Genomic DNA, 121,896 nt, shown 5'->3' on the forward strand with positions numbered 1-121,896 from the left:
TGATCCATGGCAGAGCACCTAGGAGCTCCAGAGCACTACATTACATAGGTTCTTTTATGTCTTTTTAATTGCTACTTTAAAATCCAAATCTATTTTGGTCAGCATGGGCCAGAAAGGAAGAGAACTTATTGAAGGGAAAATGGTTAAGGTGTTGACATGTGCAAGTCCACTAAGTAAATGATTCTGCTATTCTTTTCCAGTCTGTCTGTCTGGTTGAGTTTCAGATTTTTCTGTCATTTCTTTCTAGTTCATCATCAAGGGAATAAATTGTTACGCTCGGAATCGAATTCTTCGATTTCCAGTCAGTCTCCAATAGGTTGGCAATTCTTCTCTGTCCAGCTCTTTCTATTTTCCTCCTCTTCCTTTTGAATGGCTTTGGCTTTGTTCCTTCAGCCGCATTGATAGACTGACCCTTTGCACACAGTACTACAGCCAGGCTCTCAAAATTCACTACTTTATTGGCTGCCTTTCACTTCAAATGCTATTTTACATAGTCTCAAATCTGAACTCTGACCAAGTAAATACCCAATTTTTATTTGTGTTTTTGATTTAAGACAAGGCAGAAATCAAAAAACTTAAGTTGATCCAATTAAAATTTTCACTATAATGAAGGCTTGAAATGCTAGATGACAAAACTTAAGAAGAAACAGGAATAAAAGTCCAGCGGAGCTTTTACCCAAAAGATAATGGCATTGTGGAATATCTTACCAGAGAAGACCATGGGTCTAAGAGATAATTACAAAACCTAGAGCAAGAAGTGGTTTGGTCAGAAAGCTGACCTATCAAAGAGATAGACTTCCTTTGTACTCTCAATATTTATTTACATAGAAACTTCTAAATCTTGGCCAAGTTCAGATATAGTAATGAAGAGCACTTAACACTCTAACCACCTGAATCAAACAGAGCCAGTACTGAACATAATTGGATGGCTTACATTGCCCTGACATTCTTGTCCTGTATTGTATTTCCAGATTCAGATGTGCTTATTTTTTTAATAGATTGACTCTAATATATGTCACAAGCTTGGTCACAAGAAAAGAGCACCCTGAAACAATTTTTATTTTTATTTTTTTCAAATTACCACAAAAAGAGAAATTACTATTAAAAGCATTCTGCCTATTTAGTATATTGCCAAATAACATGATCTAGTGCAATTTCTTTCACCTATAAATAATTGTTAGAGCCAAAAAAAAAATGTGTTGCCTCAACATTCCTGTTTCAGTCTGTCTCTATAATTCTTTCCAAATAACAACCTTCTCCCTATCCACACCTAACCAAAGTAAACTCGGTGTCCTGTTTCTGATGGGGAAATAACTTGGACAGTGAGTGATACTATTTTACAGTGAGTGATATACTTTTTGCTCCCAGTCCCAATCATAAGACTGAGGTATCTTTAGCCGAAAGATGCAAGATACGAAATAAAGTATGGATTGGTTGTTAATTGGTTCAAGTTGATTCATGGAGCCAGGCTGTACTGTGTGCTGTGTCAATTGCACTAATCCCAAATTGCATGTAAACTGCTCACTAACTGCTCTACGTTTTTTCCCTTTCACTGAAATAGTCCAAAACTGTAATGATACACTTATCTACTTTAAATGAAGCGGATACAGGATAACCTTAACTAGCTTTTTTTTCATGCAGCTATATAACTTCTATATTAGGTTATTCTTCAAACCTTCTGTGAATATTTCATGGTCCAGATGAGTGACCAAAGATTGAGCTCTTTAATATTTATGATGAGACTGTTTCCCTTTAATGGCATTTAATAACAGCCTAACACAGATATAATGAGTTTTTAGGGGATGAATAAAGCTGGAGTAAAGCAAAGCATTTTCAAGTAAGAGTGGCCACCTCTTTTAATGACCGGTTCAGATAAATAACAATGTTATGGAAGGATGAGAAGGAAATTAAAAGAATTTACAGCATATGGGGTAAATATGTTAGCCAGGATTTTGCAGTTGTAATGATGCCGAAACTCCAGTGTGCACCATCGTTACAACTGTGTAACTGATGGTGACTTCTGGCGTCTGCATGTGCAGTTAAATGAGGAAATCCCAAAACTGCTGTCAGTGGTTTCCTGCTCTTCCACAGGGTGCACCATTGAAGTCCTTTCAGGTGGAAATCCAATTAGAAATCATTGAATTAACATGAACCTTTACTTTTTATGCTGATTTTATTGGAATACCAAGTTATAATTACTGCTGAACAACCTCGCTGGCCCTGTAAAGCTAACTTTATATCTGTGGAATGTCAAACTTCTCCATTCCTTGACAAAACATTCATAAATTTTTTTTTTTTAAATTGCTCAATCAAAGCCAACTTGCCAACCAATCAACACCTTTTTTCTCCTGTAGTATAAGTTGTTGTAGTTGTTTGAAATTTTTGTTGTCCCGATGAATGCAAGATGAAAAGCTTTAGCAGCATGTCTCTCTTTTCAGCAATATTTAAATAAAATTATAAATTATTTAAATAAAAATTATTCTATTTAAAGTTTGACATTTCAGATCCCAGCTTAATCCTATGTGTATGTCCGAATCTTTACTCTGCTTTCTGCAAGATTAATTTAAAAGAGGGGACAAAACCTGTTTTCACTTCCTGGTTGCCACCTGTGAGAATTCTTCAGTGTGATTGGCTGCTCAGCTTGCTTGATGACATCACTGTTGCTGGATGCCAGAGGTTCCCTATAGCTGGTGCCAGAATGAAATTAACATTGGGAAAGATGAAATCTCTTTCACGGAGGTCACTAGATCCTTGTGAGCAGCTTTCTGCAAGGTCAGCAGTAATCGCCATCTTTTTGCTGCTGAGTGCAAATCCAGGCCAATTAAAACAATACCCAGAATTTTATTGAATAACTCCCCTTGCATGAATGGATTAGTGTAGTGCATTCCATTTGCAATCAAGAGGTACCCAGGTATATGTGTAAGACTGAAAGTATTTTACAAAGTCTGCAACTAGTTGCATTGCCTTAATCCCAGTTCTTGTGATCCTTTATTACTGTTGCCAAATTATGTTACTTGCATTGTATTTTCCCCTACCTCAGGAACTGAAATATTTTCTTTTGTTTCAAATCAAACGTTGCAGGTGCCTGCTCAAAAAGAAAGTATATAACGTCAGGAGAGTTCTTTTGAAACAACCTATGTTTGCTAAAAATGAATTTTGACTTAGATGTAGTTTAACATCATCACTTTGCACCTTTAAAAACTGTTTAGTTTCCTTTTCTAAAATCCTCTATGATCTTGAAACCAATTGGTACTGGTGACTGTTAGATTTGGAAGAATGAAGTAAAGGAAGAAATCAGCTCCAACTGTTGCCAAACGCTTGACCTCACCCATTTTGTGTTTCACCAATTTCCAATCAGTCTGCTAAGGTGACCACAGGGTAACACAAAATCTCATTTCGGGTGCTAGTGAAACTACCTCCTCTACATTAGCTTAACATAGGTATTTTTCTTTCCCCTAAGCACTGTTATCACTGTTAACAGAAAAGTCCATGGCTCAGTAATGCACCCTACCAATGGAGGATTAGTATCCTTTGAGCAGAAAATCACTTGCCTGTGCAAAGATGCATATTTTTTTAAAGTACAAAATAATTTATTTATTGAGCATTGTTTAAGTAATTCATTTGGATTGCATTGCGAATTCATCCATTGATACCTTGTCTTCCTCTGTATATCGCACTCCTTCCCTTTGATGTGTTGTGTGTACACATGGTCTTCTAAATGGAATGCATTGAAATTTCCTCACTCAGCTCCTGGGATTCTGTTGTTAATCTGTACATTGCAAAGTCCATTACTGCCACTTCCATTTCTGTTTGATCAGATTCTGATATTCACTTTTTCTATCCAGTTTATCAAAAGATTTTTGAAATTTTGGTGATAAATGTTTGTTACACTTTGTATTTTGTTCTTTGTCATCTTAGTTTAATCAAATTCTCTATTACTCAAGTTCTTTATCATTTGCACGTTAATATGTAGACGCAAGAACCACTGATCCAAAGCCATTGGTTTTGTAATTGAACCTGCTCATTAGCATCCATTTAAGCTGGATCCATGCCATTGCTACATTTAACATTTTTATCATAAAACATCATATGTAAAATTTTCCCAAGAAATTATTGGCAACTCCCAACTCCTAGCCTTTTGGACTTCTGTCCCTGTTTTTAGATGCTATTTGACTGTACTAATTATACCCTAGTACCATCCTGACCAAACCTTAAGTTCTACAGTAAAATGAATCATGACTTTTCAATAACCTATGTATTTATGTTAAATATCATTAATTTTGCTATTTTGTTATAATCTGAAATGATTTTTTTCTGTAACATGTGACATACAGAAAAATTATTTCACTCATAGTTTGATTTTAGATTTCATTTGTGTATGCAGATCAAGTGGCAGAGCACTATTGCAGTTGTAGATTCTAGCTTTCATTATAACCTAAATTGTTCATTTTTAAAGTAATTTTCATAGCTGTTTTTAAATTTAAAATATTGATGTGGTTAGCTTAATTCAATCATCTGATAAAACTGAGCTAAAAGTAGATTGGATGCATACATCACTGTTGATGTGAAGGGACTTTAGATCTATCTAAAAAAAATCCTGTCTTTAATACAAGTTTTGAAAGAGATTTTCATGATATTCTTGTTCGCACTCTTTTGAAGAAAGCTTGATTCCTCAGAGATGAGATGGGACCATACCAATTCTATTAATCCATTTGAAAAGACTGCAGAATGGTAACCCAGGGCCTAATATCTTTTTCTAGACCTTAAATATAATTGCAGTAATCAGGCTCCCAATTTGTCTCACTGGAGAGTGTACTTAAGAAGTGTATACGTTACTGGTTTATCCCTATCTCACATTCTTCCCTCCAGCTGAGAAGGTTGTTCAATCCAGGCTGTGAACATCTCTTGAATTATCATAATATTGCTTTGTGATCAGATGAGAGAAGTGCATGTAGCATGGCAAGAATGACAGTGTCAGGCTGGCCTTCCACCTGTCCATTTCCTTTCAAATTAAGACTCCTCTTACAAATCATTCACCCATTATCTAATCCAATAACTGAATAAATTGGAAAATCTCTAGCAATTGATTTTAATCATAAGCCTATGACTGACTTGCTAGGAACCCAGAGAAGTAGTAACAAGACTGTGTATTTGACTGTCTTAAATTTAAGAATATAAATTACATTATCTGCCTTAATTCATAAAGATATGTTGTTAAAATCCATTGCTTTGAAAAGCAAACTTAATAAAAAGCTTTGCATGATCAACAGTTTAATCACAGTTTATATCCACTAATTTTGTAACAATTCTTCCATTTTTAATATGGTATGTCATGTAAGTTGTTGATTTCATGGATATCTGTTTTGAATGGACTTGTTTGGTTCCCTTCCCTGAAAGTGCTGCGTAAAATTCAGTATCAATGTTCTATCCTCTTTTTCCCTTCAGCAAGAGGACGAACCAATTTGGAACTGCGGGAGAAGTTTATTCTGCCAGAAGGAGCCTCTCAGGGTATGGCTGCCTTCAGGATGAAGGGACGCAAATCAAAGCCTTCTTCCAGGGCTGCATCTCCAACCCGATCAAGCTCCAGTGCCAGCCACAGTAACCACAGTTGCACCTCCATGCCATCATCACCTGCAACTCCAGCCAGTGGAAGCAGGGTAAGCTTTTTTTTTGTATTTCTATTATGTTTTAACATTAACACTTCAATTTTAGTTGGAGAGATCCAAAAGCTGACTGCTGTCCAAAATCTCAATTGGATGAAATTTTAATATCAATGTATTATTTATATACTCGCTGTATTTTTAAGTAAGAATGTGATATCATTTTAGTACAGTCACTACTGCTGCAGACAATGTCGTGGGAGAATTAGAGATGGGTATAAATTGTGCTATGATATTCATGCAATGGTGTAATAACTTTTAATGAGATCCACAAAGCAGAGGAAATTTCTTTTTTTTACAGAACCCATAAAACTGAAACCTTTTTTCAGTGCTTTGTGGAGTACTTATATAGATATTATAATTAGTATAGCATGATGCTTTTGTCATTCATGTAACAACTAGAGGATCCCCTAAGGCTTTATAATGCTGAATCAAACCTAGCAGGACATCAGACTTACCAGTTTGTCTTTAAGTTAAAACTGCACGGAGAAGGGAAAATATGCAGAAGACATTAAAGTCAATAATGAAAATGGCACTTGACATCTTAATATATTCACTTCTCTTTTTCTACCATCAGTTCATGATAACTTGATGTAACTTTTTAAAACTATGAACAGTTGGTTGATCACTAGACGGCAGAGAAGACGCATTGTTGGAATATTCACTCATTAATCTTAAATTGCTTCAAAGCAAGACATTGAAACAGGAAACAAATCTCGATGTTGTCATAACGGAGTCATCTATTGTTGTATGCAATTTAAGATATCATAGCTAATAGCCCACTTCAATAAACAAGGAAAATAAGAGCACTATCTGCTCAGGACAACAAAATCCTTCCTTTGTCTTTCTGTAAAACAATTGAAAGTGTTGTTCAGTACTAATACTCATTATTCAGAAGAGCAGCTTATGTGTCTATCATATCAGTATTCAATCCCATACCATTTTATTCTGTTGCACTTATTTTTAAATGATGATGTCACCCTTACACTGGACAAGAATGATTGTTTGGTACAGCAAGATGTCAGCAGAGCCAGGGAAAATCCAAGCCTGAACTGCAGCTGTCTGAATCCACATTCTGGATTCCTCCCCTCTATTTTATCCAGTGCAATTTTTGTTTCTTTTTGAACCACAACATTCATGAAATTTTTTTTTGGTAAATTAGACACTACACTTCCCTTATCTAACAAACAATTAAATTTACCCAATTAGGACTTGTACAAAATTGTGCAATTAATGCAGAGACTCAAAAATATGGCTGGTGCTTTTACTTAATTCTTGTTTGAAGGGAAGAGGAGGGACAGGAGCTTTTGGTAAATTAATATTTTTGAATAAATGAACAACCTTGTGTTTGATCTTATTTTACCATTATAAAAAAAGAGTTTCTTGTTCAGTATTTTACAAGGGTGCATTGTCCTTGAAATTTGTGAATTTGTTTACATTATAGCTTATTGGGTTTCAGTTGTTATAGTTTTCAATTTACCTTTGTTTATTATTTACATTCTTTACCATTTCATTGTTTGACGTTAATTTTCTGTTAACATTTGCCCTATCCCTTCCTGTTCTCTTTTACCCATCCTTTTAAACCCTTTTTCTTTCACCATCCATTGTCCATTTTGTTTTTAATCTGCTCCTCCTTCTTCCTACCCTCCTTTCCACCTCACAGACTTCCCAGACCTTCACACGTTGTTATGACAAACCTTGGTTGACAAACAGTAAAGCTTCTACTCCCACTAAGTGCCTAGACTCCCATGTGTTCCAGATCCCAAGCATTGAGGTACAGTATAAAACATAAAGAGCTAATAGCAAGAGACAATTGACATTTTACAGAGCAGTGGTCAGTGAGTGGCACTTGTTCCCCAGTTAAACCTAAATTCAGTTTGGTGGTTTACTTTCAAGAAGTACTTTTTAAATTACTTATTATTTGAAAATCCACTTTTTAAATTACTTATTATTTGAAAATTAATAGTATTTTGTTCAAATAGGTTTTCTCTAAATTCTAGTGCTGGGTATTAGAATTAGAAAAAATACCATGTAATGTTTTTACTGAACAAGAGCTAGGAATAACATGTTTGTGGATAAACTATCTATTAAACTCTATACCTCTGGGGGAAAAAGACAGTTGCACACTTTTTTGAGTAGTAATTTTTCAATAAAACTAAAAGCCAAATTTGGTTAAGAAAATAGCTATTCTTTGGTGTAATCTTTATCTCATTCAGTTTTATAGTATTATTTAAGCAAAGTTAACCAACCCTCGATTCTTATTTCCAGATGTAGTTTTTTTTTAAAATGTATATGAAAGGAAATTGTGCTTCTTACTCCACCCATCATAGTCACTCCTCTCCCTCTCTGTGCCATAGATTTTTTTCTTTAAAGAATAAAACATGAAAAATGTGTAACAAATAGTGGCTGTTAATGCTTGTGACCATCACCAGTTACACTGCTAACATTGGAACATCTCAGTATATGATTCTTAATTCCTTTATCATTTGTGGGCAATAATTAATCTTGATTACCCGAGTAGATTTTCTATTCCAGAATTACTCCAACTACATTGCCATTTAAATTTAAAATCTTTCATTATAAATAGAATTATTTGCATTTGGTAAATAGATGCTCAGCAGATTCTTGGTACTGGAGATGCAGCAGGTACCTTAAAAATTACATGGTTGGCTTCCTGACTGGACAGCTGTGAATTTGAGGTTTGCTAACAAGAATATCCCTAATACAGTCCTAATGCTGTGAATCATTTGTAGTCTCATTTTCATTGACCTTTGTGGGGAAGAAGGAAGTGTCCCATCTCACGCTACTAAAACACACTTCCTGTTGGATGATCAAGGAGTAGCACTGGCAGTGCTCTTGAAGAGCTCCCTGCCTGCACAGCTCAATCCTCACAGCTGAGGAAATTGCAAGGGAGCAGATAGAAGTCAAAGGACTCATCCAGGATAATTGGAGAGTATGGAAAATAGAACTATCAAAGCAGAGTTGGAGACGACTGCCTGTCTTGGTGGAGTTACTGAAATTTAAGTGTGAATGCATTCTCTGAAGTCTGATAATTTTTTTTAAACCTACCACCAACTTCTAATAGGGAGCAGGTTCACTGACATTATACCATTGCTCTGTCACAGACTCCGCTTTTACCATGTTTGTTCGTCATGTTCCACAAGCTCTGTGCTTCACATCCATTAACAGATAATACATGTGACAATTGAAAGGCTTTATCTCCAGAATAGTTCAGTATGTCAGGGTCTTTTCCTGACTTGATATTTTCTGAAATATGTTCACTAATTCACACTGCAGAGCAATCAGACTGAATTATATTTCTCAGGTTGGGGTACAGAAGTAATTGTGGTATTTTCCACACCTACTTAGGATATACAAAAGTTCCCCATGGATTCATCATCACAATTACATTGATTTTTATGCTCTCATGGTTTATATCAACATGTCTATATTTTGATGAAATTAGCAATTGAACAGCCCAATTAATGGAATGTCTCTGCCTGCAATTTGTTTCCTTGTAACTCTGCTCTCATTAATCTGTAAAATTTCAATGTGATTGCTCTTCAGGATAGACTTGTGTGCCAGAACTTGTATCACAATCTAGAACTTTGTGTTGTGTATGTTTCTGCTGGTTACTCGTGTAGCACTTATAATTCTTTAATTACCAAATTTCGACACGGCTTTACATTCATGATTGTGACCTGTGTGACTACATATTTATATAGTGGTTTTATTACACCCTCGTAACATCCCAAAGTGTTTAAAAGCTAGGGAGTGAGTTACTATGTCCTATAATAGATAATGGCCAGTTAACCTGTTTTGGTGGTGACAGTTGAGGGATAAATACTGAAAGAACATTAGAGAATTCACTGCTCCTCCTCAAATAGTTCCATGGGTCATTTTGGGTGAACGGAACCTCAGATGAGCACCTCATCTGAAAGACAATGCAGCATTCCCTCAGTACTGTATGGAAGTCATCTTAGATTGTGTCTATGATTGAGTCATGGAAGGGGGCTTGAACCCCTAACCTTCTAACCTAGAAGTCAAACTGACACTTCATGGGTTGTAATGTTTTTTTTAAATCTCAGTAGACAACCCAATATGATGGAACAGTCGGTGTAAAATGACCCCAACAAAGAGCACAACAAAATTTGCTCTTTGGAACTAATGTTGACTTTGCATTATGTTAGGTGTTGAAAGTTCTAGTTTGAGTATAAATTGTGTTTTTGTGTCTTAAGTGTTCTCTCTGGTTTATGATCTTGTTGCTTAGTGAGTGGGTAAGCTTTTAAATTAAAACTTTGTATAAATTTTCATGATTTATTTTTATCATTTTGGACAAGAGCTTTTGAACATGCCAGTAAGGTCTCGTAGCTCAGGGTAAAAGTTCATGTGGTGCGGTACTTGACTAGGGAAACCAGCAGCATCCCAAGTTCAATCTTTTTTAATTCATTCGTGAGATGTCGACATCATTGGCTAGGCCAGCATTTATTGCCCATTCCTAATTGCCCTTGACAGAGTGGTGGTGAGCTGCCTTCTTGAACCACTGCAGTCCATGTGATGTAGGTACACCCACAGAGTTATAAGGGAGGGAGTTCCAGGATTTTGACACAGTGAAAGAATGGCGACATATTTCCAAGTCCGGATGGTGAGTAGCTTGGAGGGTAACCTCCAGGTGGTGGTGTTCCATGTATCTGCTGCCCTTGCCTTTCTAGATGGTAGAGGTCATGGGTTTGGAAAGTGCTGTCTAAGGAGCCTTGGTGAGTTCCTGTAGTGCACCTTGTAGATGGTACACACTGCTGCCATTGTTTGTCAGTGGTGGAGGGAGTGAATGTTTGTGGATGGGGTTTCAATCAAGCCGGCTGCTTTGTCCTGGATGGTGTCAAGCTTCTTGAGTATTGTTGGAGCTGCACTCATCCAGGCAAGTGGAGAGTATTCTATCTTGTCTTGTAGATGGTGGACAAGCTTTGGGGAGTCGGGAGATGAGTCATTTGCTGCAGAATTCCTAGCCTCTGACCTGCTCTTGCAACCACAGTATCTATATGGCTGGTCCAGTTCAGTTTCTGGTCAGTGGCAACCTCAAGAATGTTGATAGTGGGGTTTCAGCAATGGTAATGCCATTGAATGTCATGGGGTGATGGTTAGATTCTCTCTTGTTGGAGATAGTCATTGCCTGACACTTGTGTGGCACAAATGTTACTTGCCACTTGTCAGCCCAAGCCTGGATATTGTCCAGGTCCTGCTGCTTTTGGACATGGACGGCTTCAGTATCTGAGGAGTTGCAAATGCTGCTGAGCATTGTGCAATCATCAGCGAACATCCCCACTTCTGACCTTGTGATGGAAGGAAGGTCATTGATAAAGCAGCTGAAGATGGTTGGGCCTTGGACACTACCCTAAGGAACTCCTGCAGTGATGTCCTGGAGTTGAGATGATTGACCTCCAACAACCATAACCACCTTCCTTTGTGCTAGGTATGACTTCAACCAGCGGAGAGTTTTCTCCTTGATTCCCATTGACTCCAGTTTTGCTAGGGCTCCTTGATGCCACACTTGGTCAAATGCTGACTGAATGTCATACCTCACCTCTGGAGTACAGCTGTTTTGTCCATGTTTGAACCAAGGCTATAATGAGGTCAGGAGCTGAATGGCCCTGGCAGAACCCACACTGAGCGTCAGCGAGCAAGTTATTGCTAAGCAAGTGATGCTTGATAGCACCGTTGATGACTCCTTGTATCACTTTACTGATGATTGACAATAGACTAATTGGGCGGCACTTAGCCAGGTTGGATTTGTCCTGTTTTTTGTGGACAGGATATACCTGGGCAGTTTTCCACATAGCCGGGTAGATGCCAGTATTGTAGCTGTACTGGAACAGCTTGGCAAGTTCTGGAGCACAAGTCCTCAGCACTCTTGCTGTAATATTGTCAGAGCCCATTGCCTTTGCAGTATCCAGTGCCTTCAATCGTTTCTTGATATCACGTGGAATGAATCAAATTGGCTGAAGACTGGCATCTGTGATGCTAGGCACCTCCAGAGGAGCCAAGATGGATCATTGACTCAGCTCTTCTGGCTGAAGATTGTTGCAAATGCTTCAGCATTATCTTTTACACGATATGCTGGGCTCCTCCATCATTGAGGATGGGGATATTTGTGGAGTTTCCTCCTCCAGTGAGTTGTTTAATTGTCCACCACCATTTGCGACTGGATGTGGCAGGACTTGCAGAGCTTAGATCTGATTGTTGGTTGTGGAATCACTTAGCTCTGTCTATAACTTCCTGCTTATGCTGTTTGGCACACAAGTAGTCCTGTGTTGTAGCTTCGCCAGATTGACACTTCATTTTTAGGTATGCCTGGTGCTGCTCCTGGCATGCCCTCCTGCACTCATCATTGAACAGGGTTGATCCCCTGGTTTGGTGATAATGGTAGAGTGGGGGATATGCTGGACCATGAGGTTACAGATTGTGGTTGAGTACAATTCTGCTGCTGATGGCCCACAGTGCCTCATGGTTGCCCAGTCTTGAATTGCTAGACCTGTTCAAAATCTCTCCCATTTAGCACGGTGGTAGTGCCACACAACACAATAGGAGGGTATCCTCAATGTGAAGACGGGACTTCGTCTCCACAAGGACTGTATGATTATCACTCCTGCAAATGCTGTCATGGACAGATGTATCTGTGGCAGGCAGGTTAGTGAGGATGAGATCAAATAAGTTTTTCCCTCTTGTTGGTTCGCTCACCACCTGCTGCAGACCCCGCCTAGGAACTATGTCTTTTAGGACTTGGCCAGCTCGGTCTGTAGTGATGCTACTGAGCCACTTTTGGTGATGGTCATTGATGTTCCTCACCCAGGGGACAATCTGCACTCTTTCCACTCTCTCTTTGTGCTTCCTCCAAGTGATGTTCAACATGGAGGAGTACTGATTCATCAACTGAGGAGGAGTAGCAGTACGTGGTAATTGGGAGGTTTCTTGCCCATGTTTTACCTGATGCCATGAGACTTAAAGGGGTCCGGAGTCGATGTTGAGGACTCCCAAATTGACACCTGCCAACTGTACACCACTGTGCCGCCACCTCTGCTGGGCCTGTCTTGCTGGTGGGACAGGGCATACCCAGGGATGGTGATGGTGGTGTCTGGGACGTTGTGTAAAGTATAATTTTGCGAGTATGACTATGTCAGGCTATTGCTTGACTAGTCTGTGAGACAGCTCTCCCAATTTTGGCACAAGCCCCCAGATATTAGTAAGGAGGACTTTGCAGGGCTGACAGGGCTGAGTTTGCCATTATCTATGGTCACAACAGTGAAATCAAGCATCATGTAGAGTTCAGACAATAAGAGCCTTCAACTTCTGTAAAGGATGTGTGTTTCATATATGCAATTTTAAAGAAATTTGAAGATTTCTTCAGCCCCTTATGTTTTTTCCTCTGAATTAACAACATTTAAGAAGCATTTAGTTGAACACTTGAAATGTCATAGCATACAAGGCTATGGGCTAAGTGCTAGAAGATGGGATTAGAATAGATAGGGGCTTGGTGACCAGCGCAAACATGATGGGCCAAAAGGCCTCTTTTCGTGCTGTAAAATTTATATCTCTATAACTCTAATCCTGTTATAATGGACCTGAAGCCATTTGCAACTGACTAGAAAATGAATATAATGTTCAATTATGAATGATGTTGTGATCTATTTGCATTTATATTTTTTACTGTTCTTTAGTCAGCTTTTTCTTGGCATTTTTTAATTTTTGTACTTTTAAACCAGGTGACGCCTGCACAAGGTAGTAAACTCAGACGACCAAGCTACCACTCCAGTAAGGCTTCGCTCACTGGAGACAATGGCAGCTCATCTGCTGCCACTAAATCCAGCAAAACTGGTGAGTTCTAAAAATAATGATGAAATCAAATGGGGTTGGTTACAGATGGTGAGATGTTCCTCTCTGGTGTTTGAGTAGGAACCTGCTACAAATCTTTTGGCTTTTGCAGTAGTGGATTTGGAAAATATGGAATGACTTAAGGCGCAAGATGTATTTTCTTTGAGAGTCTGGAGGTTTTCTCCTTCAAGAAGTTGACATTTTCATTTAAAGTATTTTGGAATAGATCTTTTATATTTACAGTTAAATATTTTATAATGTGTTAACTATTTCATGAATTTGTGCTAATGTAAGAAAATATACCTCACAGAACTGGGCAACAGATAACTTGAATAATGATTTATTTGTGGTGAGATAAACTATTACCAAAATAATACACTTACAAACTGCAAAACCTAGAAATCAACAATTACAATACAGCTCTGTAGTTCTATTTCTTTTGTTTGCTTCACACTTGAATCTTCAGTTTTCTGTCTCTGAATTTTTTTTTTACACATTTCTCTCATAGTCTGTCACCCTTTATCTTTTATCTCCTTATTCACTATTAAAATTTACCCCACAAACTCCTAGTAGAATCTATTTGATTGCCCCTTCCCCCACCCTACTATCAACTTCAGGTTCCATTATCCAATGATACAAGATGATGCACCTGTTGATCTGCTCAACCGTTCTCTCACTTCCATTTTGATGCTCTTGCCCCCAGTAAAATATTTCATCCTTGTTATTATTCTCCCTGGTCCAGTCCCCAGCTCTGCTCTTTCAAGTCCAAGGGGAAGACTTCAGCATGTGTGGTGCACAACTAGTTTTGTCATCAATTTGAACCACAGCAAATGTAATTCGGATTCATTGTCATCTGCCAAAATTGCCCATGATGCTGGAATCTTTCTGGAAAGAGAAGATAACCCACCTCTGCTCTTCTCTACTACCAGCAACTCTTAACTCCCTTCACTCTCATCTCCAACAAAAATATGAGGAGCTCAAGAACTTCATTGACATCATCTATTCAGTTATCACTGCTGCTTTGTCTTGCCTACAAAGCCAAACCTCCCACAAAGCTCCCTCTAATTGAGTTTCTCTCCTTTCTCCCCTCATGCCCTCTGGGTACATCTTGCTCATAAGACCACTTCAAACTCTTGATCCCATTTTCACCAGATACTGACCACCGAAATTCCTTTCCTGGACCCATGCCGGCTGATGTACGCAGGTACTGCCAATTTTGCTTTCAAAATAGCCATCATCACTCCTCTCCCTCAAAAACCCACCCTGGTCCCCTCTATGCTTGGGAACAACCACCTCCTCTCCAACTTCCCTTTGCTCTCAAATCCTTGAGCATGTTGTCATCTTTCAAATTCATATTGATCTCTTCTATTAGGCTTTTGCCCTGTAAACTCTGAATCAGCTCCAAAGTTGTAAAAGCAAAAATCTGAAATAAACACAGATTTTATGACCCTTCTGGGTCATACAGACTCGAAACGTTAACTCTGTTTCTCTCTCCACAGATGCTGTCAGACCTGCTGAGTTTTTCCAGCATTTTCAGTTTTTAGTCCAATCAAAGTTGTGATTGATATCCTCAGTGACCATGACCATGCAGTATTCCTCCTATTCCTTCTTTCCCTTTCTACAATCTTTGTAGTCAACCACACCATCCTCTTCCAATGCTTCTCTGTCCAACTTGTCCAACTGAGTGGGACTACCTTTACCTGGTTCCACTCAGCTATCCAATCATTGCCAGAGCATCTCCAGCACTGGCTTGTTTTCCTTTGTAACTCTAGAGTCTCCCAAGGATCTATCCTTACCTTCACATCCACATATTACTCCTTGATGAAACTGCCTAAAGACACAAGATCAGTCTCTACATGTACTCTGACAACACCCATTTCTAGCTCTTGACATCATCTCAACTCCTCTTCTGTCTCTGTGTTGCCAATCTGGCTGCCAATGTCCAACCTTGGTAGAGCTGCAATTTCTTGCTGTTAAGTATTGAGAAGACCAGCACCATTATCTCTGGCCTCTGTCATAAGCTCCATGCACATGACATTGATTCCATTCCCGCATCCCTGGCCAATGTCTCTGGTTGAACCAGACTGTTGGCAACTTCAGTATCCCATCAGCTTCCTACTCCATATCCTTTTCATCATGCTTTCCATCTGTGTAACATCATCTGTCTTCTTTCCTGCAACAGCCCATCTGCAGCTCAACACTTATTCATGCGTTTTGTCACTCCAGATTCTACTATTCCAGTGCTCTCCTGAGCAGTATCTCATCCTCCACACTCTATAAACGACAATTCACCCAATACTCTGGTGCCCATATCCTCTATCACATTAAGCCCCATTCATCAGTCACTCCTGTCCTTCCTGACCTACAAGGGCTCCCTGTTCCCCAACAATTTCATTTTCAAATCTTCATTCTCATGTTTAAATTCTTTCATGATGTCACTTTGCCTTCTGTAACGATTTCCAACCCTAAAATCCATCCCACAACTCTGATTCTTCGCCAACTATTGTCTACCCCTTTAGCTGTTTAAGTCTCACACTAAACTCCTCCATCTTTCCCTCTCCCTTTCTCCTTTAAGACCTCCTTAAAATCCTAGTCACCTCTCCTAACATCATCTTTGGCTTAGAGTCATTTGTGTCTGATTCGACCTCTGAAGCACCATATGACATTTTACTATATTAAAGGCACCATGCTGTTGCTATTGTTATTATTTCACTTTTCTGCTACCAAACTTATCTCTATTTTGTTCCAGTGTTGCCACTTATTTTAAAAGCATTATCCACACTCCACCCTAAAACACCTAAACTCCTCACCCTCATTGTTCTCCCTTCCTCACTGTTGGTGGTACGACGAGCATCCATTCCTCAGCAGAGTTGGCTCACATTTACTGCCTGGGATTTCAAATTCAATACTTTCATGAAACTCATCAAAAATTAATAAGCAGGTGTGACATGGCCATTGGATGCTTGGATTTGTTTCTTCTCAGTGATTATGATATGACTGTCACATGTGTGGCATAGCTGCTTCTCCCTAAAAGCAGTGAGAAGATAATTACCTACAATTCTGGCTCAACTGAGGTGTCCTCATGAAATGCCCTTACAACACACATTATTAAAGATGAGACATAGATAATATCCACTTGACAGCTGGCTTCCATGGAACTGTACCTGAACAAGCAGAAGATGGGAGAGGAAAAATTGGCTGAGAAAACGCTTACAGAAAGAAAAATGCAATTGGCCGATATACAACTAAATATGTTTGATCACATTTTAACTTTCTGCAAGCAATCAAGCTTTTCTGGATTAGTTGCTTATTCCTAAAAGCAGTGAAGGGATAATTAATTCATGTACCTTGTGAAGGATTTCATAAAGAATCACCAGATAGTACCATGAAAGGATCAAACCAGTCTGTCGTTTTAAGCCCAGCAGAGCGTGAATGTTGCAATGAAAGTGACATGTGACTGCAATCAAATCTCTAACATTTGAGATAAATGATTTAATTAAAAGTGATAGCACATGGGAATTATTTAAAATGAAGTGACATTGGCATTAAATATAAATTGATAGAATATTCTGAAAATAATTAGCATTTTCCATTTTGGGGGTGAGGCCGTTAACCGGTAGACACAAATTGGACCAATGCAAAGTTAAAACAGCTGTTGCAAACTTAAATGGCTGATTTATTGTGTTACTGCATGTACATAATTAGGCTTTAACCTCCGAGTTAAAAGGAAAATAAGCCAAGTCCCCTCCAAATCATGATCCAGCTATGTCTGCTTGAAATATGCTTGTTTGGATTTCTGGAGCCACTCCAGTGAGTATTGGGTTCAGATGTCCCATCTCTAAGCCATGAACACACATTTGAAGTGTGGCACTTGGTCAGGGACCAGAAGATAGATCTGGGGGAATTGCACCACAGCAAGTTGGGGAGAAAAAATTTGGGAGGGGGAAACGGAAAACAACTTTTAATCTCTCAGTTCCTAGGACAAAGATAAAAGGGTGCAAGGGAAAACAAGCATTTGGCTAAGTGATATGTTGCTAACAATTAAATGCAGTATCTCCCTAGAATAACTTTGATTTGTTCTTTTGACTTTTTCGTCTCTACAGATTCTAAAAGGACACCAAGTAGGCCGACAAGTCGGGCAGGGAGTCGTGCTGGCAGCAGGGCAAACAGTCGGCGAGGCAGTGACGCGTCTGATTTTGACCTTTTAGAGACGCAGTCGATGTGCTCGGATATTTCTGAATCCAGCACAGCAGGATCCCAAGCAAGTTCAAGGAAGAGTTCTACAAAACCTTCAAAAATCCCAACACCCTCAAAGAAAACTACCCCAAAAAACACAAACAGCAGAAGATAATATAAATGATACTGTTGAATAGATAGTCACTTCACACACACACACACACACACACACCCTGTTTTAGAAACCACCAGATACCAGATGTATGATATTCTACAAAAAAAAAGTACTGTTGTCACCATTGTAAAAGATTAATTGTGGTCTAATGCTGCCTTATCATTGTACCTTATCTGTTTTTGTTTTTGTAAGTTAAAAGTTTTTTCATGTGAATATTTATGTAGATAAAACATCCATATTTTGTTCCCATGACCTCTGTGTCTGAGGGAAGTGAGAATGCTTTTAAAAAGAAAGGAAATTTAAATGTGTTCATGTTCTCTTGAAGATTTGAACTACTGCTTTTTTAAAAACAAACTTGCATTTAGGATACAACCCTTTAAAAGAAAACATGACTTGCTGTGTAAGCAAGACAAATGCTGCAGTGTTTGTTAGAAATCACGGATACCTCACGGAGTATTTAAAGTGGGAAAAAAAAATGGAGCGATGTACAGTTTTACTTATTTTTAAGATTGTTCATTTTTGCCTGCTGAAATTTACGCAAATAATTATGACAAAAAGTGCACATGCAAGTTGTAAAAGACTATTGCTATCTTGTAAGCAGTATAAAGGACACTTTAATAGCAGCTGATGATTATTATGTGGGCCACACCAGCAGTTGCTAGGGAGGCCTTTTTCTCACTTTTTTATGCTGCTTTTTGTTCATTTGAACTGACCACTGGGGCTACATGAGCAGCCGTATTTATATTCTATTGATATCTAGTCTGACCATGTCGCTGTGTGAATCTTCAACTTAAATTGTACCAATGAGTCAAACATTCATTTTTTGTATTCAAAAGCAAATGTGCTTTCAGTAACTTAAAAAAAAAATTAAGTACTGCTTTTCTTGTCTCAATGTCAATTATTCAAGGGCGTGAAGGTTTTCCCTGTTCCATAGACACATTTTCTTTTAAGCTTGGTGCTTACATTACACCTTTCTAGTGACAGGTTTCAGTTCCAGCAAGCACAGACAATTTGACCTGATTATTACTTTTGACGCTAAATGATCATAAAACTCATCCTAGTGTAAATTTCCAAGTATACAGAAAATCTGATTCAAACGCATTTTTCATATGTTTATCAAGTTTCTACTGCAGTTAGTGTTTAAAATGCTATTAACAAAAATACCAAAAGAGTATGAAAAAAATCTACTATTGTTGACATCTTTGAGTCCCTAACCGAGCCACACTTGGAGGTAGATGGGGAGAAGAATTATCCACAATTCAATATCGCTGTTACAGTTTGGGATTTTACTTAGGGAAGTTTTTAGTGTCTTGGCCAGCACCTGTAAGCGAGCCCTTGTTCCCAAAGGAGAACTTAAGGAGTGTACTTTACTTGCGAAGTATGTAGGTAATCGCTCGTAAGCCCAGGGGTCAAACAGAAAACCCTTGTCACCATATTCAGCTTACTCAATATGCAGTATCACATGTCTTCAGCATGTGGCAGAACAAATGCTGCATTAGATTGTGGCGCAAACTGCTGACCAGATTAATGAAATAGTAAATGGGCAAGTATGTTGTGGCCATGACATGTTTCATTTTGCAGACTTAACTGTTCCTTTGAAGAAAATAACAAACAGCCATTCTGCACCATTAAACTTCATTGTGAACAGGACCTGATTCAATGACAATGACTAGTTAACCTTGCATGATGATTTGCTGCTGAGTGTCCCCACAGTCTCTTTAGACCATAAAAGCTGTTCATTACTTGAGATTACTGAACTGGAACAAATCAGGTTCAGATGGACTTTGGAATGCAGCCTTTAAAAATCTAGTTCCACCTGACCACTTCAGCTTCATACTGGAGAATGACAAGGTAAGGAAGAGTGCTTAGCTCACTTAATTGACTCTTGGATAATTTTGACGTATGTTCCTTGGACATGGGGACCAGTTCTGGGGAAGGTGGGACCTGTACAGACCAGAGGGGTTGCACCTCAACAAGGCCAGGACAAGTCTCTTCACGGGGCAGTTTGCTCGTGTTGTGGGAGAGGGTTTAAATTAATTTGGCAGTAGGTTGGGAACCAGGATGTAACATTAGGAAGGAGAAACAATGTTCAAAAGATTCGGGAGAGACAGACAACACCAAAGAAATAGTAAATTATTACCTAGGATCAGACTAAGGGAATAAAATAACCAATACAGGTTTACGATGCACATATGTAAAAACACAAAGTATGACAAATGAGGTTGCTGAGCTGCGGGTGTAAATAGGCACGTGGGAATATGATGTGGCAATAAAGGAATCCTGGCTCAAAAGAGGAAGGACTGGGTACTATATATTCCTAGATACAAGGTGTTCAGGAAAGGAAGGAAGAAGATGGCAGTATTAAGAGTAATATTACAGGGCTGGAGTAAGAGGATGTTCTAGAGGGGCCAAGAACAGAATCTATTTGATTAGAGGTAAGAATAGAGGCACCATTACACTACTAGGTATAATCTATAGACCACCTTCCAGTGGGAAAAATATAGAGGAGCAAACTTGTAGAGAAATTAGAGAGAGTTGCAAGAAAGAGTAGTAATAATGGGGAACTTTAATTATCCTAATATAGATTGAGATAATAGTGTAAAAGGCAAAGTGGGAGAAGAGTTTCTGAAGTGTGCTCAGTAGAATTTTCTTGACCAGTACATCTCCGGCCTGATAAGGTGGGTCATGTGGACCAAGTTGCAGCGGGCGATCTTTTAGAGAACAATGAACATGGCTCATCTAAACCTTATACTATGGAAAAGCAGCAATCTAGAGTAAAATGCTTAATTGGAGAAAGGCCAATAACCGAGCAACTACAGGGTATTCAGTTTAACTTTGGTGTGAAAGCTTTTAGGAATGATAATCTAGGATAAAATTGGCAGTCACTTGGACAAGTGTAGGTTAAAGAAAACCAGCATGGATTTGTAAAAGGCAAATCATGTTTAACCAAATTAAATGAGTTTTCTGATGAGTTAACAGAGGTTGATGGGGGTAATGTGGTTGTGGGGTCTATATGGACTTCCAAAAGTGTTCGATAAAGTGCTTGTCAGCAAAGTTGAAGTTCATAGCATAAAAGGGACACTGGCAGCATGGATACATAGTTGACTGACAGGAAATGGAGAGTAGTAGTGAATTGGAGGAAGGTATTGTCACGGACAAAATTTATCTGTTTTCTATTTCTTGTGATCAATGTGTTTGTAAAAGGTGTGTGTTTTCTCACCCTCAGAGTAATGGTCTCAATTTAAGCAATCCCAGCAGCAAGCTTTAAGTTTGAGGCTTTTTTTAAATAAGGCTAATTATTGTCACACCCTGGCTCCAGAGGTTTAAAGTGCAATGTCTCATTCAATCAACTCTCTCACACAATAATTAGATACAGTTGAAGGTGAAACACTACATTTACGATTGTCTTCGTGGCAAGCCTGTAGTTTCTTAGATGAGTTGGTGCTTTAGTTGCAGTGAAGGTCTTGTAAAGCTGAGGATTCTCAGTAAGCTGCAAGGCTCCTTTTAATAGAATGTCCAGGAGGTTGGTTCTCAGGTAAACTCGAAGTTGGGACAGGCTGGGGGGAGTCCTCCCACTTTCGAGGTATTGCTGTTTATTGCTTTGGCTGTTTATATGACACAGCTGATTTGATGGTTTTCTGATGTAACACTGTCTCTGCAGAACAGTTTCTAGCTGTTATTTTAAGAGCAGGCAACAAAGTGGCTTCCTCACCATGTGACTTGTACAAGTTCAACCTTTTTTCTAATAAGGGGTGGTTTGTTGATTACACATCCTGTGTTGTTTGACATCTTATAATTCACATTCATCTAACACATATTGAGTTTTGATGTTTCTTTTGTCCATGGTGAAACAAAGATGAGCCAGCTGGAATGCTGAAACAAAAACAGAAAATGCTGGAAAAGCTCAGCAAGTCTAGCAGCATCTTTGGAGAGAGAAACAGTTAATGTTTCGAGTCCGTATGACCCTTCCTCAGAGCTGGAATGCTGCTGTGCTTTTGTTGATGGTCCATTTTTAAACAAAGGGATGTGTGAATTCCCCAGATGACTCTGAATGTCCATATTTAATTGGATATTTGCTTGAGACTCAGGACTGTCTGGAGCTCGAAATGCCAAAGGGCACATGATTTGCAGCAACCCTTTTAATAATCTGTTGGTGTTCAAAATTTTAAAGTATTGACTAAAAATTCATAATATAGTGGACTATGACAGTATACAGTGGAATTCCCCAGGGATGTGCTAGGATCACTGTTTTCCTTGATGGTACATCAATGACTTAGATTTGGGTGTGCAGGGCATACCCTTTAGTTAGGGCTGAGCCACTAATTTGCTTGGAAAGATTCAAGTTAGTAGTTCAGGAAAGATGAGCATGTATTTGGCAGCAATACATATAAGAACTTTGCGAAGGGTAATGGAGTATGTGCTGGGGCAGTAATTTGCAAGGACAAGGGAGAGTGTGGAGGTTTTAAAGAGGATTTGAAGACAGTTATTTTGAAAGCAGAGCAATAACACCTGAGAAGAGGAACAGTTTATTACATCAGCTAACTTTCAAGGAGGGAAGTTAATGGTCATCAGTTTAATGGGCAGATGGTCAAGATAGCAGGTGGTGGCCTGACAGAGAAGATGAGCTTAGAGAAGGCATGAGGGGAGACCAGAAGAACTGGGAAGGATGAATTAAAGGTGAGGGCAGGGGGAGGTATGGCCTACTGGGTAAGGTGAAGTGAGTGAGGCAGCTGAATGAACAAGGTCTGTGAGCCCCTTGCATTTTTTGGTGTGGAATAAGGGGGAAGGCAAGAGCCATTTAAGGAGGCTGTTGGTAGTGGGGAATAGAAACTGAAGTTATACTTGCTCTACAGCGTGGTCTGGGAGCAATGAGCATGTTTGACAAAGGAGGGTGATGTGGTCCAGCTAGCCTTGGTGATGGATGACTGAACCACTTGTGGCATGCTTAAGTCTGCACCTGTTGGACATGAGGATGCAAAGAATGGAGCCATAGCAGGAGATTAGATAGGATGATAGAGACTAAAAGACTTCCTGGAAACAAAGACATACTTTGGACAGTGAGGAGTGCTTAAACAGTTCAATGGTTGCTGAAGTATTTTGGTTTTAGAAAATGCATATTTGATTTAGAAATATGTATGTAATTGAGTTGGAGGAGAATATTATTTTCCCTGAAATTAACAGGAGAAAGCTTGGAAGATTTTAGGGGCTGCTTTCTCCTTTCCACGATTATAACGCTCAAGTGTATGCATAATGGGGAATGCCATACCTGTTCCACTGCTTGTGAAGGGCTGAAATTTTGCTAGTGAGGTCTGATATTATCTAAAAGTTCAGGTGTATGTGGAGAGTGGCAAAAAAAATCACTGTCAGAAAATGTTTCCCAGCTGCAGAAACTTCTGTTCAAACTCTGCAGATTTTTCTGTCACTGATCCTGGCCTCTGCTGTAGCTCGTAAATCTCAGTTTAGGTTGCCCAGAATGCTTTAGAAGTGTAAAAGCAAGAAACTCAGCAACAGCACCACTGGCCCCCATTGTAATATATATTAATGTGGCCAGTCAGAACTCAAGGCTAAAATAAAAAGAAATTATGGAGAAGTGTTAGTGGTTCTATGGCTTCTATCCAATTTTCCTGCCACGTATCATTTCCTGCTCTTTCTACATAATTAACTGGTGAATGGATCCATGACCAGAGGTCATGGATTCAAAATCATTGGCAAACGACCTAGAGGGGAGATGAGAATTTTTTTTTCACTTGGAGTTGTCAGCATCTAGAATGCTTTATCTGTAGACACAGTGGAAGCTGACTCCATAAATAATTTTAAAAGGGAGTTGGGCAGGTAAGCTTATTATATAAGTACAAGTTATGTGCAAAAGATGGGAATGTGGACCTCAGCATGGCATTCTAAGAGCTAGAATGGGCATGAAGGTCTGAATGACCACCACCTGTCCTCTAAGTGTTTTTTTATTCTATGAGCATTCCAAAAACAATGAAACAATTGGCACCCATCAAATGATAATTTCAACCAGATGGTCGGAAGAGGGCTGGTGTGGGAAATGAGAACTATCACCCGGGTGAAATATGGATTTTCTTTCAGCTTGGCAGAATATGGAGCTTTGCTCTGCGTCTAACCAGGCCATACCCGAATTGAGAGTGCTTTATGTTGATAATGAACTATATACATTTTATGGGCAAACTCTGATTTAGGGATAAGGTTCAGTGAGAAAATACAACACCAGAGCCCATTCTAGGAAATGTATTCCAGTCTACAATACTAACATCCATCACCATGAACGCAGGAAAAAAAAAATCATATAAAGAGTGAAAACCAGGACCTGTTTTGGAATGGATTTTGGATGGTGCAGGGTGCAGAAAAGTTCTAAATCTGTTTAATACTTTACATAAATTCTACTGGAGCAATCTGCACTAGTATTTTTTCTTTGCTTTTCTGTGGATGCTGGCATGACTGTTATTTGTTGCCTGTCCCTAGTTGCCTAAAGAAGTGGCCTTCTTGAACCACTGGTAGTAGTTTGATATAACTGGCTTATTAAACCACTTCAAAGGTCAACGGACTTTAGTATGGGACTGATGTCATAAAAGGCCAAACCAAGCAGGCCTCCTTCTCTAAAGAACATTGATGAACCAGTTGAGTTTTTACAACAATCTAACGGCTTCATGGTCTTCCACTTAACGAGGCAAAAATGTGGTAGCTCACTCTTAATTTGCCTGGCCTATTAGTCCTGATTTCATGATTATTGTGATCTGTGTAAATCTATTTCAAGCTTTTCTAAACTAAACTATATTTTAGTCCATGCATGATGAGAAGAAGCTCTTTACTTCAGTGAAAAATATCACTGTTATCTAATTTGTCCTCACACGCCTAGTGAAGGCATCTGCTATTCATACCTTTAAACATGGACTGAACTCCCGTATATAATTTTCTGGAACTGTCTTTTATTTTAAAAATGGACACTAACAAGATAGCTAAGATGGCTGCCAAGGATCAGGTGACTCTTGCCATTTCTGCACAAACCAAAGATTATCTCGTCTGAAAATACCTCTGGAAAGTTCTCAAATGTAAATGGGTTTCTCAAGTCAAAGGGACCGTCCTTAACAGATCATTGAAGAAATCTAACAAGCAATGGCTGCTATATGTGTCAGAGTCGTGAGTATGGAATATCAATTAAGGTCTTCCAGTGCGCTAATTATAGCTGGTATGTTGATGGGTTCTCAATAATTTCCCCATCGTGTACTAATCACCCTGGCTCCAACCCATTATGTGGACGATGAAAGGCACTGAAACTTGCCATCAAGTGACAAGCGGCTGCAGATGTATCTATTACCCCAAGAACCAGAAGGAAGCTAGTCAGTTTACACAAGAACACCGCCTGCAGAGAACAGCAGTAGCCAAAGGCAGTAAGATCCATGCATTATCAAAATCCCGGAGACTATTGCACCTTAAAAGTCTCCCCAGCCTGTTCCTTTTTCAAAGTCCACCAGAACAGACACTTGACCCCCTGGTAAGAAAATTACAAGTGACTCACTTCGTGACCTGTTGAATATCCATCTCTTTGAGGGAATCCCGCAATAATCCTAATGTACAACTCTAACTATTGAGCCCACTTAAACCACTCTTTTGGAGTGAAAATGCCTCCTTCACTGGGCTACGAGGAGCCAAAACACACAAACTATGAACTATTCTTTTGTTTACAACTTATAAAAGTGCACAATTCTCTTGAACTGTGTCTTTCTCATGTGTATGTGTGTGTACATGAGTGATATGCCATTTGGCCTTTCAGGGTGAATGCATGAATAAATAAATCCTTCTTGTTTAAATTCACAATGCTTGTTGCTGCTATTTAAATTGATTGTGTGCACACACTCTGGGGATCTAAGAAAGACCCAAGTTTTCCTTTTCAAAAAACACTGATTACAGACAGTAAGGAAAAGGGTACAAGGGTTTCAGTTCTCTCCTGGCCCTGTCCATAACAGTCCACACTAGGAATATAGGAAAGTTGAGGTACTTGCCCACCTGCAACAGAGATCATGCCAGCATTGCAGATCTAATTTTTGGAAAATTGATTTTAAAGACAAGGTTGATGATGAGGTTAGTTTTATGTTTGCCAACACAATATCAAAATTGGGATCTTACCACTTTTCATTTCTATCATGGTGCTTACCCCTATATCCTAATTCATACACCTTGTGCATCTCTTCAGTGTTTCTAGTGCCCCAAGACAACTCTTTTTAATAATTCCTGTAACTTTTTAATCCATAGCTTAATTCTGAAGTCCTTGTCATCACAAAAAACTTTGACCATCAGTGAGCTGATTCGCTGGAGATTCTGACACACAAATGGAAACTCGAGCTCTGATGCACGTTTGACCTCCCAACTGTGGTGCAGTGAATACTCAGAACAAACATTCCACACTCTTCTCTCAGTGCCCTATTTCTGATTCCAACCCTTCCAAAATAAAATGATTGAATACCCTCATTGTTTATAAATGGTAGAAGCTCTGACTGTAAATGCTTTCAGGGATACTCCAGCTTAATCTATTTTTAGAAGCATCAAGTTTGACTCACGGTCCCCCTTCTTCCTAATTAGTCATTTTAACTTTGAAAATGATGAATGGTGGTTCGTTGATATACAGTCAGTTTCTAAGATTCAAACTCTGGTAAGAAATTGCACAAGCTTTGTTCTTGCTATTATGTAATCTAAATCCTGACAAACACTGCTGCTTTTAATTTTTTCAACGTATCTAGTTTATTCTCATTTTTGTTGTGTGCTCATCAAGGTGAGCAATGTCTGGTGCACTCAATATTTCTCTACTTGGTCACTCAGTGTTATCGCAAAATACTCTTCTGTGAAACATGGTGTCAGCCATGGTTCAACTTGTAGCACTTTTGTCTTTGAGTCAGAAAATCGTGGGTTTAAGTCCCGCGACAGGACTCGTGCATAAAATAAACACTGATACTTCAGTGCAGTACTGGGGGGGTGGCAAGGGCTGCTGTCTATTGGATGAGACATTAAACCGAGGCCCCATTTGACATCCTGGGTCAATGTCAAAGACCCTAGGGTACTATTTCAAAGTGAAGGAGACTTATCCCTGGTGACTAGTGGAGTTCCGCAAGGGTCAGTGTTGGGACCACAACTTTTCACTTTATACATTAATGATCTAGATGAAGGAACTGAGGGCATCCTAGCTAAGTTTGCAGATGATACAAAGATAGGTGGAGGGACAGATAGTATTGAGGAGATGGGGAGGCTGCAGAAGGATTTGGACAGGTTAGGAAACTGGACAAAGAAGTGGCAGATAGAATACAACATGGGGAAGTGTGAGGTCATGCACTTTGGTGGGAAGAATAGAGGCATAGACTATTTTCTAAATGGGGAGAGAATTCAGAAATCTGGAGTGCAAAGGGACTTGGGAGTCCTAGTCCAGGATTCTCTTAAGGTTAACTTGCAGGTTGAGTCAGTAGTTAGGAAGGCAAATGCAATGTTGGCATTTATTTCGAGAAGACTAGAATATAAAAGCAGGGATGTGCTGCTGAGGCTTTATAAGGCTCTGGTCAGCCCACATTTAGAATATTGTGAGCAATTTTGGGCCCCGTATCTCAGGAAGGATGTGCTGGCCCTGGAGAGGGTCCAGAGGAGGTTCACGAGAGTGTGTATGTTGCCAGTAGTATTTCCAGATATGTTTTCCTTTTAAAATATCGCCCTGACCATTTTGGGGGTAAGGAAGGCTTCCTGGTCATTCTGAAAACTGAATTATCTCTGTGGTCTAATTCCAGATAGTTTTCTTTAAAAAAAAACACCTGGGTCTTAATTGCAAGGTATATATTGTTCTAGAATTTTTATACTGTGACTCATTCATAGTGTGTAATTGGTGATTATTTCTGATCAGCTGCTTAATTCTGGTAATTATTTTTGCTGCATTTTCGAATGATTTCATTTCTGAGCATTTGTATTTGTTTGGTTCGATGATGGTCTACAGTCAGTTCCTAATATTACAACTATGAGGTTTATAAGATTATGATGTTTTGGAACTGTCGTTTAAATTTAGGGTAAAATGAAGGGGGTCATGTGACATGTTCTGCTGTTTGGCTGAAAGTAAGCCTGGGTGATTTGATTGTTAGAAATAAAAGGAAGGCTTAAATTGTTCCAGTGGAAAGAGGTGCATGGTATTTACACTTGGAGACAATTGCAGCAGCCTGTGTGTCAACAGTGGAGACTGTAAGTCTCAAGTCCCAGAAAGTGTTGAGAATGTCAGTTTGTAAATAGTTGTGTTTTAAACTGTCCATTTAGCCTCAAGATGAAAGAGAGCTGGGCTGTCAAGAATAGTTCATTAGCATTTCTATCTAGATACAAAGCCCATGTGATTCACATTGCTATGGGGGAGGATGCAGAGGAAGCCATTGTAAGACCAGGTTACAGGCTTTCCTAAAATATCACCGAATATCACAGTTTTTAGGAGTCTGCTTGAATCCGAGAGAGCACAGACAGAGGCCAAAAAAGCACAGGCGGAAGTTTGCATATGAATTGAAAAGACCAACTTCATGAGGAGTTAAAACGAGGCTGGAATAATCTTGCTAGCTTGAGCTAGAGGGAGAGTCTCTAGGAAAAGAAAGTCTCACTGTAAAAGATTATTCCAAGATTGCAATTTACCAGGCTGAGAGAAGAAAAGAACAGAAATAAACCCACAGGAGTTAAGACTCGGTTTGGATTGATTCTGGGAAAATTGAATGCCTATGTAAAGGGCAGTGTAAAGTATACTTGTGAAGTATGTATTTTTCAGTTGGGTTAAGAATGAAAAGGGGTTATTCTGTTCTGTGGTTTAAAGTATAAGTTACCTATAAAGATAGTGCTTAGTTAATAGTGTTAAAGTCATTTGTAAAAGTTTTAAAATGTGAAATCTTGTCACATCCTTTTCAGCAATTTAAATTCAAACTTCCAGTAATCGATCTCTACAGGAATCATAACACTAATATTCAAATTGTAGTAATACATTGCACAAGCTTTGTTCTAGTTCATTATGTCATCTAAATCCTGACATTCCTGCTTTTCTATCTTTTCTACATATCTAATTTCTTCTAATTTTTGTCATGTGCTTATCAAAGTGAGCAATGTCTGGTACATTGAATATTTCTCTACTTGGTCACTCAGTGTTAGCACAAAGTACTCTCCCGTGAAGCATGGCTAGATAAAGCTCTCTCTACATTGACTGAATAATGTGCCTTAAGCCTCACCTCAGAACTTTTACTTATAAACAAAGATTAGCAGCTGTGTTTTTTGTTCTGAGTGATAAAACAAGACAAAAAGTGAACATAGTACAGCAAGCAGGGTTTGGTGATAAAGGAACCAAGGTTCAATTGTCCAGCATCTTGCATGGTTCAGTTCCTGTACAAATCTCATTTCACCCAAACGAATATCTTGTTTCCACTGCACAGACTGCACATTGCGCTGATTAACATCCCAGCCTTGCATTCATCATGTAGTACTGTAAATTACAGGTATATTGTAATTGATACATTGAAGTTACTGTAGCACAGAAATTTCTATTTTAACCTAAACAGTGAAGCTATGTTTTTTTTAACTTGTCATTTAAATTAAAATGCTTTTCCAATATAGCTTCCTTTATTTTCAAATTGTTCATGTTGAACTTGAGCGTCTTGTTTTCAGCAGCAAAAATTACAAACTCACATTTAGATTTGATTTTCCTTATTTATGTCATCCACATGTATGTATTATCCTTTCAGGTGAATTTTGTGCACATAAAGGACTCCTAGATCAAGATACGTGCTCAGTAAAGTTCCCTTTGCCAAACCTTAGCAGGTCAACCATAACCTCAGAAGATAACTACCAACTGCACAATGTGATTTTTTTCTCTCTCTGTTTCCTGCAACTCTCCTTGAGTGAGACAGCCATTTTTGTGTTATTTCATGATAGTTGTGCACTAGACTCTTGACCACTAGGATTTGAGGATTTCCAAGCTAAGGATAATTCTAGCTAAAGAAAATAAATTCTTGTCCCATCAGTCTGAGCTGGTTTCAACAGAATGAACAATCTGCCTAGTCACTCAGTCCCCTGCATTACTTCTATATTATTTTATTCATGCAGCCAATTAAACTCACCATCCTTCAAATCATTTATTTTGTTCCAACATACTTTGTTTTTAATTGTTTGTCAGAGTTATGCAAACTTAGATAATTTTTAAAGTTATAGTTGAATCTTAAGAACTGAATTCAAGCTCTTCTTCATTACCTGCAGCCAATTCAGTAGAATAAAAATGGTAATGGGTGTCCCACAATTGTTAAATCAAGGACAATTAGGAAGTACTTTGTAGTTGACAGATTTTCTGTGAAGATCATACCTTTAGTGCTATGTGCAATATGTTTTTGTTTTAAAATTTTGAACTAACCATGATGTATACCCCCACCTTTCATTATCCAGAGGCCACAATATACCCTGAACTTGGCAAGTAAACATGAAGCTAATGCATTTTTTTTTTCTCATTTGAGTTGAGATCACATATTATCTTGCAAAATTTTCCAGATAAAAGACCAGGGCATGCCAACTTTGCAATCTCTATTCTGTACTCTACTTAAGTTAATATGGAGAACCACTTCTGCTAGCTAGAGTGCTGTCAAATGGTAAGTGTTTTTTATACAGGAAGGCTGGAGGTTTTCACAGATGGCCTGGCTATAATTAGCTAATAGCACTGTTATCTCGCCCTCACAGATAATTGTATGGTGTTGGTAGACTTACCCTAAGGATAGTCATGATTCCAAATCTATCTCTCAAGTATTGATGCAAGATACAAGGATCATTTGTTACAGATATTGTTACTAAGGGTCCTGGTGAATACCAACATTAGCCTGGACACAGTTATTTGAGCCTGCGCTGAGAAACAAGGAAAAAACTTTGGTTCTTTTCATCTGCCTTCAATGCCTGTATCCTCCCAATGAAGTTTAAGTTTATGGCATAAACACTATGTCCAAACAGTCCCCCTTCATGATTCAGATCTCCCATGCAAGCAAGGCTTCTATTTGAGGTAAAAGGGTAATGGTTGTAGACACAAAGGACAGTGGCCTACAGCAACCCAACCTATTTTGCCACACCACTCCAGAAGAGCAATCAACCTCATGGTGAACAAAACTCTTTGCCAACTAGCCAAGGATGAGGCCTTGGATTGAGCAGTTGATGGAAAGTAAACCTGGTACATACAATTAGACTCTGACATCTAGAACATCAAGGTGTCAGGCACATCACCAACTCTCCAACATGGGTCCTTCATCACACAAAGCAGATGTCTGTAATATAGCTATTGAGGAAACATTGAGGACAGCTCGTTGTATGAGAGTTACTGGAAGGTAGCAGCGTATGACTAGAAGTTTGCTGCAATGTTGATATTTATACAGAAGACAAAAAATAAATTAAAAGCCTGGAAAGAATGTTAGATTATTGTCCTTTTCTGACCCTATAAGGGGATTACAGCAGGTACATACAACAAATTAATAATGAATTGAGATCCTGATTAACTGATGGCTGATATGAGCATGTAGCTGCAAACATCTGATTTCCATTCGAAGTTGCAAGTGCGGTGAGAGGCTGAATTGAATAAAAAAGTGGGATAATATTCTGGCCTGGCACTCTTTCTAACCACAAATATGAAATCCTGAGCCAGTGCTACTTCTGTTTCCAGCCACACAATGTTTCCCTAACAAAAGAGTTAGACGCTTGTTAAAACTAATTGTAGCCTTCACAAAGAACATGCACAACGCCTCCTCCATGGTTAAATCCCAATTCTACAAAGAAGTCTTGAAATGAATACCAGAACCAGCTTGATGCAGTGATCCAAACAAAGTGAAACATTTCTTCCCTAATTCCATGTTTCATCAAACCATTGCCAGCACCAATTCTGACTGCACAGCACCAAAGAGCCTTTCTGTCCTTGAAAGGTAGGGTTCCAATCCTCACAAAATGAAGTTGCTAGAAGGGGCTATCCAAAATTTGAACTGATTAATGTTAAATATTTAATAGTTGCATCTTTTCATGGATAACCCTTGTTTATGCAGTGCTGGATTTTTTTTTCAATTGTACTGCCAGTACCATTCCTTTTTTTTCAAAAAAATTTCTCAGGATGTGGGCAATGTTGGCCATGCTGCATTTATTGCCCATCCCTGGTTTCCCTGACAACAATGTGGCTTGCTAGGCCACTTCAGAAAACATTGAGAATCAACCACGTTACTGCGGGATTGAAGGCACACATACGCCAGACAGTGTATAGTGGCAAGTTCCTTTCTTGGAAGGACATTAGTTGAACCATTTGGGTTTGTAGAAGAATCTGGGGCCTCTACTGGTTATTTTTCTGATGCTAGGTCGCAAATGACAAATTTTATTGAATTCAATTTCATTAATTGCTGCGTTTGCAATTGAACATAACAGAATTATTTTACTAAACATATTTTCTCCCTCCATTTTTCCTGGTTTTGTTGTAAGGGTTTGTTCAGTAGGTCTCATGAAGAGGTTCCAAGGGTTGTAAGGTTGAACAGTAGTGTTTATTGGTAACATATAACTATATACATATGTACAAGATATAGACCAGACTAAGAGCTAACTTCATGTTGGCTTCTACACGAGTCCCTCCATACAACTCTGTCTCCTGTCTACTCTCATGTTTCTCTCTACATCATCCTGTGGCCGGTACTGTTCTCTAGTCCCACATTAACACTTGCTGATGCCGAACGCCCTTATGTTACACCTCCCACCAAGTCTTAACCCAACTTATTTATAGTACAATCTTTCTTTATATGTTACCCTTTCTCCCCACCTCCTCAAGCCTCTGACTTTATAAATTCAGGCAGTCTGGGGGCTTGACAATTCTTTGAAATCACTTTCTGGTCACAGTTGGAGGAGTGGTAGGCTCAGTTACTTTGGGCAAGCTTTGTTGGCTTGGAGTTGAAATTGTAGTACTCTGTTTCTGGCACTTGGTTATCTCCATCTGATTTGGTTTTTGCGCTCCTTTGTGTTGAATTTCTCTTTGTCAACAACCCATCTTCTGTGCTTGGATGCCATTTGCTTATCCTGTTCCTTCTGGAGGGAATGTTCACTCTATTCATTCATAGAGTGAGCTCTGGTTTTCTTTTTCCATGGGGTCCACCATCCCAGTGAAGCCTTAGCTTGTTTCAGTTCTGCAATCGTGTTACTTGTGGCTTCATTTTCTGCTCGCAGTTTGGAACACTCTATGATTTGCCCTTCATACAGACCCAGCTGCCCATTCAGCACCACCACTTGCAGTTTGGGTAATGTGTTGGCATTTTCAAAAAATTATATTCTTAAGCTTTCCGACCACTCCTGAGTCTCCTCTTTCCTCAGCACTAGACTCTTCGGCTCATGCACCTAATTGTGCTGACATGGTCTAGGTATTGTCTTTTGCCCTGTCATTGCTTTATTAGGGGTGTTCTACCCCTCTTAAGCTCTGTGGTCTCCAACACTTGAAGCTTAAAATACTTGTCAAATTCCTCTAATACTTCATCAAATCTAGCTGAGGATTCATAAATGCCTTGCATTAGGATTATTTCATTGACAATCTCACCAAATAAGTATAAAAAATTAATAACTTGGACTTCCTCTGATTTCCTAATTAATCCTGGTGTACTGCGGTAACACAAAATTTCTTCTTCATGATGCCCAATTTTGTGACTGGTTTGTCTGTTGCATCAGCCCAAATTGATCTGGTAGGGTTGATTTACATCCATGGCTGTTTTTTTCAGCTCAAGGGAGAACAACTTTGAATGCTGTTTCACTTTTAAAGATGACTCCGCAGTAACCATTTTTTTCAATGCTTCTTCCCGCGCTTGTTGGGTTTTGGCAGGGTCCCGCAGCGATTGTGGACCCAACCTGAAAGGGATCGATTTCTTGCAGCAAATTTTCTAATCAAAGATTTATGCCCTTTAGAACATTTTCAGTGTATGTTCGGAGGATTAAAAGGCCATTCCTGGCTTTGGCTGAGTTTTTAAAACTTCATTTTTTTTCCCTTAACAGAGCTCGGCTGCCACGTGGTATGGCATCAATTCTGAACCCAGGCTGGCCATGGTGATTCACATGGTGACTGCTCTGACTGATTAATAGTCTGAAGACTTTTAAAGACTAGTTCAGCCTTGGAACTGAATTTCTGCTCACCCTGGCTAGGTCCTTTGACTCTGCAATCAGTAGGGATTCACAATGGACCTCCACGTGTTCTGGTGGAGTCCTTTTAAATGTACAGTGGATTTTTCTTCTGCCCTTCAACCTCCATGTCTGCAATGGAGCTTCTTTTTAGGCAATCTCCAGCTTTGTCTTTGGTTCAGGTGCACTTCAGTCAGGAAAATATGCTGTTCCCTTAGATTTTCAGATTCCAGGTCCTTTACCAGCTTCTTCAGTTCTGGGTTCGTTCATTAGCTGTTGTAAAGGTTTGTTCAGTAGGTCTCACGAAGAGGTTCAGAGGCTTGTGAAGTTGAACAGTAGTGTTTATTGGTAACACATAACTATTTACGTGTGTACAAAATGTAGCCAAACTAGGAGCTAACTCCATGCTGCCTTCTACTCGAGTCTCTCCATACAACTCTATCTGCTGTCATGTGTCTCTCTACATCATCCTGTGGCCAGCATTGTTCTCCAGTCCCACATTAATCTTTGCTAAGCTGAACAACGTTATACTATAGGTTTCACCTAGTCAAACACCAAATATCGCTGAGAAGGTAAGCAGATCTCACCCCAGACTCCTATGCCAATGTTAGCCATCAGGAGATTAGCAAAAATTACTTAATAACCTATGCCTCGTCCTTTCCTTCTTTAAGGCTCCTGTGAAGAAAAGCTAGTCTGCACTCTGGAATTTGTGGACTTTTGAGATCTATGTTTGGAGCATATTCCGTTGTTTCATAGTGCATCACCTAATCAAGAATCTAGACCCTTCTGTAAAATTGCTAATAACCCTTAGTATTTGTAATTTGTACTAAAAATGTTTTCCTTGATTTTGGTAGGCTAAAGATCAAGCATGGAGTTTTCAAATGCTACTTTAATTCTTAACCTTGAAAGAAAGAATGAAAGAACTTAAATATATATAATGCATTTCATACCCTCAGAGCATTTCAAAGCACTTCACACCCATTTAATTATTTTTAAAATTTAGCCACTGTGTAGGCAAACACAACTGTCAATCTGTGCAAGATCACACAAAACATAGAGACAATGCACAGATAATTTGTTTTTGATCTTGTTGCAAGTTGTATTATCTCAGGCACCAGGGAACTCCCTGTATTTCTTTGAGATATTTACATCGAAACATGATGAGGAGGCATCAATTCCGCATCTCATCCTAAGAGGACAGCATCTCCAACAGTGTAGCACCCACTCAGGACTCCACTGAAGTGGTTGCCTAGATTATGTGCTGAAGCCCTGCAGTGGGCCTGCCACTTTTATTACTTTTTTGATACTGGTCGTTTCAATCAACCAGCCGGTTAACTCAGTTGGCTGGATGGCCAGTGTGTGGTTCAGAATAATGCCAACAATGTGGGTTCGATTCCTGTTCAGGCTGAGGTAATCTTGGGGACCTGCCTCATCGCCCTGCCCCTGAGAGTGGAAGGCAAAGGCAAACCATCACTGACAAAAACTGCCAAGAAAACGGCTCAGGATGAAACAGTAGACAATGAGCCAAGAACCTGCCTTCGGGCAGAGCACTAATGGAATTCGATTCAGAATTGTTAGCTACAAAATGGTAGACATTAAAATTTGAAAAGGCGAAAAGAACTCTATAGAACATCCTGACTTTTAGTGAGATTTTTCTTGTATTTTAATGTGTCTCCACTTCCTTTCCTGGTTCTATTCACATCTATCTAATCGTAGCCTGAGAATTGACATCAAGGTCTTCTCTTCTCACACTCGCAGCATTATCTAGTCTCCCCCAAGAATCTATCCGTGTCCCTCCTATTTCTCATCCACATGCTTCCCTTCAGTAACATCATCTGAAAACACATCATTACGCTGCTGACACCCATCTCTACTGCTTGTCTAACACCCAGTGCTGCATGAGCAGAAATTTCTTTCAATTAAATACAGGGAAGACTGAAGCCAATTGTCCTTGATCCTGCCACAAACTCTGTTCCCTAGTCACCAGCTGCATCTCACTCCTTTGCAATTGTGTCATATTTAACCCTAAGATGAGCCTTCAACACACATTCATACCATCACAAGATACTGCCTCAGCTCTTCTGCTGAAACACTCATCCGTGTCTTTTTTATCCCTAGACTTGACTATTCTAATGTTATCCTTGCTAGTCTCCCACATTCTACCCTCTGCAAATTTGAGACCTCCCAGAACTCTGCTGTCCATGTCCTAAGATGCACCAAATGTTGTTGACCCATCACCACTAGCTATGTTTGCTGACCTATACTGACTCCTGGTTAAGAAATGCTTTGATTTTAAAATGCTCATGCTAGGTTTTAAATCCCTTTATGGCCTCATCCCTCCCAATATCTCTGTAATCTACCAGATATCTATGCTGCTCTAATTCTGGCCTCTTGTGCAACCCTTATTTTAATCACCCCGCCATTGGTGGCTGTGCCTTCAGCTGCCTAGGCTCTAAGCTCTGGAAATCCTTCCCTAAACGTCTCTGCCTCACTACATTGCATTCCTCCTTTAAGACACTACGTAAAACCTAACTCTTCATCCAAACTTTTGGTCACCTGCCCTAACATCACCTAATGTGGCTCAGTGTCATATTTAGTTTCATAATGCCTTGGACCATTTTTATTACAGTAAAGGTGTTACATAAATACAAGTGGTTGTTATTAAAGTCTCCCTGTGCCACAGTATGCATTTTCTCTGGCTGAGAAATTGGGAAGGAGACCTTGCTCCCAGAACTGTGGCAGTGTATTGGTATAACTGATTACTAGGAGGAGAATGAAACTAAATAGAGAAGAGCCTTGTATTAATGTAGTGGCTTTATTATATTCCCAGCACATCCCAAAGTGCTTCACATGCAATACATTTTTGAGGTGTAGTTACTGTCGTTATGGTGCCAATGCATCAGTCATTCGTGACAGCAGCATGCCACAAGCTCCGAATAAGATGAATAACCAGTTAGAATCATAGAATGATAAGCACGGAAGGAGGCCATTCTGCCCATCATCGCAGAGCCTGCTCTTTGGATGAGCTGCCTAATTAATCCCACACCCCTGCTCTTTCCCAGTAGCCCTGTAAATGTTTTCTCCAAGTATTTATCCAATCTGTTTTGAATGTTACAATTGTGTTTGGTTCCACCACCCTTTCAGGCAGTGCATTCTAGATTACAACAATACCCTGTAAAAAGAAAAAGTTTCTTCATGTCACTTTGGATTCTTTTGGCAATCATCTTAAATCTGTCTCACTGACCCTTCAACCAGTGGAAACAGTTTCTTTTTATTTACTCTTATCAAAACCATTCATGATTTAAATCACCTCTAACAAGTCACCTCTTAAATTTCTGTCCTCTAAGGAGAATGTCCAAGTTCGCCACAAATCTGAAGTTCTTCGTCCCTCTAGTAAATCTCCTCTGCACCCTCTCTAAGGCCTTGACATCCTAAAGTGATGCTCAGAACTGAATGCACTACTCCAGCTGAGACTGAACTCGATGTTTTTTTAATGGTTAGCTTTAACTTCCTTGCATTGTTCCATTAATAAAACCAAGGTACCATATGCTTTTTTAACAGCCTTCACACCTTGTCCTGCCACCTTCAAAGATTTGTGTATGTACACTTCCAAGTTTCTCTGTAGCTGCATTCCCTTTAAAATTATATGATTTAATTTATACTGCCTCTCTCCAGTCTTCCTACCAAAATATGTAACTTCATATTTTTCTGCGTTAAGTTTCATCTGCTATGTATCTGTCCAATTCATTAGTGCTCCTGAAGTTGGTTACTACCTTCCTCATTGCTTACCACATTTCCAAGTTTTGTATTCTCTGCAACCTATGAGATTATGCCCTGCATGCCTAAATCCAGGATATTAACATATATCAAAAAGAGCAGTTGTCCAATACTGACCCCTGGAGAACACCACTGTATACTTCTCTTCAGTTTGAAAAACAACCATTCACCACTACTCTCTGCTATCTGTCCCTTAGCCAATTTTGTATCCATGCTGCCACTTTTCCTTAAATCCTACAGGCTTTAATTTTGCTAGCAAACCTATTATGTGCCTTTTTGTCAAATCCCTTATGAAAATCCACACACACAACATCAACCATCTCCATAACTTCATCAAGGAACTCAATTAAGTTAGTTAAGTGCAGTTTGCCTTGAACTAATCTGTGCTGACTTTCATTTTTTAGCCCAGGCTTTTCCAAATGCCAATTCATTTTGCTCCAAATTATTGTCTTTCAAGTTTCTCACCACCTATGTTAAGCTGACTGGCCTGTGGTTGCCAGTTTTATCCCTCTTCCTTTTTTTAAACTGGGATGTAATATTTGCAATTCTCCATCCCTCTGGCACCAGCCCATATCCAAGAAGGATTGGGAGACTGTGGCCAAAACCTCCACAATTTCTGTCATTACTTCCTTCAGTAACCTTGGATGAATCCCATCTGTAATGGGTGATTTTTCACTTTTGAGGGCTGCTGACCTTTTAAGTATATCCTCTTTATCTGTTTTATCCAATCCAATCTCATTACATCATTTACTGCTACATTGGCATTACCCACTTCTCTAATAAAGACAGATACAAAATACTCATGTAAGCTATGCCAACTACCTCCACAAGAAACTCCTTTTCGTCCCTAATCCCCACCATTCCTTTGACTATTCTTTTATTATTTCCTTCTCTCTCCCCTTCTCTCTCTCTTTCTTTTCATGTAGTGTCCTCATTGTTCAGGGGTTGCTAATTATGGCTCTGCAATGTCATGATATCACAATGGGACAAGGAGAAGAGGGAAGGCACCAAAAACTACCTCAGCTGGGTACCAGGACTGAACCCACACAACTGCCACACCCTCTAACCAATTGAGCTAATTGTCCCCCTTTTTTATTTATACATTTATGAAGCATTTTTGGTTTCCCCTTTGTTAGCCACTAATCTATTCTTAAATTCTCTTTGCTCATCTTATTCCCTTCTTTAGAATCCTCGGTATTTTCTATATTCAACTTGGTTATCTACTGTATTATGAACCTTACATTTATCATCAGCCTCCCCCTCCTACTGTTTCATTTTAACTTCCTATATCTATAATTGTCCAGGCAGTTCTAGCTTTAGGCACCCTTCCTTCCCCTCTCATAAGAATGTGTCACCTGAATCACCACCTCTTTGAAGACCTCCCATTGTTCAATTACTGTTTTGCCTACCAATTATTGATTTCAATCAGCCTGGGCCAGATCATTTTTCATCTCACTGAAGTTAGCCCTCCTCCAGTCAAATATTTTTATACCTGATTATACCTTTTTCTATAACTTTTTTTTATTCTTTCATGGGATGTGGGTGTCGCTGGCTAGACCAGCATTTATTGCCCATCCATAATTGCCTTTGAGAAGGTGGTGGTGAGCCGCCTTCCTGAACCACAGCAGTCCACGTGGTGTAGGAACACCTACAGTGCTGTTAGGAAGGTAGTTCCAGGATTTTGACCCAGTGACAGTGAAGGAACGGGGATATATTTCCAAGTCAGGACAGAATGTGGCTGGAGGGGAACTTCCAGGTGGTGGTGTTCCCATGTGTTTGCAGCCCTTGTTCTTCTAGATGGTAACAGTCATGGGTTTGGAAGGTGCTAAGGAGCCTTGGTGAGTTCCTGCAGTGCATCTTGTAGATGGTACACACTGCTGCCACTATGTGTCAGTGGTGGAGGGAGTGAATGTTGAAGGTGGTGGATGGATTGCCAGTCAAGCAGGCTGCTTTGTCCTGGATGGTGTGAGTGTTGTTGGAGCTGCATTCACCCAGGCAAGTGGAGACTTGTCCCCTGTAGATACTGTGGACATGTTTTTTGGAGTAGGAGATGAGTTACTTGCTGCAAAATTTCCAGCCTCTGACCTGCTCTTTTAGCCATAGTATTTATATAGCTGGTCCAGTTCAGTTTCTGGTCAATGGTAACCTTCAGAACGTTGATAGCGGGGGATTCAGCAATGGGAATGCCATTGAATGTCAAGGAGCGATGGTTGGATTCTCTCTTGTTGGAGATGGTCATTGCCTGGCACTTGTGTGGTGCGAATGTTACTTGCCACTTGTCAGCTCAAGCCTAAATGTTGTCCAGGTCTTGCTGTATTTGGACATGGACTGCTTCAGTATCTGAGGAGTTGCAAATGGTGCTTAAAATTGTGCAATCACCAGCGAACATCCCCACTTCTGACCTTATGACAGAAGGAAGGTCATTGATGAAGCAGCTGAAGATGGTTGGGTCCAGGACACTACCCAGAGGAACTCCTGCAGTGATGTCCTGGGGCTGAGATGTTTAGTCTCCACCAGCCACAACCATATTCCCTTGTGCTATGTATAACTCCAACCAGTGGAGAGTTTTCCCCCTTATTCCCACTGACTTCAGTTTTGCTAGGGTTTCTTGTTGCCACAATTGGTCAAATGCTGCCTTCATGTCAAAGGCAGTCACTCTCACCTCGCCTCGGGAGTTCAGTTTTTTTGTCCATGTAATGATGTCAGGAGTTGAGTGGCCCTGGTGGAACCCAATCTAAGCGTCAGTAAGCAGGTTAATTGCTGAGTAAATGCTGCTTGATAGCACTGTCGACAACACTTTCCATCACTTTGATGATGATTGAGAGTAGACTGATGGGGTGGTAATTAGCCGGGTTGGATTTATCCTGTTTTTTTATGGACATACCTAGGGGTGCAGTTAGTTCTGGAGTACAAGTCTTCAGTAATATTGCCAGAATCTTGTCAGGGCCCATAGCCTTTGTGTATCCAGTGTCTTCAGCTGTTTCTTGATATCACGTGAAATTTATCGAATTGGTTGAAGACTGGCATCTGTGATGCTCAGGAGGCTGAGATGGATCATCGAATCAACACTTCTGGCTGAAGATTAGTGCAATGATTCAGCCTTATCTTTTGCACTGATGTGCTCGACTCCTCCATCATTGAGGTTGGGGATACTTGTGGAGCCTCCCCCTCACATTGGTTATTTACTTGTCTATCACCATTCACAACAGGATGTGGCAAGACTGCAGAGCTTAGATCTGATCTGATGCTTGTGGAATTGCTTACCTCTGTCTATCGCATGCTGCTTCCCCTGTTTAGCATGTAAGTAGTCTTCTGTATAGCTTCACCAGGTTGATACTTCATTATTTTCCAGGAATTTCTCACCCTCTTTGCCCTTTTACACTCTTACCATCCCCTATATTCAGATAATTGAAGTACCCCATTATCTTTACTATGTAATTTTTGCATCTTTCTGAAATGTGTCTGCAAATTTGCACCGCTATCTCCTTCCCACTATTTGGTAGTCTCTGGGATGCACCCGGTAATGTAATAGCTCCTTAATGTTCCTTAATTCTGACTAACTGGACTCTGTCTTTGGCCTGTCAACTTCTTCATCCCTCTCCAGCGCTATAATAGTTCCTTTGACCAATACTGCCACCCAGCTCCTTTTTTCCTTCCCTATCTTTCCTGAATATCTCATAGCAAGGAATATTAAGTTCCCAATCCTCCCCTTCTTTGAGACAGGGTTCTGTTACTGCCCTTATGTTATAGTCCTATGTAGTGGCTTGCGCCTGCATCTTACCAACCTTATTTATCACATTCAATGCATTTACATACATATACACGAAACCCACTTCAGATTGCTTTGCATTTGCCCCGTCAGATTTCTTCTATTTCTGACCGATTCTTTACTCCAGTGCTACTTGTCTCTCTCAGTCCCCTGCACCTCTTTCCTCCTCTCTGATGCTTCATCCAGGTGCCTAATTCTTCTGTTTAGTTTAAACTGACCCCCACAGTGTTAGTTAACCTTCCCACGGGAGCATTGGTCCTAGCTCTGTTGGGGTAGCAACCAACTCCTCCCTGAACATGTCTCCTACCCCAGAACTTGTTCCAATGCACCAGGAATCTGAAGCTCTTCCTCCTGAAACCATATCTCAGTCACACATTAACTTGTTTTATCCTATGATCCCTCTACTCATTAACATTAAACCAGAGATTACTACCCCTGAGGTTCACCACCTTAACTCATCCCCTAGCTTTCTTTGACTGTAGGACCTCAACCCTTTTACTTCCTAGTTCATTGGTTCCCACATGGACCACAACTCCTGGCTGTCTCCCATTGCCCCCACCCCTGCCTCCAAAAGGTTCTGCACCCTCTCGGTATGGTCTTTACCCTGGCACTCGTGAAGAAACACACCTTGTGGGATTCACATTAGCAGTTGCAGAAAACTTGTCTCATCTTCCTGATTATTGAATCCCATATGACCATATTTCTACACTTTGTGTCCTCCCATACATAGTAATTTGTGCCACAATGCTGTGGATATACTCCAGACTTTACTTCTCCAAGGTGTCATCACCCACACTAATATTCAGTGCTGCAAACTGGTTTAAGAATGTCACGCTCGCAGTGGATTCCTGCACTGCCTGCTTTGTCCTATCTTGCCAGACACTCCTGAGCTCTTTTGCTGGAGTGACCACCCTTTTAAACATGCACTCCAGGAAATTCTCAGGCTCCTGTATGTGTGCAGTAACTCCATCTGTTCTCAGGAACCCTGAGCCTGAGTTCAAGCAAGTGGGAGAGTTTCCTGCACATCCTGGGAGTTCCTACATGGCACAGTTAAACAGAGAGTCAGTCTTTAAGGCACAGGAGGAGGCTATTCAGCTCAGCAACTCAATGCCAGCTCTCTGTAGAGCCATCCTGCCAATCCCATTATATACTTTGTTCTTTTGTGATCTTGTCTAAGAATGGAATTTTGGGAGGACTCTTTTTAATACTACCATGGAATTTTTTACATCATCTAAAACATTAGTACAGGCAGCCAGAGCCTCAGTTGAATGTATCGTCTGAAAGACAGCACCCCTGCTGATAAGTGATCTTCAGAAGGTGTTTTGTAAAATGTCTTAAAAGAGGTTGTTACTTACAATTTGGGCTTATGAGTTTGGGACTAACAGCATGGATTGAGGATTGGTTAATAGACAGAAAACAGCGAGTCAGAATAAATGAGTCATTTTCAGGATGGCAGGAGTGCAAGTGGAGTGGAGTACCAAACGGATCAGTATTTAGGCCTTAGCTATTGTACTCTAGATCAATGACTTCGATGAAGGGACCAAGTGTAATATATCTAAATTTTTGACACTACAAAGCTAGGAGGGAGCGTAAGCTGTGAGGAGGATAAAGAGAATATAAAGGGGTGTAGACAGGTTAATTGAATGGGAAGGTTGTAGATGGAAAATAAAGTGAGGAAGTGTGAAATTATCCACTTTGGTAGGAAGAATGCAAAAGCTGAATACTTTTTTGAAAACGTGACAGACCAGTAAATATTGGTATTCATAAGGATTTGGAGATTCTCGTAAGCGAATCACACAAAGTTAGCATACAAATACAGTAAGTGATTAGGAAGGTAAATGGTATGTTAATCTTTATTCCAAGAGGGTTGGAGTATCAACAAGGCTAGTTGAAATTATGTAGGGCTTTAATGAAACCACACCTGGAGAACTGTGTATAGTTTTGGTCTCCTTACCTAAGGAAGGATAAACTTGCCTTAGAAGAGTGCAACAAAGATTCTTGAGATTATTTCCTGGGATGAGAGAGTTGTCCTTTGAGGAGAAATTGAATAGAATGAGCCCACATTCTCTGTAATTTTGAAACATGGAAAATTCTTAGAGGCTTGACAGGGTAGATGTTGACAGTTATTTCCCTAATTGGAGAGTCTAGAACAAGAGGGGTCATAGTTTTAGGATAAGAGGTTGGCCATTTAGGACTGAGATGAGGAGAACTTTCTTCACTTGGAGCGTTGTGAGCCTTTGAAATTCTATATCCCAGAGAGGTGTGGATGCTCAGAGAGACTGAGAGATTTTTGGGCATTAAGGGAGTCAATGAATATGGGAACAGGATGGGAAAGTGGAGTTGATGTAAAAGTTCAGCCATGATTTTATTGGCTGGTGGAGCAGACTTGATGGGCTTGTAGGGCCTTCTCCTGCTCCTATTTCTTGTGCCAAAAACTATGCCAAAAGCAACAGATAAATTAAAGAAAATTAAGAAGTTGAAAAGAGTAAACAGAAAGGTTAAATTCCTTTATCTTCCAGAATGAGAAGCAAACTTATTTCTGTTGTTGACTGTAGTAAAAGTGCCATAAGATTTTTCTTAGCAACAATGCTGCTGAGCTCTGGAAAAACAAAATGGGTTATTTCTATGCAGCATGGATACTCCCTAGATTGCACTGAAATGACAAAAAAAATTACTTTTCTTTGCCAACCAAAATTACCATCCTGACTAGACCTGATTCTTTGATCTGAACCAAATGGCTTGCAACTACCTATTAAGACGCCCCTCCAACTCTCTTTTTTTTACGACCCTCCTTAAAACCACACTTTTCATCACCCCTCCTCATACCCACTTCCTTGGTTCGGTCTCAATTTTTTGGCTGATTACACTCCTTTGGACGTATTCATGAATTAAAGGCACTATATAAATTCAAATCCTTAATGTAATAGTCACCTTCCATGCCCTGTTAGCCGAACATTTGATAATCTCATTTGAAAATTCAACTTAACTGAATACCATTAGCTTCCATTCTAGCCTCTGTGTCCTGTGAGAGACTGTACCAAATCAACAGCCCATACCCTAATGCTGTTATTTCCTCTTGGAACCCCAACAACATGTTTTAAGGGGTAGCCTGCCTCTGTAAACCCATATTGGTTTGCATTTAGTGCCTTCATCATGAATGAGAGGCTTGGTTGCTTGTTGAATTTCATAAATGTGTGGTTTTGTGTTAGTAATCTGGAAATTATGCAAGAAAGAAGGATTCCAGAATTTCAAGCAATTGGCCCTTGAAGTGATGCAAACCTTCAGAGAGGGTTTAAACTCAAAGTCTCTGAGACATCATGAATCTGTAATTACCTTCAATGTTCAGTCAACAATCTTCAAAAACATTTGTTGGGATATTTGAATGAAGACCACATGGAACTAATGTAGTTGAATTCAATCTGTTTAGTAACCTTGATGTCATCAGGAGTCAATATCATGTCTTTTAGTGGTCATATGGTACCCTATAATCAGCTTAGATACCAATTTTTATGAATTCGAGCTGATGGAGAAGCATCTACCACTCCCCACCCATATACATAGATGGAGAAGTCATTTTAAAATGGTCATGCATCAAAAACTAAGAGATTTTGCAAAATTTTGTATCCAAAAACAGGAAAAAGTTGAGTTTGATTATATCCTATTATATATAATTATAATTATAAATATATATAATTATACATTATAAATTATAAGAAGGAATAAGGAATCTTTAGGAACAGAATTATTTAAGTTATTAGGCCCAAACCTTGTTTTTCATGGAACAACCCTGTTATTGACTCTGCTTTATTTCTGCCTTTGCAACATTGTCTGAATCTTTACCTCATCCCAACCACCACTGAAACCCTTACTCTGTTACTGTGAAACTCAACTTCTGTAACATTCTCTTTGCAGAATCCTGAGGTTTAAATTCAACTTACCTAAAATTCTGCTGGTTCACATCCTTTCCCTCACTAAATCACCACGGCCCTCTCCAGCCACTTGATTCCCAATGCATTGAATTGAAAATTCCGTGTTTAGAGATTTCTGCAGCCACCACATTCTATCTTTCCAAACTATGGTTTGCCATCTCTGTCAATTCCATTCATTCCTTCAATGCCTTTAATTAAAAATTTGCAATAAGAAAGGAGAAAAGCTAAGCTCTGATACTGACAGGCTGTAACAGTGAACTTTTCTCAGTCCTGTTTCATTCTTTTGTCCACTTTTTTTGTAGATTACCATCTATTTAAATCTGTATATTTTTGTTAGTAGGGTTGCTTCTTGCCTGTATTGATTCCGTGGATCAAATTTCACTGCAATTTTGACAATCCCTGCATGTGCTTTGCAGCTCTCTTTCTCTCTTTTGTCTCTCTCTCTCTTTCCCACTCTCTCTTCTCACTTCCCCTCTCTCTCTCCCCTAAGATTATTCAAGGTAGGTTCAGGCCTTGAGAACAGAAGCATAGGAACCAGAACTATAGCTATTATTTCACTCCAATATGATTGATTGGGTTGAATTGTTTGACTCAGTCTAGTTGTGCAGAAAGGGTTACAGAATATGAAGGAAAAAGGATCCCTTGTGTACACATAGCACATTATCATGCCTCTCAGCAACATCTTAAAGAACCTCACAAACACACTGGACTTATTTGAAGTACAGTAACTTTTATGCAATAAAATTTTATTAGCAAATACCAAAAGTATGAAAGAACTAATCGGAAAACACTAAGGGATAGAAATTTGCTTAAGCCTGTTTTCAGGCCTGAAAAGGGCAGTGCTCTATCAGAGTGCACACCAGAGGTGGAAGCCTGATCCAAGGAAGGCCTTGGGCCTCATTACCATATCACCAAGTTACCGATACCAATCCTGTGCCTGGAGGCAAGTCACTGGTTTGACGAGGATGAAGTTGGCTGACTATCTCATCGACAAAAGCTGTCAGGTAAATTTAGAGCCATGGGATTCAAGCATGGGGAGGGTGATCAATGGCTGACAGTGGCCTTCAGAAGCTGTGCAGCCAGGAGGTACACTCTTGCTCCCCTGGTTTACATCACAGTAAGTTTTAAAAATTGAGTTACCTTTAGGTTATATTAGAAACCAGAAAACTGAGCCTGTGGGAATTCTGTTGACCAATTTCAAGAAACGACCTTAAACGACCTTAACATTAGTGCCCTTATTAACCTATTCATGAGGCCTAATGCTATCTTAGCTGGTCTCCTGAGATAACTGAACATTATCCAAGGCCAGTGTGGTGTTTGGTGCATTTCAGATGCTCTTGGGGCACAGGACATAGTCCTGGAAAATTGGATCTTTGTGCCCATACCCAATTTCTCTTCCTTGACTAATGAAGTAGAAGAAAACTGATGGATGCTCACAGAGCCACAATCCTTAATAATATAGACCTTTATAAAATTAGTTCCTGTATCCCTCACCACTCCCATTTTGTGCAACAGTACTAAAACTAGAGTAGTATAAGACAACCTCTCACTTCTCTCTACACAGTTTAAATGGGATGGGAGGGAGGGAAGTTTGGAAGCAGCATTACAGATATACCTAATTGGAGCCAAAGAAATATTCATTTAGTTCATGAACAAAAATGAATTTTAATTGTATTGTAAAGTAAGGTGTGCAATTCGCAACTTAATGCAGTTCTACGCTTTCTATACTATATTTTTATTCTTTCATGGGATTTGGGTATCATTGCCAAGGCCAACATTTGTTGCCCATCCCGAATTGGTCTGGAACTGAGAGGATTGCTCGGCCATTTCAGAGGGTAGTTAAGAGTCAACCACATTGCTGTGGATCTGGAATCACGTGTCGAACAGGCCAAGTAGAGATGACAGATTTCCTTCCCTGAAGGACAATAGTGCCCCAGATGGGTTTTTACAATAATCAATGATAGTTCCATGGTCACCATTACTGAGACAAGCTTTCTATATTCCTTTTTTTTTTATTAATTGAGTTTAAATTCCACCAGCTGCCATGGTGGGATTTGAGCCCTTGTTCCCAGAGCATTAGACTGGGCCCCTGAATTACCAGTCGAGTAACATTACCACTACGCCACCGTCTCCCACATAAGAAATTGACTTAAGCACTGGTATGACTTTGCAGAGTCTTAAAAATACAATTTATGGTAACTTCATCAAAGTCAACATTTCCTACCATTCTGAACTTTGAAATGGGTACAATATGCCAGGGAAAAGATGAAGCGGAACAACAGAAATCCATGATGGAAACAAGTTGCCCACTTGGCAGTAACTAAGCCCTGAGTCTGCAGCCATATATTTACTGATTCCAGTTTCTGACACGTTGAATAAAGAGCTTTAAATGTTGAAGTAAAAACAGAAAATGCTGGAAATACCCAATAGGACTGGCCACATCTCTGGAGAGAGAGTTAACACTTCAGGTCAATGACCTTTCATCAGATTTTTGTAACGGTTCAGACAGAACTTTAACTCTCTTTCCACAGAAGCTGTCAGATCTATTGAGTATCTACAGCACTTTCTGCTTTTTATTTCAGATTTCGAGCACCTGCAGTATTTTGCTTTTGCCTCAATTATGAAGTGTCCATTCAAAGCTCCTGGTCTTTCAATTTTTAGCAATAGCACTTTTGAAAAGCTCTAAGGGCCTGGTGCTAAAGTGGATATTTAAGCTGTAGCATTCCATTGTCCTTGTTGATGAAACAAACTGGGTGGCAAGAGGTCACCGGGGCGGGAATGGGGAAGCTGAGCATAACAGAAAACCTCAACAACGACAAAGGGCATTGCAAACAATCTTCACCTCATGGTGATCAATAAAGCAACAACAACTTGCATTTATATAGCACCTTTTAATGTAGTAAAATGCCCCAAGCTGCTTCACAAGAGTTTTATCAGACACAATTTGACGCAAAACCACTTGATGTATTAGAATAGATGAGCAAAGCTTGGTCAAAGAAGTGAATTTTAAGAGATCACCTTAAAGGACGCGAGAGGGGTGCATAATCTTAGTGCCAGTAATCTGTGATGTTGTCAATAACAGCCACCAACACTGCAATTGATTTTTAGCAAAATCAATGCAGATAATTTATTTATGATATGCTCTGCAGATTACATCCTCTGAGAGATTAGTTATTAGCATGTTGTCTTTTTCTTAGTAACTGCTGTACTAACTCATTATTTCACAAAGTTATTTTATTGTTTTCTTTATTTTGATCCTGAAGTGGATGGAGCTGACATGAGATGGATGATTGAAGATCTGTAGCAGAGCTGGCAGCTGAGACAGAACTACTACCCAGTGGATTTCTGATGCCTGCCTCACCCATCCTGTCTGATCAACAATCTCAGTCCCAATCTCTACAGTGTCTGGGAGTTTATGTTGTCAGTGACGTGCAGGGTTTTCTGTTTGCTGTTGTTAATCACAACATGGAAAAGATTCAGACAATTATTTCCAACCTGTGTTGTATGTACTTGGCCTCCCCTAGTCTTCCACCTGTGCCATGAGTGAGTTACCCTTCTCATCTTTTAATATTTTCCATTTCCCAAACACTTGTACTCTGTTAACTGTTTGGCTTTAGAAAAACAGTGACACATGTACATGGAAAAATATCCAGTAAGAAAGAGGCAGACAAATATAAAGCTCCAACTTATTTAGTGGTACAAATAGATATTTAGGTCTAAAGAAGCTGTTTCTGGAGCAACAGTAAATGATATTTACAGTTCTTCCACTACCTTGTAATCTTGCACAGTTGATTAATGTTTTCATCTACAGGTTCTCTGAGCTGGGGCTGCTGTAAAACAGATGAAGTTTAGTTTGAATTTTATGGAACTCATAAAGCAAAATAAACAGTCAAATTACAAACAAGCCAAAAATTCAAACACAGCTTAAAAACACTTGGAAATTAACTACCTTAAAATGAAAAATGAGCACAAACAAAATAAAACAAATGAAAGGGTTAAGCTCATTTTAAATGACAGGCTGCATGGGTGCATGGATTTGGGCACTGTATAACCTCAGGATTCTGTGAATATGCTGTGATTAGTCTATATATAGATGGTATGGCTCAAGTCTGGAGTATGCGGATACTGTGGTGTTTGAATGGCCTGGGGTTGTACCCTATCATCCAACAACAGCCAAACCAGTCAGATAGTAACAAACCCTGGGGAATCGGCCTGAGTCATTTCAACAGCTTGAGACTCGATAAATACAGACTCTGGAGGCTCGGGCTGAAAGTGTAAGTCTGCAACTGAATTCAACTGTCATATTTTCTGAAGGGATTTAAAGCTGATGGAATCGTTTAAGCTGTGACTGGTAGCCATGGTTATCAAAAAACTGCACTAAATTTGCAGCACTTTTTAAAAGTCTCTTGCAATTCTTTTTTCCCTATAAATTTGTATTTTAATTTCAGCAGATCTTTTTCATCTTCAGAATCTTAATATCTAGATACATGTTTGTGAAGAATTTTGGAGGAACTTTTGACCCTTTAAGTGTTGAGATTTTTTATCAATAACGATAAAAAATCAATCGAAAGGACAGAAATTATTGGTTATGGCTGGAATGCGGAGGTGTGACAAGACAGTGTTTCTGCTGATCTGCTTACTGGGACTGTTTCTGGATTTAGTTAACGGGAGCTTGATGAAGCAACGGCCTCATTCGAGCTTTATCCATCGGAGGCTGAACAGCAGAGAAAGGCGAGAAATGCAGAAAGAGATCTTGTCTGTTCTGGGCTTACCTCGGCGTCCCAAACCTTTGTTGTCTATCAAGCGCTCATCGTCTGCCCCAGTTTTCATGCTGGACCTTTATCGCACTGTGGCCAATGAAGAGTCAGACAGGTGGCCACGGGCTCCGTTGCCTTTCCATGTGTTCCAGAGCACTCAGAGATCCCCGGAAGAGACCTTTCTCACTCAAGCAGATACTATTATGAGCTTTGTTAATGTAGGTAAGTTTGAAAAGAAAAAGTCTCGTGCATTACAGTCTACATATTTTTAATGGATTGAATGCAGACATGATCCTCTGCCAACACTTGTTTTAGGCCAGTTGCACTACAGAGTTTGGCTTCTCATTGGCGTGCAGTTTGTAATATAACCTGGGCATGAAGTCAATTTGTCAATGGTGCTTTACATTTTAGCAAACAACGTGAGGCCAGCTAGTGGAAGTAATCTCACACTAGCTTCACAGCAGCTTCACAGGAATGAAATGTGGCAGAGATCTATTGTCCCGATGAAGATTTGCTGAATTCTGTCAATGCAGATAAGATGTCTGGTGTGCAGGCTAGGTAGGCACTGAAGTACAGCTGACACTGTATATAGGATGTTTCCCACTGTACAATGACCTCTGTAAGCCTACCTGTAAACAGCCAACTTAATGGTGACCTGAGATGAATTCTCAAATATGGGTTTGGGTATGATGAAAGATTTTAAAATAAAAGTCAATAGTTGTATTAATTTCCTTTAACAATGTGTCCCTTTTAAGTACAGCTAATAATTGTTACTGGGCAGAAGACCTTTTATTTCTTTGGAATCACAAACTCTAATGAATCAATTTTAATTTTATTAGATAAACAAAAGTTTATTACCACAGTTTCTATCTTGGGCATTCCATATATCCCTTATGGAATAAACCTCCAGATGACATAACTGTATCATATGGGAATCCCATAGTTAGCTATGTGCAACAATAGGTCCTTTCCAATGATTACTAATATACTAAAATGGAGATGTAAAATCAGTTTATAAATGTTTGATTAATAAAAGATTGATATTTGTAATTTGCTCCAGTACCTAATGTGACTCATCATCAAATTAAGAAACCTTTGCAGCCATTACAGGATAATTAATTTAGGCTGGGGACCTGAATTATTCTGGTTTTGTCAATAGAGGACAAAACCCAGGCACAGTTTAACACTTTCCTAACTGTGAAGCATGATTACATGGCAAATGGTCTGTTTCTGTGCTGCATTTTCTATGTAATTCTTTGTGTAAGAGCATGTAGGGAATTTATAGTGCCATATAAATCACTGGAAAAATGCATACTCATTAGCTGGATTATAAATTTAGGTATTGCCATATAGTTTTTAAAAATTCAGAAAATACTGAAATTCTAAAGCATGGAGTGGCTTTGCCCCAAAGTATGTCCCATCCCAAAGAAAGTTTTTATTTATTGCACTTTTCCATCTTTATAACATGAAGTCAAGTACAATGTTATAGCCCATCACAACAATGGGCCATAATTTGCTGATGCAGGCCATCTAATGACATCTGCCATTAGTCCAATTTGCCCTTGTATGTTTCAGTTTCTAACATTTCTTTGTGTGACAACTTGCTGAAAGTGCGAGCTAGTAATGTTACATTGAGGGGAAAAGGACATCAGGGACCTGAGTGAATAGGGAAAACAACTGCATTCCCTGAACTATTTAGATTTAAGGATTGTGAAACACAGTGCACAGATTAAGAAGGAAATGTATATTAGAATGGGTGAATTCATTGTCACGTCAGGTACAGGAAGAGAAAATAGAGAGAGGAGAAAATATCTCCAACAGTTAAAACCTGAGTCACTGGGTGTCCACACTTGTAAATAGTTAATTTTCAGTTCTAGTCAGTTTAACTGGCAGCAATTAACACTTAGCACATCTATAAAAGATTTGAATTACCAGTAACATCATGTGCTAAGTTTAATTCATATCTACCATGCAATTAAGGCAACTTCACACCATTCAATGCATTTTAATAGTGAGGCAGACAGAGAGATATAGTTTTCATGAAACAAGCAGCAGAATGGCACAACTCTCACTACCTTCTTGAATTTTGAGTTTAACCCTATACCGGCCCCTTGCTTGAAGTTGCTGTACTGTTTACACAAAAATAAGGGTGAGTATCATTAGCCTCATCATTATTTTGACACACATTCTGAACCAACAACTTGCATTTATATAGTGCGTTTAATATAGAAAATCCCCCACAGAAGCATAATCAGTCAAATGTCATTAAAAGCCAAAGGAGGAGATATGAAGAAGGATGACATAAAAGCTTGGTCAAAGAGGTCTCTGTTAAGGAAGTTCTTCAAGGAAAAGAGTGAGATTGAGGGACATAATAAATGAAATGGTCAGAATATAGGGCCTGAAGGAACAGGAACTAATGGTAGAGTAAAGGGATTTAAAGATGCACCAGTGTTGGAGGAATACAGATTTCTCAGAGGGTTGAAGGTCTGGTAAAGGTTACAGAGTTAGGGAGGGGGCAAGACTGAAGAGATTTCAGCACAAAGATTGGCTGGGAACCAATGTAAGTCAGACAACACAGGTATGATGGATAAAGGGAATTGGTGCAAGCCAAAATATGGACAGCAGAGTGTTGGGGCTGAGATTTATGAAGGGTGGAGGGAGACTGGCCAGGAGACCATTGGAATAGTTGAGTCTGGAGGTTCCAAAGGAAAATCGGTGCAGCAATATTCACCACATCAAAGCTGTTCTGTCATTCAATTAGATCATGATTGATCTGTCCCTCGACTCCATTTATCCTTGATATTTTATCTAAAAAGAAAACTATTAATCCCAATCTTGGAAATTCAATTGGACCGTCATCCACAGTCTTTTGAGAGAACAGTTTTCAGATTTCCTCTACCCTTAATGTGAAAAAATGTTTCCTGATTTCACTCCTTGTGTGAAACCTTATCCAATGTCTTCTTCTGAAAGTCCCTATAGACAATACCAATAGACACTCCTCTCTCTACAAATGTTAGTGACCTGTTCAGAAAATCCAAATAGATCAGACATGACCTGCACGTGGCAAATTCTTCCTGACTCTCTTTGATCAGCTGAAATTTGATCATTCACTTAGAAACATAGAAACATAGAAAATAGGAGCAGGAATAGGTAATTCAGCCCTTCGAGCCTGCTCCGTCATTCAATATGATCATGGCTGATCCTCTATCTCAAAGCCGTACTCCTGCACTCTTTCCATACCCATTGACGCCTTTAGAGTCCAGAAATCTATCTATTTCCTCCTTAAATATATTTAGTGACTTGGCCTCCACAGCCACTTGCAGTAGAGAATTCCACAGGTACTTCACCCTCTGGGTGAAGATGTTTCTCCTCACCTCAATCCTAAATGGCCTACCCTGTATCCTGAGACTGTGACCCCTTGTTCTAGACCCCTCAGCCAGAGGAAATATCATCCCTGCATCCAGCCTGTCCAACCCTGTCAGAATTTTATATGTTTCAATGCGATCTCCTCTCATTCTTCTAAACTTCAGTGAACACAGGCCTAGTAGGCCCAATCTCTCCTCATACAACAATCCTGTCATCCCAGGGATCAGTCTGGTGAACCTTTGCTGCACTCCCTCTATGGAAAGTACATCCTTTCTTAGGTAAGGAGACCAAAACTGCACTCAATACTCCACGTGTGGTCTCACCAAGGCCCTGTATAGCTGCAGTAAGACATCCTTGCTCCTGTACTCAAGTCCTCTCATAATGAAGGCCAACATACCATTTGCCGCCTTAACTGCTTGCTGCACCTGCATGCTTGCTTTCAGTGATTGGTGTACAAGGATACCCAGGCCCCTTTATACATCAACATTTCCCAATCTATCATCATTTAAATGATACTCTGCCATTCTGTTTTTCCTACCAAAGTGAATAACTTCACACTTATCCACGTTATACTGCATCTGCCATGTCTTTGCCCACTCATTCAACCTGTCTAAATCAACCTGAAGCCTCTTAACATCCCCCTCATCACTCACATTCCCACCAAGATTTGTATCGTAAGCAAACTTGGAAAAATTACGTTTGGTTCCCTCATCCAAATCATTAATATATATTGTAGCTGGGGCCCAAGCACTGATCCCTGCAGTAACCCACTAGTCACCACCTGCCACTCTGAAAAAGATCCAGTTATCCTGGCTGCTAAATAATTCTTAATCCATGCCAATATTTACCCCCATCCCATGTGCTTTAATTTTACACACTAACCTCTTATGTGGGACTTAATCAAAAGCTTTCTGAAAATCCAAATACACCACATCCACTGGTTCTCCCTTATCCATTCTGCTGGTTACGTCCTCAAAGAACTCCAGTAGGTTTGTCAAACATGATTTCCCTTCCATAAATCCATGTTCACTTTGTCTAATCCCGCTGATATTTTCTAAGTGTCCTGTTATCACATCCTTTATAATAGACTCTAGCATTTACCATACTACTGAGGTTAGGCTAACTGATCTGTAATTCTCTGTTTTTTCCCTCCCTCCTTTTTTAAAGAGTGGGGTTACATTTGCCACCCTCCAATCTGCCAGGACTGTTCCAGAATCTACAGAATTTGGAAGCTGACAACTAACACATTCACTATTTCCATGGGCACTTTCTTTTGTACCCTGGGATGTAGATTATCAGATCCTGGGGATTTATCGGCTTTCAGTTCCATTAATTTTTCCAGCACTATTGTCTTAGTAATGTGAATTTCCTTCAATTCCTCCTCCTCACTAGACCCTCGGTTCCCTAGTATTTCTGGGAAGTTATTTGTATCTTCTACTGTGAAGACAGAACTAAAGTAGTTGTTTAATTGCTCTGCCATTTCTTTGTTTCTCCCATTTCAGACTGTAAGCGACCTTCACTAATCTTTTTCTTTTTACATACTTATAGAAGCTTTTACAGTCTGCTTTTATGTTCCTTGCAAGCTTACTCTCATACTCTATTTTTCCCCTCTTAATCAATCTCTTGGTCCTCCTTTTGCTGCATTCTAAACTGCTCCCGATCCTCAGGCTTGCTACTTTTTCTAGCAGCTTTATATGAGTCCTCTTTGGATCTAATACTATCCTTAATTTCTTTTGTTAGCCATGGTTGGGCTGCTTTTTCTGTTGTGTTTTTGTGCCAGAAAGGAATGTATAACTGTTGCAATGCATACGTTCATTCCTTATGTGCTGATGATAGATTCCAGTAACCTCTCAACAACTCATGTTAAACTGACAGGTTTTTACTTACTTCGTTTCTTCCTCCTGCTCTTCTTAAATAATGAAATGACATTTGCAATTTTCCAATCTGAAAGTGCAATTCCAAATAGAAGGCTTTGGAAAATTCTGACTATGTATTTGCCATTTCCTCACCTATTTCTTTGAATACTCTGGATTAGAAATAATCAGGTCCTGGAGATTTGTCCCTTTCTTAAGCCCTGTTTGTTTCTTCATTATCATTGTTTTATTTACTTTTAAACCCATTACCTTCCTCCCCTTAAATATATTTTTAGGTCCCCTCGTACTGAGAAAGGTATGACTGAGGGTTGTGTCAGCAGACGGGCTAAAGCAGAGGCAGGCAATGTTAAGGAAGTGGAATTAGATGATCTTTGTGATGGAGAGGACGTGGGGTTGCAACCTGGGTCAGGATCAAGTTGGATGCTGAGGTTGCAAACTGTGTGGTTTAGAAGTAGACAATGAATGGGAAGGAAATAAAATTACTGGCAAAGATACAAAGTTTGTGGTGGGGGGAAAGACAATAACTTTGGGCTTCCCAGTATCTAACTGATGGAAATTGCAGTTCATGCAGGGATGGTCTCAGACAAATGGTCCAACAAACAAACTAAGGGAGTGGAAGTATTGAGAAGTAGAACTGAGTGCCTTTGACAGACATGTAGAAACGGACCCTGTCTATGACTGATGTTGCCAGGGGGCAGCGCATAGATAATTAAGAGGAGGGGGCCTTGAGAAATCCAGAAGTCACGGTGCAGCAACATGAAGAGAAGCCATTGCTGAAGATGCACTCACTATGTTTGTATAGTTAAAAGAGGAACCAAGGGAAGAGCAGTGCCATTCAGCTGGATGATGGAGGAGAGGCTGGAGGTGAATTGTGTGATTGACCTTATCAAAAGCCACAGAGAGGTTGAAATGGATGAAGACAGTGTACTGTCATGGAAGATGTTGTTTGTGACTTTAAGGACTGTTTGAGGTCTGTACCAGGAAGGAAACCTGATTGGAGAGATTCAAACTGAGAGTTGCAGTAAACAACTCAATATAAATAAGTGTTTCATTCTTATTTCTTTCTGTGACTATCTCACACTCTCATCCCTATCTTATACCTGTCTATCTACTCCAATTGGAACACATTAAACCATGTCACTTCATGGTAACTGAAGTCAGCAGAGTGGGACAAGATAAGTTGGGCCAGCATGGACACAATGGGCTGAATGGCCTCCTCTGTGCAGTAACCATTCTATGATTCTACGACCCACAATGTGCTCCGAAAACCCTTTGGTTGTGGTCTGAACATGGGCATGTTTTTGGTGCAGGTTTAAAGTACCTTTTTTTGAATGATGTCCTTGTATAGATTGTGATCTACAAACTGATGCCTTCACTACTTTGAGAAGAGAATAGCTCGTATACAGGGGCTTATTAAGTTGTAGATTTGCACTTTTGTACACCAGTAGCACCATCCAAAACAATTCAGGATGTCAGGTGTGCTCTTCTCAAATATATCCCTGATCATTCATTTCCCTGAATCTTTAGATAACACATTACTGATATTGAAATGTTGCAGTATCCTGGACCTGCTAAGGTACAAGAATCAGATAATCCTCTTTTCCTCAAATTCATTGTAAACTGCCTTTTTTTTAATAGATTTAAGATGAGGATTCAAAGTGTAGCACTGATAATCGGACAATCCTTTTCTCTGCTTTGAATGCTGAATTGCTTGATTTTTCAGACTAGTTGCTTCTTCAACCTTGTATTCATGAAGAATTATCTATAAATGATGGCTGCATGTTAATGGCTGGTGTTAATTTTTAAATTGAGGTCACAGTAATGATCTGTGGAATCTGTTTAACGTTTTCAGGAGTAGGGCAAACAAAAAAATCATGTCAGGTGAGGCACATATTGGAAATTTTCAAGTGTTGAATAAAAAAGGAAAAGAGTAAATAAAGTGAGTGTTGGTCCTCTAGAGAGTGACAGTGGGGAGTTAATAGTAGATAATAAGGAAATGGCGGAAGAAATGAATAAATATTTTGCTTCTGTGTTCACTATAGAGAATGCAAAAAACATTCCAGTAATAGCTGTAAGTCAGGAGGTGAATGGGAGAAAGGAACCTGGTGAAACTGAAATCTCTAGGGAAACAGTACTGAGCAAATTGATGGAGCTGTGGGCTGGCAAGTCTCTGGGTCCCGATGCACGACATCCTAGGGTCTTAAAAGAGGTGGCTAATGAGGTAGTTGATGCGCTGGTGTTAATTTTCCAAAATTCGCTAGATTTTGGAAAGGTTCCATCAAATTGGAAAGTAGCAAATATAACCCTCCTACTCAAGAATGGAGGGAGGCAGGAAACTAAAGGCCAGCTTGACGTCTGTCATAGGGAAGATATTAGAATCAATCATTAAAGAAGCTATAGCTGGGCACTTAGAAGAGCTCAAGGCATTAGGGAAGAGTCAGCATGGTTTTGTGAAAGGAAAACCATGCTTAACCAATTTATTAGAGTTTTTTGAAGGAGTAACATGTGCAGCAGATAAAGGGGAGCCTGTGGACGTACTGTACCTGGATTTCCAGAAAGCATTTGATAAGGTGCCACGTCAAAGGTTATTACGGAAAATAAAAGCACATGGTGTAATAGGTAACATATTGGGCAGAATTTTCTGTTTGATGTGCGGAGGGTGGGCCTCGCATGTCTGCACGTAAAATGATGCACGGTGACGTCGGGCGAGTGAGCCTGAGATCTCCCCTAACTGTGGGTGGGCACCCCATGCCAGCAGCTCTGAAGCTCACAGCTGCCCTCAACTTCTATGCCTCTGGCTCCTTCCAGGGGTCGGTGGGTGATCTTTGCGGTGTCTCCCAATCAGCTGTCCACACTTGTATCAAGCAGGTTACAGACGCTCTGTTCAGACAGGCATCAACCTTCATCCACTTCCGCTGTGACCAGGCAAGTCAGGCACAGCGAGCCAGAGGCTTCGCAGCCATTGCTGGCTTCCCCCGCGTCCAGGGTGCTATAGACTGTACACATGTGGCCATCAAGGTGCCAGTGGGTGAGCCCGGTGCCTTCGTCAACAGGAAGGGCTTCCACTCCATGAACGTGCAGATAGTGTGTGATCACAGGATGCTGATTCTACAAGTCTGTGCAAGGTACCCAGGCAGCTCCCATGACGCCTACATCCTCAGACACTCCCAGGTGCCGGGGCTCTTCAGTGCTCCAGCCTGGCTTGACAGATGGCTGCTGGGTGACAAGGGCTATCCTCTCAGAAGGTGGCTCAAGGTGCCTCTCCACCATCCAAGAACAGAAGCTGAGGAGCGCTACAATAGGAGCCATGGCTCCACAAGGGCTGTGGTGGAGAGAACCATCAATCTTCTCAAGATGTGCTTCCGATACCTGGACTGTTCAGGGGATGCACTCCAGTGCCCCCCAGATTGTGTGTCGATGATAGTGGTTGCATGCTGCACTCTCCACAACCTTGCGCTGGAAAGGGGGGACGCAGTGGACGATGAAGATGTGGATACATTGGCTGCGGCTGCACATGATGAGTCCAGCAGTGAGTCCGAGGATGAGCAGATACAGGGAAATGCTGAGGGGGTAGACACTGACCTGGGCATACTCCAGGGAGGCAGGGACACCCAGGATGCTTTAATCCAATGAACCTTCAGCTAGCACAACACAGATGGCTCACCAGGACAAGCCTGGGCTGCCACCTCGATACTCGACACCCAAGTGCAAAATCTGCCAGGTCATCTACACTAACTAAGGGCCTTGTACATAAAGCTGAATGTCCAAAAAACACTCATTACACTTTTCTTAAACATGCACGTGCAGAAGAAATGAGGCACCCTCAGTCATGGTCACACATCTGACATTTAATGAATGAAGCAGAACTTATCACAAATATTAAACAATAGTGTAAACAATCAAAAAGAAATCATAAGGACCTAATCTTGGGCCAACACAAAAGCACCAGTGAAAAACCCATGGTGTGTCTAATGTGCCTTACGTTTCCGTTTCCAGGTGCTACGTTTTGGCGCTGCCCCATCACTCAGAGTGGCATCTGAGACAGCCTGCTGACTCTGCTGTCCTGTTGGCCTCAATGATCTTGGCGGTCGTCCTCTGGCCCGTGGAGCCTGTGCTGGCCCCGCCTGGGAGGGAGCTGCCAGTTCCACAGCTGGCATCTCCCCAGTCGTCGCAGCCTCACCGAATGCTACAGTCACTGGGAGAGGGGTAGAGGAGCTGCCGCTCTCATCCGGAGCGCCCTGAGAGGAGCCCACAGAGACACCAGGCAGCTGCTGCGCTGACGTGGGGTCGCCTCAGACTTCCCTCCTCACTGTGGATGGATGGGCATCGAGCTGGGAAACTTGATGCCCACGCCATCTCCCACACTGGCAGTGACCAGTTGAGGTCATTGCCAATGTGAGGGCTTGCTGGTCAGAATGCATCCCCAGGAAGCCCTGGCTGGTCTCCTGGAGTAGGCTCTCCATGAGAGTTGCCACTCTCTCCATGGAGGATGCTTGGCGCTCGGACATGTGGCCCATTGCCTCAGCGATCGTCTGTGTAGACTCCTCCATCATGGAGACCAAGCCAAGCATAGCCTCATGTATCTCCCCCAGATGCTCCCACACACCCGGCCGCATTTCCTGCACCTGCTGCATCACGGACGACTCCAGAGGCAAATCATCAGCCACCGACTGAGCATATGCCTGGTCCCCTGCAGTCCTCCAACTGCTGGCGCCATGGGCACTCTCTGTCCCTGCCAGATCCTCCAGCGACTGTGAAGTGCCCTCACCGCTGAGCCCTGGGACACTAGCTGTTGTTCTAATTCCCACTGAGGTGCTAGTATCTGCACTGGTGCCTGCCTCGCAGAAATGGTATAACGCTGGTGAGATTTCAGTTCCCTCAGGTGTGAGAGGGGGCATCTGTTGCTCCTCCTCCTGACCATGCTCTGATGATGCTGAAAGGATTAACAAGGACAGTGGATCAGTTAGCATGCAGACAATGACAAAGATCATCCCTGTCCCCCTGGCTCATTATGTGCTCGACCTTCCATAACCAATGGTCCAGCAATGTTGCAACAATAACTAATTTAACAATCATCAGTGCAATGGCTGTTGGGAGGACAATGCTGACCTCACTGTTGGGCTTATATACCTGGCCATGGCACCCCAGCCTCACTGACACCAGTAGACCTGGGTGCATGGCGCCTCTCCAGCTCAAGGGCCTCCTGCTCGAAGTGGCTTAATATGGAGAGCTGTGCCTGGCCGCCTCCAGTCCTCACACGCTCGGCCACGTTATGAGCATTCTTCTCCTGAAAAAGAGAGGAGAGCATTGATTAGGGCAAATTGCACATGAACCCTGCTCGCGCACGGCCCACCCCAACCAGAGTGGGACATATCAGGCCTCCAAAGCCTCCTCACCCCCCTGCAGCTGATCACTCAGGCAAAGATGATAGGCCTGCTCCCCATCCCCCCACCGCCCCCTTGGACACATGCTGCCTACATCACCTTAGGAACCACACGGTATTTCCTCCCATAGCAACAAGGCACAAGCATGAGCAGTGTAGAGGGCCACAGATGGTTCGTTGCCATGCCACCTTGAAGCTCCCCTTCCACCATCTCATCACCCTGAATAGGACATTTCCTGGAGTTCTGAGTCTGTGCCTAGCTGCATTCCTCCAGGTTGCCCCCAAACCAGTCATGTGGGACTAAGATCAACACATGGTGCGGGGACGAACTCATCTCCTCATCAGGCACTCAGGCTGACCTCAGCATGGGCACCATCTGCTTGGCCACCCAGCAAAGGAAAAATGCCCTAAATGATTCAATGCAGTTCAATGTAGTCACGACACTAAGACTTGAGGGGGTGGGTGCCTCAGAGGGTAGGGCTACCTGCTGGGTTAAATGCCCAATGCCAACATGGTACTCACCCTGCCAGAGCGCAACAAGTCATTGAAGTGCTTGTGGCACTGGATCCACCACGTCGCGGGAGTTCACCACCTCTGCCACCTCCTCCCAGGCACGTTTCATCATGTGGGGGGGGAGGGCCTCCTCCTCCCATCCTGGGGGACCCAGCACCTCCCGCCATGCTGCCACCTCCTCGAGGAGGGTAACGAGGCAGTCGTCAGGAAAATCGAGGGGTGCACTAGCCCCCTGCTGGCCTTCCCTGCAGCTTGGCCTGCTCACCCGAACCCTTCTGCGGCGGCCTGGAACTGGCCATTGTCAGCAGCCTACAGGAGGCTGCCAGGTCTTCTTTTAAACAGATTGCCGGGTTGCCATTGGACCTGGCGGGTCTGTGCATGCCCTCCGCCGCCACACACTCCCGCTACCCACAGGAGTTTGAAGTATGCTGGGTGGGCCTTAATTGGCTCGCCCATGTAAAGCCTGCTCCCACTCTCTTTCCCGCTCCCCCCCGCCCCCCCGCCGCACCCCCCCGCCTGACGGGATATCCAGGACATTAGCATGGATAGAAGTTTGGCTGGCTGGCTGAAAGCAGAGAGAATGCATAAATGGGTCTTTTTCTGATTGACAGGATGTGACGAGTGGAGTCCCACAGGGGTCTGTGCTGGGGACTTAACTTTTTACGATTTACATCAATTACTTAGATGAGGGGAGTGAAGACATGGTAGCTAAATTTGCAGATGACACAAAGATAGGTAGGAAAGTACGTTGTGAAGAGTACATGAGGAAGTTGCAGATGGATATAGATAGGTTGACCTGAGTGGGCAAAGATCTTGCAAATGGAGTTTAATGTGGGAAATGTGAAGTTGTTCACTTTGGCAAGAAGGACAAAAAGGCAGATATTACTTAAAGGGAGAACGGCTGCATAATTCTGAGGTGCAGAGGGATCTAGGTGTTATAGTACATGAGTCGCAAAAAGTTAGTATGCAGGAACAGCAAGTAATTAAGAAGCCTAATGGAATGCTATCCTTTATTACAAGAGGGATTGAACGTAAAAGTAAGAATGTTATGTTTCAGTTATATAGGGCATTGGTCAGACCGCACCGCGAATACTGTGTGTAGTTTTGGTCGTCTTATTCAAAGAAGGATGTAAATGGATTGAAGGCGGTTCAAAGGAGGTTTACTAGATTGATACCTGGAATGAGTGGGTTGTCTTATGAGGAAAGGTTGGACAGACTGGGCTTGTTTCCACTGGAGTTTAGAAGAGTCAGGGGTGATTTGATTGAAATATACAAGGTCCTGAACGGCCTTGACAAAGTGGAAGTCAAAAGGATGTTTCCTCCTCTTATGGCTGAATCCAGAACTAGGGGCACCTGTTTTAAAATTAGGGGTTGCCCTTTTAGGACAGAGATGAGGAGAATTTTTCTCTGAGGATTGTGTGACTTTGGAATTCTCTGTCTCAGAAGGTGATGGAGGTGGGGTCATTGAATATTTTTAAGGCAGAAGAGGATCGATTCTTGTTAGGCAAGAGAATCAAAGACTATCAGGGTTAGATGGGAATGTGGAAATCGAAACACAAGAAGGTCAGCCATGATCTTATTGAATGGTGGAGGGGCCGAATGGTCTACTCCTGTTCCTATTTCTTATGTTCTTATTTGCAGGAAAGGTGGGCACAGATTTTGGTGGAAATGGCAGGCTTGAGGGAGGTTGGAGATTGTGGCAGTTTGCAATGACAGGTGGCTATTTTGAAGAGAGGGCTGATGGCAGATTTAAAAGCAAGCAGGACTTTATCAGAGGAGTGGAAACCATTTACAATCTCAGCCAGCATGGGGCTAGCAAAGGGAATTGGGTGTCCAACACTTTAGTGAGAAAAAGGTTAGAAGGTGTGTCTCATGGACAAGAAGCAAGATAAATCTTTGTTTGCAGCACAGACAACTCTGCAATTAGACGTGTGTATGACTCTGTTTCAGTACAGTAAATGTATTGAGAGTGCATCCATTCTCCTGATCCACTTAATTAGCATCTGCTTCATTTTATGAAATGCCCAAGAGTTCCAATGGACCCTGAGCACTGTTTCAACCAGGCATAGTACTGCATTGGAGTTAAACTCAATTCACTGTTAAGCCAAACAATTGGAAGACTTCCTCCCAGTGAAAATCATGCAAATTCCACTGTAGAGTTGGAATGGATTTGACTCGAGTTATATTGTTTTGTTTATATTGTTGTGAGGCAGAAACATTGAACTGTTTAATTATTTTTACAGAGCCATTCATTGTGATGAAAAGAAACTTGGATTAATTCAGATATAACTCTCAAGCTGATATTAGACAACATTGTAGCAGGCAATTTTAAAAGAGAAAATGTGCCTTTTCACTGTTAATAGCCTATTTATGTACATTTAAGAAATATTACTTATAAATAATATCAACATCTAAATGTCCTCACAGGAGGAAAATGGAGCTGAAATGAAATGCCTTTAACTGAATAATTCAAACATTTTCTTCCAGTATTTGTTCATTCTCCTTTTATACTTTTATATATGTCCTTTTAAACTAAATGAGAACATTGCAGATGTTAGGACTTAGGTTTCAAAACATCTTTCATATCAAATAAAGTGAAACATTATTTTGGTTATTTATTTTTTAATGATCATAACAAGGTTGTAATCTGTCAAAAATTGCATTAATACTTGCTAATTACATTCTCTATTCAGGTAACGCTAGAATGACCATGAGGACTAGGGAAGCCAATACCGCACAACAAAAGAACATAGAGTTAAACTAGTAAAAATCCATAGGGAAAATGTCCTTCACACTTGGAATCAGCTTCCTGATAGACAGCTGGAAATGAAACCCTTAGATTCATTTATGATACAAATAAGATGTGATAGGTTAAATGGTCTCTCCATTTGAATTTGTTTTGTGCTCTTGTCGACTGGACTTGTCTCATTGGCAGGTTTACTGCCAGAAGTGCATTAGAATTGTCCCATTACTTGGGGCAGGATTTTCACCCTGAAATGAGGACATGAACGGAGACGACTGAGTGCATAATTTACCAGCACCATTCTGCCTGTGAGCCACTTTGGGGAAGGGCAGGTAAGGGGTAGAATTTTCCAGTCGGCCTTTGTGTCCCTGTAACATCAGAAACACAGTAACATCAGTGGCAGGCAATGGTGGTCTGACAGCTTAAATCAATTTTTATTTCAAATTTGTTAAAGTTGCTGAGAAGGTGCCACTCTCCCTTACGGCAGGCTGCCGCTCCTTCCCTGCTGGAGAGCTTCCTATTGACCTTCCAGCTTCAAGAGCCCACCTACCATCCTTAATTAGATGGCATGCATGATCAATTCAACACCGCAGTCAGGTTGCTGCCTCTGACAGTGCGGCGTCAGGATCCACAATTGACCACGATGTCAGGGTCCCTGCCCAAAAAGCAAAATATTGCCCAGGAGCACAAAATCTAGTCCAACACCCCAGTGCACTACTGAGGGTGTTCTGCAGGCCAGAGGTGTGACCTTTGGATGAGATATTAAGCCAAAAACCCATTTGCCCTTGCTAGATGGATGTATAGGATCCCATTACACTGTTTCCAAGAAAAGGAGGGGAGTTCTCCCCAGGATCCTGACCAATATTTATCCTTCACCCAATATTGCAAGAGCAGATATTTGGTCATTATCACATTGCTGGTTGTGGGAGCTTGCTGTTTGCAAAATTAGCTGCTGAATTTTCTACATTACAGCAATGATGACACGTCAGAAATATTTCATTGGCTATAAAATGCTTCTGGACATCCTGAGGTTGAGAGAGCTGCTATATAAATGCAAGTCTTTCTTTTAAACCCACTGGTCTCATAGGGCCAAGACCCTGCCTAATTTTCCTCACTGCAACTTCTTTACTGATTAATGCTGGGCCTTAAGTATTATTAGTGCCCTCCATAGGCAGACTACCTCTAGCAAAGGAAAATTCATTGATGCCATAGCAGCTGAAAGGGTCAAGGCAGGTATGTTGGGCGGAATCTTATGAGATCCGTGGATACATGGTTAAAGGTGGAACCAGAAGGACACTGTAAAAGGGCCACATTAGGTTCAACTCCCCAATGCATTCCCACCTCTCTGCACTGTTGCTGGAGGTGGGTTGAGACTGGCATCAGTTATCCACCTGGCAGCGGTGGCTAATTAGAAACCACTTAGGGGCAAATTGGAGATGCCATCAAGAACTTACTGGCGGTGGACAAGTCGCCCACTGAGGCCAAAGGCAAGTAACTTAAGGTGGCCGGGAGGCCATGGGGCTGCCTTTAATTCGCTACTCTTCCCCCACCCCACCCCACCCCCACCCCCTCAACTCCAAGAGATGCAGGTTCCAGTGGGACATAACTTCAGTCACTGCCCGTCCTTTAGAAGGGTTTCCTCTCCAGCCCTCGCAGTCTCCCAGCTACAGTGGCAGCACCAACCTCCTACAGTGTAGTTGCCAGCCACTGCTCAGAGCTTTGGGCACTCCGATTGGCTCTCCTGCCCTTGGAACATGTTTGCTGTCCTTGGGGCAGAGTCTTTGTTGGCCACTCAGGGGAGGTCGTGCAGGTGGACAAGACTGACAGGCGGTTATGGTCAGGACCTGCATTTGTTCCCAATGGAAGCACCTTTTCAAAGATAAGATTCCACCCATTGTGTCCATATGATTTGCCTCAATGCAATGACTGAGGCTGGTGTTTATTCAGGGCATATAGCCCACAAGTTTAAGGAGTCTTTAGGTGAGTTGGAAGGAGGCAACACAGAGGCCCATGGATGGAGGTGGTCTTGGCAGAATGCTTTCTTATATATTGATACACAGCCTGCTTTCGTGCTTGTTAGGGGGAAGATGCCTGACAACCTAAGGCCACCTCAGCAATAGCACCTCAGTCTTCCAAAACTCTTGTGGCAAATCATCAGCCAGCCACCTGAGAACCACACACAAGAGTAAGCGCAAAGTAGGAAGGGTCTCAGTTTTGGTCTCAGCAAGAAAGTTTTGTCACTGACAGATATAAGTTGAATGATTTGGGGAAAGGTGAAAAATGCCTGTATAAAGGAATAGCAGAATTATCTCCCAATGGCAGCTGTGAACATTGAGGAGAATAAGCCAAACAACTGAGTTCAACTTGTTGTCAAAAAAAGGGACTGTTGTAGGAGAGTTCATTTAGAAGTGGCCTTGGATCTTTGTCAGCTCAAGGTCTTTCTTGTGAGTTACGCCTGCAGCTGTCTGGCAGCTGGCATAACTCAGCTTTTGTTTGGTAGAGGCAGCATATGGTGTCTTTACAGCCTGAATTCCATATTGATCCTCCTCTCCCTAGTCAAAGCAGAGGAACAAAGGAGACTGCTTTAGTTCCGATGGCAGAACTCGAAACTCAAAATTATGGTAATAATATTTAAAATTCTTTTAAAATATTTAAAGAAGCTTAAAGTTTGAAAAAACTTCTCAAAATTTTCAAAAATTATAAAAAGTCATTAAAAACAGCTTTAAATTTAAAGAAAGCTGTTATCCAGGTCCCTGTAGCCCTTAGTTTAGGAGCACCTCTGCCCCCGACAAATAGTCCCAATGCCTTGTCCAAACACACTGGTGTAAGTTTGCCAACACTCCAGGAATTGCCAGAAATTCAAGTTTATTCTGTTAGGCACGAACAGAAAAATCATGGGGGCATTAAAAAACGATCATTTTCTTCCTCATTTGCTTTGAAAACTTTCATTTATCAAATATGAAAATACTGAAAGTAGAGAAAAAAGGCTGTTTGACAGATTGGGAGGCTTCTAGGAATACACCTAACCAAGATTGGCATCCCTACACTGACAGAGTATTATTTGCATGTAGTAAGGTGAGAATATAGCAACACGAGATATCTGACCCCGGTGAAGCCTTTCTGCCCAATTTATCTGTGTTGGCTGCCTCAGCTATGCCCAAAAAGCAGGTGATCAAATAGAGGGAAATCCTTGCACATTTGGAGAGAATTTTGCATAACTTCTTAAGTTTGCACATTTGCCTTGCAATTTTAAAAGGTGTTCTCTCGTTTGATTTGCCTGGGCCATGAAAATTTGTGACGCAAGGAGTCAGATCTGTGACCAAATCCTGTATTAATCTTTTTAGGGAAGTACAGGAACAATGTATCCTCTGATATTTTTTTTTGGTTTAGCACATGGTTAGTTCGTTAAAATTTTTAGCGAGGTTACTTGACTGGCCTGCACAGGAGCTTTCAAGTTGCTACGCAGGCGTGCGGCTTAATGGGAACATTATGAAGACTTTCTTCCTGATTTGATTTCTTTTCCTGTGGGGAGGTCTCTCCTTTGCAGAGCACATTCCCTGAAGGCTGAGACTGGGAACTTGCTGTGCCGTGACATGGGCACAACCCTGTTTTCTGCTTCTCTGGAGTTTCACAAATGAACAATGATCATTTCTCAGCTGAAATATTCAGGGCAGGCGTGAACTTCTCTTCCCCCCTGTTATTGCAGCTGGAGGGCTGGGCAAAACAAAACACAAGCAGTTCATTAAGACACAGAAAAGACAATTCTCAAAGAGTGCCATCGTGCCACCTGCCTTGATGGGATCAAATCGGCAGTTATTGTATCATGGGTTGTAATCTACATACAGCTGAGCGACTCAAATTGAACAAATGCTACTGTGGCATATGCAAAAATATTTCAAGTTATGTCGTAGGGGCAAACTCTATGTTACAAAAGCTACACAGTATCGAACCCAATTGAAGTCTTACAGTCTGGTAAGAAAGGAAAGGCAGACATAGTGTCAAAGTGGCACGGAGTGACTCACACCCCATGAAAAGATGTCCTCCTTGTGAGAAAATTGATATTCATTTTATTGTGGGGGAGAAAGTGCTACCCCTCAACCCATTGTGAACAGGTTAAGGAATTAATGGTTGAAGTGCTGATTGACATGAAAATTGTATCACTATCATTTGACCACTTTCAACATTGAGTAGGATTTTTCCTGCAGCTTTCTCAACCCTGATATCAGGCTCAAATGGGAGTCAGAAGTCTGCACTCTGTGGGGAAACAGTCACTCGGTGATTTTCCCCAAAGTGGCCATTTAATGACCAGGGAGCAGGCTGATTGGCCAATAAAAGACAGTGGGTGGGCTCTCAAAGCTGGAGGGCCAATCATATGCTCAGTTTGCAAGGCAGCAGCAGGTTCCACTGGCAGGTAAATAAGAGGGTGGGTGCTTCAAAATGGTGGTGCCCTCTCTCCAGCCTTTTTAAACTTTAAATTAAAAATAGCCTTTGCAGCTGGGCCACCACTGTTGGGGATGAGCCACTCCACAGGGCAGCCTGTAGCTCCTGTCGTACTCAGGCAGTCAGGGAGGCACTCTAAACCTGCCTGGGGTGCTGGCCCCTAAGTCTGCTGCTGGGAGGCTGCCTCCAGGCAGCTAAACTGTACGAACCCGCTCCCCATCCCTGTCCCCTCTGAGAACCTGGAATGCAACTGGAAAATCCCAGTCAGCCCCCATTAACAGGCTTAAATAGGCCTTTAATTGAGTCAGTTAGCTACCTGCTATTTGTGAGTAAGTAGCACTGCTGGCTCCACACCAGTGGCACGAAATTTCCTGCCCGCCCACCTCCGTTTCTGGCCCCACCTGGGGCTAAAAATCCAGCCCTACAATTCGGACCCTTCCAGCAGGAATGTTGGCCATCACCTAAATCGAGATCCGCTAGACAATCGGAATAGGTGACTTCAAGCAGTAAGTCAGAGGGTTATTCCTACAAATTTCAATCTAAATAGGAATGCCAGAATTGCTAGACTAAAAAAAATACCAAGCTGCATGCCTTCTAACGTCTTGGTAGTTACATGATACGTGTTGTGTTATTGACCTCTACCACTACCTTGCCAATCGCGCATTGATGAACAACAGAGTATAGACTGGGTTACAGGAGAGCTGTACATATACATGCTTTCAGCAGATCAACACTGTTCCAATTGCTGTGTCACATATTGCATTGCATCATTTCCTGTGGTGATGATGTGTTTTAATGATGAATATTTAGTGGTATGCTAGTCCGAATACTCCACTACATACATTAAAGTAACATCACAACACATCAGTCATGGAATTGTTGACTACTTAAAGCAATTCACCTCTATCAATTAGTACACAACAAACCCAGACATGAGGAAAAACCACGTGATCAAGAACTTTGGGAATCGTTGGTCCAAAGTCATCTGTTCCTCCCAATAAACTATTGAGACTAAAATCAGCCCCTATGTTCCAAGCAATGAACTTCTGCCCCTCACTGAATGTCACTGATTGATGGGCAAGAATTGAATCCACTTTTACTTTTTTAAATAAAAGTTTTTGTCTGTTAATTCTCATGATCTGTACAAAACACCTCAGCATCAATTTCTGGGGTGCAATCAACAGAAGAACGTTGTCATCAAAAAGTTTCTAAGGGGCTCGTTAGAACCTAAAAGTGGTGTTGGTGACCTGCAGTATTTGAAATGCAAACTGTAGGCTGGGATTTCCTGCGCCCTGCTGTGGTAGGACCTGCCACAAGAGGTACCGCAGGCCAGCCAAGAGTCTATTGACATTCGGCCGGGCTGGAAGATCCCGGAGGCGGGAGGAGCCAGAAAATCCTGGGCTATGGCCTAACACCAGGTGCCACCAGGCAGTAAATGCCACCTTCGCCTTTTGATACAAACCCTCTGTGCACAGTGCATCATGTATGTATTAACATGGAGTTGGGGGAAGAATCTTGCCTGAGCTGCGTGTGATTTTAAAAAGAGACCTGAATCGATGACCATTGTGATCTTCACCTTGGATTTCCCCAGGGTTTTCCTTTACCTTTAGAGGAAACACCATTTAGCTCTGTAAATGGATTCTTGCCGGAGTTCAGGAACAAACCAAAAACGTCCTCACCCCTGCAGTTCACCTGTGACGCAATTGTTGCTTTCTGTCTCTTGTTGGAAAATAGTTTGTGATGTGCACCTAATCAGATGTAATCTCTGTTAGTGAAACTGTTTTATATTTGTTCTTGAAATCTGGACAAACTTTTTTTTTGGAAAAATGTAGTTTATTCATAAAATATCTGAAAGAACATTACAAAACACTTCTAAATGACCATCACAAAAAGTGCAATCAGATTCAACTTTTACACATGGGTCACGAGGTGCTTCATTACAATCAATGAATGTTACAGTCATTTCAATATGGTCATTACAGACAGACAGTGCAATGGTATTGATGTTATCGACATACATCGCGTTGCACTCTGAGGTTCTTCAATACAATTATGATACATTTCGTTTTTACTACATTCATTGTATATACAATTCCCAGCCCCTCAGTGCACTATGGCAGAAAGGTCTTAGACAGCGACCTTTCCCCATTGTGTCTTTGCGGCGGCTGCCCCAAGCTTTAGTGCGTCCCTCAGCGTGTAGTCCTGGACTTTGGAATGTGCCAGTCTGCAACACTTGGTCGGGGACAACTCTTTGCACTGGAAGACCAACAAGTTTCGGGAAGTCCAAAGGGCGTCTTTCACCGAGTTGATGATCCTCCAGCTACAGTTGATGTTTGTCTCGGTGTGTGTCCTGGGAACAGCCCGTAGAGCACAGAGTCCTGTGTCACAGAACTGCTCGGGTTGAACCTCGACAGAAACTACTGCATCTCTCTCCAGACCTTCTTTGCAAAGGCACAATCCACAAGGAGGTGAACAACGGTCTCTTCCCCACCACAGCCATCTCGAGGGCAACGTGCAGAGTGGGTGAGACTCCGCGTGTAGGAAGGATCTGACGGGGAGGGCCTTTCTCACCACCAGCCAAGCTACATCTTGATGCTTGTTGGAAAGTTCTGCCAAGTGACTTTGACAGTCTGCACGGGGAACCATCCCACAGGATCCACCCTCTCCTTTTCCCTCAGGGCCTCCAAGACGTTACGTGCTGACCACTGCCTGATGGACTTGTGGTCAAAGGTGTTTCTCTGCATAAATTTTTCCACGAGGGACAGGTGGTATGTCACGGTCCAACTACTTGGAGCGTTCCGCGGCAGCGTGGCCAGATCCATCCTTCGCAACACCGGGGACAGGTAGAACCTCAGCACATAGTGACACTTGGTGTTTGCGTACTGAGGATCTACGCACAGCTTGATGCAGCCACACACAAAGGTGGCCATCAGGATGAGGGTGATGTTGGACACATTTTTTCCCCCTTTATCTAGAGGTTTGTACATCGCGTCCCTGCCAACACGATCCATTGTCGACCTCCAGATAAATAGCTCAGGTGATTGCCATCGCACAGGAGTGTGGAATGGGCCAGACCTGCGCTACGTACAGCAACAGCAACAGTGCCTCACACCTGATGACCAGGTTCTTACCCACAATGGAGAGGGAGCGTCGCTCCCACATGCCCAGTTTTCTTTCCACCATAGACACTCGCTCCTTCCAGTTTCTAACGCATGCCCTGGTCCCTCCGAACCATACCCCCAGCACCTTCAGGCCGTCAGCCCTGACGGTGAACGGGACAAAGAATCAGTCAGCCCAGTTCCCAAAGAACATGGCCTCGCTCTTGCCACGATTTACCTTGGCTCCCAAGGCCAGTTCGAACTGGTCGCAGATGTTGATCAGACTGCGCACCGACAGCAGATCTGAGCAGAAGACGGCGACATCATCCATGTACAGGGAGGCTTTGACCTGACAAATGCTTGGACAACATGCTATTTATTGCCCATCCCTAGCTGCCCTCAGGACATTAAGAATTAACCACATAGTATGGCATTGGGTCATATGAAGATCAGACTGGGCAAGGGTGACAAGTTCCCTTTTCTCAGGACCTTATTGAAATATTAGTACTCATGGTCATTTTTTGGTGCTAGCCAAACCAATTGTTAAAGAATAAAATTCAATTTCACAACTTTCCATGGGGAATTTGAGTTTGTTACCTGGGTTCTTCATCCACTGCCATAGCTACGAGGCTACCAACCCCTTAACTAGAGGCATAGTTATTACTTTTTAAAAGTATTTAAGTAGCAGCATAATTTTCAGAAAGTACAGACTGATTCAAATATTTTTGTGCTTATTGTAAATTGACAATAAATGGCATTTTTGCAGTCTGCCATTTTAAATGGGATTTACCTGCTGTTCGAGGACTTTCCTTGGAAGACTTGTTGCCAAACATTCGATGTTTTGTGTTGCTTAGTTTCACAGCCAGTGGATATAATACTTTTCTGGTCCATGATCATGCTGCATATCAGAGTGTCAGTGCCACTGATTCCCTACAGAGTACCTAATGATTTTGGATATGAAATTAGGAGGAGGCGATGAGCAGATGTGAGATTCTTCAACACAGCAGCACAAATAGAAGGCTTGCAGCCAGTCACTTTCCTACCCTTTGAGTCACTGCTGAGGACATTGGTTGATAACATTTTTTAAATTAGCTAATATGCTTGCGTTGTTAAAAGTTTTTGCTCTCCCCTAACTAGTTCTCAATGCGTCCCCTAGCTAAACAAAATGTCTGAACTTTCTGGTTAGGAAACCAGTTACTAAGAAGCAGGATCTGGGCAGGCTGTCTGTCTGTCTTTCACTCCTTGCTTTGAGGAATCATTTGATCAGCAACAAGAATTTCCTACAGTGCGAAGCTGAGATTCCTGACTTAATTTTGTTCCATTAACTTTTATTTCTGCAGTAAAGACTCTTGTGTTGATTAAATTTTCTCATCAAATATCGTTTGTGGTTTCATATTAACATATAATTTTGTACTTTATTGAAGATTTTCCTCAGCCAAACTAAAGTTTCTGCTTCTCTTAAAAGTATCTACAACAAAAGCCTCTAGTAACACAAAGATAAAAACAAAAAGCTAAAAGCTACTGCGGATGCTGGAAATCCAAAACAAAAACAGAATTACCTGGAAAAACTCAGCAAGTCTGGCAGCATCAGCGGAGAAGAAATCAGTTAACGTTTCGAGCCTTCATGGCCCTTCGGCAGAACTGCAGCACTGCAGTTCTGCCGAAGGGCCATGAAGGCTCGAAACGTTAACTGATTTCTTCTCCGCCGATGCTGCCAGATTTGCTGAGTTTTTCCAGGTAATTCTGTTTTTGCCTCTAGTAACATGTTACTAAGGTTGTATGTTATTTTGGTATTGTTTTGAAGTGTGTTCAGAAATTATTATTGGGAGGGTGTTGGGTACAGAACAGAAACTGCTCAGGAGAGAGAGAGGCTGGTTACGGATGATATACATCAGCTCAAAAGATCTGTTTGCCACCATATTGCAGTGGTTCCAGGATCATGCCAATGACTGAAAGTCAAATTCCTCCTGTCCCGCGTTGTGTCCGACATTCGAAGCCAGAAGTCTTTCAGCCATGGTTCCTTATCCAACAAGACTGTCACACTGGCACCTGAATGTAATTTAAAAGTTGTTAGATGGCCATTTACAAAATGTCTGTATTCCAGAATGAGAAATCATAAATCCCTGAACTTACCCAAGAAGCATGGCTGTGTGTCTACTGAATCTTCGGTCTCCACCTCGTGGATTACTTCTGGGCCTTCTGTACGTTTCTGGGGTTTTGACTTGCACAGTTTGCCATAGTGTCCCATCCTGTCAAAGTGGAAGCATTGGGCCATACTCGCAGCACACTGATCTCTCCAGTGAGGGCGCTTCACACCAAAGCGCGGGCAAGGTTGCTCTGCCGGCTCGGGAATTGTTTTCCTTGACTTGTCAGTGTTGTCCCTGTGTCTTTGCGGCCTGATGAGCTGAGCTGAAGGTTGGCTTCTGTGCTGTGTTTTATTCTCTCCCCTTAAGATTGTCCTGTGATACTCATTGAGTTCGGACTGTCTAACTATCTTGATTGCCTTGTCCAGGGTTAGATTTTCTTTAGCTTGTAAGAGGTCAGAGAGTGTATCATCTGTTACACCCAGCAGTATTCTGTCTCTGATGAGTTCAGGCTTTAAATCTCCATAGTCACACCCCTCTGCCATCCTGGAGAGATCACTTATGAAGGAATCGACAGGCTCCCTGGACAGTTGGACTCTCTTATTGGTTTTAAAATTAAAGTAAATGTCAAAAGATTTTAAAAGCTCCTTGAATTTGGTGGTTGACTTATTAATTCTCTGTCTTATAATTATGTCATCTGCAATTGGGCCTATAGAGTAAAGCAGTGTGTTCATCTGCTCTTCTCCTGACGTTTTATTTGAATCAGAAGCAATGCTGTACTCTAAAAATATTTTCCTCCAAAGATCTCAATTTTGTGACTGGTTTGGGTTAGTCCAAATTGAGCTGGAAGTGTTGAATTGTGATCCATGTTAAAAGATTTTAAACTATATGTGCAGCCTTAAAAGCTTTACAGGCTTTCAAGTTAGTGTTGTTGTTAACTCTGAGACAAAGCGATTTTCCACGTTTTTCGGTTTTGGCGGGCTCCGAAAACTGTCGACCACGAGCTCCTTGAAGTAGACCCTTAGCATTGGATCGGCTGTGTGCCGACTTCTTTTGTTCCGCGGTTTGAGTTGACGAGTAACTAGGCATTCGAATTCAAAATTATTCTTGCTGTTTTTTGAGCCGAACAGTTGCGACATTCCCAAGTGCTTTAAATAATTAATTCTTTTTTTCTTATCTTACCAGTTCAAAGGCCATGTGTTGGGGCTCCAGCTGAGGAATCAGGTTTTAGCGATGGGCTTTCTTTCAGCAGTGCTAAATTAGGGAAAGGACAAGCTGCAGCCTGAAACTTTAAAAGAGTGAGCTAAGCCTTGCAGGCTCTATGGACTCTGCACAGTGAGGCTGGACGCCTCAGGGAGATTCAATGGTGCCTTCTGCTACAGTAAAAATCTCTGCCTTCAGCTTCCAGGCCTTTTCTCTAGAGTGTTTTCTGGCGAATTTTCTCTGTGCCTTCAGTTTCTGTTGGGAGCTTCTCTCGGGTCAGAACTTTCATTGAAGTTCGGTCTTAGTCTTCCAGGGTCTCGGTTTGTTTCAGTATTTTAGCGAGGTTAGGGGTTTTTGATCCTTAGCTGCCACCCTTTTGGGAGGGTGTTGGTTATAGAATGGCGTCTCTTGAAGAAGTCTTTGTAGTCTTCAGTAGGTTAACTGTAAGTCTTTATTAAACAAGTAGAACTATTTACGAATGTACAGTAAAGGGTACAGGCTAGGAGCTATCTCCATGCTTAGGTCTTAACCTGTCTCTGCTCTACACTGCACTGACCCCTGCCTTATGTCACTGTGTGGACAGTACCATACTTTGTCCCACATTAACCCTGTATGTGCCAGACCCTTATATTACAGTTACTTGTTCTTTTTCTCTCTGAAACCAACTGAACCTTTGTAATGTGAACCATTTACAGAGCTTTTGCATTGCTCACTCTGAAAACTCAGCTAAAGGCAAGTATATTAACGGTAAGCTGAAGTGTATACTGGAACGGATATTCCAGTATATCAGTTCAATCGCCTCCTGGTCACACTGTAATTTTTTTTTATTTATAAATTTACCTTGGAGGTCTTCACTGGCTTCCCAGCAGATTCACCTGATGAGCAGCTGCAGTAATTGCCTCGTTCAGAACGCTAATTCTCAATACTTTGTTTATATCCTGGAGTTACCATTTTAAGAAACTGCAATGATACCTATGCTGTGATCATGTCATTTATGGCTTGACACAATGAATTTGCCTTGTGGGCCACTTTACGTGGACCTATGTCCCTTTTTGAGAACCATTTTATAACTTGATTGTTCTTAAGCCATTGTTAGATAGTTCACAATCCCACATTAAATAAAAGAACAGAACAGAAGATTAAGGATGGAGTGTTAGGAAGCCTGATAAATAAGCGGCAATTTTAACTCTCCCAAATCGGTGGGTAAAGGGTGGGAAGGCTATTAAAATAGAGCACTTCCCTTCCTGCTGATCTGAGATTTTAATGCATTAGTTTTGGTGGCAGGTGAGGCTCCTGCCAAACTCTGGTGGGACCCTCATTTAATAAGTGGGAATTGGGGCCCAAGACGCACCTAAAACTCAAATGGAATGTTAACCTGCTCCTGAATGAGGCACCGACTGCAGCTTGCCCCACCAGGTGAAGCTTCTGGGAAGCCAGTGAGGACATCTAAGATAAATTTATCTCTATAAAATTACAGTGTGGCCAGGAGGAGACGACTGCTCCCCTGGGATCCATAAGTGAAGTCCATATGCTATTGCAGGCTCTCCCCATATTCCAACCACTCGTCTCCCAGCTGCGAGACACTTGGGAAATCCCCCACCTATTGGACTCGCTCTATTGCCAGCAGCCTTCTGCTACTGACCGGTTCCCTCTGCATCACCCGATTTTCATCCTTTATAAGTTAAGCAGAATGAGCTCCTTTACAAATCAAAATTTGTATCTTATTCACCATGGGTGTATTGGATAACATGCCTGTGTTTAATAATGAATTCCTTGACGCAATATATCACTTGTGACAGGATGCCTGCACCACATTCTTCTGTCATTGTAGAAAATAGCGTATTACAAAACCAAAGCATAAAATTGTCTAATCAAGTTTATTTTCAGCTTCAGTGAGCCAAAATAAATCAGGACGATATTTAATAAGCTAGTGCTTGCTCTTTTTGCCAATGTTAACTGCTTGTGGTCCTCCATTTTGAATCCCAGTGAGGAAGGATACCTTCCATTTTAACTCTAGCTGTGTGAAATAAAGACACGGGCCCTGACATTCTACAGGAGTTCCTCTCCTGGCCTCTTGCTGCAACTTCAGTGGGGTGGGGGCAGCAGAATCCTCCAGAGAAACACCGCCGTTTTCAACAGGTTGTATCGTTTCCCTGGAGTTTCCAATGGTTTCTGCCAAAGGTGGGGCAGGGAGAAATCCAGTGGAATTTCAGGACTGGAGCCTTTTGCATTTGTCACTGAACGGTCATGCCTGAAATATTAACTTCACTATTTCAGATGTTGAATGATCTGCATACATTTCTATGTTCTGTTTTATTTGGCAGGAGTTGGTTTTTATTGCAGTAGGTTTTTATATAATTAGGTCATCCATGTGTGTGTGTGTGTGTGTGTGACTAAGGTGAAAATTTCACTGCAGCACAATACATTCCATTAGAAATCCATCAAAAATAACATTTTAGTCACATCCTGTCCAGGAAACGCAGCAACAAGTGATATCAGTAAAAGTGTTTTGTAAGAAATTTAGCTCATGAGCTCCTCTCCTTTGAAACAAATTAAATTTTGTCTGTTCAGTGTTATTTTTTTAAATTCCAGAGTTAGGATTCAGTTGCATTTTCCACCTTCATGGTCACTTTCTCTCCATCATTGCCAAGTTCTGATGATGTGCCAGGCAGAGTCTGATATAAACGTAAGCCACTTTTGACTGAGTGTGGAATACGGCACAGGGCGGGGTGACCAACAATTCAGAAGTGCCATATTACAGACATCAGCTGAGTAATAGCCACATGTGTAGCTGCAATCACGGGCCTGTCCGAAATGTGGCCAGGACTGTGTAAGAAAATAAATACTTCACCAGACGAATAGTGGAAAAGGGGTAATTTACAGAAGGGGACAGATTTCGAACATTATGCCTTGACCCAGACATAATGGTGAGAGTGTGTTCAAATTTCTGTCTCAGCTGCTGATCAAAATGTTTGGTAGTATCTGCAAATCCGGCCTTTCAAAATGGAAGTCCGCAGTTGAGAATTTTGTTCCTGGGGCGCAAGCTGGATTGGAAGTCGGTCCCACTGCCCCCAGAACGAGTACAGAAGCATCCGGGGGCATAGGCGGGCTGGGCAGAGACCTGTCTTTCTGCTCTGGCACTTTAAGTTATTTTTAAAAAAAGGTTAAAATAAAAATCAGCCCTCAGCCCTCACCCACCCACCCCCCCACCCCATAGACTCCTCATGCCCCATCCATGCCAACCTATGCCACTTCATCCCCACACCCAACCTCCATGGCCCTTCAGATGCTCTATAACAATTCATGCCACTCTACCTACACTCCATGACCCCTCAGGCCCTCTATGCCCCCAAAATCCCCATGGTCCTTCTTACCCCTAGGCCAATTTAGTACCAATTCATGCCAACCCATGCCCCTGCCCAGCATCCTTTGCCCTAACCTCCCTCCATGCCAACTCATCTGGTATCCTTTGACAGTTCCAAGACAGCTTTGACAATTCTTTGATAGCTCAAAAGCTCCTTGGCAGTTTTGACAGCTCCTTGACAGCTTTGACAGTTCCAATGAGTTTATGCACTTTTTATGCAAAATCATGTTTACTTCTAACAACCTCAGAGTGTCTTACCTCTCCCAAAGGATGCTTTACCCCTCACAAAGGGTGCCTTAACTCTTCCAAAGGTGTCCTGGGACCATATCTAAAAGGGTGCCCTGGCTTCCAACCAACTCTTACCTGATCTAATCTGCACACTTTGAATTTCACACACCTGGCCACCAAAATCCCACTTTAGTGGAGGCAGCTGCACTTAAATGGCCAGCTGCCTCCGTATATCACGCATGCATGAACCCTGGCCCGACTCCAGTCTGGCCCCGGTGAAAGTAGGCAATGCCATCTTTAGAGGCAGGACGTGGGATTTCCAGGATTTTCACCATGACCTCTCCATCGTAGCAGAAATCTGGGCCTCACTCTACATTTAGCCTGTGTGGTATTGAGCTAGGGGTTCTTGAAGGTTATTGGGCACAAAATGATGATTGCATTCTCCAGCATTGGTACCTCTCACTGAGGCTTGCACGAATACGTTCCTAATAAGTAAAGCAACAATCACCGATCTAGGGCTACATCAGGTCTGTGACATTCCTCAGTCTTCAACCAACCTATATAATGATGCACATGGATGATGTTTCCAACTCACGTGGCTACAGGAAGTCTGAGAGGAGGAGGAAATAAGAAATAAAAAGATGCTGGGGTAGAAATTCATCTTGGGCAGCAGCATCGAACAAAAATATCATCTTGCTTGCCCATTATATACCTGACCTGACAATTCTTCCGAGGTCAATGAAATTGATTGTCAGGGTTGGTCACAGCGATACAGCCTGAATCCCCCTATCATTCACGACAAATTTCTACCCCATTTTATCTTGTAATGGTGAAAGTGCAGCAAATTATACTTTAGATGACTTCCCCAAAGCCTGTCCACCATCAACAAAGCACAAGTCAGGAGTGTGATGGAATACTCTCCACTTGCCGAGTGAGTGCAGCTCCAACAACACTCAAGAAGCTCGACACTATCCAGGACAAAGCAGCCCACTTGATCATCACCCCATCCACCAACTTAATTACTCGCTCTGTGCACCACCAGCGCATAGTTGTAGCAGTGTGTACCAGCTACAAGATGCACTGCAATAACTCACCCAAGGCTCCTTCGACAGCACCTTCCAAATTCGCAATCTCTACCACCTAGAAGGACAAGGGCAGTAGATACATGGGAATCCCACCACCTGCAAGTTCCCCTCCAAGGCACACACCATCCTGACATGGAATGATATCCCTGTTCCTTCATTGTCACTGAGTCAAAATCCTGGAACTCCCTTCCTAACAGCACTGTGGGTGTACCTACACCACATGGACAGTAGCGGTTCAAGAAGGTGGTTCACCACTACCTTCTTAAGGAGGGATAGTCAGCAAATGCCTCCCAGCAATGCTCTCATCCCATGAACAAATTTTAAAGAAGAGCATTTGGATGGCTGGGTTTTGTATAAAGTTGATTCAAGTTTACTCTGTGGTTTACCAGGCTGTATGGTGTCTCTGGTGTGGTTCCTACATTAACATGATGAGGCTGCCAACCTTCCATGTGGCTTCCTCCCAGTCACAAAGACAGGAATCAACTAATTTATATTAAACGCTCTATAGAATTAGGACTCGAGCACTAACCACACCTTTACACTAGGAACTAAACCTGCTTCTGTGGCTCACTCAACCATTTATCAGACAGTCATGAGATAAAAACAAAAAGCTACTGCGGATGCTGGAAATCCAAAACAAAAACAGAATTACCTGGAAAAACTCAGCAGGTCTGGCAGCATCGGTGGAGAAGAAAAGAGCTGACGTTTCGGGTCCACATGACCCTTCAACAGAACTGAAGCATAGTTAGGAGAGAGGTGAAATATAAGCTGGTTTAAGGTGGGGGGCGGGGGGAGAGAGAAGTTGAGGGTGGGGTGGTTGTGGGGACAAGCAAGCAGTGATAGGAGCAGATAATCAAAAGATGTCACAGTCATGGTTTACATCAGAGTAATCATTAAGCCTTACCGATGGTTGGACAAAAAGGAGTCACAGGAAATATTAGTTCAGCCTCAAAAATGAAGCAGTTCCAACAAATCCAATGGATTCGAACAGCTCATTCTGATTTGAGCTCCCCACATAGCAGTTTTTGACTTACGTGACATGGTGACATCATCAGTCATTCATTATAACAACTGGATAAGCCAATAATCATGTCTATGCAGGAATGAGGAACACAAAATAGATGTTTGGGATCCCAAATCACCCACCAGGGAAGGCACCGAATTAATTGTTGTGCTTTTGCACTTTAAGAGGCTCTGATGTGCGTGTCTCGGGACGTTTTACCATGTTAAAGGTGCTATTTAAATGCATGTTGTGTTGGGTCTCCACAGACTGATGGGAAGGTCTCCCAAATATATGCCCTTCCTTCCCAGAACTCTGTTTTCATCCATTCGCTTAGGTTTCTACCCCTGCCATAGTACTGAAACAGCTCTTATTGAAATCACCATGACATCCTATGTGACTGTGACAAAGGTGAACTATCTCCCCTCACCCTTCTCAGTCTGTTGCAATCTTGGTATTATATTTGAAGCCGGGATGAGCATCCGACCACATATTCACGCCGTCACTAAGACTACCTGTTTCCACCTCAGTAACATCGCCTGACTCCACCCGTCTCAGTTCATCTGCTGCTGAAATCCTCTTTCATGCCTTTTTACCCCTAGACTTGGCTATTTCAATGCACTTCTGGCTGGTCTCCCACATTCTACCCCCATAAACTTGAGGTCCCCCAAAACTCTGCTGCCTGTGCCTTAACTTGCACCAAGCACCGTTCCCCTGTCACCCCCGTGCTCGCTGACCTACATTGTCTCCCGATTTAAAGTTCTCATTGTTGTTTTTAAATCCCTTTCTCCTTGTTCCCCCTCATCTCTGTAATCTCCTCCACCCCACGACCTTCTGACAGACCTGAGCTCCTCTAATTCTGAACTCTTGAGAATCCCCAATTTTAATTGCTCCACCATTGGTTGCCATGCCTTCAGTTGCCTAGATTCTAAACACTGGAATACCTTTCCTACGTGTCTCTACCTCGCTCTCTTCCTTTAAGACACTTCTTATAAACCTAACTCATAACCAAGCTTTTGGTCATCTGGCCTAATATCTATCCCTATGGCTCGGTGTCTTATTTTGTTTTATAATGTTCCTCTGAAGTGCCTGGAGGTGTTTACTAACTAAATCCGCTATATAAATATAAACTGTTGTTTCTTTCACGAGGTGGCCAATCGACGAAATTATTTTTTAAATCAATTACAACAAGTGAATTAACTCAGGCTAAAACTATTTCCCCATTTCCTTACTTTCTCCGATAATAGAAAAGATAGTCAATTCATCAACCCCATCTATTTTCTGAGTGATTTTCCCCCTCCATTTAGATGCTATGCTTTGCACTCCCTAACCAATTGGAATTGTGAACGGCAAGCTCTACACCAAGTCCTTATATGTTGCCACCAGACAGTTTTTGAGTAGCTGAATGTATTTTGAATGGAAGCCAGACACCACATGTCTGATTTTCAAAATAAAGGTCCATTTTTGGATTTAATTCATGTCTTATGTTGTGCAGCATCCCTTATTGACAGTATTAGAGTTTTCATCATCAGCAGAACTCCGGTTACGATCCCACTTCCTGCCCTGTACCTGTTACACTCCCCAACAACTTTGGATTTGGAAATTCTACCAACCCTAGGCTAAAAAATGTGTGGATTAATTCAGCCCTAAATTTCTCTCACTCATCCTGGGGAGGCACCTTCCCTCCTCTTGATATCTCTTCAGAGAGCCTGGCAGGGGTTCACTATATGGGGAATCACAGAAGAAAATCTGTGTCTTGTATTTATGGTAATATAACCTGTCCTGACTTTGAGCAGTTAAATTTCTCCATAGTATGTGTTGGTTCACACATCTGCACTTTTCTAAGGTTAAATATAGTGGCAGAAGTAGAAATGAGCTGGTGCAGGTATCTATGGGTAAGGTGTGAGCAGAGAAATGGGCTCCTGAGCTGCACACTCACTTTTCCCAAGGCAGTGCCAAAGTGATGGACATGTGGTGTACTCACAGTTCTCCATTACCTGAAAAGATACACACAAGGCTGAATATTTTGGCTTACCTGCAAGATGGCTGCTGGGGACAAAAGCAGGAGGCGGCCCTGCATTGGCTGTGGGACCCTGGGGAGTCATGATGCAGCTTCAGATGAAAGCACTACAATGGCGAGACAACCTCAAAGAGCAGGCAGGTTTTAGGGAAGAAGCCGGGGCAGAGAGGAAGGGCCTGGCAATCAGGGGAGTGGTGGGGAAGGGTGTTCATGGTGCAGCAGCAGCACTGGAGGGCCCTCCATCGATCATGGAGTGCCCATAAAAGTGGACCCCCACCACCGGGAAGCCACTGGAAGGCTGGCAGGGTTTACCCAGCGGTCTCCTCACACGACAGTGGGCCCTCCCAACATGGGCAAAATGTCCGCGGGGGCGGGAAGTCGCCCTTAATTGAGCTACTTCTGGTCATTGTCCGGTGGCAGCTACATCGCTATGGTTACCACCACTGGCAATATGCCATGGTGACAGGGAGACTTCAGGGTTGCCACCAAACGCCTTCCCCCACCATAATGCCAGCCTCCCCCCACATCCCAGCCTGACCCTGATGGGCTGGGAAAATTCAGTCCACAAAGTCACTGGAAGTAAAATCAAGGAGAGAGGCAAAACGGCAGCTAATTCACAAATACCCGCATGACACCATTGCACAGAGTCAAGATCTATCCGACTGAGTCAAAGACACTTGTTTATGAGGATGAAAGCACATTAACTAGACTGCTCTCATGTACCTCCTGTCAGCTGACTCCACAAAAGTATGAACAGAAGTCAGTCAGTGGAAGGCATGTGGAACAGGGAGGCTTGGGGCAAAGAAAAATAGAAGATAACTTAAAAATGTTTTTTTATTACTGTGTTTTTTAAAAAAATGTAATTTAGACTTGTACCTCTCCAGCATTCGAATCATTTTTGTTAGCAATTCTGGCGACTGTTTCGCAAGCCCAAAACCAGCCATGGGGCAGGGGTAGAATCACGGCCCATGGAGCAACAAGTCCCAAAGTTCTCTACACACGGCAAACAACAGGCAGAATCACCCCAGGTCTGCACTAAGTGCAGTGGTGGGCGGGAAAAAAGATGTTTTACGGGCTGGCCATATTGGCGGCTTTTAACACCGTATCATCCCAATCCCACCTCATTAACCATCAATTCCCGGGAAACACGCCGTTTTGAGGGTGGGCGGGTTCAGATTCGCCAGCCACGCCATAGCCACGCCGTCGTCTCGCCGGGCGCCATATTTAAAGTGCAGCCACGCGCACACCTCTCAGTGCTTCCAGCCCAGGACTGCTGCAAAGAAGACATGGCCCCAAAAAGCAAGAAGACCGCAGCCCCCTGATTCAGTGATGCGTCACTCGAGAGCCTTTTGGATGCCCCGGAAGCCAGCCGTGATGTCCTCTAACCCAGCTCGGGCTACAGGAGGGGCAGCAACGTTACCATTCTGCTTTGATAGACAATGGCGGTGGTGATCAGTGCCAATGCTGCACAGAAGAGGTTGGCCAGCCAATGCAAATAGACGATGAATAATCTAATCCGTGCAGCCAGGGTAAGGCGACCATCTTACCACTCTAAACTCACACACTCATAAGGCCATCGCACATTAATTGGCATCTCACTCACTGCCAGCTCAATGGACATCACCACCCACTCTCTCACACACAGCCTCATATCTCCATCTGGCCTCATCTCCTCTGGAGACTGCCTCCTCAGCCCTCATCATCTTGAGGCCACTTGCACAGGTCAACCTGTACCCACACACACACCCTGGGATACCCCCTTCCCCACTATAGCCCTCGTCCTGCAACCTCTTCCCTTGCCTGAGGCCATTTCTCCCCTTTCCCCAAGCAAGCCCTAGCCCTGCAACCATTGAGAAGCCACCCCCACCTTGTGGCGGGTCTGGTAGGTAGGGACTGGCCCCAGAGCCCCCCTAAAAGTGGCGTGGTGCTGTCTGTGAAGCCTGGCGCTTATGACTGTGAGTGCTGCCTGAAGCAAGGTAGGCAAACAAATCTTGAAGTCCCGAGTGAAGTGCAGCTCACCAGATGCACATCGCTTATGTACAGTTGTGAAACACGTCAGCGTCCAAGCACGCAGATGTGCTCGGATGATTCAGCGTGGGGGATGATTCCAGCGAACTGTGCTTATAATGATACGTAGAATGTATTACAATGAGGTTCCCAGCATCCAATGGCAGGAAACATGACCCACCATTGATGGGCTGAGCAGATGATTGCAAACTGGTTTCACGACACCGTGAAACCGATTTTTGGCCATTTCGCCATATTGTCCGCTCGCACTGCCAAACACGCCCGATGCCAGCGGGCACGGAAAATTCGGCCCAGCGTATATTGTTGACCATGAAACAATTTTGCTTTGAAAACTCCCCTGAGAAAGGGCAATTCCAGCACTGAATGTGCAGCCTCAGCAGCTGAATAGCTGTGAATTCTAAGCATGGACAGCATGGAAGGAAAATGTGGTAGCTGAGCCTTAGAGACGGCACGGCTCCCTGCACTGGGTTTTTATTTGCTACAATAACTCGCTTGCCTGGCTTGAGGTTTGAGGTCAGAAGTTTGTTTTGTAATTGATGAAAATTCACTAAGAATTTTAAAAACGAGCAGCCTAGAACTAAATGGGGGAAATGATAAAATCCTCTTTTAAAAATCAAATATTTAGGTGTTGAATGGGTTGCCCAGCATAAATGGGCAAAGGTGGTTTACTAGCTTGATTCTGCATCCGCCATGAGAGGGCCCTCTGTTAGGCGGACACATCACCCGCCTGGCTCAGCAAATCAAAGTCCTGTGGTGTTCACGGGAACTTTGGAAAATTAGGTGGTCTAGTGTTCAGTGCCTCGGAGAGATGCAGAGACGATTCTTAACAGGTTCTAGGGTCAGGATCTTCTTACCCCTCAGGAGGCCAGGAAGGAGGTGGGTGGGCCTGAGAATTGGGTGGGTTGGCGTCAGGACCGATACCCAACCCCTTCCCACCTCCGCTGGTATTAAGTTGTGGTGGAAGGCCCATGGTCAACCTTCCCACCCCACCTCCACTTGGATCCCTATTTCCCTCGTCAATTGATCCCTCGTCAATTAACGACCACTTAAGGACCTCTTCCTGCCTCCTCTGCAATCTTTCCAGCTCCAGGCGGGTCTGACAACGTGCTGCCTGCACGCCTGGTAAAACTGTGCAGGCTGCATGTCAGCTGGAGGGAGCGGTCCCTCGATCTGCACTACTATGCGCATGAGCGAAGGCGTGGATATTTGGCAGGGTCGTGGCAGCTGGCAGCCACTTGCTACCAACACCCCACTCCACTCCCTTAACAATCACCATACTGGGTCTCCAGGATTTGTTATTCCATGGCATTGCTGAGTGCAAGAGCTGCTGGCCTCTGATTGGCCTGCAGCTCTTGTAGGGGTGCTGTCTTCCGGGATCCTCAGTCTGGAGGAAGACCTGCCGCTGTACACTTAATGGCCCGATGGGCAGAAGATACAGTGGGCCTTTCCCCTCCAAGTCGGTACGGGTGTCTTGCCACTTTTTGAGGCAGCGAGCAAGACACCCGCTGAGAACTGAAGATTCTGCCATGTGAACAGGACTTTATTACGATGGCTTTTTTAAAATGTCTACAACCACAAGCTTCCAGTTGGCTTTCAGTTTCTTTTTCTCTGTAACCATATCCATGGCCTTGACTAATAACGTAAGACACGGAGAACGGACAACAGATACACATAATCAAACACCAAACAATTGAATACAACAAGCTGAGCACACCGTGGTCCTTCTGCTTGAATTTACCAGGTGGAACGGCATAAGAGGCATCAAAAACAGTAGGTTTTTAAAATACTATTTTTGTGGGGCCTGGAGGAGTAGGTGTGCTTATCTAAGATCCAAAATAATAACGCAGGCCTTTTCCACTCCAGGCTCATCCCCCTCAACTCCCAGCCTCCAACCTTCCTGCCAGCCAGGTCAGCTTCCACATAGAATCATAGAATGGTTACAAGGAAGAAGGCCCATTGTGTCTCTGCCGGCTTTCTGCAAGAGCAACCCAGCGACAGCGAGTCCCACTCCCTCACAGCTTCCGTAGCGTGCAATTTTTTTTCCCCTTCAGGTGCTTATCCAATTTCCTTTTGAAAGCCATGATTGAATCTGTCTCCACCATTCTCTGGCAGTGCGTTCCAAATCCTAACCACTCACTGAGCAAAGAAGATTTTCCTCCTGTCACTGTCTTTTGCCATTCATCTCAACAGTGTCTTCTGGTCTTCTCCCCCTCCACCAAAGGGAACAGTTTTGCTCTATTTACTCTGTATAGACCCCTCGTGATTTTGAACATCTCTATTAAATCAACCTTCTCTAAGGAGAACAGGCCCAGCTTCTCCAATCTATGCTTGTAACTTAAGTCCTCATCCATGAAACCATTCTCGTAAATCTTTTGTGCAGCCTCCATAAAGCCTTCATATCCTTCCTGAAGTGCAGTGCCCAAAATTGGACACAATACTCCAGTTGAGGCTAAACTAGTGTTTTATAAAGGTTCATCATAACTTCCTTGCTTTTGTATTCTATGCCTCTATTTATGAAGCCCAGGATCCCGTGTGTGTATACATTCTATCAAATGGTCCGGTATTGGGCTAGCTCGAAGCTGGTGAGCTGTATCTGGGTGCCCATTTGATGGTGAGAGCTCACTGGCAATATAGCAATAAGCTCTGGCCCTCTGCATGCAGTCATCCCACTGGCAGCATCAGGCAGCACAGTCCACCTGAAACCTCCCTCATGGTGTCTGGTTTTTAATTCTAGTTATTTCCAACATCATCGGTCAAAAAATAAAAACCAGGTCGCCTGCCCCGAAGCTGCCTTGACTGCAGTAGGGCAATCCAATGGAAAACAGCTCCTTCAAATCAACTGTTAGATTTACAGATAATGATCCTTGCATAATTATATTTGGTCTGTGTTTATTCCTGCTTTTGATTATAATTAAAGCCTTCAGCATCAAATCTAGTGCGAGCCAAGGAAGTGCTTCGAGCTGTTTCTCGCTGGGGCTTTTCAGGAGGGTTGTCCTACTGAGGCAGGAACCCATCCCTGTGCGTGATTGTCATACCCTTCTGATTAGATGATCTCAGAAGATACTTTAAGTAAATAAGGATGAAAAGCAACGTAATTGTAAGTTCATTTCTTTTAATGTGGTGAGCACTTCATCATGGTCCCTGGAGATGAGAGGCAGTCACGCAGATGGAAAATATTATTGTTCCATTCACCCATGATCAGCATCTTTCCACATTTATGAATGGACTGGGCCCGAGATAGGCCACTTGCTGGGAACATTCTCGGTATTTTAACTGCAAGTACTCTGCCCTTGCCTTGCTCTTAAGCTTGTTTAACTGAAATGTACGGGCTCGCACTGAGTATTTTATGGAACGTGGCTGTTTTAAATTTCAGTATTTTTCTCTTTCTCTCCTTGGTAAAACTTTTCTGTTCTATTCTTCTGGCTCAGCTCCTGATAACACTGATCTCTTCAAGGTTCCAGTTCCATTGGTGCCAGACACTCTGGTACTGCTTTTGTTTATAATTAAAGTCTTAAGCATAAAATCTAGTGCAAGCGAAGCAAATGCTTCATTCAAACTGCTTCTCGCCAGGATTTTTCAGGAGGGTTGTTCTACTGGGGCAGGAACCCATCCCTGGCCCATTCCCTTTATGGATCGAGACAGTAAAGTGTCAATAATGAGATGGCAGGTGGCCCTTGTAATCAGGCCCACAGGCTTTTACATGCTCTCCCCTCCCCACTGTGGGTTTGAAGTGGCTGCCAGCATTCAAACCTTGTGCACAAACTGGGCAAAACTTACAACCTCAGTGGGCATAAAGCAGAGCTGGAAAGATAGGCCACCTCCTATATCCCCTGCCTGATTCTCCTGTCTATTGATTTGAATGTGAAAGGGTGATCAGTGTGTAAGGTAACACACAAGAGACAGTGCTCATTTTAAGCTGGTACTTGTAACTGACCCAGACAACACATTGAAAAAAGGAGGTATGCCACCTCTGGGGTTTAGTGATCATAGAATGTTGGGGTTTAACATGATATGGAACCCTGATATACTAACAGCAACGACAAATTGTATTTATCTTGTGCCTGTAACATAATACTTCACGGAAGTGTTATAAAGCAAAATTGGACACCAGCCACACAAGGCGTTCAGGCAGATGGCCAAAGTCTTGGTCAAAGAGGTAGGTTTTAAGGAGCATGTTAAAGGAGGAAAGTGAGGTGGAGGGACAGAGAGGTTAAAGGAGGGAATTCCACAGCTTGGGGTCTGGACAGCTGAGAGCACGACTACCATTGATGGAGCAATTAAAATCAGGGATGCTCAAGAGGCCAGAATTAGATGAGCACAGAGATCAAAGGCCAAGATCTGGGTTTCTAACTTCAAAAGGTCTAAATAAATGGATAAGAGAAGGAAGTTTGTCAAGATTTCAGTAGGAGACAAATGGAGTACATTTTTTCGGTAATGCTGATGTGCAGGAAAATTACAAGCCCAAAATTAACAACCTCTGACTAAACAAGTTTAATCCTAACTGGATTAACAAACAATTAAAAGTGAAATAAGAAGGGAAAATTACCTCTGCAAAACCTGCAGGAAGAAAGAAGAAGGGAATCAAAGGGATGACAAGTGAATAGGGCACTCAGTAAAGTGGATACCCCTGCCATGCTGTGTTAACTCAACATTATTACAATCATGCAGCTCTTCCTTGAGGCTTGACCTGTCTGATTGGTGCTCCATAACTACAAAGCTGAAAAAAGTAATCTTTTTATTAAGAGTTTCCATCTCACTGAGGAGGTTTCTGACCAATTCACATCCAAAAACTTGCTCTGAAAACTCTGCTCACATTTTGACAGCTGTGTCAAATTTCACCACAACAGCTTAGACAATCCACAATATTCTTTTTTTAAAAAGTCAACTCGCTCTTTCTCCCAATGTTAATGGATCTTTTTTAAAATTCCAGGATCCTAATCTGCATCTTCACCAAAAAGTAATGAGTTCTTCCTTGGGCTATTTCCTTCCTATGTATCAAGTTTTGTTGAAATCTATCCATTACTTTTTCAGATATATTGTTTACAAACTGAGTAACAGAGGTGAAAACATTGCCTCTGCCCACCTTGAGTGGCAGAGATAACAAGTGAAGAGGGTTCTCAATAGAGTGCATACCTCTGCCACATTGTGTTAACTCAACATTATTACAATTATGCAGCTCTTCAGGAGGCTTTTCCCTGATGCGCAGTAACTACAAAGATGAAAGAATAAATCTTCTTATTAAAAGCTTCCTTCTCACTAAGGAAACTTCAGGTTAATCTACATCCAATAACCTGCTCTGAAAACTGCTCACCTTTTGACAGCTGTGACAGATTGCACAATAGCAGCTGAGATGATCCACAAAATTCTAGAACAATCAATAGTGTTCTAGCTCAAACAGCCCACAACATTTTTTTAAAAAAGTCAATTGGCCCCATCTCCCAATGTTAACAGATCCTTAAAAAAAAATTCCAGGATACAGATCCTGATCTGCATCTTCACCAAAAAATGACGTAGTTCATCCATAGGCCATACCCTATCTGTGTAGAAGTTTTGTTTGAAATCTGCCCATTAGTTTTTGAGATATATTGTTTTACAGGCTAACAAATGGGTGAAAACATTATCTCCCACCACCTTCGGTGACAGAGGTAACAATAGCAAGAGAATTGTCAGGGAAGAGGTGAGAATATTTTATGATGCAAATGGAAGAAAATCACAGGACAGTAAATGTTCTTAATATTTCAGCCAATTAAGGGACAATTAACAAGTTGGGGAGAGATCAATAGAATGGATCATGTTGAGTACTAACATCAGCATTGTCCAGTTGAGCTGATTAGTCTGTTTCTGTGCAGAAGATTCTATGTAATTCTGGATAAATGAATTAGGATTGGCCAAATGGCCTTCCTCAAGACAAAGTATCTTGTGATTTTACCCACTAGGTCTTTGAGTTGCCAAAACGTATTTTTTTCTAAGAATATTTCAATAATCAGGAAATACCTTAGCGCTAGGAATGTTTATGTTTTCTTCTCTCACTGAGCTGCGAGACTGTAAATTCTGTCCAAACTGCAGTAAACCTGCATTCCTGGCTCTGCCGGATTTAACTTGCTATTTATTCTCACCTTCTGACAAGTTTGTAAAAATATAATACTGTTTGGATAGAATCAATCAGTGAACAGCAATGTGTAGACTCTTACAGTATCTGCCAAGCCACTCTTTTCTGATTCAGCCTTTCACCATGCGTCTGCGGCTGAAAAATATTCACTTCCATTTCCGTCTCCAATTCAGCTGCTGCACTCACACGTTCGAAAGGCTTAATGAAAGAAACAGTGGCTTCCCCTCCTTTACAGCGGACTTGCTGATGTAAAAAAATTAAAAACCTGAGCAACGTACTGATCTCCATAAGCAAATCTTAATACTGTCATTGCGCTGTGATTTAAATAATTGTGCACGGATATAAGTATTAAAACTTTGTTAGATGTTTTAAAGGTGTTCTGCATATCAATTATCTCATTTCATCACGTATTAGTTCCATTCTTTTAATAATTTTATCCTTCAATGTTGAGTATGATATTCAGTACAATGTCTGGTTATAGCTTGTGCCTGTATGTAAATCAATTCTAAGGAAATCCCTTTTCTATATGGTTAAATATTTTGCATATAGCACATCATACTTGAAATCTGAGGGTTATTTTTTAATTATTCACTTATATAATCAGGGTTTGTTTAGTTAACTGTGCTGATTTATCTAGAGATCCAGGAACAGCTAATACTTCAATCAATAGCAAGGAACTCCACCCAGGCTGTTATCTGAAAAGGAAGAATGTGCAGGGTTATGGGGAGAAGGCAGGCAAATGGCACTAGGTGAATTGCTCATTCGGAGAGTCAGTGCAGGCACGATGGGCCAAATGGCGGCCTCCTGTGCTTCTGGGACTCTGTGAAATATATCATTTATTTGTTTTCAAATCCAGCCATTCAACATTTTTTTCCAAAGTGCTATCTGCTACCCTTTTAATTTTTGACCACGCTAAGTGTAATTAAGATTTAGAACATTTTAAATACATAGAAATCTAAATAATTCTGGGGAAAAATTATGAACTTCCAAATAGAGTTATCCACTGCATATTACATACATCATGAAGAAGCTGTCCCCACATTGAACTCCTACGCTTTCTGGGACTTAAAATCTCTTTTTCAGCTTGTATTGTACATCTGAATATAAAGGCTTCCAGAACACACTCTGCCCTGAGGCAACTCCCAGAAATCAGTTTATGGCTGTCACACTTTACAGGATAGATAGTTTCTTTAAATTCTTTCATGGGATGTGAACGACCCTGGCAAAACGAGCAGTTGTTGCCCATCCCTAATTGCCCATGTGAAGGTGGTAGTGAGCTGCCTTCTTGAACCTCTGCAATTCATCTATTGTACATATACCCACAGTGCTATTGGAGAGGGAGTTCCAGGTTTTTGACCCAGTGACAGTGAAGGATATAATTCCAAGTCAGGATGGTTTATGACTTGGAAGGAAAATTGCAGGTGGTGGTGTTCTCGTGCGGCTTACAGCCCTTCTAGGTGGTAGAGGTCGTGGGTTTGAAAGGTAATGTTGAAGGAGGCTTGGCAAGTTGCTGCAGTACATCTTATGTATGGTACAAATTGCAAACAAGCAGGTTTAGCATGCAGGTGTTCTGGATGGCTAGTCTTTATTAATCATAAAAATAAAGATATTGCAAGTTTTCTAATTGGACAATTAGAAAAAGATCTTCCATATACAGCCTTCTGATTAGAAATCAGATTGAGGATCAAAACAATTCTCTAAGGACAGCTATACTTCCCTACATTCTTGATGTTATTTCACAGATGAGGACCTACATGTCTTAAGATTTTGTGTTTTCATTTTAAAATTTGAAAGTTTGCTTCCACGTTCACATCTTTTGCTGCATTCTACTCGCCAACATTTCCCTTCCCCCACCTCCCCTCCCCCCACTATATTCCATTATTTCCTGTTTCCACTACCTGGCTCAACACCCAAGCTCCTTGGTACTGTCCTCATTGCCAAGGCTTTTTCCCACTTATTTTTATCTGTTCTAGGGGTTTGGGTGAGGCTGGCAAGGCCACATTTACTACCAATGCTTGTTTTCCCTGAGGACCTCCTCCTTGAATCATTGTAGTCCTTGTGGTGATGGTGATCCCACAATGTGTTAATTAGGATATTGATCACAAAAGATTCAGAGGAACAGAAATATATATCCAACTCAAGTTGGTGTGTGTCTTGGAGGGGAACATGATGATGGTGTTCCCACACCATTGTTGCTTTTTCCCCTACTTGATGGTAAGGGGAAGAAGGTGCTATATAAGTTACATTGGTGAGTGGTTGCAGTGCATCCCATTGATTGTGTGTACTGCAGCCAAACTGTGCCAGTTGCAAAAGAGTAGATATTTTGTCCAGTGGCAGAAGTAAGTGAACCACTCTGTTCTGGATAGCATTGAATTTCTTGTTGTGTTCATCAAGACAAATGTGAGTATTCTATCACAATCATGACTTGAGTCTGGTACATGGTGAACAGGCTTTGAGGAGTCAGGTAGTGAGCCACCCTTCACTGTACCCAGACTCTATTCTACTCTTGTAGCCATGTTGTTGATATGGGTGGTACAATTAAGCTTCGGGTCACTAGTGACTTAGTAATAGCTATGCAATTGAAGATCAAGGGGAGAAGGCTGGGCTTATTATTGTCGTTACCCAGCACTTAGGTGTCGCAAGTGTTACCTGCCCCTTGTCAGCTCCATTTTCAGCCCTTTCCAAATGTACTCCACTTCCCTGCTGTACTTCCCAGCCCCCTGCCTTGCTCTGCTACCCAAACATTGGACATGGTTGGACATCACAACCATGATCTAACCCTCAAACTTCCTGGGTAAACACTGCAGCAGGTCAAAAAGTAAAAGAAAAGGCCTGAATGTGCAGTCTACTGTAAATAATCCAGGATACCAAATTTGTTAAATTCAATTTCAATCTCACTAGTTTAGACTTATTAGCTAGGTGATATTGTGACATCCCAGAACCATTTCTTGTGTAATGTCTGGGAGCTGAAGGTAGTGTGTGCATGAGTGGATATATGCTCATACATAGATAAAAGCAAAATACTGTGGAAGCTGGGAATCTGAAACAAAAACAAAAATTGCTGGAAAAACTCAGCAGGTCTGAGTTCTCTGAAGGAGAGTCATATGGACTCGAAAGGTTAACTCTGTCTTTCTCTCCACAGATGCTGTCAGACCTGCTGAGTTTTTCCAGCAATTTTTGTTTTTGTTATGCTCATACATAGGTTGATATGAATCTATTTGTATCTAAATTTTCAAAGATCTACAGAATTCATTCTCAATGTCAAAGAAGTTAGCTTTGAAGAATAGGGTTCAAATGTAACAAAACCCACATATATTACCAAAAATTAAATGTTTGCAATGTTAGGTCCAAACTAGTTAACATACCCACATGAAATGTCAGGCTGCACTTATTTCTCTCTTGGTATTGTAGGTGTATGCATGTTTGCACATACATGCTTTAAAATGTGAAGAGATATCTCGGAAAGAGTTTCTGTTTTGGATGTAGTTGGCAATCCAGGTGAAAATTGAGCTCATATTTATGCTGGTTTTCTGAAGTGAAGTTATGGGCCTGGATTTTTGGCATGACAGAGAGGCTGTCCATTATGGAGAAAATCACAGAAATTGGCTGGAAATTCTAAGTCCTGCCCCCGAACCTGGCGTTTCCCATCTTCGCAGACTAGAGTTGGGCCAGGGTTCACACAGGCACAATTCGCGGAAGTAGCTGGCCATTTAAATCACCAGCCACTTCCATCGAAGTGAGACTTTGGAAGAACAGGATTGTGGAATCTGGAGTATGCAGATTAGAACAGGTAAGAGGACATCTGAACTTGGTGGATGCGTTTGAATAACCAGGAGGAGTAAGGTACCCCTTTGGATAAGGTCTTGGGACACCTTTGGGAGAGGTAAGGCACTCTTTGGGTTTGTTAAAAATGAACATGATTATGCATTTTTTACACTCAAAATCATTGGAACTGTCAAGAAACTGTTCAGCTGTCAAGGAAATGTCCAGCTGACAAGGGACTGTGCAGCTCTCAAGGAACTGTCCAGCTATCAAGGATGTGTATAAGAGCTGTCCAAATGTCAAGGAATGGTCCAGCCATCAAGGAACTGTCAAGGATCTGTCCAGCTGTCCAACCTGTCAAAGCTATCCAGGAAGTGTCGGACCTGTCAAGAAACTGTCCAAGGACACTAGATGAGTTGGCATGGAGATGGTAAGGGCAAAGGGTGGTGGATGGGGGGAATTGGGTTGGCATAGGTTGGCATGGATGGGGCTTAGGGAGTGTATGGGTGAGTGTGATGGGTGAGGGCTGGAGGAATGTTTTTTTAGTTTTATTATTATTTTTTATTTATTTAATCACAGTGCCGGAGCACAGAGGCAGGCCTTGCATCCAGTCCGCCTCTGCCCCCGGCAGCCTGCGTATTGGTTCCAGGTCTCCGACACTGACTCCTGTTTCAGACCGCCCCCGCACCCCCTGACCAAAAATCCAACCTGTGGGCGGACATTTTTAAAGGTCAGGTTTGCCGAGCGGGTAAATCTCCCGACTCCATGAACCTGACACGGGGTCGAAAATCTGGGCCACGGTTCAAGTTTCTATTCAAATACACTTGCATAACCACAATCATAAAATCTTCCCTCAAGCTGCATGAATCAGGCAGTGTTTTACAATGTCATTGTTTATTTTCACCCATTGCATTAAAAAATATTCTTTGACATATTTAATAGTCGTAACCTGGTGCCATTTTATTAAGATGACTGAAAATGAGTTTATCACAAAAAACATGCATTTTTAATAAGACTGGCTAGTTCAGCGCCTGTAACCTAATTTTAAACATCTGATTCTTTTAAAAAGAAATATAAAACCACTTGCTAGTTTCATTGATCTACACTGGTCAGTTTCTTGAATTAAAATGTTTAATATTCGCATATTTTAAAAGGTGCCGACAAGTGCCCTTACACCAAAAAAGCTTAATTGTTAAGAACCTTTTCAAAGCACACAGGTGCAACTGGCAGAAATGTGCCATGCTGATGAATTCGATAGGGGTATTGCCAGTTTTGTGGGCAGGACAGGTTTCCCACACAATGTTTTTTAAACCAGCATAAATGATCATGGCAACTTGATTTGCATTGGACATAGCTTACGCTTGAAATTCCTCAATCTTTTCCACTAGCCTGGTAAATGGAACCTAGTGAAAACTTTATCGCATGTCTATCTACAGGAAGCAGAAACAAGAACAGTCACAGCAAAGAAAGTTTTAAAAAATCTTTCTGGATGGAGAATTCCTGCCTCAGCCTGACACACCATCTTGGCTTTGGAGTTTAAAATGTCCAACAGTTTCAGAATGGGGCACGTGGTTTTGGAAAACATAAAATCTTCAGTAACCTTTTTATTTCTGAAACACGCCCTGTTTTTTGCCTTCTAATTAATTCCTCTTTAAGAGTTTATTTTTAAAAGCTGAACATTCCTATAAATATGTCTCTGGGTTTCGTTCTGGTTTGTGAAACCACTCCCTTTGCTCTCTATGAAGAAAATTAAATCAATGCAAGGTGAGGATACTGTTATTCTGCATTGTATAAAATGATTGTCAAAGCACAGATAAGTGGAACTATTAAAGAGTTTTAATCTTCAATTACCGACCTTCTCACTTCTCCCGCCAATCTACAATCTCCAGTCAGCGTACTTTTGCCATATGCAGTGACTCACAGGAGTCAAAAAGCCACTGAAAACTTGATTTATGTATCAGGAGTGGTACTGCAATAAATCACTGACGAACTGGCATTCAACAGTTATTTTCCAAATTAAAAGCTCTTAATGGGAGAACGCACTTAAAAGGAAAAGTTGTGCCAAGGAAGTGGCCATTAGGCTGTCCCATTTCCCTTTAAAATCCATTGTTTGTGTAACATTTCAAAACACTTCAGTCGATTTGTTGTGTCACTTATATGGAGTTCAAATTTATTCAGCAAATTAAGAGTTAACACTGTGTGGCTAGCAAAGGCATTTCTGCACCAAAGATTAGGATTCTCTCTCTCACTTGTAGGAATATACAATTAAACATAAGATGAAGCTCCAGTGGAATTTCACATTGGTTTAGGACACAGATTCACATCCGCAGTTCTCCATGTGTAGAGTTTCAGGTTTCAGCAGAAGTTAGAGCTCAGCTGGAGACTCTCCCATTACATCTAGTGTCCAATTATAGAGTAGCATTAGTAGAGGATTGGGAACTGTACACTTTTAATCAATGACTCTTTTTGCTGTTATTTTGACAGTGGAGCACAATGAAGATGTTTTTCACCATAAAGCACATTGGAAAGAATTTAAGTTCGATTTAACTCAGATTCCTCGAGGTGAAATTGTAACTGCAGCAGAGTTTAGGATCTACAAAGGAGCAAATGACAATTTCCATGGAAACATGACCCTTCATATCACAATTTACCAAGTGTTGCAGGTGCTCCAGGACAGGTTAGTGCATATTATACAGTGTTCATGCAGTCATATAACCTGTGGTTTATAACTGAGATTGTGCCCTCCTCCCCACAACTAGAAAATGCTGCATTACCTGATAATGTTTTCACAAAATTCTTTACCCAGGGGTTTTGCCTGCAGCTCCCTGAAGGCATTGGCTGCTGCTGAGGTACATTCTACAGATACTCCCACTATTCATGTGCAAATCTAGACAATAGGCAAGAGTAACTTAGTGTAACTCAAGTGATGATGAATCACCAGCCCATTTTACATCTTTCCTAGAAATGGAAATAAAATCCAGAGAGACGTAAAACACACTAACAATTTACCATTGGCTGAGTTACACTATAGCACAAATTCCATGATTTCCCTCAGTGTGAGTGGGCTGTTCAACCAACAGGAGCAGCACAGTTGAGTCTGATCTTGACCTCATCTAACATCCATACACACACACTCCAGAACTCAATGAGGAATGGGAACCGCAGCCAATATTTCTCTAGACCCAGTGTTAGTAAGGTTGACTATAGCACCTGATTTCGGCCCTGGCTGGGATCAGCTAACTCAGGATTGAACCTGGGACTTTTCTGGCCCGGAACCCATTGCACATACACGCTAAGCCATTAGGTTGTCCCACTTCAGAGTATCCTTCAGTGAGTAAGTTTTATAAAATAACATTTTGCTCTTACCACTGAAGTAGCCCCCATGTTCCCAAGACAATATTTTTAAATAGCTGTTGCTCACTTAGATGGCCTATTGGTTAAATTGGTGTGGGAGGACATGAGTCATTGGGTCTAGATGGTAAGCAGAAAAAAAGATGCTTATTCATAAGCAAGGAGTCAAAGTGAAGGATGTCAGCCTCGTCCCGTATTATGCATGTCTTACCAGTTGGTTCCAGAGGTCAGCAAAGCTGATACTAAAAGTCAAAACTGAACATATTTAGCAAAACAACTGGGAGGAAAATATTGGTCAGCAGCATGCTGACTTTTAAGTGATATGAACTCATTTTAGCTCAATTTTCAAAAATAAAAGCATAGAAAGCTAGAAATACATGGTAAGCATCTGAAAGAAAAAGCCTGATTAACATTTTGGGTGGGACTCTTCATCAGAGCTGTTATTTGCATTTTTGTTTCTTTTTAGAACTGTTAATCAGTAAGTTGTTACCTCCCCTCATGAGACCCAACAAAACGTTTATTGAAAATCGCATTTCCTGGGTAGAGCAAGCAGCAGAGATAAAATCATTGGATCAAAGGACTTTAAGTGAGGCAGTCTAGTCATTCGTGCTGAGAGCTGGTCTGACAGGCAGACAGTCAAGAGTTCAAGTCCCAGGGCTATCTAACGCCTGGATGAGTTTTCAGGCTGTTTTTTTTTGTCCAGGTTGCAGCCCAATTCATCGTGTAGTGTGGCAGTGTCCATCTCAAAAGGGAGGGATAAACTTACCCCAATAGCACTGATAGGGGTCATGCCAGCTGCACAGAGGAGTATTTGTAAGAGTAGAGAGCATATGGATGATGTGAACTCAAATATAATCAGAAGGAAAGCATAGAAAATCAACATTTATTTGATATTTCTTTTTTGATTTCCATTTTCAAGCTGGACTCCCACACACAATATGACTTCCCACAGGCTGTGACAATGGATGAAATCAGCTGTTCTATGGTTAGTTGTTTCCCATACCACTCCTACCAGCATTTGAATAGTGTGGTGTGGTGAGGGATCCTGTGTCAGCAAATGTTTGCTCATTTCCCCCCCTCCTCCGCCACCCCCAAACCCTATGCCAGTAACTCAATCAAATTTGTCATCTGGGGAATCCGAAGTCCAAATATTAATCAAAACTGAGGTTCAAGCCTGTTTGAGTCATGAAGCGACACTCTGCAGTCATGCAACCTGGAGCTCCAGAAAAAAAAGTCCACTTTTGCCTTCCAGAAGAAAGCCTTGCCCACTGGGGCTGTACATGGAGAAATTGGTTCTGGCTCTGGTTTACCATCAACAGGAGATCAGGGCTGCCTGCACCTCATTTCCCGATGCATACTCCCAGAGGAATGAAGCTTCACACTAAGAACATCAAGTGGCAACTTATCTTTATTTGTTGGAATGATCCCTCTTTTAAGTATTTTCCAGCAACTGAACTCCTTTTAGTTCAGTATTTAATAAATTATAATACACTTTAAAATAAAATTATATGTCTCTATGGTTCTGTATTGAATCTATGAGTATTATTCCTAGGCTTTTGGAGTTCTGGTTTTAAAATGATAAAGTTCAGATGAGAGCACATCTGTCCCAATTGTTCCAATAGGGTTTGAGCATTAAAGTATTTGAATTATAGCATACTGCTTTTTAAATTAGTCAAGAAAAGAAAAAGGCAACCTTGTTGAATTTTTAGTTCACGTCAAAACATTGCTACACTCCTCAAGGGGTTAATCAAGAAAGGACAACTGAAAACTGTAAGCCTGAAGTTTATTACAATGAAATATGTTGTATGTAAAAATGCAGCAAGTTTAAAAATAGCCGGGAGGAAATGGCTGGCAGTAATGAATTGTCAATTACTGAGCAGGGGTTTGATGGAGGAGGTTTGAGGATGAAGCATAGGCAGAGTGGAAATGAAGGAGAAATTCAGGAGAACTATAAGCTGAGATTGCTATTTGGGAGAAACTTGACAAAATTATGACAACTGGGGTCTAGGCAGCTGTTTTGGGTGCTGTGGAGTGCATGGGGGAAACAGTTCTTCCCTTTTTCGACATAATATTTTAGCTCACAAATGTGAATAATAATATCAAAAGTCAAGGTAAGAAGGAGAAACTTGGTCTCCCTTCAACTCCACCCCACCCCCAAAACAACTGGGAGGAAAACGTTGGTCAGCAGCATTAGTGATGTGAACATAGCTCATTTTTCAAAAATAAAGGCATAGGAAATTAGAAATACATGGTAAGCATCTGGTTCTGGTGGCTGCTAAGTATGGTTTATGAAACACACTCTCCAATGTTAACAAGATCACCCTGAACCTGCATAGCTGCACGTACAATAGGTCAGAAAAGCTTCAGCTTGAGATAGTAACTGAATGTGTCTCTGGAATACTGCTGATTTCATCTCAGTCTTTAGTTGACAGCTTGTGTTAACTATATGAGAGATTCCATTCATTTGCCAATCTATGCAGTGTGATAGTGCATGCTTTAATCTGAGGTGCCACACTCAGCACATTCTGTTACTTCCTCATATCAGTACTTGAACCTGGAACTCTGTAAATAACAGCAATCAGAATCCATTATCCTACCCACATGCACGGTTGTTCAGAGCTCCTTCTCAAAAGGATTTGATCAAGTAATATTCAAGACTGAATATTGCTTTGAAAACATAATAGAATATTCAAGAAAACCCTCACAAAAGCACATTGGTGACTCTATATTTCCATACATTTCTTTAGTTTTCAAGGGTCAATTGGGTTGCCTTTTAATTTTTTTCCCTATTGGCTACCACATGCACCCTAATTTGGTGCTAAACTTCCATTTGTTACTCCAATAACAACTACCTGCATTTATATAATGGCTTGAACATAGTAAAACATCGCAACGCACTGCACAGGAGTGCTACCAAACAAAGTTTGACATTTAGCTAGATAAGGAGATACTAGAACAGGTGAAGAGGTAGATTTTAAGAAGGGTCTTTAAACATGAAAGAGACATAGAAAGGCAGAGAGATTTAGAGAAGGGGTTCCAGATCTGAGGGCCATGGCAGCTGAAGGCACGTTTGCCAATGGTAGAGCAATTAAAATCAGAGATGCGCAAGAGGCCAGGATCGAAGGAACACAGAGATTTTGGATGGTTGTGGGATGCTGGAGGAAATTATAATGATAGGGAAAGGGTAATCCATGGAGGCATTTGAAAGAAAAGATGAGAATTTTAAAATTGAGGCAGTGCCAGACTGGGAGCCAATGTAAGTCAGCAAGCACAGGGCTGTTGGGTATACAGGACTTAGTGTGAGTTAGGATATGGGCAGCAGAGTTTTGCATGAGTACAAGTTTACAGAAGGTGGAAAATGGGAGGCCAGCCAGGAGATCATTGAAATAGTCAAGTCCAGAGCTAACAAAGGAATGGGATGATGGTTTCAGCACCACAGAAGCTGAGGCAAGGGTGGCGACAGGAGATATGCAACTAGGCAGTCTTAGTGATGGAATGGATAGGTAGTCTGAAGATCATCCCAGTTTCAAATCAAACTTCAAAGTTGCAAACGGTCTGCTTCAGCCGACAGTTCCCAGAGTGTGTGATGGAGCCAATGGCTTGAAAAGTGAGTTCGATTGAAGCCAATGACCCCGATTATCCCAATATTTAGTTGGAGAAAACTTCTTCTCATTGGGTAAGCAGCGTGACAAATCAGAGATGACAGAAAGGTCAAGGGAGGTGGTGGTGTCACAGAACTGGGTGTCGTCAGCATACATGCTGAACCTATGTTTTCAAATGATGGTGCTGAAGGGCAGCATGTAGATAAGAAATAGGAAGAAGCCAAGGATGGATTTTTGGGGGAACCCAGAGTTAATGGTACAAGAGCTGAAAGAGAAGACATTGCAGGTGATTATCTGGCTACAAATGGATATATAAGAATGGAAGCAGGTGAGGTTAGTTCCACCAAGCTGGGTGATGGAGCGTAATTATATAGTCAACCATATGAAATGTTGTGGAAAGGTCAAGAAGGCTGAGGAGGGGTAGTTTACCATGTTGAGGAGAGAGAGTTTACCATTGCTAAGGGCTGTTTCAATGCTGTTGCAGGGGCTGCGGATTGGAGGTGCTCGAACATGGAGTTGAGGGAAAGATGGATACAAACCTGGGACGTGACCAGGGCTTTGGTTCAAGGGCTTCGGAGAGGAAGTGAAGGTTGGAGATGGGGCAATAGTTTATAAGGGCAGTGGTGTCAGTGAGGGTTTTTTTGAAGAGGAGGGTAATGAGAGCAGATTTGAAGGGATAGAGGACTGTGCCCAAGGAGAAGGAACCATTAACAATATAACCTAACATGGGGGTCAGGAAGGGAAGTTCGGTGGTCAGCAGTTTGGCAGGAATAGATTCAAGAGAGAAGGAGTTGGATCTTGTGGACAAGATGAGCTCTAAATGGGCATGAGGCGAGATAGGAGAAAAATTAGGGAAGGAAGCTAGTTCAGGGCTAGGGCTGGGGGAGCTTTAGGGGAAGCTTGGCTTTATGGGCTAGGGAAGGGAAGGAAGCAGCAGAGGCAGCTGAACAGATGGTTTCAATCTTGGTGACAAAGAAGTCCATGAGCTCCTCGCACTTATTGGTAGTTCCAAAGTGTTCTGGTTTGTTCAAGTGAGTTCAATTCAAAGTCCTTGCCCTTCCAAATTTATTCATTACTTTTCTTTATCCTACCTTGTTCAGTTAACTATGCTCCTGCTCTCTCCAACTCCCTCCCCAGCTACCTCTGGTATTTCTCTCTCTAGTTCTTTCTCTAGTTCCCCCAGGCAACTGAAGGCATGGCCACCTATGGTGGAGCAATTAAAATCTGGGATGCTCAAGAAGCCGGAATTAGAGGAGCAGAGATATCTCAGAGGGTCATTTACGGATCATGACAGAAGGAGTGCGCAGTTAATTCTAGCCCCACTTCTCCACCGGTCGTAACAATAGTTTAAATGTTTTATTCACCCACAAAACTGGCCAATTGTTTACCTTTGACACTGTTATTTCCAGCATAAAAAGACCAGGCTTCTTTCAGTAAACACAAAGAAATAATTGATTTATTATAAAACAAACTTTTTTTAAAAAAACAAGTAAATAAACTGGTTAACATACAAGTTGTAGTTTAGAAGTGTAACGATTTTCCCCTTTTTAAAAACACAGATATTCAAACCCATACACTCACACTCAAACACACACACACAGACACAAAACAGGACAAAACAAACACAGTCCCCTGCAGAGGCTGGAGCATGGGGACATTTCTTTTAAAAGGATAAAATTCGAAGCAATCTCGACACTGTTGATCTAACAGAATCCTGGTCACAATAGGTCTGGAAGTTCCATCAGATGGATATTTTAGTGAAACTGTCCTTGGTGACTCTTATTTATCTCAACTTCACCGACTTTCAAAAAAACAGACGAGTTATCCTGATACGTTTCTGAGGAAGGTTTAACACCTTTAGGTGTTTAAGGTGGGAAAGGGAGAGTGTTTTTCTTGCAGCCTGCTTCTAAGGCACCCACACACATTCACTGACTGAGAGTTTTTTTAAAGACCAAAATGTTCAATGAATACTTCTCTTAGGCCAGGTGTTTTTAGCCAATCACCTTGAGTCTTTAGCCTGGCAACAGCAGTTTTGTTAACATAGATATACAAAGCATCTCTTCCCTCCCCAGGTGCTCCTCACTGGACATCTATGTTGACCCATGGTTTCTTGAAGAATGGCATACTCACAGCCCCGAATTAATATTGCAAACTTTTTAAAAATACCTCAGGAGGAAGAATGTCCAAGATTCAATGCACTTCAAATTTTTAAAAAAAAAGTCCCTCACAGTTGTAAAATGAAACATTGTTTTAATTTAAATGTATTTATGGCTGGTGCAATTTATAAGAGTTACAAAATTAGAATGTCTCCTGTTGGATTGCTCAGAGAGAGTCAGAGGCTGGGCTAATGGAAGGGGGTTACTATGGTTGGGTAGTTGTAGAGGAGTGTGGATCCCTAACAAAGTGAGAAAGATGTCAGTCAGAGATTTCCTCAGAAAACAGTGGGATTTTTTACTTCCTGGAAAATAAATAAATACATATGGACAGACAAGGATACAGACAAGCCTTCCAGCGGCTGAGCACATTTGAATGTATTGGCTGCCATTGTAGCCCTGTCATTAGTGTGGGGCCCTTGCAAAATACACCCTATAATCTCACAGCAGTATCACAGCTCTCCACCTTTACTGCCCATCTGTTTAGAGAATGAGGGAAGGCCAAAAAAATGTTATGCAACCTAAATCCTAACAGGATGAATTAACTTGCCTTTTCTCTGCTTAATGTTGCTATAAGGCTCTGTTTAATTAATTATGCTTCAGGTGGTGTATTTTATTTCGGACCCCCTTCCAAACGTCAAAAATGGTACAGGTTTACCAGAATTTCCATTATTCATAATAATTATTTGCTTTCAATTTTGAGATAAACCTAAGAAAAAGTACAGACGGTATAAGCATGTAAAATATAAAATTAAGCAGTTCAAAATTTCAAAGTGAATATTTTCATTTTCTGTCTGTAGCATGCTTTATTTGTGAAATAAACGGTAAATTGAATAGAACAACCTACACTATTCTCAGGAACGCTTTCTCAGAAAACTGGAAGAGATCACATTTTATACCTAGGACCTTAGCTCTGGAATACGCCCCCTAAACCTCCCCAACTCCCCAACTTGCTCTCCTCCTTTAAGAGACTTGTTGAAACCTATAGCTTTTGGTCATCTGACCTTATATCCCCTTATGCGGCTCAGTGTCATATCTTGTATAATGTTCCTGTGAAGCAACTGAGGATGTTTTATTACATTAAAGGCGTTAGATTAGTATAAATTGTTGTTGTTTATGAGGTCACAGATCAGGGTATTACTTATGTCCCTACATGTCTGGCTCAAATTAATTTGATTCATTTTCTTTCACTTGCAGAGAACCAGAGCTCCTCCTATTGGACAATCAAGAAGTGTGGCCCACAGAAGAAGGGTGGCTGCAGTTTGACATCACAGCAACAAGTAATGATTGGCTAATGAATCCTCATTATAATCTGGGCCTGCGTCTTTGTGTGGAGACTGAGGAAGGTATTGCATTTAACTGTTACATCCTGTATGTTCCAGGATCCAAGTCAGCTATCACTAACACACACTACTTTGTTCTACAATTGCATTGTTATTGTTGTGTTTGCTGCAAAAAAATTTCCCTAGCAACTCTCCCCCTCCCGCCTCTAAATTTTATGTTGTAGGGTCTTATCCTAGAGCATTCCTATAATGGAAATGTTAGCTTAAAGTGAATGTTTTAATCTGTCATTGATTCAATCCTCATTTATTTGCAAAATGAAAAGTTCATGGCTTGTAAAGCGATTTTAGGATGCGCATAGTCCTTAACCAGCCATACATCTGGTTTATTAGCACATGTAATTATGCCAGATTATCTCTCTTGACTCATTAGCAATATGGCTCTGAGCATCTGGAAGAACTAACTCCTAAAGCTGTCTATTCACACTGCACTGAAGGGTGAAAACACGACTACAGCAGTCAGTGCCAGTTCGGCCTCCTCATCCTCATTATTTTTAACAGTTATTGCCTCCAATTGGGCTTCTAAGTATGTTTTAAAAGCACACCAAATAAAAATCAGCAGAGGTGTCAACCACATACCCCTGTGCTTTTTTAAAAAGTTTTAGCTTTCTTTCACCTCATTTTTAAAATCACTATGGTAGATACGAGTAGCAAAACAACTAAACAGGATTTTGCTTTGTGGTTTAACCACGCATCCCTAGCCACTAACCTATTTGTTTTGGCCAGTGCTGGAGGGAGGAGCAAAGGTTATGTCTGTACCCTGCTGCATAATTAACATCATAAGTTTGCCATTATCCTGACAGAGATTTTACATTTAATTCATTTGAAGACAAAAAAAACCCACCAAAAATTATGGTGAATTTATACAAGTGCTACAAATTCACTGTTACTATGGCATATTTAAAAAGGTATTACTTCTTCTTTCCTCTCTCTTTCTCACTCCACACCCCGTATCTGGCTCATAGAAAGAAAAGACAGACTGCTGTTTGATGGCTGCCAGTGCAATTCTGAAACTATCCACAAGGAGGCGCACTGCAATGGCCCTACAAAATAGTTCCTCTGAACTTCCCTCCCAGATTTGAGTGAATTGACTATGCTCCTTCTGGAGGTGCAGCTGAGACCAAGAGCTTATCATGTAAGATCTTGCAGCCTGTATAGTATAATGGAGTATGTTAGACTAAGTCCCATAAAGGATTAACTGTAATAGTCTGTGGTGTCATAGAAGGAAGTGATATACACTTATGTGGTCTGAGAGAGTCTAGGGGGAAAGCAGCATTGAAAGAAGCTAGTGTAAGGGAGTGTTCCCATAAATATGTTGCAATAGTTAGAGTGTTTGCAACTAACAGTCTTCAAGAGTTATTGAAACTACTCCAACCCATCAACACAATAATAGAGCCTGCTTCTCCAAGGCACGGTTTGTAGATGGCCCCATTTTGCTGCTATGAATCCCAATTTTATATATTTTCATGACCATATGTTAGCAGAAAGTTCTGGCAAATGACATTAACTCTGCAAAAGTTAATTATATGCTGATGCTATGAGCATCAATTATAATAATAGAGAACAAATGCAGTTCAGTGAGGGAGGGAAACTCAGCCAACCATTTTACAGTGCCACAGCAGTGCGCCCCCTTGTGGTTTCAGAGTTGCATAGACAGCCAACAGGCAGAAGTCTGCCTACTCATTCTATGAGCCACGAATGGAGTGTAGTTTACACTGATAAAGAGAGAAAGAAAAAAATTAAGATAATAAAGAAATACTACTTTTTATATAAAAATCTATCCAAATGTTATTTAATGTAGCAGTTATGTAAAACTGGTCAATTTACTGGTTGTTTATTGCTTTTTGTTAAGCTCCAGGACGCAGTCTAGACCCTGACTCTATTGGGCTGGTAGGACGACGAGGGGCCCGTTCAAAGCAGCCATTTATGGTGACCTTTTTCAGAGCGAGTCAGGCACCTGTTCGTACAACACGGGCTACAAAACCGCGCAGAGGTCGTAAGAAACACAACCAACTACAGGAATCCTGTGACAGACTGCCTAGCACATCAGGTAACACAATGAACGTGCGTGTATTGTAAAAATTATGTCCAGACTAAATTTGAGCTAAACCACAAATCAAATTTATTACCTTAATTCCCTCTTTTGTTATGAAAGACATACTTACATAACTAATAACACCTAACGATCAAAGTTGAGTTAGAATAAATTTTACAATTGTAACGTAGTTTATTTTTGATTTAGATATTGTCACAGTCCTCAAAGGACTATATTTTGGTCTTAATTACTGATAAGTGGATAAGTAATGTGGAGTAGTTAAATATTTCGTAGCATGCTGGGAGAGAGAACAAGGAGCAGCAAACGTGGAGAAGGGGTACATTATAAAGAGAAATTAAAAACCTTAAAATGTTAACTTTAAATAAAATCATGTCTTGTGAGAAATCTTACGGGAGACATAGGACAAAATTTCATGTCCCCCAGAGGTGAGTGTGGAGGTGGTGGGGCGGGGGGTGGGTTTGTCATTTAATTGGGTGAGAGGGTGATCGGTGGGGATCCTGCTGCCCTCTCACCTCGTGGACGGTCTTCCCACCCGATTGCCAATTGAGGTCCCTATAAGAGCCTCATCCTGCTGCCGCTGGTATTCATCCAGAGGCGGGCTGGGCAGTCGCCACATAGAAAGCTGGAAAAGCAAACCGGGTTTCCTTGCAGGGTCCTGTTCAAAGGCACGCAGTGCCTGACCAAGGGATCCAGCAATCGGAAAAGGGTGAGGCCAGAAATCCATGCCTCCTCCCTCCCATGACTCCAACCCGCAACCCCAAACCACCCTCACATGTTCGGTCTGGGGTCCCTGGTGGATCCCAGGCCCCTGGTGGGTACAGCTGCCACCGCTCCTGGTGGCACTGACAGCAATGGAGAGCTGCTGATCTCTGATTGGCTGGCAGCGCTTGGAGGTGGGATTTCTACCTCTAGGGTCCTTGATCCAAGACCCCCCATTACCTGGATTAAATTCTGCCCATAGTGTGTGCTCCATCTCCACCCAAACAAAGAATCTCCTGTGAGGCTTCACCTAGATCTGGCACCTGTTTCCACGTTGTTAATTTAAACTCAAAGGCAAGTAAGTTGATTACCACAATAAAATTTATCTTTTTTTTAAACTTATACACGTTAAGCAGCCCGTAATCCTGGAGACCACAGGCGAGTGTGCAAGAGACATGATCTGTATGTTAGCTTTCGAGATCTTGGCTGGCAGGTAAGGTGACTCTGGCTAAATGTTCAGAATGTGTGTTTAGGTGTTCTTACTGTGCACACTTGAGAGAATTGGTTATGTAGACCTTTCACTTCTAAAAGGTGCTATTTTTATTTGCTTTAGTGATTTGCTTTTTATTAAATATTGTAGATCATAAATTTTTGATATCGCCAATGATTTTTAACTAAATAGCCACTACTTCCTTTAATATCATCAGGTATATTTCCTGTTTAGAAATAAGTATTAAAGTTCATCCATTTCTTTTAGTGGCTAGCACCTGTCCATCGCGTATATCAGGGAGCTCTGCTGTTGAATTTTGCTACGATTCAATACAGGGATTAGCTAAAGAAATCATCAACAATCTAACAGCTGGAATCACCAGATTATCCCAAAATCCACTATGTGTCAGGACATTGCTGCCATTGACATGAATTTAAACCATCTTGTATTTACCAAATATCACTAGTTTTCTCTCAAACTGCCAGACCTGCTAACATTAACAAATTTTGGAAAACACATCCAATTTTGGTCACAGAAAATTGCAGGTATTTGTTCATTATTTAAGGGGCCAATATTTCCCTCTTGGGAAATTTCTGAGCAATCTAACTAAATGGGTCCTTTTGAAATGTCCACTGAAAGCTCAACATCTTGGGTGTTGGCAGTAATTAGTGCAGTGATGCACTCTTTATTTCTTAATTCAAGTTCTAATGTTTCTGGGCAAGATATCATCAAGAGTACAATGATATCTTGTACCTTTTCTCTTTACAAACATGGTAAAGCATCTGAAAACATCCTGATAAGATGTAAGGAGTGAGGAAAAGCCAGCCAGTTCATTCTGTCATCCAAGCTGCATTTCAGGATCTAATCTATGCTTATCCAATCCCCATATCTTCACCAGCGACACTAACCCTTTTTGATTCAGCACAAAATGTGAGCACCTTGTTGGAATAACTAAGACCTCTATACAGGAAACATTTAGTATAACCAACCCTCCCACCTCTCTTCTGGCCTAAATCCACACTTTTATGGATTATATTAGATTAATACTTGGCATCGTGGTCAGAAGACAGCACAAAAATGTGCTTCATTAGTTCATTAAAGCTTTCAAAGTGAAATCAAAGGAATCATAATACAAAATTACACCACATTATTTGTCCATAATTATAAATCTTATAATAATGTATACCAGCCTCTTAGACAAGAGCAGACATAAAAATCCTGGTGACAGTGAAAACATTTTCAGCTTTCAAAATGCCGATTTATTTTGTTTCAAGTAATATCTGGAAAAATAATTCTGTAAAGAATGTCAATATATAATAAAACCAAAGTGGATAAATGTGCAAAGGCATGGAAAATTTCTTAATTCAGAGTACCTTCAGAATAAAATTAACCTTTGGCATGCTGTGCACTAGTATTATTGCTCAATTCCATCCCTTTACTGTGCACAGCCAAAGTCTACACTAATTTGCTACTGGGAGTATCAGGGTGTCACATCAAAGTGTCTCTTAAGTGCATCTGTACCTCCTTAATATGACTTTTAAGGAAATAAGACCGGATGTGATGATTAAGCAAAGTTCTAAAAAACATAAAATTCAAAATAAAGAGGAAAGTAAACAACAGAAAGAAAATATGAATAGCAAAGGCGTTGGAGGAAAGGAGATGAGGGGTGAACATACCTTATTTAGTGGTAAAAACTTGACTTTTAATCTTAATAGTTCATTAAATATTAGTAAGGTTTATTGGCAGTAACAAGGTTATCAGAAATGGCAGGGCTGCTCCAACCTCGCGAGTACACATCCTGTGCTATGTGGGAACTCCAGGACACTTCCCGTCTCCTGGATAACCATTTGTGCAGGAAGTGTCATTAGTTGCAGCAGCTTGAGCTCCGGGTTTCAGGATTTGAGCAGCAGCTGGTGTCAATGTGGCATATCCATGAGGTTGAGAGCTATGTGGATAGCACATTTATAGATGTAGTCATCCCACAGTTTAAGAGTATGCAAGGAGGGAGGAAATGGGTGACCACCAGGCAGTCAAAAAGAAACAGGCAGGTAGTGCAGGAGTCCCCTGAGTGCATCCCACTCTCTAACCAATATTCAGTTCTGTATAATGATGAAAACGATGGTTCACCTGGTAGTGCAGCCAGAGCCAAGTCCATGGCACCCCGGGTGGCTCAGCTGTACTGGGGCGGGGGGGGGCGGCATAAGGAAGACTGGAAGAGCAATAGTGATAGGCGATTTGAAATGTACCTGGATTACTCCCAGTACCAGCACATGTGAGTATGGATAAAAAAGGATAAAGCAGATGAATACATGGCTGGAAAGCTGGTGTAGGAGGGAGGGCTTTAGATTCTTGGGATATTGGGACCAGCTCTCAGGGAGATAGGACCTGTACAGGCTGCTTGGGTTGCATCTAAATAGATCTGTGACTGAGTTCCTTGTGGGGCGTTTTGCTAGAGCTATTGGGAGGGGTTAAGCAAACTTGGTAGGGATGCGGGAACTAGAAGATAATATCAATGAGGAATACCATGGTGCATAATATGCTGGAAGATAACTTCCTATACTAGTACTAATAGGTGGGGTAAGGAAGAAAATAATAAAGTCTAAATCAGGATCACAGTGCATGTATGTGAATGCACAGAGTATGGTTAATAAGATTGGTGAGTTAAAGGCACAGATTGGCATATGGAAATATGTTGTGGCTATAACAGGCTCAAAGAAGGGGAGGACTGGGTGTTAAATATTCCTGGATCCAAGGTGTACAAGAAAGATAGGAAAGGAAGAAAAGGGGAAGGGTGGCAGTATTGATTAGGGAGAGTATTGCAGTGCTGGAGAAAGAGGATGTCCCAGAGGGGCCTAGGACAGAATTTACCTGGATAGAGCTAAGAAACAAAAAAGGTGTGATTACATTCCTTGGTATAGTCTATAGGATGTAGAGGAACAAATTTGCAAGGAAATTACAGAGAGATACAAAAATTATAGAGTAGGTATAATGGAGGGCTTTAATTGCTTAAATATAGACTGGGATAATAGTAGTGTAAAGGGCAGAGAGGGGCAAAAATTCCTAGGCCTGAGTTTTTAGGTCGGCGGACGGCGTGGTCAGCTGGACCAGGAGTGACCGGGAAACAGACCGCCAACCGCGATCGGCCCCCCCAACCGCAATTTCATGCTGGTTAGCCAATTAACAGCTAGCCAGCGTGAAACGTGCACTGAGAAGCTCAGTGATGCCGGGGGTGGGGGCAGGAAGAGGGCGGGTGCTGACATCAGCCCGGGCACGGGCGAACGCCGAGAGAAAGCTCCATGAAGGCAGAGAGGAGCCTCAGGGAGCTGAATACCTGAAAAGCATGAAATAAAGATTTTAAAATCAGGAACAAAATGTGCAAGCATCACAATCAGTCACCTGAGCATATACGATATGAAAATGCTGTCCATAGATTTTTATTTTGCTTTCATTTAATAACGGAAACCTCTTCCCGCCTGTGATGAGGCTTGAAGAAAAACGCAAAGCCCGTCTGGCCAATTCGCCCGTCCGCCAACCATGAGGTTGGACGGGCAATGTAAAATTAAAGACAATTGCAACTTTAATTACTTTAATTGGCCTCTTAATTGTCGGTGGGCGCGCTTTCCACTTCTGCGTGCTCCCGCCGACCGAAATATCTCACAAATGTGGGATGACGTCAGCACGCTAGCCCAACGTCATCTTGCTCAATTTCATGTCCGATTGGGCCAGGCACGCGCCGGCCCACCAACCTAAAGATTCTGCCCCTGGAGTGTGTTCAGGAAAATCTTCTACAGCAGTATGTTTCTAGTCCATGAGAAAGGAGGCACTGCTGGGCCTGGTTCTTGGGGATGAGGTGGGCCAAGCGGATCAAGTGTCAGTAGGACATTTAGGGGACAGCAACCATTGTGTCATAAGGTTTTGCTGACTCTGGAAAAGGACACAGAGCAATCGAGAGTAAAAATAATTAACGGGGGGGGGAAGCCAACTTCAATGGGGTAAGAATGGATCTGGGCCGAATAAATTGGAGTCAAAGTTTGGTAGGAAAAACAATAGCTGAACAGTGGGCTACCTTCAAAGAAGAGAATTCAGACACGGTCAAGGTGTATTCCCACAATGGGGAAAGGTAGTGCAAACAAATCCAGAGCTCCGTGGATGACAAAAAAGACAGAAATTAAGATAAGGAAGAAAAAGTGCACTTATGGTGTCATGTAGGCAATACAATTGAGAACCAGGGTGAATATAGAAGGTATAGAGGGGAGGTGAAAATGCAAATGAGTAAAGAGGGAGTATGAAAAGAGACTGGAAGCCAACATAAAAGGGAATCTCAAAGTCTTCTTTTGGCACAAAAATAGTGAAGGGCTGGTAAAAGGAGGAGTAGGGCCATTTAGGGACAAAAAGGGGATTTACACATGGAGGCAGAGGGCATAGCTGAGGTATTAAATGAATACTTTGCTTCTGTCTTTACCAAGGAGAACAATGCTACCCTGGTCATGGTGAAAGAGGAGGTAATTCAGACACTAGAAGGATTAAAATTGATAAGGAGAAGGTATTGTATAAGCTATCTTTACTTAAAGTTGATAAGGTACCAGGACTGGATGAGATGCATCCAAGGATACTAAGGAAAGGGAGAGTGGAAATTGCATAGGCACTAGCGATAATTTTTCAGTCTCCCTTAGACTCAGGGGTGGTGCCAGAGGACTGGAGAACTGCAAATGTTACACCTTGTTCAAGAAAGGGTGTAAAGATAAGCCCAGCAACTACAGGCCAGTCAGTTTAACTTTGGTGGTGGGGAAACTTCTAGAAACAATAATTCAGGACTAAATTAATAGCCACATGCACAAATGCTGGTTAATGAAGGAAAGCCAGCATGGATTTGTTAAGGGAAAATAGTGTTTAACTCACTTGCTAGTGTTTTTTGAAGAGGTAGCAGTGAGGGTTGATGAGAGCGATGCTGTTGATGTCATTACATGGACTGCCAAAGGCATTTGATACAGAACCGTACAACAGACTTGTGAGAAAAGTTAGAGCTCGTGGAATAATAGGGAAAGTAGCAACATGGGCCTGAATCTTCTGGTCAGCATGCGGGGGCGGGCCCTGCTCGCCGATGAGTAAAATGACGCGCGGTGACATCAGCCGTGTGTCCTGACATCACCGTGTGTCACTCTGATCCTCAGTTCGGCGGGCGTGCAGCGGAGTCGGTGCACACCCACCGAACTGTCAAAGACCTATTAAGGCCATTAATTAACTAATTTAACTGATTCTCAGGGCTGCCCATCCAACCTTAAGGTTGGCGGGCCGGCGAAGAGCCCAGGCGGCCTTCGTATTTATCATGAAATCTCATCCACAGGCGGGATGAGGTTTCATGAAGTGTTTATTAATTAAATAAAACTTTTTATTAAAACTCATTGACATGTCCCAGCTCATGTGACACTGTCACATGAGGGGACAAGTCTGAATAATTTTTTTCTATTTTTGTTGAAGTTTTCATAAAGAAAATAATCTCCCTGAGGCAGCTCTGTGCCTCAGGGAGATTTCTGCACTCTTTCGCGCACATGCACGCAAGAGCACAGGCCCCGGCTCTCCCTCCTCCCCCTGCCTGCACAGGGAGCACTCAGCGCTTCTGGGTGCACGTCACGCTGGGCAGGCCTTAATTGGCCTGCCCACGCAAAATGGTGGCGTGCAGCCAATCACGGGCAGCGATCGGCTGCGCGCCCACTCCTGCCCATCCCGCCCAACGGGGAGAAAATTCTCCCCGTGGATGCTAAATTGGCTGAATGACAGAAAACAGAGAGAAGTGCTTAATGGATGTTTTTCAGACTGGTGGAAGGTTTGTAAAATTTGTGGATGATATGAAACTTGGAAACATTGTGAATGGTGAGGAGGATACCGCAGAACTTCAAAAGGACTTAGACAAGTTGGTGGAATGGGCAGACAGGTGGCAGATGAAGTTCAATTTAGAGAAATGTGAAGTGATTCGTTTTGGTAGGAAGAACATGGAGAGACAATATAGAATAAAGGGTACAACTCTAAAAGAGGTGCATGAGCAGACGTACCTGGATGTATATGTGCATAAATCATTGGAGGTGGCAGGACAGGTTGAGAGCACAGTTAAAAAAGCCTACAGTATGCTAGGCTTTATTAATAGGGGCGTAGAATACAAAAGCAAGGAGGTTATGTTGAACTTGTATAAGATACTAGTTCGGCCTCTGCTGGAGTACTGCATCCAGTTCTAGGTGCCTGAGTTTAAGAAAGATGTGAAGGCACTGGAGAGAGTGCAGAAAAGATGCAAGGGAATGGTTCCTGTGATGAGGAACTTTAGTTATGAAGAGAAGTTGGGACCATTTCACTTGGAGAAAAAAAGACTGAGAGGGGATTTGATAGAGGTATACAAAATCATGAGGGGTCTGGACAGAGTAGATAGGAAGAAACTGTTTCCACTTGTGAAAGGATCAAGAACAAGAAGGCACAGATTTAAGGTAATTTGCAAAAGAAGCAAATATGAAATGAAAAAACTTTCCTGCGCAGCGTTTGGTTAAGGTCTGGAATACGCTGCCAGAGAGTGTGGTGGAGGCAAGTTCAGTTGATGCATTCAGAAGGAATTAGGCTGTTATTTGAAAAGGAACAATGTAGCAGGGTAATGCGGAGTAGGTAAGAGAATGACACAAGGTGAAATGCTTATTCGGAGAGCCAGGGCAGACACAATGGATCGAATGGCCTCCTGCACGGTAAAAATTCTGTGAGTAAGCCATCCAGCCCATCAAGCCTACTTCACCATAAGATTATGGCTGATCTGATTGTGGCCTTCCACTTTTCTGCCCGTGCCCTAAAACCTTTGACCCCCTTGTAAATCAAAAATCTGTCTAACCCGGCCTTGAATAAATTCAATAATTCCAGCCTCCACTGCTTTCTGGGGAAGAGAATTCCAAATGGCCTTTTGAGTGAAGAAAGTCCTCCACATCTCCATATTAAGTGGGAGACACATTATTTTTAAACTGTGCCGCCTAGCCCTAGGTTCCCCCACAAGAAGAATCAATCTCTCAGTATCTACCCTGTCAAGCCTCTTCAGAATCTTATGTTTCAATAAGATTGAGTCATAGAGGTCTACGGCACAGAAAAAGGCCCATCGGGTCTGCACCAGTCAAACAAGTACCTAACTATTCTAATCCCATTTTCCAGCACTAGGCCCATAGCCTTGTATGCCATGGCATCGCAAGTGCATATCCAAATACTCCTTAAATGTTATGAGGGTTTCTGCCTCTACCACCTTTTCAGGCAGTGAGTTCCAGATTCCCACCACTCTCTGGGTGAAAAAATTCTTCCTCACATCCCCTCTAAACTTCCTGCCCCTTACCTTAAATCTATGCCCCCTGGTTATTGATCCCTCCACCAAGGGGAAAAGTTCTTCCCTGTCAACCCTATCTATGCCTCTCTTAATTTTAAGCACCTCAATCATGCCCCCCTCAATCTCCTATTCTCCAAGCAAAATAACCCCAGTCTATCCGATCTCTCCTCATAACTAAAACTCTCCAGCCCTGGCAACATCCTGGTAAATCTCCTCTGCACTCTCTCTAGTGCAATCACATCTTTCCTATAATGCAGATTCCAGAACTGCATGCAATACTCTAGCTGTGGCCTAACCAGCGTTTTATACAGTTCCAGCATAACCTCCCTGTTTTTATATTCTATGCCTCAGCTAATAAAGGTAAGTATCCCATATGCCTTCTTAACCACCTTATCTACCTGTCCCGCTACCTTAAGGGACCGGTGGACATGCACACCAAGGTCCCTCTGATCCTCGGTACTTTCCAGGGTCCTACTGTTCATCGTGTATTCCCGTGCCTTGTTTATCCTGCCCAAATGCATCACCTCACACTTATCCAGATTAAATTCCATTTGCCACTGATCAGCCCATCTGACCAGCCCGTCTATATCTTCCTGTAATCAAAGGCTATCGTCCTCACTATTTACCACCCCACCAATTTTCGTGTCATCCGCAAACTTACTGATCAACCCTCCTACATTCAATTCTAAATCGTTTATATATATCACAAACAGCAAGGGATCCAACACCAATCCCTGTGGAACCCCACTGGACACAGGCACCCAGTCACAAACACACCCCTCAACCATCACCCTCTGCTTCATGCCACTCAGCCAATTCTGGAACCAATTTGTCAAATTGCCTTTGATCCCATGGGCTTTTACCTTCGTTATCAGTCTCCCATGCGGGACCTTATCAAAAGCGTTGCTGAAGTCCAAGTAGACTACATCAAATGCATTGCCCTCATCTACACGCCTGGTCACCTCTTCGAAAAATTCAATCAAATTGGTCAGACATGACCTCCCCATAACAAAACCATACTGACTGTCCTTGATTAATCCCTGCCTCTCCAAGTGTAGATTAATTCTGTCCCCCAGAATCACCTCACCTACTTCTAAATTCCAATATCGGCCCAAACTGCTCAACTTTTCCTCACAAGACAACCTCTTCATTCCAGGAGTCAGCCTAGTGAACTTTCTCTTAACTGTTTCCAATGCAAGCATAAGTAAGGAGATCAAAACTGTACACAATATTCCATATGCGGTCTCACCAATGCGCTGTACAGTTGGAGCAAGACTTCCCTACTTTTATACTCTATCCCCCTTGTAATAAAAAGCAACATTCTATTTGCCTTTCTAATTACTTCCTGTACCTACATGCTAACATTTTGTGAGTTGTACTTTTTGTAGTTTAGAGTTAATATTACAATGGTATAGCTACTGCAGATGTGTGACTAGCGCTTGTTTCAACTTCACAATGTGTTTGGTGAAAACTTTCAAAACTGGTCGGTCCAAGGCAAACAGTCATTTTCTTGGACCTGCCTATAGTCTAAAGCAGATGGTCAAACTTGTATAAAGAGCTGGAATGGATATCAGGGTTAACTCCCTCTCTAACATCAATTATATTTACGCTGTAAGGGTTTAAGCTGTTGTACAAAAATGATGCTTTCAATTCTAAGACGCTAATGGATGGAATTTAATGTCCTCCCCTGAGGCTATTTTGGAGGCAGCTTAAATCGGCCCGGAGTGTGCCCAATGGTGATCCCGCTGCTGCCCAGATTAAGTCTGGGACGGGAAGGCTTGTGAATGACCTTCTCGTCCCAATGCCAATTGAGGCACTTAAGTGGGAAATTATGCCCAGGTAAGGGCTTCATCCTGTCGCCAATGGTATTCAACCAGCAGTGAGCAGGGCAGTCCCAATCTTGCTTGCGGGCTCTTAGGGGGGCATCTCTTGTTGTCAGGTACTCAATGCCTGATTGAGGGACCTGGCATCAGGAAGGGGTGCACCCAGAAAGCCATTCCCAGGACCTTGCCTCCGACTCCCCTCTCCCTTTCTCCTGCAACCCTTGTCCCGCAACCCCCATCCCGCCCTCACTCACCTGTGGCGTGGGGTCCCTCACTGATCCTGGGCCTCTGGTGAGTGCATTGCCAGCGGCTTCCACTGTTCCACAGTGGCACTGACAGCAATGAGGAACTACCATCCTCCGATTGGCTGGCAGCCCTATGTGGGTTGTGGGATTTCCATCCATGGGGGCCTTGATCTGCTGGCCATTTAAGAGCCTGGCTGGCACGTAAAGGAGGTGACGCCAGGCTCTCACTGGCTCTTCAGCTGGTGGCCAAGACCCCCGTCTCTTGGATTACATTCCACTGATGAGTGTGAATTCCTTTTAATTGGATAGACACTGTGGGATGAATAAAGATTTTGTAGAAATGTTATTTATTGAAGACAATCTGGCCAAATTTGAGGAATTGGGATATTGTGGTGGTCTGTGTGGATTAACTTTTTCTGTTTACCAATGTAGGACTGGATAATTGCACCAGAAGGCTATGCAGCATTTTACTGTGATGGAGAATGTTCATTTCCACTTGACTCCCACATGAATGCAACCAACCATGCGATTGTTCAGACATTGGTAAGTGTATGGTCTCCCTGACTAGGATCAGGCTGGTCCTGCATACTGCACAGCTCTTCCATGCATTTTGTCTTGTATAACAGTTTGCAGTAGTCACTCGGGTGAAACATGCATCAAATATGAAATAAATATGCACTTGTTGGCATAATATTGAAATACATCCTGCTTGTGGATCCAGCTCAATGCTGTCGTGTTTTACAATGGTATAAAAGCACCAATCACTCAAAGGGGATTGTGTAAACACATGGGTTCATTTATTTAAACTCGGCACATGAGGACAGCCATACAAAGATAGAAAGCTTGAAAACATCAGCAACAGAGCTGTGTACTCTGTTCTGCTCACAGGTCAAAGATGAAACTGAGACTGGATCACATGTCACACTTCCCCTCTAGTTATGGCATGCTGCTATAGCTTAAAGGTATATTACAACAGTTGCCAGCCAAAAAGGTTTTAAATTAGAGGAAAGATGATCCTTATGACTAGAATATTAAAGGCAAAATTCATGTTTAAATGGCTCTTCCTATGTCTCTTCAGAAATTTCTAAAAGCTCTTCTTATAGAGTGGATTACTTTGAATAGCATTGTGTACATCCTTATGTATATAAAGACTGCAGCCATTTTGCACACAGAATGATCCAACAAAGATCAAAGACATTTAATCCAAAGAACAGCACCTCTGCTCAAGTATTACCCTCTCAGTATCTCACTGAGGAGTTAGCCTAGATGACATGTTCAAATCCTGGAATGGGGTTTGAATCCACTACCAACTGAACCAAGCTGACAAATGGGAAGCTTGTAAATTCCTGTCAGGCCACTGCTATTAGGAGCGCAGGAGGGCATCACTTCTGCCTGCTAGTTTGCCCTAGAGCTGATACTGTCCCAAATCCCAGGATGGAGATGGACTTCTTACTGCTCCATGGGGGAGGAGGGTAGGGGGCCAAATATTCAGAATGGCCTGAATTTTGCAGTCAGTGGAGTGCTCATTACTGGCCTCAAAGAAAGATGTCGACAAAAATCTAGCGATCTCTGCGGCCTGCCTTTTCCTTTCCCAGAGGCAGTTTAAATCTGGTACCAGGTCAAGGGGACCTCCAGCCTTGCAGCAGCAATAATGACAGCAACAAGGTGTAGCCAATCACATTGAAGCAAAACAGGAAGTAAAAACAATGGAATCTCTTCACTTCTAATTTAAAATTTCAGATAGCTAAATAAGTGATTGTGATTGGATTAAGATAGAAGCTAAAATAAAGTTAAACCTTAAAAAAACTTAAATTGTCAAGCTTTTCTATCATAAGGGAGAAATTTGACATTTCACAAATGTAAAATTTAGCTTTTTAGGACCTATAAGCGATGTCCCTCTTTTATTGTTGTTGTTGTACACGGCCTATTCATTGAAGTGTGTGGGACCTTTAAATTTTTTTGAGTGACCACACGTGTGGTAACTTAAAGGGGTCAATTTATGTTTGGTCTGTGCAGAAGCTTCTGGGTTGCTGCGCGGCTGCACAGCTTAGTGGGAATATTGCCAGTGAGGGTATTTAGCAGTAATTATCAACTTAGAATGCCATCAAAAACCCAGTTACATCTCATTCAATAAGTGGAACTTTTTCAAGGGTCTTTACAGTGAGACCAACAGTATAAGATTGAAAGTTCATGTTAACTCATAAATTTACCAAAGATTATTGGGGTTTAGAAATTTAGCGAACCTTAGAATTACCTGATAGCAACTTCTAGATTTCTATGTTATCCTGTGCATGTGCAGACTGTTAACAGGATCCACGCCAGTTTTTGAAGTCAAAACTAGGACAACTTCCTTGCTGAGAGAGTTTATTGACTTTGTTTAGTGTCAACACTCCTCACCTCTACCCAGTGCCCCAGCTATCCCCTATTTATGTGTGTACAAATACCCATGTCCTGTTTCCCTTGACAATGTAATTGACATTAACAAACCTTAACAATGTAATTGATAAGGCATTGCCACAGACTCCCAAAGTCATTGCCAGGTTCGTGTAATTGTTCCACATAATTTAACCCCAGGAGTGCAGATAGTACAGTACCAAATGCTGTCTGCTTTGTTGTCAATACTTCACAAAATCAGGGCTATTATTTTAAGGTAATTGACCTAACAATCACTTTACAATAAAATACAATTCAAAAATTGGTCGTATGGGCCCCACCTGATCTGCCATCCTGGAAAGCAGCATGGCCCTGCATCATTCTTCCATGCTTTCCTGTTGAAGGCAAAGGAGGTGGAACTGGGGGGTCTTTTGGTAGGTGGCATCACCTTGTCAGTCATGCCTCCTAATCTGAAATGAGCACTGGGTAAACCTGGCAGAAACAAGGAGCATCCATCCTGCAGTCTGATTTCTGAAACAACCATAAAAAGGGGAAGAGACTCTGTGGAACCAATCCTTGCCCCGAATTCCTCTAAGGTTGACCTTGATAAGGGCCTTTATGTCAATATAGTTCAGGTATTTTTGTATATGAATTTTTTCTAGGCATTGAGTCTTGACACTTTCAGGCAGTATGATAGGATTAATGGAAAATTTTCTGATGCACTGATTAAGCAAGCTTTCTGAAGTACTGGCCAAAGAGTAGCATTGATGAACAATGAACCTGGTGTACAAAACTAACAGGAGGAGAGAAGAAAATTGGGTAGTCGTGCATTGGAAGAAAAAAGCTGAAAAAAAAGATTTAAAATATTTTATTCTCTTAACAGGCTCATCTGTTAAAGCCAGAAGCAGTTCCAAAACCATGCTGTGCACCAACCAAACTCAGTGCCACTTCAGTACTCTACTTTGACGAGAAATACAATGTGATATTAAAAAAGTACCGGAACATGGTGGCAAAGTCATGTGGCTGTCAATAAAAAGTATCCATATGTGGTGCAATTGTGCTTGGTCAAATATTCAAAACATTAGGCGGCTGGAAGAATAACATCGGAAAAAAAGACCCGGTGAACAAGGCACTGCAGGTTCCCATGTTACCTAATGACATAATATCTAATATATCACAATTTGATTTAGTTCTTCACAATAGAATGTCATCTTTGAAGCCTTTAGATATATTTTTCATGGTTCAAAATACTGTACCCAAGCATACCAAAGCACTTGCACTTCAACACAAGACAAGAAACTTTTTATTAATATTTGTGATAATATCAGATTACATTGATTTTTTGTTTTGCCCATGTATAAAAAAAATAGACAATGTGGAGAAAGGAGACATTGATTTATCCTGCTGGTGACTGAGACTCTATAATCCACTGGTGGAGAATACTGCACACCCTATTCTCCCCATTGTGTACATTCTCTTACTACAACAGACATTTCTGTATATTACTTTGATTGACACAGCACTACTGATTGAAAAAACATAACTTAAAGTAACTTTTTAATAAATTTAATCCTCACTTTTGCGTTTCAATTTTTGCTTATGTCAGAAACCGGGTAGACCCTAAAGTATCATTGAGATGCTTCTTTACCGCGAGCCATGTCACTTATTACTGAAAGACTCATTGCTTCTTATTGTGTTTTATTTAGATATTGCCCATTCAATATTCATGGAATTATAAGTACTTTACGATCTTGAACTCTAGTCCCCAAGTGGATGAGATTTTATGGAATCAAGTTACCTTTTTGATGACTTGCAGTAAGAAAAATAAATACAGTGTAGCTTTTCCTAAAATGAT

General features: G+C 41.8%; 2 protein-coding genes and 1 long non-coding RNA gene across 7 annotated transcripts in view; 2 read left to right on the forward strand and 1 right to left on the reverse strand.

Annotated features, from left to right (window-relative positions):
- Window positions 1-18,756, forward strand: part of LOC144695942 (microtubule-actin cross-linking factor 1-like) — a 554,471-nt gene extending 535,715 nt beyond the window's left edge. For 3 of the 4 annotated variants that reach the window (XM_078567039.1, XM_078567037.1, XM_078567040.1), the window contains 5 exons: window positions 248-316; window positions 5,446-5,657; window positions 7,324-7,434; window positions 13,418-13,529; window positions 17,630-18,756. In XM_078567039.1, coding sequence (XP_078423165.1) covers window positions 248-316; window positions 5,446-5,657; window positions 7,324-7,434; window positions 13,418-13,529; window positions 17,630-17,877 — 752 coding nt within the window. In that variant the 3' untranslated portion in view covers window positions 17,878-18,756. The remainder of the gene's footprint in view (window positions 1-247; window positions 317-5,445; window positions 5,658-7,323; window positions 7,435-13,417; window positions 13,530-17,629) is intronic. The other variant, XM_078567041.1, reaches the window with a different exon arrangement.
- A 30,431-nt stretch (window positions 18,757-49,187) lies between these two features.
- Window positions 49,188-50,377, reverse strand: LOC144695945 (uncharacterized). The gene is made up of 2 exons (XR_013580034.1): window positions 50,286-50,377; window positions 49,188-49,343 (listed from the first exon to the last, which is right to left on the reverse strand). It is a non-coding gene; the product is annotated as an uncharacterized LOC144695945 (long non-coding RNA).
- On the forward strand, window positions 50,008-121,617 carry LOC144695943 (bone morphogenetic protein 7-like). 2 transcript variants are annotated; one of them, XM_078567042.1, is made up of 7 exons: window positions 50,008-50,492; window positions 97,055-97,247; window positions 104,874-105,022; window positions 106,869-107,066; window positions 108,185-108,264; window positions 118,101-118,211; window positions 120,925-121,617. In XM_078567042.1, exons 1-7 carry the CDS (start codon window positions 50,102-50,104, stop codon window positions 121,072-121,074), a joined length of 1,272 nt encoding a protein of 423 aa, XP_078423168.1. In that variant the 5' UTR covers window positions 50,008-50,101; the 3' UTR covers window positions 121,075-121,617. The 2 variants fall into 2 exon arrangements, with proteins under 2 accessions (XP_078423168.1, XP_078423169.1); XM_078567043.1 differs by having other exon boundaries at window positions 108,188-108,264.
- The last annotated feature ends 279 nt before the right edge of the window (window positions 121,618-121,896 follow it).

The sequence above is a fragment of the Cetorhinus maximus genome, chromosome 21 (genome assembly GCF_964194155.1).
Source record: "Cetorhinus maximus chromosome 21, sCetMax3.hap1.1, whole genome shotgun sequence".
NCBI lineage: Eukaryota > Metazoa > Chordata > Chondrichthyes > Lamniformes > Cetorhinidae > Cetorhinus > Cetorhinus maximus.

Bases quoted from the DNA above. Each gene is read 5' to 3' on its own strand.
- LOC144695943 (XM_078567042.1), top strand. From the start codon at position 50,102: ATGGCTGGAATGCGGAGGTGTGACAAGACAGTGTTTCTGCTGATCTGC. The intron at 97,248-104,873 runs GTTAGTGCATAT...TTTCACTTGCAG, and splicing joins TTGCAGGTGCTCCAGGACAG to AGAACCAGAGCTCCTCCTAT. The intron at 107,067-108,184 runs GTAACACAATGA...ATACACGTTAAG, and splicing joins CAGACTGCCTAGCACATCAG to CAGCCCGTAATCCTGGAGAC.